Genomic DNA, 104,951 nt, shown 5'->3' on the forward strand with positions numbered 1-104,951 from the left:
GAGGGCATAAATTCAAATTGAGGAAAGACAGATGTAGAATAGACGTGCGGAAATTTGCCTTTAGCCAGCAGGTGGTTGGTTGGTGGAACAGACTTCCATCCCTTGTCGTGGAAGTTGATAGCCTAAATAAGTTTAAAGCTCAGCTGGACAGATATTTTGAACGAACAGAGGGGTGAAGTGGAAGTTTTTTTTTTTTTTTTTTTGGCTGATGTTGCATAAGCTTGCTTTCTTGCATCAAATGCCTCTACTGATGCTAATGATGTTTAAAATTGCAGTACTTCCCAGAAACTGGATCTGGCATAGAGTTTAACCTCTGCTAAAAAAAAAAAAAAAAAAAATGGGAGTCATAGCCTATTTCAAATGCTTCCACTTTTCTAAAAATATAAAGACATTTGTTCTGTCAAAAATGAACTGCTATCATGAAATGTCAAGCCATAGATCACAAAATGCAAGCAAGCCATGTTTACTTCTACTACAGTATGACTAGCCAAAATGATTGATTTTTGCAATATGTTGAAACTTTTCCAACAGAAAAAAATTAAAGCTTTTCCTTGAATTTATTTAAACTATCTATTAATTCACTTCCAAAACATTAGACAGAAGTTTATCTATCCTGCAATCATCCTTCAATTTAAAAATATGGCCTCTTGTGTGTGTCTTCCAAGAAAGAAGGATGCCATCAGCATTTCATTTACCCAATCTACTTAATACCTTAAATGCTTCAATCAGGTCTCCTCACAGGTGCCTGGTTTCTAGATGCTGCAATTTTCAGAACTGAAGTCTTCCTTGCTAAGGGTACCCTTTTGTGTGTCCCTGACTAATCATCCCTTCTACAGAATCCATAAAATTCCAACAGAACTACATCCTTCCTAAAAAAATGAGGCTTCCAGACCTGTATGAAGCACTCAAGATGTGAAAATTCCCATATATCACCAAATCCCATGTGTGTTCTAACAACCTGTCTGCATTGCACAAAATCATCAGACTGTACAATTACCTCTAGAACTTTCTCCACTACCTTGAGTATAGTACGAGACAACTGGTATGTTATTCTGGGATTGCTGCTAACTATATGGACCACCTTGTGTTTATCACTGTTGAACCTCAACTGACACTTCTCAGCTGTAATTTTTTAGGTCTTGTTGTAGTAGCATAACCTGATTTCTGTCATTAACAAGGCTGCCAACCTGTGTATCATCTACAAACTTAGACATTAAACTTGATATGCCTTCAATATTTTTAACACAGAAAACACCATAGTTTACCCATAATTTAACTATTAACTACATACTTAGTATAAAGGCATCGTTTAATTTTATCTCATATTTTGGCTACCTACACAAGATACCTCAAATAAATAACGCTTCTCTAGTAGAGGAAACTACTGTTATTCATTCTCAGTCAAAGGCTTACTCATCGCTGGGCAGGAAGGTACCCTGATAATGCAAACATGCCATCACAGTTGCAAAGTTAATTCCACGATATGAGAGATGTCAAACAGTGAACAGAATGATACTGTATTTAAAGACTAAATGCACAAGGCATAATATATGGGTTTAAATTAGCTCTATAATATCAGCATAGATACACCATAGTTTACCCATAATTTTAACTATATACAGTAGCGTAGCTACCATGTAGGCAGGCAAGGCAATTGCCTCTGTGGCCACATCTTTGGTTGTCTCCTGTTTTTTGCAATTTTCATTAAGCAGGGGCCCGAACACGTTCTTTGCCTCCAGGCCCGAAAAAGGGTAGCTACTCTGACTATATACGTAGTGTAAAGGCATTGTTTAATTTTATCTCATATTGCGGCTACCTTCACGAGATACCAGGCATTGCACAACTTTGAATAAATAACACACTTCTCTAGTAGAGGCGACTACTATAATTTATTCTCGGGGGGCACCACCACCACCACCCAGATGGCACGGTTTGAAGCTTGTCTTAATCATCGGTGGGCGGGCAGGTACCCTGATAATGCAAACATGCCATCACAGTTGCAAAGTTAATTCCACAATATGAGAGATGCCAAATGGTGAACATAATAATACTGTATTTAAAGACTAAATGCACAAGGCATAATATATGGGTTTAAATTAACTATATATTAGTGTAGATACACCATAGTTTACCCATAAATTTAACTGCAGGCACTGCCCGACTTACGTAAATGTTGCATTCCGCAGAACTCTACGTGTCGAATTTTACGTAAGTTGGAATTTTCCTAAATGCTTATGCAGCACTCGCAACTATGCTTGCTGAATTTGATTGAAGAAAAAAAAGAAATGTTCGATGAACATGTAAATAGAATTATTAATTCAATTTTTTTATCTCATGCATAGGAAAAATTACAAAAGTGCGCAATTACAAAAATTTCAAAATTATAAAATTACAAAAAAGGGAGGGGGGGGACAGACACAACGAAAGCAAGTTTTACCTTTCGAGCATCCTGCCAGAATCAATGTATCCAGCTGATAAGTACACTGCTGCAGAGGTTGAGAGCTGTGGAAATTTAGAAGGGGGTTTTCCAACAGATTGCAAAATATCTCTGCTGCTGCAGAGTCAGCTCTGGCGACTTCATTGCATACTTTAACATTGTGGAAACTAGTGTGATACTTGATCTATTAAACCACCCATTGTTTGCCACGAACTCGACTTGAGGTTTGCCATACTTATCCTTAATATCTTCATAAATACTTCTTGCTTTTGCTTAAATGGCCATTAGACTCAGGGGCACTCGCTTCTGACTCTGATTTTCCGTCGATTTTATTAATAGCTTTTCCATCTTCGATATAGCACCTGAACGGTGTTTTGTGATCACCAATGATCTTAAATGTGTTGATCCTTTAACATGATCTTTTACAAGTGTACTGTTCTTTAAAATAGCATTCACTGTTGAAGCATCGAGACGTAATTCTGGTGCAAGATGACAAACTTTGTCCTGCTTCATAATTCTTAATTAATCATCTTCATTTCTGAATCAATTTTGTTTCATTTCCTAGCACTGCCACCACTTGCACTTTCTGTTGGTTGCTTTCCCTTCACCATTGTACAAGGAGCATTCAAAATGTTACACCTGCCGCCAGCTCTTGGTATAATTGCACAATTGTGGTGCTTGCACCAAATGGAGTTCATATGTGCACCCCCTGATAGGCGAGTTTCGTTGATGTAGCGGTAAGTCAGGTCAGCTAGAATGTCACTCCAAGTTCAAGGTACGCAAGAGCAGTATGATTTTTGTGGGCGAAACACCTGAATTGTTTTGAGACTCATTGTGAAATAACGGCAGTGTATGGGGAAAATGCAATGTCATGACAAGCCATAGTGAAGTGGTGCCAGCAGTTTGAAAGTGGTCGCACAGAATTAATGGATGCTGATCGAAAAGGGAGGCCATCAACGTCGACCACTGCAGACATGATGCAGGTTGATGAAATGATTCGCAATAATCGAAGACTGACAGACGCAGAAATGGCAAAGGAGTTGGATATTAGCATTAGCATTAGCATTTCAATAGGCAGTGTTCATTCCATTGTCCGTGAACATCTTGACTATCGCAAATCGTGTGCACTATGGGTTCCTTGTTCAGGAGGAATATATCTGGATTTATTCCTTCTTGGAATCTTAAAAAAAAAAAAAAAAAAATGAAAAAACAGCATATAAACAGGATAGTGTTTTAAATAGAAGAGTTATAGATGTTGAAAAATATGTAGTTTATACATGGGAATAGAAGAAAAGTGTGTTAAGTGTTAAAAGCAGGATAGCACTATAAGGGGGAGTGTTAATAATGGGAGTTTACTGTATATGGTTTTAGGGCTAAAAAGATCCTATTTTGGAAATGGATGAAGGCTTTAACGTGCAATTCCTATACCAGCATAGCAACTGGTCCACATATTGCAACCACTGTTGCTAGAACAGATCACAGTTGTTACATGAGGGTCTACAGTATATAATAAACAAAATCACATTTCTATTAAAGTGACTACGTAGTAACCTATGTTAATATATAAGAAACACAACTAAGGTTGGTTTTTTGCAAACCAATACCAAAGCTTGCACAAGCTTTAATGTAATTCACAATAATATTTTAACATTTGCAGTCTAAATTATCTTACTTGACACCAATCTTTGCCAAATTATTTATCTATACAGTAAGAGCATGATAAAGTATTACTTCCTCTAAAGTAATCAATATTTTAAAGTTTTCTTTATTTGTTCAATATTGACATCAGGATACTCTTCTTGCACAGCTTCTTCATCCACATTCGGGAATGCATGTAGGATCCTGCGCACTTTGCCTCTCCTTTTACGCCACTGTAGATACTGCTTACCTGACTCTTTTTCCCTCAACCTTCGATGAAAATCTGCAACATCGGCATCTCTCAGTATGTGGTAATTCTTTGGTCTATTAGGGTTCATATCAGGTGGAACTACATGTTCTGTTGCTTTATATCTGTAAAACATACAAAACTATTAAAATACTATATATTGATTTACATGCTAACTAATGATAAAAATCAAAACCTCTTACCCCATTTTTAAAATACACACCATATATTCAGGTGCTTGGATACATGAGAGCCACCCAAACAAAAAAAGATCTCTTTCTATTTGGTTATAACTCACGATTTTTTTTTTTTTTTAAATATATGAACACTAACATGAAAGGTATCAGAACCTGTGGTACTCTGTGTGGGATGAAGGATGAAAAGACAAAAAGATATTTGTTAATACTGAAATCAAAGTTGTGCTGATTGTGATTTTTAGTAACATGCAAAGGAAGGCTATTCCAAAGAACAGACGGAGAGGAAATAAACTCTGAAAAGCAAAAATTAGTTCAGTGAGTCTGGACTCCAACTGTAAAAGGATATGGGCTAGTTGAGGCATGTGTTCAGAACAGTATGAAGAAAAGAGATAGAATTACAAATAATAAATAAGAAAAACCTTGGAATTCTCTCCAGAAAAAGCATGCAGCAGAAAAAATGAGTGACAAAGAGTGAAAAGAGTTATAAGATATCAGTTACTAACCTAGTTGTTTTTTTTTTTTTTTTTTTGATTTGGTAGTTATTGGCGCATCGGCTTCTGTGGCCATATTGCACCTCCCAAGGTTTTTGCAGTACTTTGATCCAAGCCCGAGGCGGGAATCGAACCCGCGACCTTTGGGTTGCCGGGCAGGTACTTTACCCACTCGGCTAGCCCGGTCGGCAAACCTAGTTGTCCTCTTTTGGATAGAACATAAAAGTCTGAGAGGTTTTTTGTGTATCATCTTGATGGAGTGGTAGTGGGCTTCTACTATTTTTAATATTTATTAAGAATACCAATACAGGTATCAAGTTTAACAACTAAGTTTGCAGTGATACAAAGGAGGGCAGAGTGGTTAATGACAGTAAGCAGGGTACGTTAGTTCAACAAAACATGGATAAATTAGTCAGATGGGTTGAAAAATGTAATTGAAGACATTGATAAATGCAAGATACTGCATTTTGATAGCATAATCCCAGAATAACATAGCATTTGGGTAGTACCAAACTCAAGATAGTTGAGAATGAAAAGTCCTAGGTTTAATTGTAGTCTAGCATTAAGTTCTCTGAGCAGTACAGAGGATGCTAGGACAGCTCATGGGGGTTCTGTCAATGATATACAGGAATTCTGACAGCAAAGACAGAGGCAATTATCCCATATCTTGAATACTGCATAGAGAGTTTGAAACATTTTAGGAAGGATGTAAACCAGTCAGAATAGATGCAGAAAACAGCAATAAGAAAAGCCGAAGGCACAAAAGGGTACTTTGCCCCCCCTCAAGACAGACAAGTTCTGTAAATTGCACATCTTGTTTGTTTTTGGTTTTTAAGAGCATCAGTAACTTAGACTGTACTGTTCCATTGTGCATTATGTCTGTACAAGTGTGTGTGTGTATTCATAGGCCAATTTGCACATGTGTGTGGCCTATGCTGAATCTGGAAACTATATATCGGTAACGAGATCTAACTGAAGTGTTTAGGACTTTAAATGAGCTGAATAAAGTAAATGCTGATGGCTTCCTTACTCTTTCTCAGGTGATACATACAGCAGGATATAAACTTAAACTGGAAAAGGATTTGCCTTCATCTACAGAAAAACTGACTGTTGGAATGTACTTTTGCTTGGAGTCAAAGAAGTGTTTCATTTGTGGAGTGTAATTTGAATAAATTAAAGCAGGATCTGACAAATCATTGGAAGAGATGGGTATACGAAGTGGGTAATTTTTATTATTTTTTTTATGGCTGAGCTGTATACACTTGCTTCTTCGCATCATAAGTGGATACCCCGAAAGAGTCTATAAAGCTCATTAAATCTTTTTTTTTTGGTGGGGGGTAATCTATAAGAATGGCATCAATGCCAATTTTAGTATTCCTAAATTACTGTGTTAACTTTCAATCTGTATCTTTAATTGTTGCCACTGAGGAAGTTTGGCTATAAAAAATAACATAAGTAATTTCTATAAGCCTATTCTTGATTAAGTAAGCATTAAAAAATGAGTGTAAAATCAACGATTTTCCAATAAGCTAACACAGTTCAACCAATTGACTGAAGTTAGCTAGCTTACTGGAATATTATTCTTTGTCCAATTTAAGAAAATTCTGAATGGTTCTAAAAGAGCTAAATATAAAATTTCACAAAACCCTTCACTGGAAGTCAGGTGGTTACAGACAGACAGACATACTGAAGATAACAAGCACTTTACACATTTGTGAATGTGCTTAAAAGAGGAAAAATCTTTTGAATACTATACTGAAATAATCAGTTTTAAAAAAAAGAAGCATGGAATAGTAAAAATTATATTACTCACAAACATTCCACTCACAGAAAAAAAAAATGTCTTCCCATATTTCAACGAATACTAACATATGAGGTAAGATTAAAAAGTTCAGGGACTGGCTTTGTATCTTGGAATTGCAGTGCAGTAGTGAGTCATGACTTTCACATGGTCAGTGGCTCAGTTACTGTTCAGTTCATCTTCAGTTATTGCTTTAAATCTTCTGATATCAGTGAAATTAATCTTGTAGGGATGAAATAGTAGTAGTGGCATGTGATGCAAGAAAGCAAGTGTGTAAGCTTATGCAGCATCAGCCAAAGAAAAAAAAAAAAAAATCACACCATTCCCTCCAAATGCCTGTCCAGTTCCTCCTTAAATTTATTCAACCTATGAACTTCCACAACGACAGATGGAAGTTTGTTCCAGCAATTAACCACCTGCTGGCTAAAGGCAAATTTCTGCACATCTATCCTACATCTGTCCTTTCTTAATTTGAATTTATGTCCCCTTAGGTTTGTAATCTGAACAAGTGGAAGGATCACATCAGAATTCAGCGTACTCAACCCATTCAAGGCCTTATACACTTCAATCAGATCACCATGCAGGTGCCTAGTCTCCAGCCACTGCAATTTGCAGAACTTAAGCCTCTCTGGTAAGATGTTATTGTTGTTATTTGGTTTTTAGGAGCATTAGCAACTAAGGCCATATTGCTCGGGGATATGCGGTGGTCATTCCCTGACCTTTCCGCATCCTCCGTATTTGGTGGTGACGGGCTCGAACCACGGTATAATCAAGAAGCGTGTGTGATGCACTGTTGCTCCTTCCCACCTGGCTACGGAGGCGCCTACCTCTCTGGTAAGATGATCCCTTCATTCCCTTCACCAATTTTGTTGCCCTTCTCTGTACACGCTCAAGCAAATCTACATCCTTCCTAAAATGAGACCTCCAGACCTGTATGCAGTACTCCAGGCATGGCCTGACCATTGCCTTATACAGAGGGACAATCACCTTTTCCCTGCTAGCAAAAATTCTATACATCATTGACAAAACCCCATGACCGGCCCTTGCAGCCTGTCTGCATTGCTCAGAAAACTTCATATCTGACAGCACAATTACTCCCAGGTCTTTTTCATTTTCTCCCACCTTAAGTGTAGTACCACACGGTACGTTTCTCTGGGGTTACTTCTACCCATATGCAGTACTTTGCATTTGTCAAGGTTAAACTTCAGTTGCCACTTCTCAGCCCATCTGCCCAAATTATCTAGATCCTGTTGCAGTAGCACACTGCCATTACTGTCATTAACAACCCTGCCAACCTTTGTATCATCTGCAAACTTCGACATTAAGCCTGATATACCTTCATCAATATCACTGATAAATATATAAAACAACGGTGGACCCAACACCGAACCCTGTGGGACTCCACTAATAACATTAGTCCACGAAGAGCGGCACCCACTGATTACCACCCTCTGTCTTCTCCCACTTAACCATCCTTTTATCCATTGTGGCAACTTACCCTTAATACCATTCTGCTCCAATTTGTACAATAGTCTTCCATGTGCAACAGTGTCAAAAGCTTTCCTGAAATCCAAATATATGATATCAAAATTATTTTTTGTATCCAGTTCCTTTGTAACCACATCATAATATCCTATCAAATTTGTCAGAATTATTGCTGCAGTCTTGTCTAGATGATCCTGCAATGCATCTTTAACCAGTGACTCCATTATTTTACGCGGAACAGAAGTTAAACTAACTGGTCTGTAATTACTGGCATCACCCTACGATCCCCCTTTGTGAATTGGGGACACATTTGCACATCTCCAGTCCATGGAAACCTCCCCTGAGTCCAAGGATGCTCTCATAATTATGGCTAAGGGTTTGCTTAGTTGCTTTGCCACCTCCTTTAATATAACTGGATAGATCCCATCCACCCCAGGTGCTTTTCTTATGTTTAACTTCAACAATTTCTCCTCCACTTTGCTATCAGTTATTACAAAATCATTAAGTATCCTGCTACAATTTGATAACCTTTTGCCATTTTCAAACCTTAATAATTCCTCATGTGTGAATGTAGATGCAAAATACTCATTCAGTTTGTTTGCTATCTGAGCAGAATCATCAACAGTCGAACCATCGATGTCAAGTGGACCAATCAGATTCACCCCCTTCCTTTAAGAGTTTATATAAGTAAAGAAATCCTTGCTGTTTTTCTTAGCATCTTTTGCCAAGGATTTCTCGTAATCTGCCTTCGCCTGCCTAACCTCCTTTGTGACCTGATTACAGACTAGCTTATATCTGCCACAGGCTTCTGAGTCGCTTGATAATTTATATGCATCCCATGCATTTTTCTTCTCTGTCATGAGACTCATTAGTTCATTTGATAACCATTTAGGCCTAAAATCCTTTATTCCACATTTCTTAAAATTTCATCCTTTATCTAACACTTGGTTTTCCAATAAATGTGCTAAAGCTGTTCAAGATAAGATTGTTGCATATTGCAGTTGGTTTTCATCTAAATTACCTGGTTCATTTTTTAACTACACCAAAACTTGCAACAATTGAAAAGCAGTTATTAATCAGTCCAAACTTGATTTTGAATAGGCTGAGTAGAACACTTGCTTTTTGTCCAAATGGTAGTCAAGCATTCTGAACTCCTGCCAAAGCTATTGGCTGTAACTTTTTTCTCTCTGTATTCCAAGGCCTGTTTCAAATAACACCCTCCAAATACTTGACGGTACGATTCCTGTAGATTTATATATTGCTTTTCTGGGTTTGATATACTACCTAAAACAAAGACAGTCTAAGACAATGATTGGAATTACGACTGACTCAGCCAGCGACTTTAAAAGGGAGAAGAAAAGGCTTTGGAAGGAATTTACTGTTGTCTGGCAAAAAAGATGGGATGAGAGTGAATTTGGACTTGTAACAAGAAAGTATATTGCGCAAGTGGAATTCTCAACAACAACTGGAGTTATTTCGTGGTTTAGGCCTTCTATGACAACTTCTTATCTGCTAACAGGGCACGGGACCCTCTGGGATAAGTTATTTGAGTGTGGTCTGGAACCTGATCCGTACTGCACATGTGGGGAATATGAAACGTGGATTCATATACTTCTGAACTGTCCATTGTACTCTCAACCTAGAGTGGATTTAATGTCTGCGGTTCCAAATTTATTGGAGAATAATGCAAATATCTTAGTTGAAGACCATGATAACTTTACTGCTCTGCAAACCTTCTCAAGAACAGTTTTCATATTGAGGACTCAGCTAAGAACTTCAGCTTCTTCTGGGAATTGACCTCACTAATGATCAAAAGATAAAAGGTTTAGGTGAAACAGAAGATTTAAGTTAATTGTTATTGTGTTGATTTATGTTAATTAATGTTGCATTCATTTATGTCAATTGTTATTATAAAGAATGGTTTCTGTGAAACACAAGGTTTATGAGAATCATTTAGTAGTTATCTCATTGTGCTTGTCGACAGGCTTGAAAGTTCCAGCGGACAGACTAGACAGTGTTGTTAATTGTCCATTGTATGTTATATATTGTTTTCTTAGTTCTCAGGAATTCAGAGACTCTGAGCATTTTTAAAAAAAGTATTGTATATCTGTTTAATATAATAATTACTGTTTCTCGGTAGTAGTGAGGATAATTTGTGGAAGTTCTCCACTAATAATTCACTTGTCGACACCCACTGGTAATTGCAGTACATCCGGTGGGTGCGGGACTTGTGCATTCGGCACAAATACATAACGTAAACCCAGGCCTGGAGAAGGGCACCAGGCAGCAGCTGTCTTATATTGGTGGTGGTAAAATACTTTGCATGTTTTTAGGCTAGATTTGTTGAGGTTCTATGCCAAAACAGATGAACTAGGTGGAGATGGGCTTTTGCCTAGTAGCCACCCTTGACTCTGGGATACACATATGCAATGCTTTTTTTTTTTTTTTTTTTGATTTGGTAGTTGTTGGCGCATTGGCTTCTGTGGCCATATTGCACCTCCCAAGGTTTTTGCAGTACTTTGATCCAAGCCCGAGGCGGGAATCGAACCCGCGACCTTTGGGTTGCCAGGCAGGTACTTTACCCACTCGGCTAGCCCGGTCGGCTATATGCAATGCACCAGGAGGTCAAATATAATATAATGTCATATGTGTATAATGAGAATGTTAATGTATATAAAATTGTATATATATCTTCATGTAAGTATTGCATATATATGTAATAATTGTGTGTACAAATAAATGGAATGGAATGTAATTCCAACCTATGTTAAAACCTGATGGCGATACTGTCTCCTCAGCTAAAAATAATGCTGACTCACTAGCATCCTACTTTTTTTCTAAGTCTTGTATTATCAATCTTGGTAACCCACCTGCTATTCTATTTCCAGTATGCTCTCCTCAAAGTTGGCTTCCACCAAAAGGACACCAGAATTCTGAACAATCGTGATGCTGAGAAAGCTCCAGGTACTGATGGCATTCCTCCACTTGTTCTCAAAACCTGTGCTCAAGAGCCACCTTCTGTTCTGTGTCGCCTTTTTACAGTTTCTTATTCCACTAGTGTTTTTTCCTTCTGCTTGGAAATTTGCTCATAGCCAGCCAGTTCTTAAAAAGGGTGACAAGTCCTTCCAATCCAATTATCATCCCATTGTACTTACCTCTATTCTTTCCAAATTAATGGACCAACCCATTAACTGCCAACTCCTAAACTATCTCGAAACCTTCCATCACTACTATAGATTCCATCAGTGTCGATCCACTGGTGATATATTGGATTATGTGGTCCATCTGTGGGCAAATTCAATGGAACAGCTTGGTGAAACTCAAGCAATTGGTATTTTGTGTTTGTGGTTTTTGAGGGGGGGGACTACCCACAGAGAACTTATTCCAATAACTTGCTGGCTAAAAAAAAACTTACTTTTCTTTCCTCAAATTTCTCTTTTCCATAATTTGAATGATTTATAATCTTTCAAATACAGGGAAAAAGATTTAGCCTAGGTTGAGATACAGATGGGGAAAGAGATTTATAATCATTCATAACAGTAGAAATTTCTCCTTTTCATTTCACTATCTCCTCTCAGAGACTTACAGGCCTAATTCAGATCCTGCCCACTTGCTAAGCTCTGTTGCTGACATATTTAGAGTATTTCCTCATATGGGCACCCATTTACGGATCTCACCAATTGTGTAGCCCAGCTTTGGACCTTTTGAAGAAGTGCAATGTCTTTTTTAGTGTATTCTTACAATTGCCTTATACAGTGGGACAATAACTTTCCTATTTCTAGAAGCAAATGTTCAATAAATCATTGATAGGACACAATGGGCCTCCCATGCTACACTGCTCGTGTTCGTGATGTAATTAACATTTAATTATCCAAGAAGTTGCTAGCAAAATTGGTATTTCCTGTGGGACATGCCAAGTTTGCGACTTGTATCCTTCCTGATAATAACAGAGAGTGGCAAGTTCTCACACGTCAGATCTGCATCAAATGCTGCTGATCTACAGTTTTTTCTTCTATGATTAATGGTGAGGAATCATGGGTGAACGGCTTTGCCCCCAAAACAAAGGCCCAGTTCTCTCATTGGAAGACTCCCTATTCTCCAAGACCAAAAAGCAAAACAATCTTGATCAAATGTGAAGATCACGTTTAAATTTTTTGACTTGTAGAGCATTATTCACTTTGAATTTGTCCTGCATGGTGAACCAGGAATAAATACCACAAAATGGAAATGGCCACAATAGTGGGCTCCAATTAACCGGCACTTGCACCATGGAACATCCCTGCACATTCGGCACTTTTCACCCAAAAATTTCTTATAAAACACTACATAACTTTGGTGTCCCACCACCATACTCACTGGATTTAACTTCATATGTTTTTCCCTCCACCTGTTTCCCAAGCTTTAAAGTCCACTTCAAAGATTACAGTTGTTACACAGATTTACAACAACTGAGGAAATTATTCACAGAATTATTAGTAATTGCAAAAGAAGCCTACAATAAAACCTGCATTAAGCCATCTCGTGGGACTGCCAAAAATATGGTGCTTAAGATGGGTGGTTTAATAAAGGGTTAAACCAAATTTTGCTAATTCAGCTATTTTTATTAAATTAAAAAAACAAAATAACATTTAATTATATTATTATTAGTTTAAAAATTTTCAATTATTTTGTAAAAAAATTTATGATTTTAAGATTTTAGTTAAGAATTTTTCTCATATCATTTAATATTGAATCTTCAAAATTTGCTAATTTAAACAAATTTCACTATACCCTCAAGACCACTGAATTCTTTTAATTTTCTGATACATTTTAGAGCCTCTATTTTTTTTACTAACTGAGGTTTATTTTCAAGCAACTCTTGAATTTCTTCTTCATTGTCACTGGTAAATGAACTTTTCTCACATTGATATAAGATTTCAATAACAGATTTGTCCCAATTAATGGTTACAATATTCATTTCACACGTTAAAAGGGCCTTTTTCTAAGTTTAAAACTTACTGTACTGAGCAGCCAAGCAGTTCCTGGTAAAGTTCAACACAGCCTTCTCTGGCATTTTTTCATTTGGCAAATCAATCAAGTTTAGGTAAAAATTAAAATCCACACCTTTGAAAACAATTTTCAATATTTTCAGTTTTAACTTCTGACAAAGAAGAGCTTATCCAAAAAATCTGTGTCCAATAAATTTATGGATTTTAACAATTCTGGTCCAATAATTTCACTACTGATGTTCATTTGGCTTAAGATATATGAGAATTATTACCTTCTAAAATTAATTTCATTGCTTGTATTATGGCTTGTTCCAAGAATGTACAATTAGGTGGAAAGTAGATAATTTTTACATGCTCTAATGTGATACTTCAATTTTTATGTACTGAAGCATTATTCACAAAGAGTAAAACATTCCTACCTTCTTTCCTCATTTTATCATCAAGGCTTTTAATACAATTTTGGAATATGTCAGTTGTCATCTATAACTTATTGTTATGTTCATAAAATGTTGGCTATTTTTCTGACTCATTTTTACAATATCTGTTTCTGCCATATTTTCCAATAACTATTAATGTTTCTTTTTCACTAAGAACACCGGTTAAACAACACAAAGCACTTCTTTCTTTATTTTGTTTTATACAATGTAATTTCTCTTCCTTTACCTTAAAAGATTTTTTAAGCACAGATTTAAAACAAAGACCTGTTTCATCTAAATTATAAATATCTTTAGACTGATACCCAGCACAAATGTCCTCCAATTTTGTTTTTCAATTCATTAACAGCTGCCAAATTGACTTGGCCATCTTCCACAGTGTCACAACCAAAAAAAATGTTATACTATTTTAAAAATTACAGAAGCCATTTTTAAAACAGCATAACAATGGGAGCTTTATAATCATTTTATTTAAGTCAAACAAAATTTCAAGACTTTTCTTGGATTGATGGCTTAGTTATAGGTATTTCTTACATGACAGTCAACAAAAACTTTAACATAATTTATTAATTTCTTCATTACATGTTGATCTGTATTTTCTTTTTCTATTATCAGGCAAATTCTTATAATATTCAAGTAAAATGTCCATATTTTTTGGATTTGAGTTTGGCTGACACCAAATTTTAGTGCAATATTTTTAGCACTCATAACTTTCCTTTTTAATTCAATTACATCTATTCTTTCTTTTAGAGGTAAAACTGGTGCTTGGACATTTTTCAGCACTGCACAGTACCAAACTGCAAAGTGGTGTGCATGTTGCAGTTACAGTACTTTGCTCCTTTAGGAAACATATAAATAAAAATATCTTACAGAGATACAACACATGATGTCACATGGTATTTGTCACACGCACAAATTCCTTATTCATAGTTGCTGTGATAGCACTGTACTGTAAATTAGTGTTTAGCATTAGCATTAGTAGAGGCATTTGATGCAAGAAAGCAAGCTTATGCAGCATCAGCCAAAAAAAAAAAATAATAAATAAATAAAAAATAACAACTTCCACTTCACCCCTTTATGTAAACAATACCTCATTTGGAAACTATAAGATATGTGTTTGCTATAAGATACTCAGTTTCAAAGTTTATTTTTAGTACTTAACAGTATCATCATTTATATTTTTATCTTATGGTATCATTATTTCCTAACGACGATGTAAAACCTTTCAAAAACATACAGAATTAAATCTGCTGACAGAGGGAATGAATGCACTGCTTGCTGCTTAATAGAAGTGCTCATAAGAAACATTTAGCAAGATAGCAGTAAAAATCTGCAGGTTAACAGAGTGTGACACTTAATAGGAGCACCTATTAAAACAGGTTTCACTATATCAGGAATGCTTCCAGAAGTTTAGAGCAGTCTCCATGACACTGCATTGCCATTCCAATTCTGGAATTGGCATATACAGTGTCATGGAGACTACTCTAAAGGAGATCCATCCAAATAGCTAATAAGCTTCATCGTTTCCCAAATATTAGTTCAATCCCCAAACTTTTAATCATATCTTGTATGCATTTCACTTTACTTTCAGTATACTTAAATTTTCTTACTTTTAAGTATATATATATTAAAACAACATAATCAAAACAGCAATTACATATAAGGCATTCCTATCCTATTAACCCAGTTCTCCTTAGGTCTTTCTCCAGTTTCCCCTGTTTCAAGCAGATGATAAGCACGATTTCTTTCTCGAACTACATCTTCCAAATTCTTCATACTCTCTTCAACCTGTAAAAATGATTTTAAAAAAATATGTTAAAACTCTTCCAGATTGGGCAACAGAGAAAATTAAGAAATACTGATATCTTTTTTTTTTTTTTCCTTTCTTTTCAAATAAATACTCTTTAAGCAAAAAATATTAATATAGTACTGTATATCTTTATATCATGAGTATTAATCAACTTTACAAAATGGTGAATTACTGTTCTTAAGTTACTTGTGCTTTGTACATTGCACTAATGTTTTCTGATATATGTAGTTAGGAAACATTTTTCCTAGATAACGCAGGTACTAAAGCTGAGAATTAAAGATAACTCTGCATTATAGCTGAACAGAAATATACTGATGTAGAACAGAATTTGGGAAAGACATACTATAATATAATCTAATGTATTTGAGTCTACTTTGTTTCCATCTTCTTTAAATTTTGAACTACATCAGTGGATGAAAAATACAATGGTGTGTGTGCATGTACACTAGGAGCCAAAATATGACATACAAAAAAGTAATCACTACCTGTTGGGGCAGGAGAGGAACACGTCTACTGACTTGACTGCTAATCTCAAAAAGAAATGCCATTTTACTGATTTTTATCCTACTTTTCAGTATATAATACAGTTCATTGTTTAAAGTTAATTTAATACTGTTTCTGAAGAATGAAGTAAAGTAGTTTCCAATAAGTTTAAATACAGTAGAAATTGGATAACTTGAAGATGAAGGGGCATCAAAATTATTTCAAATTATCCAAACTTCAAATTAAATAATTCAAAATTACCAATATTTCAAGTTAAGCAACTAAGCTCCACTGTATGTTATAATATTCTTTTCCAAATTCTAAATCAATAAATTTCTATTCATACATAATTGTATACAAAGGGTACTAGGAAAGTTTTGCAATACAGCTTTGTTTATTTAATTTTTTCAAAGTAATTTCCTCTACATTCAATACACCTCTCCATCCTCCGAAACCAATCTTTAAACCAGTTCTGCCAAGTTTCACTAGGGAGTAAAGCACACTCGTTGTCCCAAGCCCGTAGAAGGTCCTCATCACTGGAAAACTGCCTCCCTTTTAGCTTCATTTTCACATGCGGGAACAGTGCAAAGTCGCAGGGAGCAAGGTCTGAACTGTAGGGAGGGTGCTCGAGAAGTTTCAGTCCTGTCGTGGTCAAATATTCGGTGCAGGCTTTGGCGCGGTGAGCTGCAGCATTATCGTGATGGAGGTACCAGGTGTCCATTCTTGACTTTGGCTGCAGGTTCTTCATAGATCCAATGACTTTAGGCAGGCATTGTTCAGTATACCACTTAGCTGTGATTGTCTTCTGCGTGTCCAAAACGACACGTTCCACAATTCCACTCGATTTGAAAAATACAGCTATCATTTTCTTCTTTACAGATCGGGATTTTCTGACAATTACGGGTGTATCGTCATCATCAAAGACCCAAACTTTGTTTTGAGCCTTGGTCGGCAGATCGTAATAGTACAGCCAAGTCTCGTCACCTGTCACGATGTTGTTCACATACCGAGATTGTCCCTTATCAAACTTTTTTAACATCTCCCGGCACCAAGTCACACGTCGTGTCATCTGCTTTTCAGTCAGTTGATGCGGCACCCAGAGAGAACAAAGTTTCTTCACGTGCAAATGATCTTGCAGAATCGAACGAATTGATGGTGCATTTAGGCCCAAAGTATCCTCTATCTGTTGGTAGGTCACTCGCCTGTTTTCGTCAAGCATTTTCCTCACAGCAGTAACGTTTTCCTCCGTAACTGACGTTCGTGGCCTTCCCGGCCTCTCAGAATCCTCCAGAGTGAAATTTCCCCTTTGGAATTCTCTATACCACCTGAATATCGTTGTACGATGTGGACAATCATCATCTAGTGCAAGAGTCATTTCTTCTAAGCACTGGTCTATGGTTAAACCACGCACAAAATTATACCGCAAAACTGTCCTTATCTCATTTCGTGACCACGATGCCATCGCAAGCACTTTACACTCTCACTACTAATGAATAACTGAGCCCATCGACTTGGCGTGGCGGCTACTATGCACGTATGAACATGTCTCAACATGCAGCAACAAGCAGCTTCCTGTGATTCATTCTTGCGTCATATTGCAAAACTTTCCTAGTACCCTTTGTATTTAGTATTGGTATTAATGAAGGAAAACTGATGCAAGGAAGCCACAATTATTCAATGTCAGCCTTAAAAAAAAAAATTGAACTGGTTTCATCTAGGTATCTATCTAACAAGTTTTAAACTTACACCGGCTCTACTTTCATTAACTTAATTGGTAATGTGTTTCAACAATCTAATATTCAATATAATGTTTGTCTCCAAACTTTGGCTTTAGAATGCATAAAACCAGTATTTTCAGTTTAAAATATCAAGACTGAAAATTAAGTGACATCACTGGTTATAAATTTAAGCCATAAATGCTTAATATAACAAATTAAATATAGTATATGCTTAATTACAGATTTTATTTGCATTACTTACTTCACTGCACAATAAATAAGCTAGCTAGACTCCTGCAATGCAGCTGCATGAATTACTTACAGATGACAGTCATGTAATTAGGGAAACAAATTAGCTGAAAAGCTGAATATTATTTGTTTCAACAATCTACCTATCAGAAGAGGTAAAGGGTGATGCAAGGAAATGAAGCTTATAAAGTATCAGTCTTAAAAAATCAAACTCCTCATTATCCTGTCACTTTCAAGGCCTGATCAAAATATATCAAGACAGAATACCATGGGGGAGGGGGAAGTGCTTCAATTACCATTGCCTGAGAAGTTACTATATATCCAGGCATGTTTACTGCTCATTCCATTGTTTCAGTAATTTGTGCTCAGCATTTTAAGGCACTTTTGTGATATGTCTCGTTTAAACATGTTCAAGAGTACAGAAAAATGTGTGCATTAAATATTGCATGAGAAATGGAAAACTGGTGACTGAAATTTATCAACTGATCCAACTAGCATATGGAGATGTGACAATAAGTTGTGCATGTGTTTGAGCAGTTCTGTAATAATGAGCATTCTAACTGATATTTTAAAGACATCTGAAAGCTCTTCAGCCAGCAGAAAGCTTGAACCAGTAGCTAAGTCATGTAATTTAGTGTAAAATGATAGAAGCCTGATTATCCTTGAAATGGTGAAGAGGAAAACATTTCTTATGGCACATCAGGCCATTTAGAAATGATATATGTCACAGCCAAGTTCATTCCAACACTACTGAAGCAAAAACAAAATCTGTTTTCTGTGTTAAAAAAAAAAAAAAAAAAAGTATTCTACAAGTGAGAAGCAAGACAGCTACCATTTTCACCAGTTAAAAAATTCCCTTCATTTTACAGAACTGGAAACAATTAAATAAAATGCAATGAAGCAGCTTTTTGCAATTCTAGCACTAAAAGGAACAGTGCAAAAAAAGTGTGTACATGTGGAAGGAGTCTAGTTTGAAGAGGATTTATCTCCCATCCCTATAAGTACAATAGTTTTTGTTTTCAAGGATTTTCTGATTGCCCTTGTATTTTCATCCAGGTGTTTATCCAACAACCCTTCTTTAAATTTATACAAACTTTCTCTGGCTCCACAAAATTAGGTGGCAGTTTGGATAAAAATAAAAATTTCCTTATACGTGTATCTAGTTTGCAATTATGTTTTAACTAAAAAACACTTGCCTTCTAGTTGTGTGAATGGAGAGAGAGAGGGAGAGAGATAATATCTCCTAGCATTTAGTTTACTTAGTCCTTTTAAAGCTTAAAAACCTCAACATAGTCCCGTCCCATGTAAATACCTGTTTTTCAGGAAACAATTTACCGAAGTACAGAACTTTGCATATACCAAGACTGAATTTTAACTGTTTTCAGATCATCTGAATAATTTATCTATGTCATTTTGAAGTAGCATATTCTGATTACTATTGTCAATCACCCTTCAAGCTTCTACCATCAGCAAGTTTAGACATTGCACTTGTCATACCTTCAATATTATCATTAATATCAGACAAAATAATAGCACAAATGCTATTATTTTGTCTGATAAACACACATGGGGAAAGATTACCTCAGTACAATAGTGTGCACCGGTTACAGTACTGCCTTCCAGTATCTGGAGTTGTGTATGTCCATCCAAGATAATGCCTCCCCAGACAAGAACACCTCGACCGCCATATCGATCCCTTTCAATGATGTTTGTGGGGTGATACCGTTTGCCAACCTCTCGCCAGATTAGCTGACATTGAGAATCGTTGCTGAGATTGAATCTACTCTCATCAGTAAAGAGTGCCTTAAGTAAAGATTGCGTTTCGTTTTCCCCACATAACATCCCCCACAATCAGGACACTCGATATATGTTGCCTTGTGGAAACTCATTTTTGATTTTGTCACATTCAAAGGATGGCCGCTTATAAAATTTGTCTCCAGCCAGTTTTACCAACTGCTTAACCTTTTTCAAAGTATATACGCAATATATATAAAGCAATTAAAAAAAATTAAAGAAAGTGAGGGAGATAGAGAGTAGAGATCACTAATAATATATGCATAATAAGAAATATATAATTACAAAATATAAAATAAAGATGCTACCATACAACTTACAAAACTGGCCTCCCATCAGGTGCCAACAGCCAGGATTGCAAGCAAAACAGCAACACATCTTCATTTCAGATGTAAACCACAAGCCAAAGGGTAAAAAGCATAAACATAAATAAAATTAAGTATAAAATTTGTTACTGAAATAAATGAAAATGAAAATAAAATTTAATAAACAAAATAAAAATTCATTGAAAAGGCCCCTGGAGTCGGGAACTGTAATTCATCTGTAATGCTACTAAATAACACTGACTCGAATCTGTAAAACGTCTTTATTATGATAAAATAAAATAAATGTTGCGAAATTTCATGTGGCAACATATATCGAGTGTCCTGATTGTGGGGGGTGTTATGTGGGGGAAACGAAACGCAATCTTTACTGATGAGAGTAGATTCAATCTCAGCAGCAATTCTGGATGTCAGCTAATCTGGCGAGAGGTTGGCAAACAGTATCACCCAACAAACATCATTGAAAGGGATCGATATGGCGGTCGAGGTGTTCTCGTCTGGGGAGGCATTATCTTGGATGGACATACACAACTCCAGATACTGGAAGACGGTACTGTAACCGGTGCACACTACTGTACTGAGGTAATCTTTTCCCATGTGTGTCTGTTCTGAAGTGCCATTGGCCCCGAGTTCGTGTTTATGGATGAAAAGGCCACACCTCATCACACTGCAGCTGTTGATATGCTTTTGGAGAGTGAGGACATTGTTCGTATGGATTGGCCTGCCCGTTCCATCGATCTAAATCCCATCGAACACATATGGGATGCTCTGGGAAGACATCTAGTGGCACGTCCACACCTACCAGAAAATGTTCACCAGATGAAGATGGCACTCACAGAGGAATGGACGATGTTACCGCAAGAACTTATCAACAACACTGTTCTAAGTATGGACAGGTGGTGCAAAGCCTGCATCGACATTAGGGGTGGCCATATCTCCTACTAAGGACCACCTCTTCCCTTTGTTCCATCTTTGGCAGATGAATCTGTATCATGGCAGCCAGTGCTATGTTGCCATTTTTGAATAAAGTCCCTCTGTACCATTTTGTTTCTGTTCTTGTATCGGTGTTGTTTCCTATATCCAGGCCACTCCTATGAGAAGCTACAGGTGAAAACCTGCCTGGTCGTTAAATCTTGCACACCAGTGTATGACGCAGTTTAAAAGGAACTGGATGCAAAAAATAATTTTGATATCATATACGGTAAAAGCCTGAAAATCCTGACTGCTCGGGGACTGGGTCGATCCGGATTTTCCAGATTCTCAGGCAGTACTTTTAAAATTCAAATTTAAGATGGAATAAAGAAGAGATGACCAGGTAAATCTCATTAGCAAATAAAGCATGCTTCATTTATTGAAATGAGCAGTTTTAAAGAAAAATAAAGTCAACACCTGACAAAGATGTAAACATAAAAATTTTCAAAACAAAAAAAAAAAAAGTGTGTAATGTTTGAAATCATGTTTAAAAATGAACAATGTAAAATAAAAATACAGTATATAAATGAAAGCAGAAGATACATATTTTATATAAATAAATTATTTGTTTTAGTTTATTAATGAAACATTTTCATATAAAATACAAAGTTAGAAATACAAACAAATATTTATTTGTTCTTTTCCGCGATTTCGGTTGCATCTGTTGCACTGCTTGTGGATGGAACACTTGCAGCTGCTATTCTATCTGTTGCACTGCTTGACACTTCTATTGCTTTCTTTAAATACTTTCATATATCATCTTGTTTATGACTTTGTAATTTCTTTGTGATAAAATTATTATGCACCATGTGCACATGCATGACATCCGGATGACTGAAGCTATGGTTCTGTTCCATAAATTTAATAACTATTTCAATGGACTTTTCTACAGTAGCCCAAGATATCTTTCCTTCTTCAATTTTGTCATTTTCTTCACTGGATTCTTCTGAATAATTCTCTTCGATCTTATCAGGAGTTATAATGCTTTGAATAATTTCTTGATCAGTGAAAGTCGCTGTAACTTCAACATCATTTTCAATGCGTATCCACTCTTCTATATCATCAGCATTAAGTTTGCATAGAGGGTTGTCTTCCACATATAATTTAACCATTTCCATCAGTTCTTTCACTTCAGATGCCTTCGACTTTATGTCAAATCCCTCAAAATCTTCGTTTCGATTAGAAGATTGTAGATCTGCAAACATCACGTTCAGCCATAAATTTCATCACGCTCTTAAATGAGTTACAGGCTTGACTGCATTCCATGCAGTCGCAAGTGAAAATGTTGCATCTTTGATTGTAAAACTGCATTGAAATTCTGCTGAAGGAATTCTGCTGCGACTCCTTGATCCATGGGTTGAATTAATGGTGTTACATTTGATGGAAAGTAACATGTAAAAATATTTCCACAAGCAGACACTAATTTTGATTCATGTGGGTGGGCCCTACAGTTGTCGAGAAGTAGAAGGACTTTGTATTTGCAGGCTTCCCCAATTTTCTCAAGTTCTAACGAACTGATGGAACAAAATCACAAACCAATCGCAAAATATATCTTTGTCCATCCAAGCATTCTTTTGGGCTTTATAGGTCACAGGTAAGTGCACAATTCCTTTAAAGGCCCGTGGGCACTGAAATTTACCAATCACTAAAAGCTTAATTTTATGCTGACCCGAAGCATTAGCACACATAAGAACGGGTACTTTTTCCTTATTAAACTCTGTTGTATTTTGTTCTTGGTTTCCAACCATATTTTTTGTGGACAAACACTTCCAGTAAACCACTGTTTCATCAGCATTATAAATTTGATTGGCTGTAAGGGCATAGTCAGATACAATTTTTTTAAATTGTTGCACTATATCTGTTTCTGCTTGTGTATCAGCCAACTGTCTTTCTCCAGCAATATCTAACTGTCTAATACCATGACAAGTCTTGAAATTCCTAAGCCATCCATCACTAAATGTGCACTCTGATTCAATGTTCATTTGCTCCTTAAAAGACCTAGCTTTGGCAATAAGCACCGGCCCAGAAATTGCCATATTTTCCGATCGTTTTAGCAAAAACCATTCGTACAACACTTTATCGAGATTCACTAATTTTGGCCAGTGTAAACTTTTTCTCTCAGCAATTTTATTGTAAGGCTCAGATGAGGCTGTGAATTCTAGAATTTTATTCTTTGCCTTTTTATATCGTAAACTGTAGACTTTCCGATGTTGTATGTTTCCATTAAAATAGTATTGCTCACACCACTTTCTAGTTTCTTAATTATTTCAAGTTTGTCACTCAATTTCAACGTGTTCTTCTTTCTCTTCACACCATGAAGTTTATCTATTTTAGGAGCCATTGTTATGGGCTTGTAAATACGTATGCTATATATGGTAAATGGAAAGAGTAGGACAAAGGCTATAGCATTGCCCGTTTGATTGCTCGTTTCAAAATGGCGACCACGAGCTTGCTTGTTGTTGTTGGGCATCTGTGGTACTCACACATGCGCGCGTGCACACACACACACAAAAGTCCGCTAAATTTAAAAAGTTTGCGAGTTTTTGAAATGTCCGAATTCTCGGGTGGTCTGGATTTTCAGACTTTTACTGTAGTTGGATTTCAGGAAGGCTTTTGAAACTGTTGCACATGGAAGACTACTGTAAAAATTGGAGCATTATGGTAGTCGTAAGTTGCTACAATGGATAAAAGGGTGGTTGAGCGGAAGAAGACAGAGTGGTAATCAATAGATGCTACTCTTTGTGGACTAATGTTATTAGTGGAGTTCCCCGGGGTTCGGGTGTTGTTTTGTATATTTATCAATGATATTAATAAAAGAATATATATATGAGGCTTAATGTCAAAGTTTGCAGATGACACAATGGTTGGTAGGGTTGTTAATGACAGTAATGGCAGTGTGCTATTGCAACAGGATCTAGAAAATTTGGGCAGATATGCTGAGAAGTGGCAACTGAAGTTTAACATTGACAAATGCAAAGTATGGGTAAAAATAGCCCCAGAAAACGTACCAATTGTATGGTACTACACCTTAGGGTGGTAGAAAATGAAAAATATCTGGGAGTAATTGTGCAGTCAGATATGAAGTTTTCTGGTCAATGCAGACAGGCTGCCAGAGCAGATCATGATGTGTTGTCAATGATATACAGGAATTTTGCTAGTAGGGAAAAGGAGATGATTATCCCTTTGTATAAAGCAATGGTCAGGCCACGCCTTGAGTACTGCATACGGGTATGGAGGCCTCATTTTAGGAAGGATGTAGTGCTGCTAAAATGAGTACAGAGAAGGGCAATGAGATTGGTGAGGGAAACAAAGGGCTGCTGTTACCAAGAAAGGCTTAAGTTCTGCGAATTGCAGCATCTGGAGACTAGGCACCTGCGAGGTGATATAACTGAGGTGTATAAGGCTTTGAATGGTTTGAGCAAGCTCAAAGCTGATAGGATTTTTCCTCTTGCTCAGATTATGCACTAGAAGGGGCATAAATTCAAACTGAGGAAAGACAGTTGCAGAATAGATGTGCAAAAATTTGCCTTTAGCCAGTGAGTGGTTGATTGTTGGAACAAACTTCCATCTGTCTTGTGGAAGTTGATAGCTTAAATAGATTAAAGAGATACCAAACAATTAATCTCCCACAATCCATTATAAACAAAATTGGATAGAAAATATTGCTTCACAATTTAGAAAATATTTATCAAGAAAATATATGGTAAGATGTGATTTCTTTCCCAAATTTAAAAATAACATACGGAAAAAAAAAAAATCTTGCATCTTACAGATGCTACCCGACTGACAAAGGGATAAGTGAAGAAAAGTATAATTCTTTTTATTTTATATATACTTTTATGGGCAAATTCTTGCTGCATATAAAAAAAACATTATAAACTAACTGTAATAGAAGATTAATTATCATTATACATATTGAATTAAGCTACGCTATTTTATTGTGTCAGTTATAAATGGTACTTTAAGAGATCTACAATTTTTGAATTGTCATTATACATATATATAAATATAAACAGGGATGACATTTAAATAAGTTTAATATACTCACTTTGTCAATTCTTTCAGGGCTTGGAAAATACTCTGCTTCCTTTTTTCCTGCATATTCCATAGTAAGTAACATGTTTCGTTCTTTGAGTAAAATATACCTAATTAGCCAAAAAAAAAAAAAAAATCTTGACAGTGCCTTCATTAACATATTAATATTTAATACTCATACATTATTAATATTTAATACTCATACATTATTAATATTTAATACTCATACATTATTAATATACATAAACATACATTTTCAGTACTCAGCCACAGAACATTCTGACAGATGATTCTCAGAAATAGGTATATCAACAGTTTTAAAACAAACTGATTTTAAAATAAACTGATCCATCTCACTGCTTCCTCCTGTTTCAAATGAAATTTCAATTGTAAAGATCATTGCAAAATACCTGTTCAACTCATCTGCTGTATCATCTGGATTGTCTACAAATCCACTGTTACTATCGTATAAAGGGTCTATCTGATTTATTCTCTTATTTGTTGTATTCACACGTGTGTAGAGCTCCTCATCCCTATTCTTAGCTCTCTTTGCTAGGGATATCTTTTATTCTGCTTTTGCCTGTTTTATCCCATAAGTATTTTATATTTACTCTTTTTTGTCATATAAAATAGTATTCATATGATAGTGATGAGTATGCAAAACAACTATAAAGAGAAATAGGGTGAACAAGTAAATCAGAATGACTTATAATGGGGGATTTTAACTTTCCAGATGTTGAGTGGAACTTGGGGTTGGTTATTCACACACCAGCAAGACTTTTGTGGCATGTTAGAGAGGCAACAAGAGGAAGCAATACTCTTGACCTGGTTATCAGCATTGATTCTTCATGCATTAAGAATCTGAAGGCAACAGACCTACTGGATGGCAGCAATCACAGTGTATTAATATGGAATTTAATTAAAGACATAACTACAGGTAACCAGTACGAAAAGAAGGGTTATGCTCCAAAAAGCTAACAAACATACACCACTTTTGTTATAACTATCAGAAACTTAATTTTTATTAAAAATAGTAACAACTGAACAAACAACTTACAAACTGTGATACATATATTAATAATGGCCATATGGTGCAAAGAAGCCTAAGGTTTTTGCTGCACCAGCCAAAAAAAAAAAATAATAATAATAAAATAAATAATTAATAAATAATAATAAGAGAAAAGGAAATAGACAACCTATGCTATTTCCCTCCTCCCACAGGATGTTTTTTTTTTTTTTTTTAGGTGCGGTCTACACACTTGATCCAGCTGACCTTTGAATTTCCTAAAACTGTCAGCCTGTACCACCCACATAGGCAACTTATTCCAGTAAATTATAATTCGGTTAAAATAAAACTTCCTGCAACCCAGTCTAAACATCTCTCTCTCCCTGTAACTTGAATTTATGGACTGTAGTTCTAGAATCATTTATAACTGTGAAAATTTCATCCTCATTCATTTTACTATTGCCTTTCAGAGCCTCAAACACCTCAATCAAGTCGCCTCTAAGGTGCCTAGTTTCCAAGCTGTGCAACGCACATATTCAAAGCCTTTCCCCTCAAGGACACCCTTTTTCCGATCTCACCAGGCGAGTTACCCGTCTCTGGATTCTTTCAAGAAGCTCGATGTTTTTTTTTTTTTTTTTTAGGTGCGGTCTACACACTTGAACACAGTATTCCAAGTGTGATCTAATGGTAGTTATACTTGGATTTCAGGAAAGCTTTTGATACTGTGCACGTGGAAGATTGTTGTATAAATTGGAGCTGTATGTCATTAAGGGCAAGTTGCTACACTGGATAAAAGGATGGTTGAGTCGGAGACAACAGAGAATGGTAATCAATGGACACTGCTCTTCGTGGACTAATGTTATTAGTGGAGTTCTCCAGGGTTCAGTGCTGGGCCCATTGTTGTTTTGTGTATTTATCAATGATATTAATGAAGGTATAACTGGCTTAATATTAAAGTTTGCAGATGATACAAAGGTTGGCAGGGTTATTAACAACAGTAGAGACAGTATGCCACTGCAACTGGATCTAGATAAGTTGGGCAAATGGGCTGAGAAGTGGCAACTGAAGTTTCACACTGACAAATGCAAAGTACTGCACATGGGTAGCAGTAACCCAAGAGATATGTACTAACTGTGTGGCACTACACTCAGGGAAGTGGAGAGCAAATGATCTGGGGGTAATTGTGCAGTCAGACATGAAGTTCGCTGAGCAGTGCAGACGGGCTACCAGAGCAGGTCATGGAGTCTTGTCGATGATATATAGGAATTTTGGTAGTAGGGATAAGGAGGTGATTATCCTTTTGTATACGGCAATGGTCAGGCCACACCTTGAATACTGTGTACATGTCTGGAGGCCTCATTTTAGGAAAGATGTAGAATTGCTAGAACGAGTACTAAGAGGGGCAACAAGATTAGTAAGAAAAACAAAGGAGTGCTCATATCAAGATAGGCTTAAGTTCTGCAAATTGCAGCACCTGGAGACTAGGCACATGCGAGATGATCTGACTGAGGTGTATAGGGCCTTGAATTGGTTGAGCAAGCTCAATGCTGATGGGATTCTTCCTCTTGCTCAGATTAAGAACCTGAGGGGGCATAGGTTCAAATTGAGGAAAGACAGTTGTAGAATAGACGTGTGGAAATTTGCCTTTAGCCAGCAGGTAGTTGATTGCTGGAATAGACTTTCATCTCTTGTTGTGGAAGTTGATAGCTTAAATAAATTAAGGCTGAGCTGGACAAGCATTTGGAGTGAATGGATAGGTGAAATGGGAGGGGTTTTTTTTGGCTGATGCTACATAAGCTTGCTTTCTTGCATCATATGCCTCAACTAATGTTAATGCTAACAATAGCCTTATATAATGGGATTATGATGTCCTTATCTCTACTAGCAAATGTTTGGTGAATCACTGATAGGACACTATGGGTATTCCTTGAAACCTGTCTGCAATGCTCAGAGAACTTCATGTCTAACTGTATCATAACTCCCAAGTCTCTTTCTTCCACTAATATCTTTAGTTAAACTCCAAGTGTATAAGTTATTTTGTGGTTACTGTTTCCCAGGTGTAAGACCTTGCACTTTGCTAGATTAAAGCATAGCTGCCACTTTTCTGATCATCCCTGAAGTCTATCTAGGTCACTCTGAAGAAGCTCTGCTTGGTGGTGATCATTAACTACTTTACCAATCTTTATACCATCTGAAAATTTAGACATCACACCTTTTAACCCTTCATCAATGTCATTTAAGAAAATCAAAAACAACTGTGGTCCCAATACTGACCCTTGGGGACCCTCACTTCTTACATTAACCCAATTTGAGAAATAACCATTTATCACAACCCTCTGCCTCCTGTCCTGAAACCATTCTGCTATCCATCTAAAGATTTTCCCTGTGATTTCAACCTGTTCCAGCTTATAGAGTAACCGCTCTTGTGGGACAAATATGTGCGATAAGGTCGTACATCTCAAACAATGTATATTCATTTAATTTTCTTCCTCTTCATCGCTGCTCAACACAATCAAATGAGAACGGTTTCTCTGTTGCAAAGTACCTTCACCTTCTGACAGCTTGTCTCCGACAAGCTGTCATATTTGTGGAAATAAGAGATCCTGCAGCAACAGCAGTTCTAAATTTTTTTTCATCTTTTTCATTTTTTTTTATGGTCCAGATTGTTGCTTCATTTAAATTTAAACTTTTTGCAACATATGATACCCCTTCCCCTTTTTTAAGATGATGTAAAATTTGTATCTTTGATTCTAGAGATAAAAAGTTTCTTTTGAGTGGTGCTTTTTTACTTTCCTTAGACATAATTGGAATTTAATTCACAACAAAGGAATTATTCCAATACGGTTCTTAAGAACAAAGTTTAGTAATACATACCCAGAAAAATTTATAAACTATCAAATAAAATCCAAAATCCTTAAAAGTCATGAACTGCATGTTTCGAAGTCAATTTTTTATGGTCTCAAACAAGTACAAGTTCAATAGCACAGAAACACGGGGATTTCACAACAAAATAAAATATGGGGATTTCCCAATAATTTTTTTTTTGCTTTATGACTAGTGAGTCAACAGCAGGATTCACAAAAAATAATAGAAATGTTGAAATGTTACATCCAACATAATAGCAGGGTTTTCCCTGCACAAAAACAGTGTGTTATGCAAAGTTTGCTGCAATTCTGTAACCATGTTAGAGTGAAAACACGTTATATAAGTACTCTATTGTGATAGGATTGCTGCAATTTATCAAGCGTGTTAGAGCAAAACCATGTTGTAGAAGTACCGTGTAATATGGGTGTTGCTTGTACTGTTGAGTGTAAAGGAAAAGGCTTTTGTCAAGTTGACTACAACAATCTCGGACAGTTTTTAAATTCTATGCAGTGGGACCAACTGGTGATGTTACCAACAGCAAATTCAAAATGGGAAGCATTTGCAGAATTAATCATAGAAGCTACTAGGCTTTTCATACCAATGAAGAAATATTGTTCAAAACTTATGCCTAAATGGATGACAGATGTTCTACTGAGATGTGTGGATGGGATGCATATAAATTGCAACCCATTCACAGAAAAAGAAAAGTGCATGGGATGCATATAAATTATCAGGTTATACAGAAACCTATGGTAAACAGTATATAAATTAGTAAGCTAAGACAGATTATGAGAAGTCATTGGCAAATAATGCAAAGAAAACCAGCAAAGACTTCTATGTTTATATTAACAGTTGAAGGAAGGGGTTGAATCACATCGGGCCCACTGATGTCAATGGGTTGACCGTTGATGACCATGCTCAAGTTACTGACAAATTGATTAGTATTCGATTAGTATTATTATTGATAAGTATTTTGCATCTATATTCACACACAAAAATTCTTTAGGAGAGGGGATATCAAACTTCATCAAACTTGAACAATGAGCTAAATGACTTTGTGATAACTGAAAGGAAAGAGGAAGAAAAATTGTTGAAACTGAACATAAAAAAGGCACCTGGGATGGATGGGATCTATCCAATCATATTAAAGGAGGCAGGTAAGCACACTTTTAGCCATAATTATGAGAGCATCTCTGGATTCAGGGGAGGTCCCCACAGACTGGAGATGTTCAAGTGTATCCCCAATTCATAAAGGGAGATCAAAAGGTGACATGAGTAATTACAGACCTGTTAGTTTAACATCTGTTACAGGGAAAATAATGGAGTCACAGCATGGATTTGTTAAGTGGCAGGATTGTCTAACCAATCTGATAGTGGATGCAAAAATAATTTTATTATCATATTTTTGGATTTCATGAAGGCTTCTGATAATGTTTTAAAAAGACTGCTGTACAAACCAGAGCAAAGTGGCATTAAGGGCAAGTTACTACTATGGATAAAGGTATGGTCAAGTGGAAGAAGACAGAGTGGTTATCAATGGGCACAACTCATCCTGGACTAATGTTATTAATGGAGTCCCCCAGGGTTCAGTGCTGGGCACATTGTTGTTTTCAATATTTATTAATGATAGTGATGAAGGTATTTCAGGCTTTAATGCAAAAGTTTGTAGGTGATACAAAGGTTGGCAGGTCAGTAAATGATAATAATCAGGGTGAGCTACTGCAACAAGATCTAGGAAAATTGGGTCAACAGGCTGAGAAATGGCAGTTGAAGTTTAACATTGACAAATGCAATGAATTGCATTTGGGTAGCAGTAATCCCAGAGGAATTTTTCTACTGTGTGGTACTACACTCAGGGCAATAGAAATTCTCTGGACAGTGCAGACATGCTGCCAGAACAGCTCATAGGGTTTTTGTCAATTATATACAGAAACTTTCATAGCAGAGATAAGAAGATGATTATCCCTTTGTAAAAGGGCATGTTTAGGCCCCATCTTGAGTATACAAGTCTGGAGGCTTCACTTTAGGAAGGATGGAGATTTTCTGGAATGGGTCTGCACCCATTCCAGAAAATCTCCATCAGATTGGTGAAGATTTTCTGGAATGGAACCAGATTGGGAACCAGATTGGTGAAGGGAACAAAAGGGTGCTGTTACCTAGAAAGGCTTCATTTCCTGCAAATTGTAGCATCTGGAAACTAGACACCAATGTGGTGATCTGACTGAGGTGTTTAAGGCCTTCAATGGATTGAGTAAGCTGAATGTTAATGGTATTCTTACTCTTGCCGGGTCTACAACATCTTTCAGCTTTCATTTCAATCCAATTTGGCATCTTTATTTTGTGGTACTTCTGCACTGGAAGAAACGTATCAGTGGCTTCCAGAATAAATCCCTTAAATACTTCCCATATTGTTTTCTTGTTGGGTTTAGGAGCATTAGCAACTAAGGCGATATTGCTCCATGTATATTGTCTGTAAATTGCTTGTTCTGAGGTCGAATTTTTGTCTGCTGGACAAAAAAAACTCGAGTTTCCAAGAGTAAAAACCATGCTACCCTCGCCTGAGACTGACTAACTCAGCCACATTGTGAAAAAGTCATATAAAAATAATGCATTCTTGTTCCACAAGATATAGTTGCTTCTCCAATTAAAAGATCCTAAAAAATATTTCAATCCATTATTCCCCACCAATATTGAAATTGAACTGTGCTCTTTCCTTTGAGATTTCTCTGGATACTACCAATTTTATGTGGTCGCAACCTGCTGCACTGTTGTACCCTTGAATAATTTCTTGGCTCCTCAAGTGAGAATAAGGTCAAAGGCATCTAAGTCCCCTATCCTCACTCTAAACAAGCAGGAATAAATAGCAGCCATCCAGTATGCTTTGTTTAACTTCCAATTACAGGGAGAAATTTATGTTTGGGTTCATATTGTGTTAATGTGGATGTGGATTTCCCCATCCTTGCTGTGGGAGACAATGGGTTCCACACTGGCCTTGGAAGTGAAAATAAGCCTGGCCAGCTGTAACACTGATGACCCCTTTTTAATGAAGAAGGATGGTCTATGGTAACATGTGTGAAAGTTTGTCAGACTTGCTTTGGCATTTCTGCAGGAAATGCTGAAGAAGCACCAGATCCATATCAATAATACTATGGGTGGGAAGGAGGAAGGGGTCATTAGACAGAGCCACCTGTTTTAAAATAAAGAGTATTATTATTAATAAGATTATTTTCATAAAGATAATTTGAAAAAAATGAAGAATTACTTAATTCTAGTGATGCAATAAGCACTTGTAAAGTGTCAGTTAAAACTTAACTTATGTTTGCAATTTTTTTTTTTGAAAAACTACTAACAAATGAATATGATATTTAATTTTTATTTTGAATATAACATTACTGATTAGAAGAAAACACATAGTTGAAAATTATCCATTGCTGACTGCAATATATATTTTGAAAAGTTCTGATATGAAAATGGCACTGTGTAAACACTTACTTAAAGAGTTAAAAAAATTGGGAGAACTACTAAGACTATAAATACAATAATTTATTTTTTTATGAATATACTTGCATTAACTAGGCAAAAATCAATGATAATTCTCCACTAGAAACTGCACAACAAATTTTAAAAAGCCTATGCAACCATTTGTGTTTTGAAAATAACTAAAAGTTATGAATGTGTTACTGCACAGGAAAGTATAGTTTTCTTATAAAAAAAATTATGGAAAATTTTGAAAAATGGATTGCTGTGAACATTTAATAAGGAGCCAGGTCTTACTCAGTACTGGCACCAGATCCTTGTCCTGCACATGTAGCCATTTCAACACCTTGTGAATCATGGTGTTGTCTTCAAGCCCCTTGTACCACAGGTTGCAACTTTCGGTGCTCCAAACAGATGGAAGTCAGAAGTAGTAATATTTGAGCTAGAAGATGGATGGGCAGCAAACTTCAATCATTTTAAGAACATCAAAGTCCTCAAACTTGCATGAGAACATCTATCTTCATGTGGAAGCAACAGTTTTACAAGATTTTTGTGAGATAAACCCAAAATACTTACTGAAATATTTTAACAGAGGTTTCCAAGTTGTTGATCTGCCCTCTCAAGCATCCCATACAACAAAATCATCCCTTCCCAATCCCAAAGCACAGGAATCATGATCTTGCTCACTGAGGGAGTCACCTTAAACTACTACTTTCTTGGAAAGATAGGATGATGCCACTCCATGGACTGCTTTTTCATCTCTGGCTAAAAATGGTGAATCCAGGATTTACTTCTGTAATAATCTGGTGCAAGGCTTCCCCCATCAGATTCATAATGCAGCAACAAATCTGAACAAATGTCAGTACAAAGTTTCATGTTCTTCTATGAGGTTTCATAGGCCCACACCTCATATAGACCTTCAAATATATACCAGAGCTGGATAATTGGCATAGAAGCTGCTTTTTTTTTGCAGACTTATAGCTTGATTGCCAGCTGCTTGTTTGTGATACATCAATTCTCATATATAATGTCATTTGCACATTCCAATGTCACAAGGCAACCAGATAGAAGCAAATTGTAGGGTTCAGCTTGTCCTTCTAAAGAACTCTTTCTTAGTCCAGCAACTAATAGGCTTCCGCTACCTGTGCAGCTTCCACATACATTCTTTAGTGCTTTCGAATGTTCCCCAGATTTGTCTTTTGCCATAAAAACTTAATCACAAAACATCCACTGATGTATGTCATTTTGGAGACTTACTGCAATGTGCTATTTATCGGATTTCTTTGCAACTGGGCACCTAAACATGGCACATTTCAACCTTGTAGCACTGAAAATCTGAATTATTTTAAAGAAATTTTGACTGAGGGAAAAAAATGTGGTGTATTATTTTCTGGACAATCCTCACAGATTGAGACCTCAACCATAATTTGGGTTCAGCGAGCCATTTTGTGATATCTCTATTTTATTAACTGGAACTTGAAGCTGTTGCTCAATGCATCATATTGGTATTGTTTTGAGGGTGGAATGAAATAAGTTAATCAGTATATAAGTATATTTTGACAGAAATAGGAATGTTCTGTGTCATTTGATTTATTCTGATGACAAAGGGCATTGAGAACTAAACCTTGCTGGATTCCTTCTCCCGGCTCAAAAGACTTGGAGAATATTTTGATGATGGACCTGAACCGTACAGCACTGAAGAAAACTATCAGGCCAAGCAAATGCAAATGCAAAAACCCACATAGGCCAAGCAAATGCATATCTTGAACACCACAGCACATATTATTATTAATAGCAGTAGTAGTGGCAAATAATGAAGCAATCAGCAAAAAAAAACCTCACCTTATTTGTTCATCCCCTCTAAATATGTGTAATTCTTCCATAAATTTATTCAGACTACCCATCAACATCATATGGTGGTTTGTTCCAACACTCAATCATTCCTTGGCTGATAGCAAGTCCTTGAACATCTATCCTACAGCCATCCTTTTTTCAATTTAAGTTTATGTCCCATTTGTGCATATGTGTGTTGTCCCAAAAAGGGGATACTATCCTCATTAAGTGTACTCAATCTGTTTAAAGCCTTACACACTTCAATCAGATCTCCTTGCAAGTGCCTAGTTTACAAGTGCTGCAATTTGTGGAAGCAGTCTTTAGTGGTAAGAATACCCTTTTGTGTTCTTGACTAATCTGGCTGTTTTTTGCTACACCCATTCCAATTCACATCTTTTCTAAAATGAAGCTTCCAAACCTGTATACAGTACTCAAGGTGTGGCCTAACCATTTCCTTAGTCAATAGGGTAATCACCTCTTTATCCCTAATACAAAGTTCCTGTATATCATCGATGACATCCAGCAGCCTGTCTACACTATTCAGAGAACTTCATATTGGACTGTAAAATTATCCTTAGATCTCGTTCTCCACCATCTTGAGTGTGGCACCACCTAATTAGCATGTTATTCTGAGATTACTGTTGCCCATATGCAGAATATACCTTACATTTACCAATGTTAAACCTCAACTGCCACTTTTCGGCACATCTGCCTAATTTTTCTAGGTTGTGCTACAGTAATGCCTTGATATTTCTTCATCAATATTGGTAATAAATATTGTAAATAATAAGGAGACCAGCACTGAAACCTCAGGAATGCTACTAGACTTAGTCCCTTGACTTTTTTTCTCTTACCCAAACTGAAAAGTGTACTTAACGGAACCCATTTTCAGTTCACTGAAGACATTCAGAAAAAAACGGCCAAAGTGTTAAAAGGGCTTACAGATGACCTTGCAGAATGTTTCTGTGCTTGGAAGAAATGTATGGAACAGCATGTGCAAGCCCAAGGCAATTATTTAAGGGAATAACTTGTAAGGTATGAAATATTTCATTATATTTATTTTACTGCAACAGTCTTGTTGTTTAATAGCCACAACATGTACAGAATCTGCACCTAAGGATATACTGTGCTGTGCATATCTGTACAAATGCATGTTTACAGACCGATTTGCACATGTGTGGGATGAAAAAACTCAGAATGATTCAGAGGAAAACTCTACTCCTCTGCCCGAAATCATCTAACTGCAGCCACAGTCCCAAATTAAGATATCTTTATGGATTTCTATAGTGTCCATTGGGATTCAAACCCAGATCTCTCCAAATGAGTGTTAACACTCATTTGGAACACATTAAAACTACTATACTGTCATTTCAGAGGTTGTTGTTGTTGTTGTTGTTTGGTTTTTAGGAGCATTAGTAACTAAGGCCATATTGCTCCGGGGATATCCGGTGGTCATTCCCTGACCTTTCCGCATCCTCCGTATTTGGTGGCTACAGGCTCGAACCCCTGTATAATCAAGAAGCGTGTGCTATGCACTGCTGCTCCTGCCCACCTGGCTATGGAGGCACCTCATTTCAGAGGATGTGCTACTGATGTGCACTGATTCTAACCAGGAAAAGCACTCTGTCTTATAGGCATTCAGTTATTGTTTGTACACATTTTCTATTGAATGATTATGATGCTAATTATGAAAAGACCTGTTTTGTTCTTTTTTTATAATCAACAATGGCAGCAGAGACACATTCAGACACATTCCGCTATAGCTGAACTAAAACGAACATTACGTATGGGTAGCCATGTGATTCCACACAATTCCTATTTTGTCCTTTTGCCTCACCAAAGTACGTATCATACCCAAAACATCAAATTCTGTATATCACCCCCATTTCTGTACATTTCCAGAGAAGGGGATTTTTAACTGAAGGTAAAATAACTTGGAGTTTTTTTCACCAGGCAGTTGCCTGGTAAGAAACTCCAGGCTATTTTCCCTTGAGATCTGTTTGAAGCCTTTACCTGTTTTAAGTGGACTAGCTGCACTTTCTAGACACTGTCGAATTAAAAATAGGGCAATGTTACTTAATATTACTTATGGGTTGGTTTTGTCATGGTGTTACTTAGGAGAAATGGTGCATGACTTTGTTTTTGAATTGAAATGAACAGTCTTCAACCCTTAAAACGGTAGAGGAAGAAAGGGATCTGAGAGTTGGGCAGATACAAAATTTTCTGAACAGCATAAACAGGCAGCTAGGAAAGCCCAGGTTGTCCCATCGATGATTTAACAAAAATTAACTTGTAGAGATAGGGAGGTCATAATCTCACTGTATAAGGCAATTGTAAACAGCATTGGGAATACCGTGTCCAAGTAAGGAGGCCACATCTGGAAAAAAAAAACAGACATTGAACTTCTTGAAAGAGTTCAAAGATGGAAAACTTGCACACTGAGGTTAGCAAAAGGGTGACTGTATGAGGAAAGACTGATTATGTGAGCTACAAAGCTTGGCAACCAGGCACTTTCAAGGGAACCTGATTGTGGTTTATAAGTGCTCTGAAAGGAGTTAGTAAAATTTCAGAATTCCAGAACTAGGGGCTATAAATTCAAATTAGAGGGGAAGAGTTTAGACTACTCTGTAGGAAATTTTCTTTTAGCCAATGTGTTGTTGATTACGGGAACAGGTTGCATCCACTAGTAGACGAGGTTAACAGTTTGAAGAAATTCAAGGGTCAACTGGATAGTTGCCTATACGAGGAAGGAAGTGTGTAAGTTGTATTTTCTTATCTACTTTTTTTGGCTGATGCTCCAAAGTCCAAGCTTCATTGCACTATAGACTATATACTTACAACAATTACTGTTAATTTCTCTTCTCAGTCTGTTAGGATCTGATATGTTTTCATTAGTTTCACTATCATGTTATAAAAAGCTCACATTCTGAAAACCCATTTGGCTCCTTATATACTAAATCAATCCCATATCAAGGTAACCAAAACTTAAGAAACCATAATGGCAAACCTATCAAAATTACAACATGCCAATCTAATACATTTTAACACATGTGCCATACAACAATCATGAAATGAACAGTCTTCAACCCTTAACAACAAGGATTATTTATTCTATTAATTTAATTCTTTTTTTAAAGAATTATTTTTTTTTTTTTTGCTTTTTTTTTTTTTTTTTTTTTTAAGTAAATGAGGAAGGAACCGAAGCAAGTCCAAAATGTATAGTGGAATATTCAACTTTTATCTTTCCATATTCTAAATAAAATTTCTACTAAACCAGAACACAGTACAGCGTTTCTATTCCATACAGTAAAAGTCTTGCATTACAATATGCCCCTCAACATACATAACATGGTAAAACTCTGCACAACTATATAATGCCAATATTTACCAAAGTTTATGAAGATCTACATTGCTCTTAATTCTCAGCTCATCTTTTCTCCATGATCGTCCTAAAAAAAAACAACATAATACAAACTCATTTACTATGTGATTAAAGATTTTATTTATACACATTAGGAATTGACAATGCCATGAATTAAAGAATTGTATACAATAAAAATCTGGCTAACTATCCATGGGGTAATCATTTGCTGACTAAACTGTGCTTTTACAAAATTAGGATGCACAGTGACACTTTTTATAATTGTTTTTTCACATAGCAACTTTCACATTCCATTTTTTTTTAGCAATCAGCTACTATATGATTTCTTAGTAATAAAGTGCAGAAGATATACGAGGGTGGATCAATAAAGAATCGCCCTGACCTAGCTGCAGAAGTGCTAGCCTGTTGATTCTTGGCACAGGTTTTAGTCCTCTACATAGCCACTGTGCAGATTTACACATTTTTCCCCCTTCGATGGATGAGGCTATGGATACAGCTTTTGTAGAAGTGGTGAGGTTGGTCTTTGAACCATGACTCTGTTGCAGAAATGAGTGTCTCATTATCAGGGAAGTGGGTCCCCTGAAGAAATGATCTGAGGGAAGGAAACAAGAAGTCCAATGGTGCAAGATTGGGTGAGTAGGCTGGATGGGGTAGTATTTCATATCCACAAGTGGTCGCTTGTGTTGTTGCAATTTCAGAAATATTCTCACACCTTTGGACAGCATACCACGCCTACATGTTATGATTTTCTCCCATAATTTTGTGAGTAAGTTGGCATAATAGGCACCTGTAATTGTTCTGCCTTTTGGCAGGTAATCAGTCATTATTACGTTCCAAAACACTGTCAGCAAGACCTTTCCTGCTGACACTTGGACCCCTGCCTTCTTGGGGGATGGGGAACCATGATGTCGCCATTCCATGGACTGCTTTTTACTTTCAGGGTCGAAATGATGTATCCAACTTTCATCCTGAGTGATTAGACGAGAGAAAAAGTCTTCCTCATTTTTTTGGCACAGGGCTAACAACTCGTGATTTCTGTTGTCGATCAGTCTTCTGGAAACCAGTCAATAATCAAGGAATCCATCTTGCACTCAATTTCCGTAAATGGAGTTGGTCATGAAGGACTGTTTCAACAGAGCCCACACTAATCTTCACCTCCTGGGACAATTCACGCACAGATATCAGGTGATCTTCCATGATTAACGGCTCCACTTTTCTGATCATGCTGTCATCAATGGCTGAATGGGGATGACCTGGAATGGGCTCAGATTCTACCGATGTCCGACCACACCTAAACTGTCTATGCCAGTGCTTCACAATGCCATAGGATAAAGCTTCATCCTTATATACAGCAGTCATCTCGTGGATTTCTTTAGGAGATTTCCCCTTCAAGAACAGATACTGGATTACAGTTCTAGCTTCAACTTTGTCCATGATGCTACTTCGTCACACATTTAGCTCTGTAAGAGAAAAACAAATTAAGACACAGGGCTAAAATTTTACACCTTTAGTAGACAGATATGTATGATGCTACACACAAAATATCATAACTCTGCGATATGTGGAAGTAGGTGAGGGCGATTCTTTATTGAACTACCCTCGTATTAAATTGAAAGAAATGGTTTCTCAGAAAAGACAAACAACCAATCTTATAATATTCCAGAACAGATTCAGCATCAGTATATAATATTTGTGATACAACAACATGGAATTTCATGAATCAACAGTTCAGTTCAGACAGAATTAAGAAGTGAAAATAATTAAAGAATATACATTTAGTGCTTCTGGTAAACCCTTGCTTTAATGGACCTCAATTTAATGGACTTTGAAAATAATGCACGGCATTCACTGAACCAGGCTTTTTTTATCCAAATAGGGGATGGTGGCAGAACTGCCTAAATATGGTAATATTTACTATTAGTTAAAATATTTTCACTGCCAGGGAGTTAGGATTTTCCCCACTGTTATCTTCCAGTTGCCTGCTGACCAGGTCAGTTATCAGTAGGGATTTATCCATTAAACCTCCAACAACTTACGAGCTCTTCAGGTTCTGAATAAACGTTATTCAGTTTCCTCTGTTGCTATAAGATGTGTCAAAATTTCAAGCTCTTCTACTCCACATGTTCAGTAAAATGCAGTATTACATTTTTTTTTTTTATTTCGTACTACAGCACTTTCATAGCATCCTAGAAATTTTGGTTAACTACATACACGTCTTTCAAATTGTGGCCAACTGGCCTTAACAGACAAGCCTTAACCCCCATGGTCCATTAAAATGAGGTTTTACTGTATTTAGAGACCTATTTCAAAGTAAAAAATTAAATGCTGAAAGAGGGACCACTGCACCATACAAAACTAAAACTGGACAGGCTTAGCAGATCATTAACGGTTCAGTAATAAACAATGTTTAAAACTAACAAAACAGTAAACCCTGGATCCTCGGTCAAAAACACTAGAAGGGAAAAGACAAATTATACTAGTATAACAGGTCTTCAAAGAAAAGAATTAAGATTCTTGCTATGCAAATACAAATCAAATTCCATGCACTGTTAGAGTCTTAAGAAAAGCAAAGAACACACAATATATCTTCCTGTAGGCTAATTCAATTCAATAATAACACACACAAACTGTAGCACATTCAAAATTTTGTTTCACCAAAAGACTGTTTCTCATACGAGGAAATAAAGTTACAAAGAACTACCAATGGATGTAATTCTTATTATGATGCATCTTCCTTTCACAAAGCAGAGAAAATAAGAATTAAGAAAATTTGGTTGTCAACACCTAATATGACTCTATTAATTGAGACAATAGACTGGAGCAACATGAAGAGACACTTGGGCACTGATCTGATGAATTTATTAGGATAAGGCAGGGCTCAACAAATTTATGTGAACAAAATGGGAGTTTGGTATTTTGTTCTTTATCATCTTGTTAAAAGTACTGTATTTGTTTCTTTATAGGGACCAAAACAGGGATAATTATTTGGTGTCATAAGTGTTTTAAGGAAGAATTTTTTATACAGAAGAATGATTTATATAGGGAGCTATGCTTTTAAATAGAAACCCTGATATGAAAACTAATAAAAAATCCAAATAGAAATCTAAAGTGCTTTAGTTTTAGTGTACATCTTTTGTTACAAAATGTATTTGACTCCTCGAAAACAGTCTAAGACTGTAACCTTAGAGCATACTTCCCTTACTCAGTAGTAGACACAAGATCCACAAGAAAGGTGATAACCGGGACTGCAAGAACTACCGTGGCATCAGCCTCCTTTCCATCATCGGAAAGGTCTTTATGAAGATCATCCAGTCAAGACTGCAAAAACATCGCGAGCAAACCAGTCGAGAAGAACAGGCAGGATTTAGACCCGGGCGAGGATGCTGTGATCAAATCTTTGCCATTCGTCAGCTGATGGAGGAGAGGATCCGGTGTGGACAGCGAACCGTCATTGTTTTCATTGACTTTAAGTCTGCTTTCGACTGTGTCCACCGGCCTGCCTTATGGAAACTACTTGAGGTTGAACATGTACCTCGAAAAGTCATCACACTCCTCCAAACTGCATACAACGGTTTAACCAGCCAGGTGCGCATCCAGAACGATTTATCAGAGGAATTTACCATCCAAACTGGAGTCCGCCAAGGGGATGTAGCCTCCCCGTTGCTTTTCAACATCGTGGTTGACGCCATTATGAGGCAAGCATTCAGAAACAGACAGGGCATACAATATGACAAGGATCACTATGTGACTGACCTGATGTTTGCTGATGATAGTGCTATCCTTGCCGGTAACGACGCTGAAGCCACGGACATCCTCTACGACATTGCCCGCATTGCCCAGCCATACGGTTTGAAGATCAATGCTGGTAAGACAAAGGCCCTGACAACAGATGGGTCGCAAGCCACCATCTATCTCGAAGGCGTCCAGATCGAGCAAGTGCAGGACTTTAAATACCTTGGGTCGCTGGTCCAGGAGAAGAAAGTTGCATCCACCATGGAAATCCACAGCAGAATTGGACAGGCGGCCACTGCGTTCGCCTCGCTCAAATGGTGTCTGTGGAAGAGGACCAACATTTCCACAAAGACTAAAATCCGACTCTTCCGGACTTTGATCCTGCCCATTCTTCTTTACGGATCGGAAACATGGATTTGTCTCAAGTTAGATTTGAACAAACTTGAGGTATTCCAAATGCGATGCCTGCGGCAGATCTTGGGCATCTCTCTTCGCGACCGCATCACTAATGATACCATCCGCGCCAGATGCCAACAGCAACCAACCATTGCCGACCAAATCCAGAAGCGAAGGCTCAGATGGTTTGGCCACGTATGTAGAATGGGCACGAACAGAATACCATCCACACTCCTTTGGAGACAACGACCCACCCAATGGAGCATCCAACGGACCGCGCCTAGGAAAACGTGGGCCAAGCAAGTGGAAGATGACTTGAAGAGCCGACGTCTCGACCTTAACCAGGCCAGGACTGAAGCCATGGATCGTAAGGTATGGAAGAACATCACAGAGCAAGTCCGAAACCCTGCGGCACCTACAGCAGCATACTGGTTGCGTGGCCAACCGCCTCCCCCAGCTGCCAGCTAAGGACCAAAGAAGAAGAAGACACAAAATAGTGTCAGGTTAGTTTTGGAGCTGTTAGCAAAATAATAAAGCTGAAACATGAGAGGTTCAATTTCACTTCAAAGAAAAGAAAAAAAAAACAACACCTTAAACTGATGCTTATATAATCAAAAGAAACAAAACAGACCCTCAATTGACCATTTCTAACTCACAAAAAAAGGATTTGGCTGAAACTGGTATGAAAATAGATGATTCCACAGTCTGCTACAGACTTTTAGATGTTGGCTGGAGAGGTTATAGATCAACTAAAAAGCAACTTTTGACTCAATCTATGAAGAAACAAGTTAGGTAATGAACTCAAGTGCATAACATTTTTGGCACATTTGATTTTTAATTAATTAATTGAATTTTTTGATTTTTCTGTGATTAATAAAAGCGAAAAGTAAACAAAGTTATCTTATTATCAATTAATTACTAAGAAAACTATATATAGAACTTTATAGCTGTTTGTGATATAATTAATTTAGATTACACTATTATATAAAATCGAATGCACTATGCAATCTTTGGTAGTGTATTGCTTATTATTATTCTATAGGAAAGATTGACAATGATGAAATAAATGAAGAACTAAAAAGTAAATTAATGAACAAACTAGGGGGGCTTCTCCACGTCCAAGTTTGCAGACGATACGAAGGTTGGCAGGGTTGTCAAGGACACTACTGACACTATGCTGCTGCAACAGGATCTGGAAAGGTTGAGCAGATGGGCTGAGAGGTGGCAAATGAAGTTTAACATTGACAAATGTAAAGTACTACATATGGGATACAGCAACCCCAGAGCAACGTATCAACTCTGTGGTACTACACTGACGGTGGTAGAGAATGAAAGGGACCTGGGGGTGGTTGTGCAGGCAGATATGAAGTTCTCTGAGCAGTGCAGATGGGCTGCAAGAGTAGCTCATGGTGTATTGTCAATGATATATAGGAATTGTTCTAGCAGGGATAAGGAGGTGATTATTCCCTTGTATAAGGCAATGGTCAGGCCACACCTAGAGTACTGTATACAGGCCTGGAGGCCTCATTTCAAGAAGGATGTAGAGATGCTGGAACGAGTACAGAGAAGGGCAACAAGATTAGTGAATGGAACAAAGGGGTGCTCTTACGAAGAAAGGCTTAAGTTTTGCGAATTACAGTGTCTGGAGACTAGGCACCAGCGAGGTGATCTGATAGAGGTGTACAAAGCCTTGAATGGTTTGAGCATGCTCGATGCTGATGGGATTCTTCCCCTTGCTCAGAATAATCACCTGAGAGGGCATAAATTCAAATTGAGGAAAGACAGATGTAGGATAGATGTGCGGAAATTTGCCTTTAACCAGCGGGTGGTTGGTAGGTGGAACAGACTTCCATCCCTTGTCGTGGAAGTTGATAGCCTAAATAAGTTTAAGGCTCAGCTGGAAAGGTATTTCGAACGAACAGAAGGGTGAAGTGGAAGTGGTTATTTTTTATTTATTTATTTTACTTTATTTTTTTTTTTGGCTGATGCTGCATAAGCTTGCTTTCTTGCATCAAATGCCTCTACTAATGCTAATGTGACCTAAACACAGCACATGACCACGCTTAAAGAGAAAATTGTTTTACCACAGTAAAATAAGCTTCTGTTACATATTTTTGTATTTGTTACGGTATTACACATAACCCGCATCCCTCTTCTCCCATTGGCTGAATAAATATCATTAGGGGGAAAATTATTTTAATGTACAGAAAGATAAACAAAAAAATTTAGCACACTACCTTGTACATGAATTAGGGGAAGAGCTATAAAGAGAATGTGACAGAAGACCAAGAACTAACTGAATCCCTCTGAAGTTGATTAAGACAAATCTTGAAAGTACAATAAAAGTTCTAGTACTTTCAAATATGTTTATGTTAAAAAATAATTTTAAAAAATTAAAAAAAAAAAAAAAAAAAAAAAGAGGAACACTAGGTAACAAATAATATCCTTTATTAATGGAAGAGAGAAAGAAACAAAAATAGATACCACTGGCAATATAAGATCCTGGAAAGGAAGATCATACAAAAAATGCAGGAGGGAAAATAACAAATGTAAAGAAACAACACATAATAAATGTAAAGAAAAATGAGAAAATTTCATTTCAAAAAATAAATGAAATATCCCAAAGAAAGAAAAGAAACTAAAGAAGCAAGTGATATTTCCAAATACAAGATATGGAAATATATACAGGAACTAAGATGATAGCAATAAGATTATCAAACATTAATAAATGATGAAGGCCCTGAAATACTAAAGAAAAAAGCCACAAGCACCATTAAAAAGCCCAATAAAGCCTGTTAATAAAATATACAAAAGAGGAAATGAATTCTGCATTCACACCTATCCTCCAAGAGTGATATAATCAAGACTGTAAACACTTCAGAACCATATGCATTACGAATCACATAAAAATATTACTAAGAATAGTCATATAAAGAGTTAAACTGAACACAGAAATCGATACAAAACAAAGTGGTTTTAGATAGGTTTACAAGAAAGAATATTTAACATATGAACTATTTGCAAGAGATATACAGAAATGAAAAGGATGTTCTGATGTGCTTCATAGATTATAATAAAAGCAACCAGGTAAAATTAACAAAGTATCACCAAGATATAGGAAGTTAAGATCAGAAAAGGAGTTTAACAGGGATGTATGCTGTCACCATGACTTTTCCACCAACAGTCAGTTCTGCTATAACGCATATTTTTGCAATGCGAATTTACTCAAACATAACTAAAATATTAGGGAACAATGAGAGTATAACGTGATTTTTGCTTTCGCTCATACACGATTTCGTCTGCAAGTAACACTAAGTGAAAGAAAAAAAACATGCACCAAGCTGAACATAGCAATACATACAAGTTTACGAAGCTTAAAATGTCAAACGTTAAATGTTTGAGAGCTATAATTCCCATTTACTGTAGTAGTTGTATTGGTCGGAGACACACTGTTGTCATTCACAGTATTCAAAGATAACATGTGATATTGTAGGCTGACTCGTGTTTTCAGGAGCTTACATTTTTCTGTTCAAACAGATATTTCGTAAGGCGTGATAGCAGAGGAGCACATTTCTGGATGTCACTACCATAAAATAACAGAAAAAATTTGCAGTTCCCGGTTTATTGGGCTTTTCACTTAGTGGGTCTGTGTGGGTAGCACAGTGGTATCACCACTGTCCTTCCCACACTGAGTGGAAAAGGCCCTGGTTCAAATCCCATTGATGATGCAAGGAACTTTGATGGGCTTTTTTCACTCCATGGCTGAGTTAATCAGTCTCAGGCATAGATAGCGCAAATTAGCAATCCTTTTTCGGCAGCTGTTTGAACTTTTCCATCCATATGACATTGGATTAATCAGATTTCTATGCTACGTTACATCTGGAACTTAAATGTACACAAAGAAGAAAGTACATCAATATGAAAGTAATGTGAAATAAATACAGCTGATTCCGAAACAGGAAATAAAAAAATATAAATAAATTAATTCTTCAATCTTTCACATTTCAAGTTTTCATTTTAGGAAACTAACTTCATAGCTGGGTTTTAAAAAGAACTTCTAAAACTTTTAATTATAGTTTATGCACCATAAAAAACTTCATACACCACTGATATATTACCAATAAGAGTCACTTTCACCTGGAGCTGATTTATACTGCACCACTTCAGGAAGCTTGAACAGACTTTGGACCCTTACCAGAAAATCTAAATATGATTTGACCTGCTGAGGCTACTCAGATGGTAGTACGGAATATGACTGCAGCGATATCCAAACAAGAGAATACCTATTTGACTGTCCTTTGCTGGACTATCAAGCTCCAGAATGGATCCTGTTTTGTGTCTTGTTAATGAGTATTTTGCATTTACATCTACACATGAGGAAGTCTGTAGGGAAGAGGAGACCAGAAGCTTATAAAATTCTGGCAGGGAGCTAAATGATTTTATAATAACTGACAGTAAAGTGGAGGATAAATTGTTGAAATTGAACATAAAAAAGCACCTAGGGTGGATGGGATCTATCCAGTTATATTAAAGGAAGCAGAAAAGGAAGTAAGTAAACCCTTGACCATAATTATGAAAGCTACCTTGGGCTTAGAGGAGGTCCCCATGGACTGGAGATGTGCAAATGTGTCCTCAATTCACAAGGGGGGGGGGTCAAAGGGCAACATGAGTAAATACAGATCTGTTAGTTTAACTTCTGTTCCATGGAAAATAAAGGAGTCACTGGTTAAAGAAGCAATGCAGGATCATCTAGACAAGACTGTAGTTATAGTTCAGACACAGCATGGGTTTGTTAAGAGGAAGTCTTGTCTGACAAATTTGATTGGATACTATGATGTGGTCACAAAGGAATTGGATGCAAAAAATAATTTTGATATAATATACTTAGATTTTAGGAAAGTTTTTGATACTGTTGCATATGGAAGACTACTGTACAAATTGGAGAAGTATGGCATTAAGGGCAAGTTGCTACAATGGATAAAAGGTTGGTTGAGTGGGAGAAGACAGAGTGGTAATCAATGGACACTGCTTTTCATGGACTAATGTTATTAGTGGAGTCCACCAGAGTTCGGTGTTGAGCCCATTGTTGTTTTCTGTATTTATCATTATATTAATGAAGGTATATCAGGGTTAATGTCTAAATTTGCAGACGATACGAAGGTTGGCAGGGTTGTTAATGACAGTAATGATAATACACTACTGAAACAGGATCTGGAAAAGTTGAGCAGATGGGCTGAAAGGTAGCAACTGAAGTTTAGCATTGATAAATGTAAAGTACTGCATATGGGTAACAGTAACCCCAGAGTAATGTACCAACTGGGCATTACTACACTCAGAGTAGTGGAGAATGAAAAGGACCTAGGGGTAATTGTGCAGTCAGATATGAAGTTTTCTGAGCAGTGCAGACAGGTTGCAAGAGTAGCTCATGGTGTCTTGTTAATGATATAAAGGAATTTTGTTAGCAGGGATAAGGAAGTGATTGTTCCCTTGTAGTATAAGGCAATGGTCAGGCCACAACTTGAGTACTGCATTGAGGTATGGAGGTCTCATTTTAGGAAGGATGTAGAGCTGCTAGGACAAGTACAGAGGAGGGCAACAAAACTGGTGAGTGGAACAAAGGGTTGCTGTTACCAAGAAAGGCTAGGTTCTGCAAATTGAACCGTCTGGAGACTAGGCATCTGCGAGGTGATCTAACTGAGGTGTATAAAGCCTTGAATGGTTTCAGCAAGCTCAATGCTAATGGGAATTCTTCCTCTTGCTCAGATTATTCACCTGAGGGGACATAAATTCAAATTAAAGACAACTGTAGAATAGATGAGCGGAAATTTGTCCATAGCCAGTGGGTGGTTGATAGTTGGAACAAATTTCCTTCTGTTGTAGTGGAGGTCACAACTTAAATAAGTTCAAGGCAGAACTAGACAAACATTTGGAGTGAATGAATGGGGAAAATGGGAAGGTTTTTTTTTTTTTGGCTGATGTTATATAAGCTTGCTTTCTTGTATCTTATGCCTCTACTAATGCTAAATGCTTGTGCAACAGGTATGTCACTGGACACACATTTAATATAAACTGTTTAAATTTTGTTAACCCTGTGAAATTTGCATTTGTTTGAAGTTTTTTAATATATTCCTTATTATTTAATCACAATACTGCCCTGTTTGCCTACCATATGATCTGCATGTCTATGGATATCTGTTTTGTCTCTGAATTGAAATAAATAATAATGTGCTTTTTCCAGGATAACTTATTTAATCAGCTGTCTTTTGCATCTCGATCACAAGACTTTTGTATTTCAGGCCCTGAAATAAAGCCTTAATTTTATGTTAATATTAATACAAAACACTGATTTGTTAAACAAGCTCTTTTTGACATAGCATATATTCTCTCAATAGCCTTAATCTTAATCTTGATAATGTAAAGTATAACATAAACTTGACAGTAAAATATATATCACTGCATTTAGGTATCTATTAGCATAGTGTAGTATTGTCAATTAATAAATTAAATTGCATTTAAATGGAAATCATGCCACAGACTAGAGAAACAGGCACAAAGTAGAGGGAGTGCTGTGGCTTGGGGGAGAACCAAAGTGAGAAATTCTTCTATAAATCATGGCCTAACTATATGAGCAACTTGTGCAATGTTTGCAGACCATTCTGGAACAAGACATAATGCAGCCAAGGGGGATGTCTTTGTGGGTCTTAATCGGGTGGGTGGGCAGGCAGGCAAACAGAGAGAGAGAGAGAGAGAGAGAGAGTCACAAAATTAGATGCCAACTCAGCATTCTGATGGGCATTTATGAGAGTATGAAGAGCAGGGTGGATGTCCTTGAAAGAATTAAAATGGGGCCCATTAAGCTCTCAGATGCCCAACTCAATGTCAGAGCTCACACTTGTGCATCAGGCAAAAAAAAGCAGCAATTCCCAAGGCAGAATGTGCTGGTCCCACAGGAGGTAGTTATTGTCTATGACTGTATTGTCAGGAAAAAATGTTGTGTAACAATAGGTGTAATACGACCAGGGTATACGACAAGGGACAAAAGCAGATGATATTATACAGCAGTTATCATCCTTTAAGGGCACAAAAGGTGATACTGTTGTATACGTTGGCACTAATGACATTAAGAATAGGAGATCTGTGGACTTACATAAAATACCGGTCAATGTAGAAAAAAGTTGTGTTACGAGTTAAATTTGAATGTGTCTGTAAATTTTGCCCAGACACAATTGGAGGGAATACATGTTGAGAGCACTGTCAATCAATTCAGCCCTGGAGAGAATGTGCAAGGCACATAGGGTAGAATTTTTCTCAATGTGGTCTTTGCTTGTTAACAACTGTTTTTTAAAAGACTAAGTCTTTTAAAAGTGTAAAAGACTGTTTTTACAGGGATGGAATACACTTAAATAGAAGGGGTGCAAGAATATTTGCTAATGTTATTGTGGCAGTGATAGGTGGGTCAGAAAATGCTAGCTTAGTGGGGGGGAAGATACACAGACAGATTAACTAGAGCAGCAGGCAGAGGTGCAAGTGATTCTTGCATTGCTTCTATTGGAACATGCAGCAGCCTGGAAAGCAAGGTGTTGGAAATTTCAAGTGCTGCTGTGCATCATTATGGAAAAAGTAAATACATGGGCTGTGTTAGGGTAAGAGTAAGAACATGTGTATGTATACTTGCATGTAAACTAATGCTACGAGCACTGTAAATAAATTTGATAAATTTGAAGTACTGATTAAGTCATCAAATGTAAACACTGTAGGGATCAGAGAGACATGATGTCACCCACACGTAAGTGAAGCTGAATGGAATATGGGGGGTTGGGGAGTACAATATATACAGGAAGGATAGATAGGACAGGAGGGATGGCGGTGTTATGCTTTTAGTTAAGAAGCATATTAAATCTAAGGTAGTGATCCAGCCAACATGGGGAACCAGTGCAATGTTGAGTCAGTTTGATATGATATACCCCTAGGAAAACAAAATTGGAGTACAGGTGTGTTATAGGCCTAATGACCGTGATGAGTATATCAAACAGCTATTCAGAGAAAGGGAGGGCAGGTAAATTAGAATGTCTTATAATGGGGGATTTTAAATTTTCAGATATTGACTGGAATTTGTAGATTGGTCACTCACACATCAGCAAGACTTTTGTAGGTTTCTTGGGTGATTGTGTTCTACAGCAGCATGTTAGAGAGGCAACAGGAAGCAATACTATTGATCAAGTTATCAGCAGTGATTCTTCATGTATTAAGAATCTGCAGGTAAAGGATCCACTGTGTGGCAGTGATCACAGTCTAATGTGGAATTTAATTAAAGACATCACTACTGCCAAGGGTAGAGAGAAAGGCTTTTATTTTCATAAGTGTGACTACAGTGTCTCAGACATTTTTTAAATTCTATGTAGTGGGACCAACTGATGATGTTACCAACAGCAAATTCTAAATGGGAAGCATTCAGGGAAGTAATCATAGAAGCTAACAGGCTCTTCATACTAATGAAGAAGTACTGTTCAAGGTTTAGACCATAACAGATGTCAGATAAACTATTGAGACATGTGGTGGAGAAGAAAAATGCATGGGATGCATATAAATTATCAGGTGAAACAGAAGAATATGGTACATATAAATTAGTCTGTAATCAAGTCAGAAAGGAAGCTAGGCAAACTAAGGCAGATTTTGAGAAGTCAATAGCAAAAAATGCAAAGATCAGCAGCAAAGACTTCCTTATATTAACAGTAGAAGAAAGAGGTTAAATCACATTGTGATATTGATGTCAATGGGTTCACTGTTGATGACCCTGCTCAGGTTGCTGACAAATTGAATAGGCATTTTGCATCTACATTCACACATGAAGAATTATTTAAAGGAGGGGGATGCCAGAAGTTCATCACACTCTGATGAGGAGCTAAATGATTTTGTGATAACTGAAAGGAAAGTGGAAGAGAAATTGTTGAAGCTAAACATAAAAATGGTGCCAAGGGTGGATAAAATCTATCCAATTATATTAAGGGAAGCAAACCCTTAGTAGTTAAATTTAAGATGTGCAAAAAATATCCCTAATCCATAAAGGGGAATCAAAAGGCGACATATGTAATTACAGACCTGTTAGAATAAAATCTGTTCAAGGGAGAGTAATCGAGTCTCTGGTTAAAGAGGTAATTGCAAACATCTAAACAGGAATACAATTATACTGCAGTCACAGCATGGATTTGTTAAGGGACAGTCTTGTCTAACTAATCTGATTGGATACCGTGATGCAGAAACTGGATGTAAAAAATTATTTTAATATATAAAATAATATATTTTATATATATTATTTTATATATTAAAATTGCACACTGTTGCACATAAAAGACTGCTATATAAACTGTAGAAATGTGGCATTGAAGGCAAATTACTGCTACAGATAAAGAGATGGTTTGAATGGAAGAAGATAGGGAATTGTTATCAATGGGTACTACTCTTCACAGACTAATGTTATTAGTGGAGTCCCCCAGGATTCAGTGCTGGGCTAATTTTTGTTTTCAATATTTATTAATGATACTGATGAAGGTATATTAGGCTTAATGTCTAAGTATACAGATGATTCAGAGGTTGACAGGGTGAGTTATGGCAACAAAATCTAGAAAAATTAGGTCGATGGGCTGAGAAATGGCAGCTAAAGTTGAAAATTGACAAATGCAAGGTACTGCACATGGGTAGCAGTAATCACAGAGTAACTTATCAACTGTGTTGTATTACACTCAGGAAATATGGAAATTAAAAAAAAGGGGGCTAATTGTGCAGTCAGATATGTAATTCTCTGAGCAGTGCAGACAGGCTGCCAGGATAGCTCATGAGTTGTTTTTATCAATGATATACAGAAACTTTGCTAGCAAGGATAAGGAGATAATTATTCCTTTGTATAAGACAATGGTTAGGCCTGATCTTGAGTACTGTATACATGTCTGGATGCCTCACTTTAGGAAAGATGTAGATCTGCTGGAATGGGTGCAGAGAAAGGCAACCATATTGGTGATGGGAACAAAAGGGTACTCTTTCTTACCAAGAAAGGCTTCAGTTCTGTAAATTACAGCATCTGAAGACTAGGCACCTGCAAGGAGGTTTGAGTGAGGTGTTTAAGGCCTTGAATGGATTGAATAAGCTAAATGCTGATGGCATTTTTCCTCTTGTTGGGACTACACATGAGAGGGGCATAAATACAAGTCAAGAAAGGATGGTTGCAGGACAGATGTGCAAAAGTTTGCCATCAGCCAGTAGGTGATTGATTGTTGGCTTCCATCTGTTGTTGTGGAAGTCATGGTTTGAATACATTCAAAGAACACCTAGACAAATTCTTAAGAGGGTAAGGATGAGTGAAGTGTGTATGTTTTTATTTTATTTTATTTTTTTTTTTTTTTGCTGATACTATATAAGCTTGCTTTCTTGCATGATTTGTCACCACTACTACTAGCAGTGGTGTGATTACAACAGACATAATCAACAGCTGACCTTACCATCAGAAACTTATTTAAATTATCCTACCAGTAACTTTTTAGCTGTTATAATAATTAGCCAGATTTACAGTGTATCTCACAATGTGAATCTTCATTTCATTGTAAATGATTCCAAATCTGTGTAAGGATCATTAATCCATCCAACAGGCATTTGATGATAGTAGCTCTCCCACAGTGTTTTTTTTTTTTTTGTGCAAAAATTAATAGTCCTGTCACAATGAAGTCTTAAGTTTCTGCAAATTGTTATCAACAGCTGGGTCAAAGGGTCATAATGATACTTTCATGGAGACTTATGGAAGTGAAACTTGGGCACTCACCAAAAGAATGGAACTACACAGTGAAGAATAGAACAAATTATATTGGGAATCAGACTGTTAGATAAGAAGAAAAACACATGGATTAGGCAGCAAACTCAAATAAAGGACATTCTTATCAAAACTAAAGAAATAAAATGGTCTTGGGCAGGACACATAGCTCGAAGACATGATGACAGATGGACTAAGAAAATAACAGAATGGTACCCAAGAGGAGCTAGAAGAAAACCTGGAAGACAAAGGCGGAGATAGATAGATGAAATTCATGAATTTGTGGGTAGTAAATGGATGGCCAGTGCTCAAAACAGAAGGAACTGGAAAGTTGCTGGAGAGGCCTTCATCCTGCAGTGGATTGAAAATGGCTGATGATGATGATACTTTCATAACTTCACAGTCCACAGAAGATTAATTTCACTTCACAGAGATAATGATACTTTCATAGCTTCACAGTCCATAGAAGATTAATTTCACTTCACAGAGAACCTCATACACAATGTCCTACAGGTAGCCCTAAAGACAAAAGTTGCAAGAATAAAGTCAGGCAGTTGAGATGGTCATGACATACAAAATGAGCTGATTGCCCCTTCACTGGTAAAATACTGTCATAAACAATTCTTGTGCAGATCTCCCAAATGTGGAGGTGTTCCATCTTGCATAAAAACTGTTGTTCTGAGTGACCTTACTGTCACAACATTGTGGCAACTGAAATGATACTTTCATAGCTTCACAGTCCATAGAAGATTAATTTCACTTCACAGAGAACCTCATACACAATGTCCTACAGGTAGCCCTAAAGACAAAAGTTGCAAGAATAAAGTCAGGCAGTTGAGATGGTCATGACATACAAAATGAGCTGACTGCCCCTTCACTGGTAAAATACTGTCATAAACAATTCTTGTGCAGATCTCCCAAATGTGGAGGTGTTCCATCTTGCATAAAAACTGTTGTTCTGAGTGACCTTACTGTCACAACATTGTGGCAACTGAATACTTGAGTGTCTAATAGGATGTTTTCATCAAAAAATGGGCCAACAATGGAAGTGGCTGTGAAACCAAACAGACAGTGTTTCAGTTGGGTTTTGATGTAACCTACTTGCAATTGTTGCTCATTTTGGAGTTTGTATGGGCAGAACCATAAAACTTTATGCAACATCTTCCATACTACTGCATACAGATATCCAGCCATCTTTCTGCCACATGGGCACTGGTTTTGCCTTCTGGTGCCAATCTATGGATCTTTCATACTTTCCATAGCTGCAATAACAATATCCTCAGCTGGCTCTTGGTTGATAGTTTCGCATCTTCTAGCTGACTTCAATCTCAGTCTTTGTTTTTTCAAATCATGCAATCATTTTTCTGAAAAAAGATTGCATGGTTTTTTTTAAAAAGGTCTAATGGTACTGCATGGTGCTATAAGCTTGTACTCTTAAAAATTTGTTATTTACGTAAAAAAAAATGAAGGGCAGAGGAAATTGGGAATTATTAAGGTTTGAATATGGTAGATATTAAGGTTTGAAAATACTGGATTTAGAAATAAGGAGGTTATAAATGTGTGAAGTAAATAGCAACTAAATGGAAACAGGAAGTAGCAAGTAGTTCAAGGAGGGCAAACTGAGAGTTAAAAAAAACAGTGGCCCATACTAGGGAAGGAGTGGTCATTTGCGAACATGAGAGAAAGGGTTACTAAATGCAGAAACAATAAGACCAAGTAATTAAGGAGCACTTTGATGTAAGTAGCATCTGAACATTATTATTATTAGTCATATGGTGCAAGGAAGCCTGAGGCTTATGCTACACCAGCCAAAAAAAATTTGAGTTACCCTGAGAGTGAGAGAGAGAGAGAAGTAGAAAGGAATCACCAAGAAAGAGAAGAATGATGATATCCAGCTCAGGACCCTGGGTGTGCTAAGCCCATATTCACCAGATGCGAGCCCCTAACATACATCAGGACAGTCTGGCATTCACATCAAGAAAACAGAGCCCTGTGGTGATTTTAGGTGTTGATGACATTTAGCAAGGAAAGTGTAAACACGAAATAGGTATTTTTTGAGGCAATCAGCATACGCGAAAGAGTTGTATTGCTGGGGTGCTAAGTAAACAGGAAAAAAACAAGAAAATACAAGAGCAAGGTTTGGTTTCTGGCACGAGGGAGAGTTGTGATAAGTTTTTATTAGCAAATAGGAAAGAGCGAGAAACTAAGTATATTATTGGGATTGGTTGAGAGTCTTATGAGAGGTGTTCTAAACTTCTGAGGAAAAAGGATTCGGAAGAGAGCTTGAAAAGTTTTATGAGTGAGAGCCGTGGGTTCAAGTTGTTCTAGAGTTCGACTTTGGAAATCGTGGAAGAAGATGAAGAAGTTAAAACCAAGAGGTAGTGAGGCGGAGAGGAGATGAGGACATGGAGAGTTTTTAGAGTTAGAGTTGGAGTTCAGAAGCAGACAAGTGTGGGAGATCTGAGATGAAGATGAAGAACAGAAACGAAAAGGGATCTGAGATGATGATGATGAAGAACAGAAACAAAAAGGGATCTGAGATGATGATGATGAAGAACAGAAACAAAAAGGGATCTGAGATGATTATGAAGAACAGAAACAAAAAGGATAGTAGCGAGGGGGGGGACATTGGAATTGAAAGTGTTTTTTTGGGAGTGAGGAATGTGTTCTAAAGTTAAACTGGTGTTGGCTAGTTGCTGGGTGGTCGGCACGTCTGGCAACATAACCACATGCTATTATTTCTGAAGAAATTTTAGTAGGAATCTACCCGGCCTGTCGGGAATGAGCCAGGTATGCAGGTGTGTGAAAAGAGAGTCCATTTGTCGGGTGGTCAGCGTGCCTGACAATGCAATTGCATGTTGTATTTCTGAAGTTAAAAATGTGTAGGAAACTACACATGCATCTAGTGTCTGGGTCCCAGTGAGGGTGAGCCTGGTATGCAACTATGCGAGTCAAGAAATCTATGTGAGAAGGAGTGTCCAGTCTACAAGCCCCCAAAGAAGAAATAGACCGCCAGAAAGATTTGAAACAGATGTGAGTAGACTGTCTGCCATGGAGGAAACCAGAGTGTCAAAGAATTGAAGTAGCGGCCCATTTTGGAGTGTAAATGTGTTCCAGTTTTTATTGAACCTCGCACTCAGACTCATAAGCTAAACTCTATGAGAAATTTGTTAATAGTTTCTTTCAAAGGAAATCTTTTTTGTAATGTACAATTAGGTTATTAACTTGGCATATTGATTAATTTAATCAATGGTACTGCATGAAATGATGAAATGATTACAACATGAAATGATGTAAGGGTACTAAAGGGGTAGAGAAAAAAGAAAAAAAATTATAAGGGAATTAATAATAGAATAAATTATAGGAGTAGTAGGATGAGAATGTAGTAACCTATATTATTATTCTAGACAATGTGTTAACAGACGATAATATAATAGATAAGATTCTAGGTAATGTGCTAATGTGTAAAGGGAAGAAAAATTTATTTTTATTGAGAAACCCTGAGAGAAAATGGGAACCCTACTCTGTATCAGAACAGGGAAGTAACAAGGATGCTTGTGGGTGAGGTTTTAATAAGCCTATTGATGTGAGGTGAAAATAGTAACTGATTTGATAGGTGTTGATAGATAGGTGATTTGACAGAAATAAATTATTTGTAGTAAGTACTACTGACAAATAGAAATTGATTTGATAGAAATGAATGATTTGTAGAAAATACTACTGATGTAAGATAGTAATAAAGACATATGATGCAAGAAAGCAAGCTTATACAGGGTGATTCACTACCAGTGCGACAAACTTGCAGGAGGTGTAGGGGGCACAAAGACGAATCGGATTCACACAGCATTGCAGGGTCTGAAATGCCTTCATCATGCGGTAGAGGACGTTGAACGGGAGGTCGCGTGAACAGCGATCCCGCTGAAAGTCAGCATTTGCGAACCGTTTCTGTTGAAGAAACCAAGTAGCAAAAGTCCTCTGGAATGGATAATCCGCAGGCTCTAATGATTGGACGCATTGCAGATGGTATGAACTCATTTGGTTTGTTGACAGTATCCTCCATACAGTGGATTGGGAAATACCCAATCGTTGGCCTATCGCTCGAGTACTTGTACTCAGATTGCCTTCTGCAAGACGTAGGACATTCTCCTCATTGTCTGGCATCCTCGTCGTTCACTCTCAATTCATGGTACCTCTCGTGAAACAACCAGTCTCACGTAACTTTCTGTGCACACGTGCAAAAATCGTATGAGGAGGAGCATACCTGTGCGGGAAACGTTCCTGGTACAAGCGCAAAGCAGCGCGCCCGTTACAGTCTGCAGCTCCATACGCGAGGTGCATGTTGGCCAGTTCAACGTTTGAATACTCGTCCATCCTACCGCCTCAGGAACCGGTTCGCAAATGCTGACTTCCAGTGGAATCGCTGTTCATGCGACCTCCCGTTCAACGTCCTCTACCGCATGACGAAGGCATTTCGGACCCTGCAATGCTATATGATTCCGATTCGTCTTTGTGCCCCCCTACACCTCCTGCAAGTTTGTCACACTGGTAGTGAATCACCCTGTATAGCATCAGCCAAAAAAAAAATGGATGGGTGAAACCCATCCATTCCTTCTAAAAGTTTGTCCAGTTCCTACTTGAATTTATTTAAGTTATCAACTTCCACAACGACAGATGGAAGTTTGTTCGAGCAATCAACTACCCACCTGCTAAAGGCAAATTTCTGCACATCTATTCAACAACTGTCTTTCCTCAATTTGAATTTATGTCCCCTCAGGTTCGTAATCTGAGCAAGAGGAAGAATCCCATCAGAATTGAGCCTGCTCAACACATTCAAGGTGATGAAAATAGTAATCAATTTGATGGGTGATTTGATAGACACTAGTGATTTGTAGTAAGTAAAAGACACTTGATGTAAAGTGATATGTGTAAACCTGTAAAGGAAGAGAAGCACCTTTTCTTGAGCAATAGTTGGAATTTATAGATTGTGTGTGTGTGAGAGGTTACCAATAAGGAAAAAGGAAAGAAAGGGTTGTGTTAACCAATATGTAAATTATTTGTATACATATGAGGAATATTGAAGAATAGTTGATCATGTGCGTGAGATGGTGAATTTTCTTGTATCATAGTTCGGAATTTGTATGTATAAATTTGGAATTTGTATGTATATATGTAAATTTTGTTTATATAAGGCTCATTTAAAATTTTGTTATTTATGTAAAATGTGTCGTCTTCATGCTCTGCTATCTCACCGCTTTACACACCCTAGAATTTGGAATTTTCTGAAAATTGCAGTCATAGTTGCAATTTGTGTTTGCCCACGACTTCAGTAGGGTGGAAGTCAACAACAATCATTTTAAAGAAAATTAATAAAAATATATATACAGAGTGCAGAGAAACTCTACCGACAAACTTGAACAGATGATAGAGGGGTACCAAACGAAACATTTTTTGTCAAGTAAACATAGGTCATAAATGAGTCATTATAGCTATTAAAGGGTTGTAAAAATCGAACAACACATTCAGTAATTTAATGTCTAGACAATGTGTTAATGCATACAAATCATTTGCTGTTGCACACAAAATAGAAAAAACAATCCATAACACAGTGCTCGAACGTACGACTGCTATCAACATTAATGTATGCATGCGTTGAGAGATCCTCGGAGTGGTGCATATCTGCTGCTAATAGCATAAACAAGTTATGTCATTTTATGTTCAGTACAGGTACAGACATGAAAACGGAAGCGGCTTGCAGGATTTATCAAGAATGCTTCCTGGGCAGAAGGTTGCCTCACCACACAACATTTGCTGCAATACACCAAAGATTGCAGGATAGTGGCTCTTTCGGTATGAATATGCACGATACTGGACGTCAACACACTGCTAGGACACCCTGGTTTGAGGAACAGGTTTTGCAGATCTTTGCTAATACTCCTACCAGCACAAGTGCCATTGCATGCCGATCGGGTGTGCAGCTTTGTTTGGTGTGGGATGGGGTGTACGAAGCCAGACTACATCCTTTCTGATGCCAGAAAGTGCATGCACTAGAACTTGCTGACTTTGCCCACCGTGTCGAGTTCTCCCACTGATTTTTACAGGAAATCAATTTGCAGCCTGATTTTTCCAATAATGTGCTTTACACTGATGAGGCATTTTTCACCCAAGAGGGACTGTTCAACAGCCGCAACAGTCGTGTGGGCAGAGAATAATCCCCATGCAATGGTTGAACATGGCTACCAACACAGGTTTAGCGTCAATGTATGGGCTGGTATTGTGAGAAACATTTTAGTTGGACCAGACATGTTGCCTGCACATTTAGATGGATGACTCTGCATTTTCTAGAGCAAACACTTCCAGAGTTGTTGGAGGATGTTCCTCTGATTTTCCGAACACAAATGTGGTTCCAACATGATGGCGCACCACCACATTTTCACAGACGTGTACACACAGCACACTTACATACAACCTTTCCAGGCATATGGATTGGTCAAGGTGGACCTGTAGCCTGGCCAGCAAGGTCACCTGATCTGACTTGTTTGGACTTTTTCTTTTGGGGATACATGAAGACTTTTGTGTATGAAACACCAGTGGAGGAACTTATAGCAGCGATTGTCACAGCAAGCGCAGAGATACAAGACAATCCTAGGAACTTCCAACGCCTACAACATTCAATGATGCGTCGGCGTGAGTTATGCATTGAACATCATAGACACCAGTTTGAGCACTTCTTATGAATTGTGTTTTCTATTTTGTGTGCAACAGCAAATGATTTGTGTGCATTAAATGGCATTAAATTACTGAATGTGTTGTTTTGATTTTTACAACCCTTTAATAGCTTTCTGCTGCTATAACGACTCATTTACGACCTATGTTTACTTGACAAAAAATGTTTCTTTTGGTGCAGTAGTAGTAGTAGTGGCATGTGATGCAAGAAAGCAAATGTATGAGCTTATGCAGCATCAGCCAAAAAAAAAAAAAAAAAAAATCACACCATTCCCTCCAAATGCCTGTCCAGTTCCCCCTTAAATTTATTCAACCTATCAACTTCCACAACGACAGATGGAAGTTTGTTCCAGCAATTAACCACCCGCTGGCTAAAGGCAAATTTCCACACATCTAATCTACATCTGTCTTTTCTTAATTTGATTTATGCCCCCTTAGGTTCATAATCTGAACAAGTGGAAGGATCCCATCAGAATTCAGCGTGCTGAACCCAAAGGCCTTATACACCTCAATCAGATCACCACGCAGGTGCCTAGTCTCCAGCCACTGCAATTTGCAGAACTTAAGCCTCTCTTGATAAGAGGATCCCTTCATTCCCCTCACCAATCTTGTTGCCCTTCTCTGTACACGCTCAAGTACATTTGTAAATCTACATCCTTCCTAAAATGATCCCTCCAGACCTGTATGCAGTACTCAAGGCGTGGCCTGACCATTGCCTTATACATCAAGTTTGTCGGTAGAGTTTCTCTGCACCCTGTATATATATGGGTGACCACAGTGCCATTAGATTTTTTTTTTTAAATTTCATTATTTTATTTGGCTGGTGCAGCATAAGCCATAGGCTTCCTTCAACATGTGGCCATTGCTAATACTAATTTTCAGCAATGCTTGCAATGTCTATAATCCCTAACTATTTCTGCTACACTGCTTCCATCCCAGTAAAGTTTACTATAAAAGCCTGCTCTAGTTAAGTGAGAGGTACTGTGCTCCTACCACTATGGTATATTCATCTACATTTTATGCCTTCCTTTCATTCTGTATTGATACACGAGTAGCAGGAGGCATAGAAATCATTCAGAGCACACCTTTCCAGGCCCCATGGTGATTTTTAATGAATTCTGTTTTTCATATAATACTTTTCTGCATCTTTCAAATAACACACTTGCCAAACCTGGTTGCATTTCCCCCACTGGATCACACTCTAAACAGGGACATTTTAATTGTGGTAACCCAGTATATTGTCAATACCACTATCCTTATTCTCATCTCAAATACTTGAGAGAGAAAAAATGAAACAATATGGCAGATTAATAGCCAGAATAACAAGAAAGGACTGGGGGCTCAAAAAATGCACGCTAACATTGTACTATAAAGCCTTCTTCACCCTGGGGATTACATATGCTTCCCCCATGTGATTGCATAGGGCCACACTTGTGGTTAACAAAAAGATCTTGGACACTATACAACGCTCAATTCTCCTTGTCATCACCCATGCCTGACGTACTGTTAGTACGCATGGCCTCCAAGTTCTGGCGGGGGTCCTGGACCTAGAAGTTATACGCTGTGGAATGACGTACTACCTGACCAAAGGATTACCCTACACTCTGGGAGAATACACCATTAACCTAGCAGGGAATAGAAGAGAAGAATGGACCAGACTTGAGAATCATGTGTAGCAGGCATGGCAGGAAAGGTGGTCTGCTTCAACAAAAGGGGAAATTACCAGGAAGTTCCTGCCTACAGTCGGATGCATGTATCCTAGAGCCCTCCCTCCTGGTTTCACCCAGATCTATTTACTTTTCTCCTGACAGGCCATGGTGCCTTCAACACCAAATTAACCTATTTTCAAATAACAGAAGACCCCCTTTGCACATGTGGAGAGACAGAAAATGGTCCCACATTATGTACAGCTGCAACCATTATGAGGACCTCCACTGTTGACTTATGATGGAACTAACATATTTACTAGCAGGACTGGAGCATCACCTTCTAGAATCAAAGGAGGAGTTCCTGGCCTTCACGAAGTTTGTGCAAGAGGTGTTTTCTAAGCAGAGGACACTTACTGCTATTCATCACAACTAAAGCCAGTAACTGAATGAAACAACTCAACCTAATTGAACAGAAACATTCAAATGGAAAGATTGAGTTAACCACACTAACAACCTTCTGCAACAGGACTGGGAATGGACAAGGAATCAATGCAGTCCACTGCTCACCTGTCTCAAGATCCCTCTGTGGCGGAAGACACCAGTGATCACCAAGTCAGCCTTGACTCTACACATCTCCTGAACCTGACACCAGCAGCTGTGACCTCTGAGACGAACACACCGGACATGACTATTGGTGTAGCTTGCTGCCAAGGCCATTGGCCTTCCCATACCAGTGCACTCTTGCACGGTACTTTCTTCCTACTTCTTGGGTGGGTGGGGGGAAGAGAATTCTATTGTCTCCTCCCCACCCCATTTTCTTCCCTCTGGTGGGATATGGGCATGCCTCACTGACCATCTGGGGTCACCTTCTCTATTGTTGTTGTTTGGTTTTTAGGAGCATTAGCAACTTAGGCCATATTGCTCCGGGGATATGCGGTGGTCATTCCTTGACCTTTCCACATCCTCCGTATTTGGTAGGCACGGGCTCAAACCCTGGTCTAATCAAGAAGCGTGTGCTATGCACTGCTGCTCCTGCCCACCTGGCTATGGAGGCGCCCCTTCTCTACTGATCCCCCCAAGTCTTCAGTTTTTCTAATATTTCTAATTTTAACAAGTATTAAACAAGTATAAAGCCATGTGCAAATCATGGCTTTATATACTGGGTGGTTATAAAATAAGTTTCCCTATTCAGGAGACCCTAGTGTCAAAATGGTTAGAGTTAGCACTGTGAAAATCGGTGGATATGTCATTTAGGGTATGGGGAAACGATCTGTAGAAGAAAAAAAAATTAGTTCAAATTTCTGCCACTAGCAGGGAAAATGGCGCTGCACATATGTAAAAGTTGTCATTTACTTCAAGATGTGCTGCTTACACAAATGACATCCTATTAGATAAATGCAGAAAGGCCAACACCACCGTCAATAACTATTATGGCTCTTACAAAAAAGTAATGTGCTCTTAGTAAAACTGTTCTACCAGAATAATAGTAACGCTAATGCAGCACTACGTGAATATCGTAAACTTAAAGATTTGAATAAAGGACCTTTGATGTCAGTGGGGCTTTGAAAACTAATAAAGAAATTTGAAGCAACCAGGGAGTTAGGTGTAATTCCAGGCAGGGGACGACCACATATCGGAATAGAGCTAGTGGATGAAGTGGCGGTTGCAATGGTCAGAATGCAAAACACTACCAGTCAATAGTGCCAGAGGTGCGTCAAGAGACTTGAACCTTCCTTGGTCTAATGTACGTAAAGTGCTTCGAATAATTTTACACTGGTTCCCATACAAAATTCATGTAGTGCAAGAACTAAAGTCTTGTGATCAGCAACAACGAATAGACTTTGCTCTACGATTTCTGGCTCATATGGAACTTGACGATACATGGGCTCGAATGATCTTGTGGTCTGATGAGGCATATTTCACTCTTCATGGGGCTGTAAATATACAAAACTGCTGAATATGGGAAACTTCTCATCGATCTGATGTGCATGAAAGATCACTACAAAGTCCATACATTAGTTTGGTGTGGGTTCACAGAAGAGTTTATAATCAGACTATTTTTCTTTGAAGAGTCTACATCTCATGGCCCCATAAGGTGTATGGTAACTAGTGCACGGTACTGCGCTCTTCTAAGAGATTATATTATTCCCACTCTGCAAGAAAGGCAATGCTTAAAGACCATTGTGTTCATACAAGATGGTGCCCCTCCCCACATTGGTTGACAAGTGAAGGAACTGTCCAATCAACATTCAGAATGATCGCATTATTTTTAGACTTTCCGCAGTTCTGATCACAGATCTCAATCCCTGTGATTTCTGGCTATGGGGATACTCAAAAGACAGAGTTTACCGTGGCGGCATACAGATGCTTGTCGATTTCAAAGCAAGCATTAAATAGCATGTAACCAACATCCCCAATGAGATGCTATGCAAAACTGTGTCACACACAGTCCTCCGTTTTCAGAATTTCATCTCAAATGAAGGAAAGTACATAGAACAATATCTGTAGATTTCTAAGTTCTGATATTAAAATCCAATCCTAAGTATTCCACCTCATGTTTACAGTGCCAATTTCTCCCCTAGTGGCAGAAATTTGAACTATTTTTTTTTCCCTTTTACAAATCGCCCCATAATCTAAATGACATACCAACCGATTTTCACAGAGCAATCTCCTCAACTTATGCAATACTCAACTTATGGAAATTTGACTTTACGTAAGTTTTTGCCAGCCGGTGCAAACTTAAAAAAATTGTGGAAACGTATTTTGCATCCCATAGGAATAAATGGAGGTATTATGAAAATATCGTAATGTGAACTCAATAACACATTGTTTCTTTTCTTTTTTTTTTTTTTTTTTAATTTGTTCCAAATCCTTGGAAGTTGAAAGTTTCGCTATATTACTAAGCTATTTATCTCTCTAAAAGATCATATTTATAATGGAAATTGCACTACCCTTTTATCATTATCGTATGTTCTGTTATAAGAAAAAGTGGTGGAAACAGTAAGTGTTTCTACCACTTTTTTATATTTTTTTCTTAAAGCTCACACAAAGTTGTCTTCAATGTGAACATTAGTTTTTTCATTTAAATCCATTTTAGAGGGAAAAAAATACTTTAAAATTCTTAAACTCCATTGAATAAAAAACATTAAAAAAAAAATACACAATATTCAATATTAATATTAACTTAATTGAAAGAATCAATTTTCAGAGTCAGAAACAACTGTCATATGGAGAGAGAGATGTTAATTCCTTGCTGGTAGAGGGTTCTGGTGAAACAGGTCCAGTTGATGAAGTCCAGTTGCCTTACACCTTGGTGCTGCTTCCTTATTACTGTATATCAAAATTCTCTAAAATGTTCATAATATGGAAGCACATCAGGGTCGTTCTGATGATGATTCAATATAATGTATGATGTCATCCATATGATGTTAAAACGCCACAGCCATCCATCACTCCCTTGAAATTTTAGGCCCACGCTATTCACAAATTAAAAAAATTTCCTTCAGGAGAGAAATTTTTTGTCCATTAAATCGAGGGCCTACTGTATTGATTTGAACTTGTGGATGGTCACTCACACAGCAACAGAACTTTTCTATATTTACTGGAAGGCTATTTTCTATGCAGCATGTTAGAGGGACAAGAAAAGCAATGCTCTCATCTGATTATCAATACTGACTCCTCATGCATTAAGACTCTCTGGATAAAGGAATCATTAAGTGGCAATGATCATAGTGTACTGATGTGTAATTTACTGAAAGATACAATAAATGGATGGGATTTTACTTTGGAAAATACCACTATAATGATCTTAGATAGTTTTTAACTTTTTTCCATTGGGACCAACTGCAAATTCTAAATGGAAAGCATTAAGGGACTTAATCATAGAAGCTAGCAGGCTTTTTATACCAACTAAGAGATACTGTTCAAGGTTTAGACCTAAAGGAACTGCATGAACTGATAACAATAGTGGCAAAGAGAAAAAATGCATAGCATAATTATATAAGAGCAAAGAAACTCTAGACCCAAGTGATTCTGCAATGCTTACAGGGGAAATTTTTCTCATCATGGCCAGCTTGGTTGATAGAATTTATTCTGTAAAGATGATATTCACATAAACAGGGGAGGTGTGTGGGTTTTTGCTAATACCATTGAGTGGACATTAAGGGTTCAAAGAACTGCTATTTCAGGAGTTATGGAGGTTGGTACACGATCGACTAAGGTCAGTATCATGGAACAAAACTACGCTTGTACCCTCTCTGAGAGCAACGATTATGCAACCATTAATTACTCTAACCCACTGAAAGAAAAACTGTAATAGAGAAAAAATCTGCTAACACTCTAGGATCACACGGGAAAAAACTTAACTTTAATGGGCATATCAGGGATGTCGTAGACAATAAAGTACAAAACTTAATTTCTAAACAGTAATGCGAGCAGTACTGTAAACAAATTAAATGACTGAGCTTTTGATAACAGTGTCCTCCCCAGAAAATTTTTCCAGCTGGGTGGCATTATGAAGTAGCTGGGTGGGGAAGTGTAATACTTTTCAATATTATAAAATTTTCTGTTATTTATAAATGTGACTTAAGCGATCCAGAGCAAAAATTGCATAATTTAACATTATATGCTCTTGTCGCATAGTATATTTGAATTAATATTGATTGAGATCAGTGAGCAGTACCATACGGTACAGCGAGAATCGCTTAAATTTTAGGCTGGCAGTCAGTTAAATTCACTGGGCAATACACCCATTCAATAGGTCCTGGGGAGAACACTGGATAAAGTCAACTAATGCTGATATAATTGGACACTGAGACGTGGTGCCACTCAGAGATATGGAATGAAGAATTTCATTTTTGTGAATATTAGTATCAGAGTATTAGTAAGGTGATGATGCAAGGAAGCAAACTTTCTGCATCAACTAAATAAATAAAATAATCATAATAAAAATTCGTATAAAACAGAATATTCATACTACTCCCATTCCCAACAACATAATCATTATTTAATTCTGCTTTAAACTGAGTCAGACTCATGCTGTCCACCATGTTGAGTGGCAATTATTCCAGTGTTTGACAACCTTCTGTCCACAGACAAACTTCATGAAATCCAATCTTCTTTATTCTCCAAGATTTTATATTTATGTCCCCTCATTTCTGTCTCACCCATGAGGGAAAGCAAACCATTCTCCATCATTTTACTCAATCCCTTTAATGACTTATATACCTTAATTATATCTCTGTTTAGAAGCCTAGTTGATAAACCTTGCAGTTCACACCTTCTAAGCCTTTCCTCATATGTGCACAGCTTTGCACTCATCACCAATCTTGGTTGTTATGCTTTTCTTAATCCGCTCCAGAAGGGTTTTCTTTTTTTTTTTAGGTGTGGTCTCCACAGCTGACTAAAATATTCCAAGTGCAGTCTAATCATCACCTTGTAAAGAAGAATAATGACACCCTCCCTATTAGCAAAGGCCCTGTAAATCATATACAGGAGGCTATGTGCCTTCCCAACTGCCTCTTTACATTTCATGTCAGATTGAATCATAACACTTTTTCATTTTTTTTTTTTTTTCATTTTGAACCACTTTTAGCTTGTCATTTCCTGCTAGCTTGTATGTGACTCCAGAATTTCTATTCCCTCAAATGCATAACCTTACATTTAGAAGCATTAAACTAGTTGCCATTTTTTGGATAAAATATGCAACCAAAGTATTTTTGAAGCAACATGACCTAGCTAAGATTGTTAACCACCCTTCCTACCTTCAAGTCTTCGGCAAACTTCGACAGCTTACATTGGATATCCTCGTCAATTATCATTTATGAAAATTAAAAATTGGAAGGGACCCAACACTGATCCCTGAGGATCCCCATTTGTTACACTGGTCCACCTTGAAGACTGGCCATTTATGACAACCCTCAAATATAATGTCAAAATGTTACCTGCATCCAACTGTTTAATAACTACATCATACTAATTTACCAGATTGATCAGGCATGTTCTCCCTTAACAAACCCATGCTAGGATCTATTCAAGGTGTTACTCCTGTTGAGGTTGTCCTGAATGTGTCCTTAACCATACACTCCACAATCCTCCCTACCAAATTCAAACTCACTGGCCTATGGTTAACTACATTCCCTTTGGAATCACCTTTGTAGATTAGGGAGACATTAGCACTTCAGTCCAAGGGAATTTTTCCACAGCTCAATGACACTCTCATTAATTACAATATATTGTGCGTTCAGGAGAGATAGGAAGGAATGGAGGAGCGGATAAAGCTTCTCATCAAAAACTGCCTGAAGGTGGCAAATATAATCTCTGAGTCAGATTAATGTAACGTGGATGTTGAGTCAGTGCGGTGTGAAATGACTTGGTGTAAAGGGAAGATGATAGTTGGAGGGTGTTACAGGCCACCTAACTATGTTCAAACAATGTTGATGATCTGAAGGTGGGAAGGGTGGGTAACAATCCGAGCCAGGCCATGTTGCTTCAAGAAGATTTTGATTGGTTGCATATATGGTCCGAAAAATGGCAACTAAAGTTTAATGCTTCTAAATGTGAGGTTATATATTTGGGGAACAAAAATCCTGGAGTCACACACAAGCTAGAAGGAGGCAAAGTAGTTCAACAAAACTAAAAGTTTACAAACTAAAAGTTTTTTTGTTTTTTGTTTTATTATATTATTTTATTTATTTTTTGTTTACAAAAAAAGGTCTGCTTCTATTTTTATTATTTTTTTTACTCCAAACGAAAAAGGCATTAGGCCCCATAGTACTTAGTACCATGCATAGGTTGAAAGTTCAGAAGATGAAAGAAGATACTTGTAGACATTAGACTTTAATTTCTGTATATTGTAATTGTCAGAAAATATGTATGAAGAAGGTTGTTCCAGAAAATGGAAGAAGAAAAGTTGGTTCTGTGAGTTTTAAGTTGTACAGTTAAAGAATGCTGACTGGTCAAAGCATGTGCTCAGACTGGTTTGGAAAAGAGAGCAGGAATTACAGAAGCTAATTCAGAAGGACAGTGCCCATAGAAGTATCTATAGAAAAGGCATGCAGTAGAAACAGAAAGTCTATGAGACATAGGGTGCAGAGACTTTGTTAGAGATGCATCATTAATTAACCTAACTGGAATATAGAAGCCTGAGAGAGGTTTAGGGAGCACTGTCCCAGATCCGGGAACAATATTCCATTGTAGAGTGGATTTGCGATTTCTATAAAGTTAACAACTGTTTGAAAGAAAAGCAGTGCCGAGAGCTAAAGAGAAAACCCAGTTTTTTAGATGCAGAGGAAGCCATATTTGTAATGTGCTTATTGTTGTTGTTGTTCTGGAGGCTTAATGGCACATAAGCTGCTAAAGCTATAATGTGCCTATTCACTTATGATATTAAAACATGAGTTTTCCCTAGATCAAAAGAAAATCTGAAATCAGAAATAATTGAAAAGCCCAGTTTGCCGGAGAAAGTCAAAAAATTCGGAAATATTTGCCTTATCACCAATGAGATTTTCAAGAGTTATTGGTTTATGAAGGTTAACCAGTGATATCAAGGATGAAGTTCTGGCTTGTTTATAATAGGGGCAGCCAATAAGAATATGTTTTACAGTCAAATTATTAGAACAATGTGTACATTGTGGTGGATCATCTCCTGTGAGTAAATGAAGGTGGGTCAGATGGGTATGTCCTATTCTTGCCCTTGAAAGGACTACTTCTTCTTGTCTCGATGTACGGATACTGGAGCGCCAAATTTTTGGATCATGTTTAAACTGAAAGAGTTTATTATTAGTCTGAGAGTGCCAGAGTGCTGTCCATTGTGATAGGCAAGCAACATGAACGGTTAGTGCATAATCTGATGCTGGAACAGGGATATTGGTTAAATCAAAGGTAGTTGGGTTTTTTGCAGCTTTATCAGCCAGTTCATTGCCTAAAATACCGGAATGGGCTGGAATCCAGCAAAAAGTGACCAGTTGGTTGCGTTCTTTAATTTGCAGTAATAAGCTTCTGATTTCATCAAGAACAGGGTGAACTTTATCTGAGGAATTACATAATGACATGATTGAGCTGAGTGAATCAGTGTAAATAACTGATTTTAAGGAACTGTCAGAATAGAGATTTTCTAAAGCTAGTTTTATTGCATATAATTCAGCAGAAAATATACTAAATTCTGATGGAAGTGAAACTGATACAGTTGTATTCGGAAACACTGCAGCTGCTCCAACATTTGAATTAGATTTAGAGCCATCTGTGTAAATTGGGGAGAAATCAGTATATCTTTGAGTGTGAACTGCATGAATTTGGTTGACATTTGATGCTTGCAAAGTATTCTTTCTCCATTGACAAAGGTAAGTGTCACAGGTTGGAAGAGGAGGAGGAGCCCATGGTGGCTGAGTATAAGTTGCCACCTGCTTTACGGAATGGATGGAAATATTCCAGATTTGCACCAATTCAAGAAGACGAAGACCAGCTGGCTTTACTATACTAGGTTTGTTTCTGTATAGGATTTCTAACGGTGAGTTGAAAAGGTATGACTGAAAGGGATGAGAGGCACAACTTTGTATCTTGACAGCATATTTGAGTAACAGTGTTTTCCTGCGTAAAGTTAGTGGGGGCTCGTGAGCATCAATGTAGAGACTATGTGCTGGCGACGTTCGGAATGCTCCGATTGCAATTCTCAAAGCACTGTGCTGAATTGGATCAAGCCAGCGTAATACACTCTTTCTGGCAGAATCATAGATTGGAGCACCATAATCGAGACGGGATCTGATTAATGCCCTGTATAAACGAAGAAGTGAAGTACAATCTGCACCCCACGTTTGGGCAGATAAAGCTCTGAGTATGTTTAACTTTTTTAGACATGAAGTCCGTACATTTTTAATATGATCTAGGAAATTTAACTTGTTGTCAAGGATTAATCCAAGAAATCTGATGTTACTGGTAACCGGGACAAAGGTGTTAGAAATTTGAAGTTCAGGATCTGGATGAAGTTTGCGTTGTCTACAGAAGTGGATGGCAACTGTTTTCTGCTGCGAGAGCCAATAGCCATTCAGGCTCGCCCATTGTTGAATTTTATTAAGTGATATCTGAAGCTGTCTTTCAATAGACCTCATGTTTTGAGAATGACAAGAGATGGAAAGGTCATCTGCATAAAGGTAAGTCTCAACTGTATTTGGAAGCTGCTTAGTGATAGAATCTATTCTCAGAGCAAAAAGAGTGGCACTCAGTACTGATCCCTGTGGAACACCTTCTTCCTGGATGAAAGTTGTGGAAAGGGCATGTTGGTATCGAACTTGAAATGATCGAGTATGTAAGAAGTTCTGAACAAATATAGGAAGATTGCCTCGTAGTCCGAGAAGGTAAAGATCACTAAGTATACCATACCGCCAGGTGGTATCAAAAGCCTTCTCTATGTCTATTGAAACCATTACTAGATGTTCGTGTTTGACAAAAGCATTACGGATGGCAAATTCAGCCTTGCCCATAAGATCTAGGCATGACCTGTTTTGACGAAAGCCATATTGACTATGGCTCATTAGCTGTTCCGACTCTATGATCCAGACGAGTCTTCTGTGGATAATTTTCTCAAGAATCTTGCTGAGGCAGCTGGAGAGAGATATGGGTCTATAGCTATTGGGGTTGGATGGATCTTTTCCAGGTTTCAGGAATGCCAAAACTGTAGAGTGATGCCAAGAAGTTGGAAAAACATTTTCTAAAAATATGCGATTGTAAAAGACCAGGAGGCAACGCAAAGCTTTGTCATCAAGATGTTGTAGCATGACATAATAAATCCCATCTGGCCCGGCAGCACCATTGCGGGCGGTTTTAATGACATGTAAAAGTTCAGAATATTGCAGAGGTTTGTTATATGGGAGAAGACGAGCAGTTTGAAAATGAACAGCATGCTTTTCTTCAGTGTTTTTCATTCTTTGGAATGAGGTAGGATAGGCTGTTGCTGCTGAGATTTCGGCAAAAGTATTGCCCAAAGCATTAGCTATATCTGCTGGATTAGAGAGATCTTTCCCATTCCAAGAGAGGATTGGAGAAGGTATGGTAGGAAACTTACCAGACAGCTGTCTAATTTTTTTCCATATTATTTTGGAATCAGTATTTCTGTGAAAACTGGAGGCAAAACGAGTCCAGGATTCTTTCTTTGCTTGCTTTTGTATGAAGTGTGCTTTTGCCCTTAATTTCTTATAGTTAATGAGATTGACTGTGCTCGGATATTGCCGAAACAAATTCCATGCTTTATTTTTTGCTCTCTTTGCTGTGGTGCATTTGTCATTCCACCAGTAATTATGATGCTTTCGGCCCGGGGGATTTGATAGTGGTATTGTGTTTTTAGCCACATTTAGAAGATGCGAAGTGATGTAATCTGTCGCATCATCAATATGTTGGAGGCGGATTTTTTCCTCATCAAGGTCGATTGATGATTGAAATTTTTCCCAGTCTGCTCGGACAAATTTCCACTTTCTGCAGGGTTGAATTGAAGGAGTCTTTGCTGTCAGAAAGTTGCATACTATTGGGAAGTGGTCACTGCCCATGGGATCATTTATTACATACCACTCTATAGTTGGGACTAGTACTGGTGAACAAATTGAGAGATCTATTGCTGAAGTGTGTCCTGCTGGGAGCTGTACGTGTGTCGGTGCACCAGTATTGAGTATACTGAAATTTAGTGCCTCTAAAAAGCTTTCAATTAGTCGGCCACGTCTATCCAATTTGGGAGAGCCCCATAATGGGTGGTGCCCGTTAAAGTCCCCTAATATACAAAGAGGTGGAGGTATCTGTATAAAGAGGTCTTCAAGATCTTTTAAAGAGTAAGTACGGTTTGGTGGTAGGTAGATTGAGATAAGTGTTATTGCACTATGGAGAGTAATGCGAACAGCAACAGCTTCTATTTCAGTTTGGAGTGGGATATGTCTAGTTGGGATCTTCGAGTTTACTAGGATTGCTACACCACCATGGGCAGCATTAGCGGTATTTCGATCTCTTCAATAAAGGCAATAGTTCTTTATCGAAGGAGAAATTTGTGAGGTCAGGTAAGTTTCCTGTAGACAGAAGGCAACTGGAGAATATCGGTTAATTAGGTATTTAATATCGTCAGTGTTGCAACGAAAACCTCTGCAATTCCATTGTACGATACTGTGGTTCATTTAGGTTTAGTTGAGGATGATTCATCAGACTGTTTTTTGTTTGAGCACTTTTTCCGGTCTTTTTTTGGGAAGCTGGGGCGCCCAGTATCCATAGTGTCAATTGCATGAGGTTCTAGTATGGGTTCCTCAAGATCTGAGTGTACATCTACTTCCATACTATTGGTGGATGATTCAGGTTTCTTGTTGTCTTTGGTAGTTTTTAATTTTTCTTTATCATGCGAGACTGTCCGAGTATCAGTTGGGATGCTGATTGGAGTGTTGGTCGACTCACTGGTTTTACTTTGATGTGTGTCTTTTCCTGAATTAGATAATGTATTTTTAACCCAATTAGCCATAGATGTGCTGGGGGGTATTGATACATCTGTTTGTACTGCTGTTGTATTAAAGCTTCGAGTGCGAGATGCATAAGAACGACTGGGTATGGTCAACATAACCTGTCTGCGTGCCTCAGGGTATGTGACTTTGTGTTTTCAATTTTATATTTTTGAATTTTCTTCCCTGTTTTCCACATTTCACAGGATTTTGAAAATGCTGGGTGACTTTCTTTGCAGTTGGGGTAAATGGGACTTGAGGCTGAACAGTCTGCTTGTGTATGTTCCTTGGAACCACAAATAGGACAAATAGCTTCTCCTCTGCATGCTTGTTGGGAATGTCCATATTTTTGACATTTAAAACAACGAATGGGATTTGGAATATAAGCCCGAATTCGGCAGTTTAAATAGCCAGCTTTTACTGAGGATGGCAAATCTGGGGTACTGAAGGTTAAAATGATTGACCTAGTTGGGACGAGATTTCCATATTTTTTAGTCATTATGCGTTTGGCGTTTGTTACTTTTTGATTACTCAGTTCTTGAACTAATTCCTCTTCTGATATTGTAAGTAGGTCCCATTCGGTTATAACGCCTTTCGAGGAATTTAAGGTGTTGTGTGGAGTAATAGATACTGGCAAGCCACCGAATGTCGTTGTTTTGAGCAGCCACTCGGAATGTTTGGAGTTGGCTGTTTCAATTAATAGGTCTCCGGATTGCAGTCGTTTAACCATTTTTGGTGTTCCAGCAATCGATTCCAGAAATCTTTGGATGATGAATGGTGATAATTTTCCGACAGGTTGGTTGGAGAGAGAGTGTATCACCAGAAAATTTGGCATTTCATTGCACTGCATTTCTCTTCGGAGCCTTTTTGGTTGGTTCAGTTCTTCATCATTTATTTTATCTAGCCTTGAGTTTGAAGGCTCTAGAGGTGGATATTCATTTTTATCCATCGTTGCTCCTTTTAGCCCTTGGGGATAACTTTTCCCCCAGATTACCGGCCCCGCCATGGGGAGGCAGGAGCAGTGCCGCTCGGAGGCCAAGCGGTTGAAGTGTTAGTTGATTAGTAGAACAAGAAATATAGGAAAAAGAAAGGTGTGTTTCCTTTCTGTGTTCTAACTAGTGGTTTTCAAGTATAGAACTAGTTTTAAAGAAAAGCTGTTGATAGAAATGTAGGAACTTAAAAGGAAATAACTTCAATCACTTTACAAGAGCTCTCTATATATCACAAGAATATCGCTTGACCTCGAAATACACTTGGCACCCGGGCCGTAATGTGCTTATACAAAGAGAGATTAGAAGTCAGGGTAATCCCCAATAGAGATATATCATTTTGCCTAGAAATCAAAGTATCATCAAAGATGAGCACAGGAGCAGAAGAACCCTTTTTATAAGATAGGACAGAGTTTTAGAAGGATTGAAATTAACCAATATATCTTTGGGCCATTAGAGAATTACCTGGAGATCAACATTTAAGGAATTGGTAGTGGATATTTGAGAAGTCGAAGCTGTTTGAATAGGGCAAGGTTTCTCAAACTGGAAAGTGGGATGCAGTGCTATCGTCAGCAAAGCTATGGATAGGATTTTCATACAATGGAAGACAGTCAATAATAAACAAGAGGAAAAGGTAAAAAAAAAAAAAAAAAAAAGAACTGAACTTTGAGGAACAGCAGCATTAGTGCAAAAGTGAGAAGACAGAGAGCCATTTACCATCATCCACAGTGAGAAGTCAGAGAGAAAACTTGATACCCAATTACAAAAACAGTTAGCATTCCATAAGGTAGAAGATAATTCAGAAGACCTGTATGCCAAAAAAAAATCAAAAGCCAGAGCAGCTGCTTGAGTTTCACCAAACTTTTCTACTGAATTTAGCATTAGTAGAGGCATATAATGCAAGCTTCTACAGAATCAGTCAAAAAAAAAAACAAAAAAAAAAAAAAAAACTTCCCATTTCACCCACCCATTCACTCCAAAAATTTGTCCAGTTCTTCTTTGACTTTATTTAAGCTATCAGCTTCCATAACAACCAAAGGAAGTTTGTTCCAGCAATCATCCACCCACTAGCTAAACACAAATTTCTGAACCTCTATTCAACAACTGTCTAATCCCAATTTGAATTTATGTCCCCTCGGGTGCATAGCAGGAGGAAGGATCCCATCAGCATTGAGCTTGCTCAAACCATTCAAGGCTTCATAAAACTTAATCAGATCACCTAGCAGATGCCTAGTCTAAAGATGCTGCAATTTACAGAACTTAAACCTTTCTTGGTAAAAGCAATCCTTTGTTCCCCTTATCAATTTCATTGCCCTTCTCTGTACTTGTTCCAGCAGCCTTACATCATTCTTAAAATGAGGCCTCCAGACTTGTATGTATTACTCAAAGTGTGGCCTGACCATTGCCTTATACAAGGGGATAATCACCTGCTTATCCCTACTATCAAAATTCCTGTATGTCATTGGCAAGATCTCATAAGCTGCTCTGGCATCCTCTCTGCACTGTCAGAAAACTTCATGTCTGACTGCACAATTACACCCAGGTCTTTTTCATTCTCCACTAACTTGAGTGCAGTACCACACAGTTGGTATGTTACTCTGGGTTACTGCTACCCATATGCACTACTTTGCATTTGTCAATGTTAAACTTCAGTTGCCACAGCTCAGCCCATCTACCCAAATTTTCTAGATCCTGTTGCAGTAGCATACTGCCATTACTGTCATTATCAACCCTGCAAACCTTTGTATCTTCTGCAAACTTGGACATTAAGCCTGATATACCTTCATCAATAACATTGATAAATACAGAAAACAACAATGGGCTCAACACCAAATCTGGGGCCTCCACTAATAACCTTAGTCCATGAAGAGCAGTGTCCATTGATTATCACTCCCTGTCTTCTCCCACTCAACCATCCCTTTTATCTATAGCAGCAACTTGTCCTTAATGCCATACTGCTCCAATTTGTACAGCAGCCTCCCACGTGCAACAGTATCAAAAGCTTTCCTGAAATCCAAGTATATGATATCAAAATTATTTTTTGCATTCAGTTCCTTTGTAATCACATCATAGTATCCAATCAAATTGATCAGATAAGACTTCCCCTCAACCAACCCATGCTGTCTGAACGATAATGGCAGTCTTGTCTAGATGATACTGTAATGTTTCTTTAACCAGTGACTCCATTACTTTCCCTGAACAGAAGTTAAACTAACAGGTCTGTTATTACTCATGCACCCTTTGTGAATTGAGGATACTTTTGCACATCTACAGTCCACAGGGACCTCTCCTGAATCGAAGAATGCTCATAATTATGGCTAAGGGTTTGTTTACGTCCTTTTTGCTGCCTCCTTTAATATAACTGGATAGATCCCATTCACACCAGGTACCTTCCTTATGTTTTAACTTCAACAATTTCTCCTCCACTTTGCTCTCAGTTATTACAAAATCATTTAGCTCCATGTTAGGGTTTGATAAACTTCTGGCCTTCACTTCCCTACAGAATTCCTCATGTGTGAATGTAGATGCAAAATACTCATTCAGTGTGTCAGCTACCTGAGCAGGATCATTAACAGTTGAACCATCGATATTAACTGGACCAATCTGATTCATCCTCTTCCTTCTAGAGTTTACATAAGTAAAGAACTCTTTGCTGGTTTTTTTGCATCCTTTGCCAAAGATTTCTCGTAATCTGCCTTCCCTTGCCTAACCTCCTTTGTGACTTGAGTTTGGATGACTTGTTTTTTTTTTTTTTTTTTTGTTAATTTGTATTTTTATAATTTTTTGTCTGATGCTGTATAAGCTTGCTAATTGCATAATTCACCAACACCAATACTAAGCTTGCTTAGCATTGGAAATCATGGAGATTTTTCTCATTTATTCATTCAACTTCTGTTCTCTGGAACAACCTTCCTTCATATGTATTTCCTGAAAATTACAATCTACAGAAGTCCACGTCTAATGTCAAAAATATCTTCTTTCATCTTCTCAACCTTCAACCCACTATAGTACTTAGTACCAGGGTGGGCACTAGGCTGGACGTCGCCCGCCTGCAAAGCTGAAATGGGCGCCCCTGCATTGCAAGGCAGGTGCCCCCAAACATACTAACACTTCGAAACAGCGCCCACCTGCAATGCAGGCCCTGCTTAGTACTATAGGTTCTAATACTACTCGTGTTTAAGGTTTTCATAAAAAAAAAAAAAGTTCTCCATGTACAATGGTCTCTCAATTAACATTATCCCTCTCATTGAATCCCATGCATATGATTAATGATCAATTTTCAATTAATGATAATGTTATTTTAGGCCATAAGCCTTGCTGTCATCATTTTTGGCCATTCAAAGCAATCTGAAGTCCCCATTCACTTTTGGCCAATGACTTAAGTGATCTGAAGCCACATGGTCACCTTTATTGGCACTAGGAGTCCATCTCTTTGAATATTCTGCCTTTTCAGTACAGCACTGATCTCTGATTTTCATAAGTTTTTGTGATTATACAAACATCTCTATCTTTGATTTTCAAATTTGTTGTAATTTCACTAATTTAAATCAATATTTATTTCCCCAAAAGTGAGAAAAGAAAAGAAGGAAATCAATTTGTGAAAAGCAAGAAATTATTTCAAAATAACAAAAATAGCATTAAAGGTTTGCAACGATCTTTTTAACTAAAGGTAAGAATAATTTGTCAATTTATTGCATTAATTACATATGTATTCAATAACAGTAGCATAAATATTTATTCACTAATATTAAATGTTCAAATACTGTACAGTGGTGTATTATAAAGTACAGTTTTTCTGCAAAAAAGTTCACCTTCTGATGGACTTTGAAAAGATTCCCATAAAATGATATTTAATAAACTTGATTAATAATAATTATGGTTTATAATCATTTTAGTGGAACCAATTATAATCGTTAATCGAAGGACCATGGTATTTCTTTTTGTTACATAAATTACACTGCAGTGGACTGTAGTGATACTAATTAATCAATTCCCAGATAATAAAAAATCTGTTGTAAATTTTATTTGGTCATGTTGAGACATCTACTCTTCTGTAAAATAGTCTTTCTCTAATTAAAAAAAATATAAAATGACTACTATATGAATTTTTTACCTGTTTTCACTGTCTCTGCTCCCCAGTTTTTTTCATCATCAAAAAACTCCATTAAATCAAAGGATATTGCAGATGAATGAAAACTATTGACAACAGGTTGAGAAAATGCATACAAAGAAGGAACAGATTTGAAAAGTACACATTTTAGCCTAAAAGAAAGAAGAATAATAGCATATATAGTAATTATCATGCTTCATTAACCCACTGGCAGGTATGAAATAACTTGTGGGCCTGTTTGACCCTATTCAACATAGATTTCTTGAACTTTTAATGGGGGGGGGGAAAACTGAGAGTGAGAGAGAGAGAGATTTTTAAGGAAGACAATATGAAAGTCAAAAGGTCCTCCTTTCTAGTTTTTTTCCATACACATACCTGTCAATGGGTTAAAGTAATTAAAATTTCAGATTTAACAACAGAAAAACATTAATGATGTTCAGAGGAATATCATTAATGTTTTAGATGTTAAAATGTTAATGTTTTAATGTTAAAGTTTTAGAATATTGAACATGTTATTCTGTCACATATCAAAGTATCTACAGGGTGTCATGTGAAATACATCACAGTAACAAGCAACAGAAAATATTACTACCACGTCAACTTTGGGAGATGATTCTTGAGGTCATTCTGAGTGGAAAATGTTATATCAATATGGGTCCAACTCTCATCAGTTACGGGGCTATGAGTATTTGAAACAACACGTATGCATATGTGCACAGCAAGTAAGCATGGAATGGATGTTTATGCAAGCCAACACATAAGTACAAGTACTGGCTGCATTCTTTTTCTAGAACACCACAGAGCACCAACTGAGTTAGCAAAGTGTGCAGTAAGGTTTTTGTGTTGTAACAGAAGAATATCACCAATAGATGAGTTTAATACACTGCTCGACAAAATTAACAGAACTAAATGTTTTTCATTAATATTTTATTGTGAACAGCATCGCGGAAGGCAAATATTTGATATAATAGGCATCCCGGAATGGCAATTCCAACTATCCAACTGAAATCAATTTACAGAACTGCACATTATACAAATTATTCATTCTAAAAAAAACATGGATTGCAACCATGTCACTTCATTTCTGTTTTTTGGTTAGCTCAGTGGGATAGCCACATCATCAATATTTAGGGTGGCAAGTATTAGCATTAGTAGAGCCATATGATGCAAGAAAGCAAGCTTATGCAGCATCAGCCAAAAAAAAAAAAAAAAAAAAACCACTCTCAATTCATCTCTCCGTTTGTTCCAAATACCTGTCCAGCTCAGCCTTAAATTTATCTAAGCTATCAACTTCCACAACAAAGGATGGAAGTCTGTTCCACCAACCAACTACCTCGCTGGCTAAAGACAAACTTCCGCACATCCATCCTACATCTGTCTTTCCTCAATTTGAATTTATGCCTTCTCAGGTGATTATTCTGAGCAAGAAGAAGAATCCCATCAGCATTGAGCATGTTCAAACCATTCAAGACTATCACCTCAATCAGATCACCTCGCAGGTGCCTAGTCTCCAGACACTGTAATCTGCAAAACTTAAGCCTTTCTTCGAAAGAGCAACCCTTTGTTCCATTCACTAATCTTGTTGCCCTTCTCTGTACTCGTTCCAACAGCTCTACATCCCTCTTAAAATGAGGCCTCCAGACCTGTATACAGTACTCAAGGTGTGGCCTGACCACTGCCTTATACAAGGGGATAATCACCTCCTTATCTCTGCTAGAAAAATTCCTGTATATCATTGACAAGACACCATGAGCTACATTTGCTGACCGTCTGCACTGCTCAGAAAACTTCATATCTGCCTGCACCATTACCCCCAGGTCCTTTTCATTCTCTACCACTGTCAGTGTAGTACCATAGAGTTGATACGTTACTCTGGGGTTACTGCTTCCCATATGTAGTACTTTATTTTTGTCAATTGTGAAGTAGTACTTTACATCTGTCAAAAACATTTGGATGATTCTTTGAGATGGTAGACCATTAGACAACTTGAAGCCAGGTAGTCGCAGGCGTCATGCTGTGTCATCTCAGCACTACGGAAGTAGTTTAAGGAGACAGGAACCATTACAAGAACTGGTCAAGGTCACCCGAGGACTACCAGAACAGACAGCAATCTGGCTCTAACAACAAGACAGAATCCCATGATGTCTCTTGAGCCTGCTGCGACCACAGATGAAAACATTTCCCAACGGACTATATCAAGAAGGCCCAATTCAAGTGGACTCTATGCAAGGAAGCCAGTCGTTTGTGTCCCATTAACACCAAATGACCACAGAGCTTGTCAAAACTGATGCCCTCAACATCTGACTTGGAGCCCTGAAAATGGGGTACAGTTCTATTCTCTGATGAGTCCCATTTTAGCCTACAAACAGATTCTAGACATTATTACAACTGGACACAACGAGGAATGCAGTACCATCCCTCCAAAATTAGAGAAAGACATGGTAGAGGCAGTGTTTTCCATGTGGGGCGGAATAATGATCAAAGGCCACACCCCCATTCATATTTTTGATAGGGCTACCATAACTGCACAGAGGTACCAAGAACAGATCCTCGAATCCTATGTGTGACCTTTTAGGAGTGCGGTTGGCCCAGATTTTCTTTTCATGCATGGCAACGCCACTGCCTATAGAGCTCAAGCAGTGGAGGAATATCTTGAAACTGAAGATATCCAATGACGGCTGTGTTCAGCACAATCACTAGACTTAAATCCAATCAGATATGTGTGGGATGCTCTTGGGTGTCACATTGCAAGCCAACAGCCAACTGTTCGGTCATTTTGCAGCTAAGGTCTGCGGGAAGAATGGGATTTGTTGCCACCGAATCTTATAGATACCCTTATATCGAGCATGATTCACTGCTTTCGGGCCTGTTTAGCTATTTGAGGAGATCATATGCCATACTGATGTCATGTGACCATATTTTCGAGTATCTTGCATTAACTTCTGTAATGTGATTTTTTGGTAATTCTTATACAATCCCTTATACCTGTCCAAAATTTCTTGCTGTATCCTCATTTCATCATTATTCTATGGTACACCACCATACCAAATTTTGTCCCACTTCATCGCAAGCTGCAAGAGTTACACGTTTTCTACATGTCCTGTTAATTTTTCAAGCAGCGTTTATACAGGAACTATATGATCCACTACAGAACAAATTATCAAACTGAAGTAAATGAAAGCCTAAAAAATCATAAAGGAAAAGGTCATAAGGGCCATTAAGGTGATAGATGGAAAAGCAACAGGCAGTGTTGAAATATGTTAAAATATAAAATATTGAATGAAAACCAATAAATAGCCTCACAACGATTTTAAATCTAATATACAACAGGAAAATTCTCAAAAGATCTAATGAATTCAACATTTGTGCCTATCTCCAAAATTACAATATAGTTAGACGTCATCTTATCCAATGTGATCTGGACTAGTAGCTAGTCAGTTAATCAAAACAGTTGGTTAAAGCAGAGCCTCATAAAAAATATATAATCACATATATTCATTTACATAAAATCAGTAATTTTAATCTGTTCAGATGATGAAATTTTGCAGAAAAGTGCCTCCACTTTTTATAAATATTACCATTTAAGGCATTTTTGATGGATGCAGAAATTTTTGGCACTTGATTTGACTCAATCTCTTCTTCATATTTAGATTAATTTCTTTCCATCACAATGTGTGATATATGTATCGTTTACTAACAAATCGAAAATGAAATTTATGAAAATGGAGCCTGCCACATTATCCTAATGTGGCAGGTTCTGTTTTTTGATACTGTTTTTGTACGTAACATCTTATAATTTAGACATGTTTCAGTCATACTATATAGTTGTTCTCCAATTTTTTTCTGTTGATAAATGACCTTAAATCTACCATAAATTTTGAGCAGCAAGCTGATCAGCAGATAATCACTACCTCTCCCCAATAATACTCAATAAATGGATAACATAATGCCATGCCATTTTTTCTAAGTCAACCATCACTTGCTATAAAACTTTCTGCACTACCAATCTTTTAATGTATGACTAAGGCCCTTTCTTTGCTGCTGCATTTATGGGTCCATTGACTGGAGTTCTGCATTGAATTTCTTCCATAAACTACAGCTATAATGCATTGTCTACTGTCTCTAATTTTTGTTTCTTTAAAATGGAGTGAGAACATAATGACCCTTGTGAAACAAACTAACTATAAAATCCTTCTAGATTTTTTATTTTTATTTTTTTCACAATCTTTTACAATTATATTGCTTATACCTAAGTCAAAGGAATTTTTTTTAAAAAACTCATCTTTATGGAATCTTTCCAGAGCATCCAACTTAGTTCTCATAAAAACAACAACTTTCTTTTCTTACCCATATTTCATTAATTTATGCAATATTTAATTAAATTACTAATGTAATTACAATAACAAATAATTTTACTGGTGCAAATACACTTTGAAATAAACACACAACTGGTCTCTCTGAAAGCATACAACTCAACAAGCAGGTGTGGTGTACTATACTAGCGGCAATCATAATGGACCAGTATGCTATGGGCACCAAGCAGTGTTTTAAAGAGGTCAATTTGAGTGATGAGTAAGTTAAGCAGAAGTCAGTTAAAGGGAGCTTATACTGTATAATCATGACTGTAATGACTTCAGAATCATATGCATTATGAGTCATGTAACTGAAATATTACTAAGCATAATGAGTGAAATAGAACACAAAGTTGATACTAAACAAAATGGTTTTAAAAGGGAAAAAGAAACAAGAGAAGGAATATTCAATATAAGAACTATTTGTGAAAGATACACAGAAATGAAACGATGTTCTGATTTGCTCCATAGATTATAAAAAAGCCTTTGACTGAGTCAACAATAAAAAACTGATAGTCTTCAACATAGAGGAATAGATGGAAAAGATCTGAAACTAATTGCTAACCTTTACTGAACCAAAGGATGCATACTATAACCATGCCTTTTCAAACCTGTACATGAAAATATTTAGACAAATTAATGAGCCAAAAAGAGTCGACACAAGTGTAAGAAATATATATAATAATCTATGGTTGGCTGATGATAATGTTCTATTAGCCAAAAAAGAAAAACACCTACAATTATATGTCACAACTAATTAAGCATTAGTAGTGACATATGATGCAAGAAAGCAAGCGCATACAGCATCAACCAAAAAAAGAAAAAAAAAACACTTCCCATTTCACCCATCCATTTCCTCTAAAAGTTTGTCTAGTTCTTCCTTGAATTTATTTAAACTATCAACTTTCCCAATGACAGACAGAAGTTTGTTTCAGGAATCAACCACTTGCTGGCTAAAAGGCAAATTTCCACACATCTATTCTGCTACAGTCTTTACTCAATTTGAATTTATGCTACCTCAAGTGCATAATCTGAGCAAGAGGAAGATTTCCATCAGCATTGAGCTTACTCAAACCATTAAAAGCCTTAAACACCTCAATCAGTTCACTTCGCAGGTGCATAGTCTCCACACCCTGCAATTTGCAGAACTGAAGCCTTCCTTGATAGGAGCACCCATTTTGTTCTCCTCCCCAATCTCATTGCCCTTCTCTGTACTCGTTCCTAAAATGAAGCCTCCAGAACTGTATGCAGTACTCAAGGTGCAGCCTGACCACTGCCTTCCACAAAGGGATAATCACCTCCTTATCCCTGTTAGCAAAATTCCTGTATATCACTGACAAAACCCCATGAGCTGTTGTCCTGGAAGCCTGTCTACACTGCTCAGAGAACTTCATATCCGACTGCAAGAAAAATGAAGAAAGAACAGAGCAAATTGATAATTTATCTACCTTGGACATACAATAACCAGTGATGGAGGATATGAAGAGGAAATAAAGATTTTGTAATAACAAAATATACATTTAGCAACATGAAAAAATTAACATTCTGACACCACGATATAAAAACCAGGATTAGGATTAATTAATGCTTTCTTTGGTTTGTGTGCCATAAGTAGCAGAAATGTGGATGTGAAAGAAAAATATTGAAAATAAAATCAATGCTTTTGAAGTTCAGAAACAAGAAACTAATAAATAAAATTCTGTTTATTAGCTCTGTCACTCATTCCTATTACTTTGAGATTAATTATTTTGACATCAGTAGAGCTTCTCATACAGATCCCTATAGGTTCTACAGTTACTTAAGACTATTACATAAACTGGAGCAAACTGGGTTTACTGGCAAAATCCATCACTAGATCAGGGGCTGACTAAAAGATAGGAGACAAAGTGTGGTCATAATAGGGTCAAAGTGTGGTAATGTAGCAAGTGAAGTTCCTCAAGAATAAATATCAAGGCCAATCTGTTTCTAATCTTCCTTAATGACACTGAAAATATTATGGTAGGTAGCAAAGTTTGCTGATGATGAAAAGTAGGATGGGTGGTTAATGATCAGAACCAAACCATTTGGCTTTAAAATGACGGAGTTGCATATGTGGAGTGAAAAATGCCAAATGAAGTTTAATGTTTCCAAATTCAGCCTGGTCTGTACTTGTTAACAAGAGAGAGAGATTGCTTCTACAGTGATGGGATACACTTAAATAGAAAGAGTGCTGATGCTATCGAGCAGTGTTGGGTGGGTCGGAAAACTGCTAGCTTGGGGGGATACAAGGACTAATAGATTAACAGTAGCCACTGGCAGAGGTGAAAGCGATTCTTGCACTGCTTCTATTAGAATGAGCAGCAGCCTGGAAAACAAGATGCAGGGTATTTCAGAGACTGCTGGGAGTCATTGCGGTATAAGTAAACACATCGGTTGTGTTAGGGTAGCTAAGAATAGGAACAGGTGCATGTATACACCAATGCTAGGAGTTTGGTAAATAAATTTGATGAATTTGAGGTATTGCTCAAAACATCAAAGGCAGATATTGTTGGGATATCAGAGACATGGTGTCACACGGATATAAGGAATGCAGAAATGGAATTTGGGGAGTATAATGTGTACAGGAAGGATAGACAGGAGAGGAAGGGAGGAGGGGTTATGCTATTAGTTAAGAAACACAAAATCCAAGGAAGTGAAGCCAGTCGACATCGCTGGATAGTGCAGTGTCGAGTCAGTTTGCTGTGACATAAGCACTGGGAGATCAAAATTGAGAGTAGGAGTGTGTTATAGGCCTAATGACTCTGATGAATATAATAAGAAACTCTACAGGGAAATAGAGTGGGCCAGTAAATCAGAGACTCTTATAATGTGGGATTTTAATTTCCCAGATATTGACTGGAATTTGTGGGTTGGTCACTCACACACTAGCAAGACTTTTGTAGATTTATTGGATGATTGTTTTCTACATCAGCATGTTCGGGAGGCAACTAGAGAGAATAATACTCTTGATCTGATTATCAGTGTGATTCTTCATGCATTAAGAATCTGCAAATAAAGGAACCACTAGGTGGCAGTGATCACAGTGTGCTGAAGTGGGTTACTCAAAGAGGTAACTACCATCAGGGGTAAAGGGAAGGGTTTTTGCTTTTGTAAAGGCAACTACGGTCGTCTGAGACAGTATCACAGTATATATACAGTGGGCCAACTGATGATGTTACCAACAGCAAATTCAAAATGGAAAGCATTCAAAGAATTTATCTTGGAAGCTACTACGCTTTACATACCAACTAAGAAATATTGTTCAAAATTTAAGCTTAAATGGATGTCAGATGAACTAATGAGACATATGGCAAAGTAGAAAAATGCATGGGATACATATAAATTAATGGATGACATGGAAGCCTATGATAGATATACGCTGGTCTGTAACCAAGTCACAAAGGAGATTATGAGAAATCTTTGGCAAAGGATGCAAAGAAAAACAGCAAAGAGTTCTTTGCTTATGTAAACTCTAGAAGGAAGGGGATGAATCAGATTGGTCCACTTGATATTGATGGTTCAACTGTTGATTATCCAGCTCAGGTAGCTAACAAACTAAATTAATATTTTGCATCTACATTCACACGAGGAGTTGTTCAGGGAGGGGAAGGCCAGAGGTCAATTAAACTCTGGCAGCGAGCTAGATAATTTTGTAATAACTGAGAGGAAAGTGGGGGAGAAATTGTTGAAGATAAACATAAAAAAGGCACCCGGTGTGGATGGGATCTATCCAGTTATATTACAGGAGGCAGCAAAGTAAGTAAGCAAACCCTTAGCCATAATTATGAGCTTCTTTGGACTCAGGGGAGGTACCCGTGGACTGGAGATGTGCAAATGTGCCCCAATTCACAAAGGAGGATCAAAGGGCGACACAAGTAACTATAGACCTGTTAATTTAACTTCTGCTCCAGAAAAATTAAGGGAGGCACTGGTTAAAGAAGCACTGCAGGATCATCTAGACAAGACTTCAGTTATAGCTCGAACACAGCATGGTTTTGTTAAGGGAAAGTCTTGCCTGACCAATTTGATTTGATACTATGATGTGGTGACAAAAGAACTGGATGCAAGGAATAACTTTGATATCATATATTTGGATCTTAGAAAGGCTTTTGATACTGTTGCACATGGAAGACTGCTGCAAAAATTGGAGCAGTGTGGCATTGGAGGCAAATTTCTGCTATGGATAAAGGTATGGTTGAGTGGGAGAAGACAGAGTGGTAATCAATGGTCACTGCTCATCGTGGACTAATGTTATTAGTGGAGTCCGTCAGGGTTCAGTGTTGGGTCCATTGTTGTTTTCTGTATTTATAAATGATATTGATGATGGTATATCAAGCTTAATGTCCAACTTTGCAGACGATAAGACAGTTGGCAGGGTTGTTAAGAACACTAATGACAGTATGCTGCTGCAACAGGATCTAGAAATGTTGAGCAGATGGACTGAGAAGTGGCAAATGAAGTTTAACATTGACAAATGTCAAGTACTACATATGGGAAGCAGTAACCCCAGAGTAATGTATCAACTGTGTGGTACTACACTGACAGTGGTAGAGAACGAAAAGGACCTGGGGGTAATTGTGCAGGCAGATATGAAGTTTTTTGAGCAGTGCAGACGGTCTGCAAGAGTAGTTCATGGTGTCTTGTCAACAATATACAAGAATTTTTCTAGCAAGGATAAGGAGATGATTATCCCCTTGTATAAGGCAGTGGTCAGGCCACACCTTGAGTACTGTATACAGGTCTGGAGGCCTCATTTTAAGAAGGATGTAGAGCTGTTGGAACGAGTACAGAGAAGGGCAACTACGGTGGTCTGAGAAAGATTGGTGAATGGAACAAAGGGTTGCTCTTACGAAGAAAGGCTTAAGTTTTGCAAATTACAGTGTCTGGAGACTAGGCACCTGCGAGGTGATCTGATTGAGGTGTATAAATGGTTTGAACATGCTCAATGCTGATGGGATTCTTTCTTTTGCTCAGAATAATCACCTGAGAAGGCATAAATTCAAATTGAGGAAAGACAGATGTAGGATAGATGTGCAGAAGTTTGTCTTTAGCCAGCAGGTAGTTGGTTGGTGGAACAGGCTTCCATCCTTTGTTGTGGAAGTTGATAGCCTAAATAAATTTAAGGCTGGGCTGGACAGGTATTTGGAACGAACGGAGGGGTGAAATGGGAGCGGTTTTTTTTTTTTTTTTTTTGGCTGATGCTGCATAAGCTTGCTTTCTTGCATCATTTCTCTACTAATGCTAATGTAAAGTTTTGCAGCTGGCCACAGAAATCAAAGAAGTTACTTATAAACTAGGAAAATGAGAAAACAGTTTCAGAACAAAAAAATACTTAGGCTTTACGGTACAATCAGATGCAAAATTTACCATGCAGTATAAACAGGTAGGTAGGAAGACACACAGTCTTCTGTATAATAAATAGGTCCTTCACAAGTAAGAACGTTATTGTCCCTTTATATAAGACAATTGTGAGTCCACATTTATGATACTGTCTAGAGGCCACCTGTAGAAAAACAGAATCTGGAAAACAGTTCAAAGAAGGGCAGCCAGATTGGTGAGAAATGCTAACTGACATAGAATTGGTAAGAGAAACAAGAAACGGTCACAAATATAAAATTTTAGGAAGTAACAAAAGATTGCATCTCATGAAATTTTTCTTCAAGTAGCATATAGATAAACTGGAATAAACTGCCTGCACAGTGGTTGGAGAAGAGAGATTAGTAATGTTGAAAAGTTAAACTGGAAAATCACTTTTTGGCAGTGAGAAAAATAAAAATGATTGAGAATTTTTTTTTTTCTTTATTTAATCACTGTAGTAAAACAATTTTAAAACACTTGACTTTCACTTTATTTCTTGACAGTCTGGTTGGTGAACTAAAGAATTTATTTAATTTTAAAGTCAGGGATAGAATGAAGCAATGTATTTTTAAGTGCCCTGCTAACAAAAGCAAGATGTCCATGAACAAACATAAATTAAAGTAATAATAAAAATTTGTGATGCATGCAATACCTGACCTTAGAACAGAGCTTTCCAAAGCAGATGTTGTGAAACCCCAAAGTGTCACCAAATCTTGCCTAAACTTGGCATTATATCAGCATTGTCTTCACTCCCATTTTGTTTTCACTGCGTATATTGATATAATTGAAAATCAATTAATACAATTATTGATTAATACATTACATGGTTAACATTTATTTCTTCACTTGCTTCATGCTCAGTAAGCTCTGGACACTTTCCTTCTTTTTTACACTAATTACAAAATAGCTAATTTCAGATGCCTTGGCTAAACTTGTGCACTGAACATCTTCCCTCCCTCCACCTGTATTTAGCCCAAAACAAAGGAAATTCATATCACTGCATTTTCCATCAGCTTAAAGATAAGAAATAAAATAGATGAGGTGTCAATTAATTGACAAATTCTTGGTGAAGTACCAAATTATTTTTTAAATATGCATAGTGATGTTGGCATCAAAAAACTTTGGGATGTACTGCCTTTGAGGGTCCTTCCAATATAATCCTAATTATGTTTAAATTTAAATTACACTAAGTGTCAGAAAACCTGCCCCATCTTGAAAGATAAGCATTAATAACACTTTCTAAAAATTGCTTGTCAGTTCATCAAGATTCTGACCCTCAGGGTATACATTCTATAAAACTTGGGCAAAAAAGTTTAGAAGAGGCATCAAAATTAATCTATTAATTAATTAATAGAGTTGGCACATATCCTGCTTTAAGCCAGACCTGCCTTTTTGAATAAGCATCCTCCTGCAGATTTCAGATCTCTTTCTCTTTCCTAGTTAATTAGAGAACAAGAGTAGCCTTGTGCAGGCAAAGCTTTTTGCTGCTCCTGGAATAGAGAAGTTTTTTTCTGTTTTATTAGCTTAAATTGGCATATTAACTTATTTTCTAGAGTAGCTTTATATTCCTAGTTACGATACTTAGTTTAAAGTTTAACTTAAATAGAGATTTTGTAGGTATTACTGAGTATCGGTAAGGGTATGAAATCCACTTGTTACAAGTTGCAGCTCTGCTGAACGAGAAATTTTTAAGCCATATTTAGCCGCTTTATTGACCAATTGTTATATCAAATTATTTTCTATAAGTAGCTTATAAACCTAGTCAGGATCCTTAGTTTATTCTGAATTGAGACAGCGAGATTTGGAAGTTAATTAATACTTAAGTGTCCGTAGATTTACCGTTCGTAACTTGTCGCCATTGTTATACGATACGTTATATCCCGAACTAGATAGCGTAAGCTTAGTATAGTATATAATATAATATTGTCAATTAATCAGTAAAATCTATTAATCTTGTTAAACTTCATGTCAATTAAATTGTACTTTTTAACTAAATACATATAACGACTTAGATTTTACAAACGTAACATAATTAATTAATACATAACTTGATACGGAAATCGTAGATAATACTCGATACTGAAAAATATATATAGCGTTATAACTGTCTTGGGATACAAGTTTAGGGTTATAATTTTGTACTGAAATTGAAATTTTATTGAAATTAAATCGAAATCATGACACAGACCAGAGACCAAAGCAAAAGGCTCAAGCTAATGGGAGTGCTGTGGCTCAGGGGAGAACTGAGGGGGCAGTTGCCCTCTGAATCACAGCATTTTAAAATGCACTGCTTGCTTGATGTTTGTGGAGCAATCGGGTACGGAACATGATATTGCCATGGGGGATGTCTCTGTGTGTGTGCACAATGTAAGGAGTGTAAGGAAATCAGGCGACAACTCAGCGTTGTTATGGACCTATATGAGAGCTTGAAGGACAGGATGGATGCCCTCGAAGGATCTAAACTGAGGGGCCCATCAAGCTCTCAGCTGCCCACATCAATGCCAGATCTTGCACTTGGTCATCACGCAACACAGCGGCAACCCCCAAGGCAGAATGTGCTGGTCCCACAGGAACTAGTAGTTATTGGTGACTCTATTGTCAGGGAAACGGGGGAACATGCTTTGTAAAAAGGATAGGTGGAACAGGACCAGGTTATGTCTGCCAGGGGCAAAGGTTGATGATTGTAGAGCGGATATCATCTTTTAAAGGCACAAAAGGTGATATAGTTGTACACGTTGGCACTAATGATATTAAGAGTAGGAGACCGGCAGAATTACTTAACAAGTATAGGTCACTGTTGAAAAAAGCCCGTGAATTATGGTTGAATTTGAAGGTGTCTGCAATTCTTCCCAAACACAATAGGAGGGAGTATATGATGAGAGCCTTGTCGATCAATTCGACCCTGGAAAGATTGTACAAGGCTCAAGGAGTAGAATTTTTTTCAGCCTGGTCTGTACTTGTTAACAGGAGAGACTGCTTCTACAGGGATGGGATACACTTAAATAGAAAAGGTGCAAGAATATTTGCTGATGCTATCGGGGCAGTGTTAGGTGGGTTGGAAAACTGCTAGATTGGGGGGGATACAAGGACTAATAGATTAACAGTAGCCACTGGCAGAGGTGAAAGTGATTCTTGCACTGCTTCTTTTGGAATAAGCAGCAGCCTGGAAAACAAGATGCAGGATATTTCAGAGACTGTTGGGAATCACTGCGGTACAAGTAAACACATGAGTTGTGTTAGGGTAGCTAAGAATAGGAACAGGTGCATGTATACTTGCATATACACCAATGCTAGGAGTTTAGTAAATAAATTTGATGAATTTGAGGTATTGCTCAAAACATCAAAAGCAGATATTGTTGGGATATCAGGGACGTGGTGTCACACAGATATAAGTAATGCAGAACTGGAATTTGGGGAGTATAATGTGTACAGAAAGGATAGACAGGATAGGAAGGGAGGGAGGACGGGTTATGCTATTAGTTAAGAAACACAAATCCCAAGGAAGTGAAGCCGGTTGACATCGCTGGAAAGTGCAGTGTCGAGTCAGTTTGGTGTGACATAAGCTTTGGGAGATCAAAATTGAGAGTAGGAGTGTGCTATAGGCCTAATGACTCTGATGAGTATAATAAGAAACTGTACAGGAAAATAGAGTGGGCCAGTAAATCAGAGAGCCTTATAATAGGAGATTTTAATTTCCCAGATATTGACTGGAATTTGTGGGTTGATCACTCACACACTAGTAAGGCTTTTGTGAATTTATTGGATGTTGTTTTCTACATCATCATGTTCGGGACACAACTAGAGGGAGTAATACTCTTGATCTGATTATCAGTAGTGATTCTTCATGCATTAAGAATCTGCAGATAAAGGAACCACTAGGTGGCAGTGATCACAGCGTGCTGAAGTGGAATTTACTCAAAGAGGTAACTACCATCAGGGGTAAAGAGAAGAGTTTTTGCTTTCGTAAAGACGACTATGATGGTATGAGACACTATTTAAATTCTATACAGTGGGACCAACTGATGATGTTACCAACAGCAAATTCAAAATGGGAAGCATTCAAAGAACTTATCTTGGAAGCTACTAGTCTTTACATACCAACTAAGAAATATTGTTCAAGGTTTAGGCCTAAATGGATATCAGATGAACTAATGAGACATATGGCGGAGAAGAAAAATGCATGATATACATATAAATTAATGAGTGACATGGAAGCCGATGATAGATATAAGCTGTTCTGTAACCAAGTCACAAAGGAGATTAGGCAGGCAAAGGCAGATTATGAGAAATCCTTGGCAAAGGATGCAAAGAAAAACAGAAAAGAGTTCTTTACCTATGTAAACTCTAGAAGGAAAGGGATGAATCAGATTGGTCCACTGGATATTGATGGTTCAAGAGTTGAGGATCCTGCTCAAGTGGCTAACAAACTAAATGAGTATTTTGCATCTACATTCACACATGAGGAGTTATTCAGGAAGGGGAATGCCAGAGGTGAAGTAAACTCTGGCAGTGAACTAGATGATTTTGTAATAACTGAGAGGAAAGTGGAGTAGAAATTGTTGTGGATAAACATAAAAAAGGCAACTGGGGTGGATGGTATCTATCCAGTTATATTAAAGGAGGCAGCAAAGGAAGTAAGCAAACCCTTAGCCATAATTATGAGAGCTTCTTTGGACTCAGGGCAGGAACTCATAGACTGGAGATGTGCAAATGTGACCCCAATTCACAAAGGAGGATCAAAAGCTGACACAAGTAATTATAGACCTGTGAGTTTAACTTCTGTTCCAGGAAAATTAATTGAGGCACTGATTAAAGAAGCACTACAGGATCATCTAGACAAGACTTCAGTTATAGCTCAGACCCAGCATGGTTTTGTTAAAGGAAAGTCTTGCCAGACCAATTTGATTGGATACTATGATGCAGTCACAAAAGAACTGGATGCAGGGAATAACTTTGATATTATATATTTGGATCTTAGAAAAGCTTTTGATACTGTTGCACATGGAAGACTGCTGCACAAATTTGGAGCAGTGTGGCATTGGAGGCAAATTGCTGCTATGGATAGAGGGATGGTTGAAGGGGAGAAGACAGAGAGTGGTAATCAATGGACACTACTCATCGTGGACTAATGTTATTAGTGGAGTCCCTCAGGGTTTAGTGTTGGGTCCATTATTGTTTTCTGTATTTATAAATGATATTGATGATGGTATATCAAGCTTAATGTCCAAGTTTGCAGACGATACAAAGGTTGGCAGGGTTGTTAAGGACACACTGACGCTATGCTGCTGCAACAGGATCTGGAAAGATCGAGCGGAAAGGTGGCAAATGAAGTTTAACATTGACAAATGTAAAGTACTACATATGGGAAACAGCAACCCCAGAGCAACGTATCAACTCTGTGGTACTACACTGACAGTGTTGGAGAATGAAAAGGACCTGGGGATAATTGTGCAGGCAGATATGAAGTTCTCTCAGCAGTGCAGACGGGCTGCAAGAGTAGCTCATGGTGTATTGTCGATGATATATAGGAATTTTTCTAGCAGGGATAAGGAGGTGATTATTCCCTTGTATAAGGCAATAGTCAGGCCACACCTTGAGTACTGTATACAGGTCTGGAGGCCTCATTTCAAGAAGGATGTAGAGCTGCTGGAACGAGTACAGAGAAGGGCAACAAGATTAATGAAAGGAACAAAGGGTTGCTCTTACGAAGAAAGGCTTAAGTTTTTCAAATTACACTGTCTGGATACTAGGCACCGGCAAGGTGATCTGATAGAGGTGTATAAAACCTTGAATGGATTGAGCATGCTCAATGCCGATGGGATTCTTCCTCTTGCTCAGAATAATCATCTGAGAGGGCATAAATTCAAATTGAGGAAAGACAGATGTAGGATAGATATGTGGAAATTTGCCTTTAGCCAGGGGGTAGTTGGTTGGTGGAAAAGACTTCCATCCCTTGTTGTGGAAGTTGATAGCCTAAATAAATTTAAGGCTGAGCTGGACAGGTATTTGGAATGAACAGAGGGGTGAAATGGGAGCGTTTTTTTTTTTTTTTTTTGGCTGATGCTGCATAAGCTTGCTTTCTTGCATCATATGCCTCTACTAATGCTAATGCTTATATAAAATAAACAAATTTGAATGAACCTGTTTACAATAATTTTGTCTAATATGATTTTGTCTTGTAATGAGCTTAAGCTAGTTAAGCTCATTACAAGTGTATTTATACTACTACCACACTACGTACCAACTACACGCTACTAATTGATGCTTGCGCATACAGAGTGGAATCTTCTTACTACGTGAATCATAAGGCAACTGCATGCATTGTCCCATGTTGAATATACTGATAGTCAGCAAACTACAGTACTGATTAGTTAAAATGTTATGCTTAAAAAGTGTTTAATTATTTACTATGTGCAGATACATATTAAAAATGCTGAAATAATCAGCTCTGTATTCAGAACAGCAGTAGAAAGAATACCTTTCTCTTTAGAATGGTATCCTTTCTCCTACTGTTCTGAACAGGAATAGCAAAGGTCAACATAATGGGTATTGTTTATTGTATAGACGTGTTACTGAAGTATCAAATAAAGGAAAAGGTTATTTTTGTCAAACACATTCTTCTTCCTCTTTCTCAGAATAATTGCCTGAGAGGGCATAAATTCAAATTGAGGAAAGACAGTTGTAGGATAGATGTACAGAAGTTTGCCTTTAGTCACCGGGTAGTTGACTGCTGGAACAAACTTCCATCTGTCATTGTAGAAGTTGATAGCTTAAACAGATTCAAGGCAGAACTAGACAAACTTTGGAGCAAGTGAATGGGTGAAATGAAAAGTGGGGTTTGTGTTTTTTTATTTTTTTGGCTGATTCTATATAAGCTTGCTTTCTTGCATTGTGTGCCCTTGCTAATGCTAATTTCAAAAAGCTGCTACAATGTAACGTAAAAAGAGTCAAAGAAAAAACTGAATTAGAGAAATGCATCAAGTTCACATGATATGGATGCTTTTCAAATATTACATATTTATAAAATATTTCTCAAGGTTATTTTAATGATTAATAATTATAATTTTAATGATTATGTTAGATAATCAAAATCCATCTTTCGTTATGAAGAAGTTATTGTAGTGTCCACCTATTTAGATTTTATTAGTATTATTATTAGCTATATGGTGCAAGGAAGCCTGAGGCTTATGCAGCACTAGCCAAAAAAAAAATTACCGAATTACCCCAAAAGAGAGAGAGTCAAAAGGGAATCACCAAGAAAAAGAAGAATGATGATGATATCCAGCTCAGGACCCTGGGTGTGCCAAGCCCATACTCACCAGATGTGAGCCCCCGGGGTTTAAATGTAAGAACTCCGATTGAGACTTTTATAGGGCAATTTGATTGGCAACTTCTGGCAGTGGGAAGGACAGTTATTATTATTATTTATTTTATCATTTATTTATTATTTTTTTGTTATTATTATTTATTTTTTTTTTTTTTCGGCCGATGTAGCAAACATTAATAATAAACACACCGAAAAATACGATTATAACACGGCATATGACAAAAATTCTTCAAGCATGGTATACACAATATACTGCATAAAATTATACTGCACCTACTCACCGTTCACAAAACGGTAAAGCAAAATTTTTCCGCCGACCAATTATATAAAAAGGTATTTTTATCATACTATTGGCGTTACAAAATTCACAAACATGTGCAACCTACTGAATCCCAACAACAACCATTTTACAAATACAGCACATGAAGCGACCTCTATTATCCTTTACTACATTTAGGCCTAACTGCTTCGATGGCTAGAACTTCATGCGTGTTTCGTGAGACATGCTTCTACTGCTAATTTTTCATAGACATCCAAAAAGACGGTCAACTTTCAGCTACTCGCAACACACCGGACATTTTTTAACCAGGACACATTTTTAATTCATGGTCTGATTGTACCTTCTAATTATCTTTATTCTCAGATGTAAAGTACAGTTGCTATTGCTGGTGTGTGTGTGTGTGTGCGCGCGCCAAGCACGCAGAGCGAAAGTTAAGTGAAACTTCTTTAGGCAAACATTTATCACTTGACCGAGGATCCCATATTGACCATACGAATGCCGCAAGCGACGAATCTGCATGAATTGGAGCCTCGGAGATATGAGACGTTCCGTTATCTAATCTAGTTTCGGCAAGTGCTGTGGCATCAGATGATATTTAAAACCATTTGACTCCGACAGAGCCGGAATTACTTTGTTCTTGAGAGAGCCACGACAGCTGTTACAGGCAGATATTTGACTTAAATCCTCATTTGGAAATGCTATTTGACGAAGAGCGTCATTTAACCCCGGGGGCTCACATCTGGTGAGTATGGGCTTGGCAAACCCAGGGTCCTGAGCTGGATATCATCATTCTTCTCTTTCTTGGTGATACCCCTCTCTCTCTCTCTCTCTCTCACACACACACAGACACACACACACACGGGGGTAACTGGGGAATTTTTTTTTTTTTGGCTGGTGCAGCATAAGCTTCAGGCTTCCTTGTACCATATGGCTAATAATAATAATAATAATAATAATCTCGAACTGCTACAATCTTCACATCGTTCTTGAAGCAAAGCCGATTATACACGGAACAGACTGAATTGAAATCATTATCCAGGAATGTACGAATGTACGTTTAAACACTGCGTGGATGCTTCGGTTTTTCTTAAAATCCTGTTGTTGCTGCTCCTGCTGTGCATTACGTGTTGAACGATTTGGTGGAGTACTTCTGACAGTCGGTTTCGGGTCGGCTTCGAGGACTCTTCATCGTTTTCATTTGCAGTATCAATTTCCATGACTCCAAATTCACTTCTAACATTTCCGGGGAGACGTAAGGCACTGAAGATGAGGATGGACCTTCTCTGGCTTCTTTGTTCAACTACATCACATGGTGTAAATTCTTCCGCTGTCGAAAGAGCTTAGATCTCTTCTTTGTACTCAATGGAGGTGGTTTCAGTAGTCGCATTGCACGTATACGTGCTCTATACGCCTTACAAGGCTCGCTATTAGTCTTTGGCATGTTGAATTAAAAATTCTTTTCCGTCGAAATTTTTTATTAAATAAGTTGGAGAATGACGCAATAAGTATGGGTACTAATTGGGTCATTAGTCGCTCGTGCCGAGTACGGAGTGGTACAGTCGTTAGGGGGGGGGGATGAATAATTTCGTATCGCATTTTCTTGGCAATTATTTTCAATCCACGGACGCATTGCACGTATTCGTGCGCTATACGCCTTACAACACGCACTACACAGGACTCCTGCTTTACGATTGACAATTCACTGTAAGATTAAATGGCGCCTCCATAGCCAGGTGGGCAGGAGCAGCAGCAGTGCGCAGCACACGCTTCTTAATTAGACTCGGGGTTCGAACCCGTAACCACGAAATACGGAGGATGCGGAAAGGTCAGGGAATGACCACCACATATCCCAAGAGCAATATGGCCTCAGTTGCTAATGCTCCTAAATAACAACAACAACAACACTGTAAGATTAAATGTAAGGTTCACAGTAAGATTAAATCACTTTACGATGGACACCCCATAACAAAATAGCGTTCACTATACGATAAGTAGGCGCCTTTGTAGCCAGGTGGGAAGGAGCAGCAGTGCATAGCACACGCTTCTTAATTAGACCGGGGTTCGAGCCCGTCACCACCAAATACGGAGGATGCGGAAAGGTCAGGGAATGACCACCGCATATTCCCGGAGCAATATGGCCTTAGTTGCTAATGCTCCTAAAAACCAAATAACAAACAAATAAACATACGATAAGTAGTAAGCCGATCGTTGTGATCATGTTAACGAATTGAATTTTAATCCTCTTAACGGCGATTCTAAAAGCGAAAAATAGGAGGAATATTATCCACAGGGTATAAAAGTAAAGGTACAAAGCACAGATTTACACTTTATTACCTTACCAATTAACAAAATTAAACGATACGTTAAAATCAGAAGAATATTTCCACATGTTAACAAAAGGAAGGTAGAAAGTTAATTACACCATGTATTCCCATGATTGTCACCTTCCCAATTACTAACCGCGGTTAACGCTGCGAAACTTCGGTGATCGCACAAGAACTGGGATTTAACCTAGTACAATACTTGGCTGTTCACAGTGCCTGTAATTCGTTTATTTATGGCCAGTGGCGGATTAAGGATAGTTGGGGCCGCTAGGCAAATTATATTTGGGGACCCCAAAAAATAATAATAAAAAAAATAAATAAATAAAAGTTAGGTGGCAAATAAATGAAATTTTGTACTTTTGAATGTTTCGCTTAAATTAATCAAGATTTTTATAATGTTTACTGAAAACATTATTTTAGAACACTATATGAAAATATCTTGGCTGGGAGCCCCCAAAGCCTGGGGCCCCTAGGCACATGCCTCATTGCTTTTCTGGGTAATCCGCCACTGCTTATGGCAACGGTAGCATTTTCGTTGCGTTTTTTTGTCGATCCACGAACGCAAGTTACTTCCATGTGAAAACTGCCTGGAGCGCACCTAAAGAAGTTTCACTTCAAAAAGACCTGTGGTAAGACTAATAAATTAACAACAGCCACACTCAGAGGTGAAAGCGATTCTTGCACTGCTTCTATTGGAATGAGCAGCAGCCTGGAAAGCAAAGTGCTAGGGATATCAAGAACTGCTAGAAGTCATCATGGAACAACTAAATGAATGAGCTGTGTTCGAGTACCTAAGAGTAAGAACAAGTGCATATATACTTCCATGTACACCAAGCTAGGAGTATAATAAATATATTCCATGAATTTGAAGTGCTGGTCAAAATATCAAAGGCGGATATTGTTGGGATATCAGACACACGGTGTCACACAGATATAAGGAATTGAGAATTTGAATTTGTGTACAATGTGTACACAAATGACAAACAGGATAGGAAGGGAGGAGGAGTCATTCTGTTAGGAAACATAAAATCCAAGGCAGAGCATCCAGTTGTCATGGGTGGACAGCGCAATGTTGAGTCGGTCTGTGACATAAGCGCTGGAAAGGCAAAAATGAGAGTAGGAGTTAGCTGTCGGCCTAATGACTGTAATGAGTACAACAAACATCTGTACAAAAAAAAAAGTCGACTGGGCCAGTAATTCAGAATTTCTCATAATGGAGGATTTTTAATTTCCAGATATAGACTGGAACTTGTGGGTTGGTCTTGGTCACACACACTAAAAAGACTTTTGTGGATTTATTGGACGACTATGGCTGCTTTCTACAGCAGCATGTTATCTACAGCAGATGTGAAAATGTTGGAGAGGCAACTATAGTGAGTAATACTCTTGACTTGATTACCAGCAGTGAATATTCCTGCATTAAGAATAAGCAGATAAAGGAACCACTATGTAGCAGAGAAAAAATGTAGCTACCATCAAAGATAAAATGAGGGTTTTTGCTTTCGTAAAGATTACTGCAGTGGTCTCAGACAGTTTTTAAATTATATACATTGGGACGAATTGATGCCGTTACCATCAACAAATTATAAATGGAAAGTATTCAGGGAAGTAATCATAGAAGCAACCATGCTTTTCATACCAACTAAAATATATTCTTCAATGTATAGGCCTAAACGGATATCAGATGAACCGATAAGACTTGTGGCAGATCACAAAAATGCGTGGAATACATATAAATTATCACACGATATAGAGGCATTTGGTACTTATAAATTAGTCAGTAATCAAGCCACAATTGGTTAGGCAAGCGAAGGCAGATCAAGAGAAATCTTTGGCTAAGGAAGCAAAGAACGACAACAAAGACTTTACTTATGTAAACACTTCCGGTGACTAGGATGAATCAAATTGATTTACTTGATATCGATGGTTCGACTGTTGATGATCCTGCTCAGATTGCTGGCAAACTCAATGAGTTCTTTGAACCTACATTCACTCATAAAGAATTCTTTAGGGAATGGAGGCCAGAAGTTTATCAAACTCTAATAGGGAGCTAACTGATTTTGTAATAACTGAGAGGAAAGTGGAAGAGAAATTGTTGAAGTTAAACAGAAGAAAGACAACTGGGGTGGATGGAATCTATCCCATTACGTTAAGGGAGGTTACGAAGGAAGTAAGCAAAACCCCTAGTCATAATTATGAGAGCAACCTTGGATTCGGGTACGTCTTTTGGAGATGTGAAAATGTATCCCCAATTCACAAAGGGTGTGATCAAAGGCAGACACGAGAAATTACAGACCTCTTTAACTTCTATTCCATAAAAATAATGGAGTCACTTGTTAAAGAAGTAATGCAGCACCATCTATACATGGTTGTAATTATACTTCAGACGCAGCATGGGTTTGGTAAAGGGAAATCTTGTTTGACTAAGAATTTGACCAATCTTGTTTAACAAGTGGATACTACGATTTGGTCACAAAGGAATTGGATGAAAAAAATAATTTTGATATTATGCACTTGGATTTCAGAAAGCTTTTGATACTGTTTCACATAAAAGACTACTGCACAAATTGCAGCAGTGCGGCATTAAGGGTAGGCTGTTGCTATGGATAAACGGGTGATTGAGTATGAGAAGACAGTGGTAATCAATGGGCACTGTTCTTCATGGATTAATGTTACAAGTGGAGTCCCTCTGGGTTCGGTGTTGGGCTCATTCTAGTTTTTTTTATTTATTAATGATATTGATAAAGGCATGTCGGGCTTAATGTCCAAGTTTACAGATGCTACCAAGGTTTGCAGGGTCGTCGTTAATGACAGGAATGATGGTATGTTACTGCAACAGGATCTATAAAATTTCAGCAGATGGGCTGAGAAATGACAATTGAAGTTTAACATTTACAAATTGCAAAGTATTGCATATGGGTAGCAGCATCCCAAGAAGAACGTACCAACTGTGTGGTACTGCATTCGGATATGAAGTTCTCTGAGCAACGCAGAGAGGCTGCAAAACAACTCAAAGTGGTTTTGTCAATTATACATAGGAATTCTGCCAGCAGGGATAAGAAGATGATTGTCCCATTTTATAGGGCAATGGTCTTGAGTACCGTATACAGGCATGAAAGCCTCGTTTTAAGAAGGATGTACAGCTGCTAGAACGAGTACAGAGAACGGCAACGAGGTTGGTGAGAGGATCAAAGGAGTTGCTCTACCAAGAAAGGTTTCATTTCTGCAATTTGAAGCATCTGGGGACCAGACATCTGCGAGGTGATCTGATTAAGGTGTTTAAGGCTTTGAATGGATCGAGCAAGCTCAGTGCTGATGGGGTTTTTCCTCTTGCTCACAGTTTACTCATGACGGGGCACATATTAAAATGAGGAAGGATGGTTGTAGTATAGATGTGAGGAAGTTTGCCTTTTGGTCCAACTATCAACCACCAGTGGGTGGTTGATAGTTGGACCAAACTTCCATCTATTGTTGTGGAAGTTGATAGCTTGAATAAATTCAAGGAAGAAATATACAAACTGTTGGAGATGATGGATAGGTGAAATGGGAGGTGTCAGTTATAATTTTTTTTTTCTTTTTTTTGGCTGATGCTCTATAAGCTTGCTTTCTTGCATCATTTGACGCTGCTAATACTAATTTGATTACAGTTGCAAACTTTAAATAACGCATACTACTGATCAATCTGATTTCCTTCCTTGATGAAATACAAATGGATAAAAACTCTATCAAAATTCTTTACAAACATGACAATATAAAAGATATCTAATAAGTCACCTTAATGGATTATTCATGCAGCATGAATGTTATCGTTCTATTTGCCGTTAGCGAGCAAGATTAGTAACTAATCTTCTCCCCAACATCAAACAGACATTCCCATGACAATCTGAATAATGCTCATTCCGTATATTTTTATATTGTCGTGGTTTTAAGCAACTTTGATACAGCTGTTATCAATTTTTATTTGGCTAGGGAAAAAATCACATTGTTTATTCGAGTGAATTATTTCAAGTTCAAAAAAATTATACTTTATGCAGTTAGATGTTTGTAATTCAGAGAGTGCTGGTATTTCCACTACACAAATAAAGATGTGAATTGCCAGATTCCATGAATGCGAGATCCGGCTCGGTTGCTCCAATCTTTCAGAAAGATTTGTGTTCCTAAAATCAATACCAACAACAAAGTCATTCTTAACATTTCCTTCGGAATGTTCTAAACACGCCTACTGTTGTGTTAACGTTGTTACATATACTTTGCTCTTCAAATAACCACAAAACCGAAATTATCATAGACTGAGGTCGTATGGACAAGGTGGTCTAGCAATTGGGAAAAGAAAGAGAAGTTATGCGGTTCTCGGGAAACGTTCCCCTCCCCGAGAGCATGCCCGACAGTTTGCGAATCATCATTCCTTCGCAGAATGAAGTTGAGCTATACGTTTGTCTCGTGTGCGCGGGTAAACGCAGTGGTATCGTCACCTCCCTCCCCACACCGGGTGGAAAAGGCCTGGATTCGAATCCCGTCGGTGACGCGAGGAACTTTTATGGGCTTTTATCACTCCGTGGATAAGTTGTCGGTCTCAGGCGTAGATAGCAAGGTTTTTTTCCTGGATCACCTGGAAATTAGCAAGGTTAATTTCCAGGTGATCCTAATACAATAGTTTAATTATACTTCCTGTCTACACCAGATGGATTCATAGAATTTTCACACCTAACCAGAGTTTCTCAACCAGAAGTGGGAGTTTTGTGGTTTTTCTCCAGTGTATAATTTTAACACTGCACTTGGAATGCTGTGTCTAAATGTGGAGATAGCACCTACAAAAGACATGGAGCTTCTTGAAAGAGTCCAAAGATTGAAAACTCGCTTGGTGAGATTTGCAAAAGAGCATTTGTATAAGAAAAGACTTCGAATATGTGGGCTATAAAGCATAATAACCACACACCTTACAGTTCATTCATTTTATTTCTCCTCTCATCGTCATATGGACCTCATTATGGTCCAAATGGCCTTGAGAGGAGAAAGTAAAATGAATGAATGTGATTTATTAAGGACAAAAATTCAAATTACAAGGGAACGAGTTTAAACTGGATTTCATCAACTTTTCTTTTAGCCATGAAATTCTTAGTTATTGAAAAAAATTACCTATATTGGTAGTTGAGGCTGACATCTGGGGAAAATTGAGAAGTTAACTGGACAGTTACCTAGACCAGAAGAAAAACACATAGGTTGTTTATTTCTTTTTCATGTATATTTGTTTATATTTCATTATTATTAATTCTTATTATATGTTTTTATTTTTATCCACTTATTTATTCTATTTTATTTTACTTTACTTTATTCATTATTATTTATTATAGTAATTATAGACACAAGTAATTATAGACCTGTGAGCTTGACTTCTGTTCCAGGAAAATTAATGGAGGCACTGGTTAAAGAAGCACTGCAGGATCATTTAGACAAGACTTCAGTTATAGCTCAGACACAGCATGGTTTTGTTAAGGGGAAGTCTTGCCTGACCAACTTGATTGGATACTATGATGCAGTCACAAAAGAACTGGATGCAGGGAATAACTTTGATATTATATACTTGGATCTTAGAAAGGCTTTTGATACTGTTGCACATGGAAGACTGCTACACAAATTGGAGCAGTGTGACATTGGAGGCAAATTGTGCTATGGATAAAGGGGTGGTTGAGGGGGATAAGACAGAGAGTGGTAATCAATGGACACTGCTCATCATGGACTGATGTTATTAGTGGAGTCCCTCAGGGCTCAGTGTTGGGTCCATTATTGTTTTCTGTATTTATAAATGATATTGATGATGGTATATCGGGCTTAATGTCCAAGTTTGCAGACGATACAAAGGTTGGCAGGGTTGTCAAGGACACTACTGACACTATGCTGCTGCAACAGGATCTGGATAGGTTGAGCAGATGGGCTGAGAGGTGGCAAATGAAGTTTAACATTGACAAATGTAAAGTACTACACATGGGAAACAGCAACCCCAGAACAACGTATCAATACTGTGGTACTACACTGACAGTGGTAGAGAATGAAAGGGACTTGGGGGTGGTTGTGCAGGCAGATATGAAGTTCTCTGAGCAGTGCAGACGGGCTGCAAGAGTAGCTCATGTAGTATTGTCAATGATATACAGGAATTTTTCCAGCAGGGATAAGGAGGTGATTATTCCATTGTATAAGGCGATGGTCAGGCCACACCTAGAGTACTGTATACAGGTCTGGAGGCCTCATTTCAAGAAGGATGTAGAGCTGCTGGAACGAGTACAGAGAAGGGCAACAAGATTAGTGAATGGAACAAAGGGGTGCTCTTACGAAGAAAGGCTTAAGTTTTGCAAATTACAGTGTCTGGAGACTAGGCACCAGCGAGGTGATCTGATAGAGGTGTATAAAGCCTTGAATGGTTTAAGCATGCTCAATGCTGATGGGATTCTTCCTCTAGCTCAAAAAAATCACCTGAGAGGGCATAAATTCAAATTGAGGAAAGACAGATGTAGGATAGACGTGCGGAAATTTGCCTTTAGCCAGCGGGTGGTTGGTTGGTGGAACAGACTTCCATCCCTTGTCGTGGAGGTTGATAGCCTAAATAAGTTTAAGGCTCAGCTGGACAGGTATTTTGAACAAACAGAGGGGTGAAGTGGAAGTGGGTTTTTTTTTTTTTTTTTGGCTGATGCTGCATAAGCTTGCTTTCTTGCATCAAATGCCTCTACTAATGCTAATGCTAATGCTAATTTTTTTTAAGTCAATGCAGCAATAGCCATGCCGTCCTTGCACTATATGGTTAATATTAATACGAATACTGGTTTTTCATCCAGAAAAACAGGTCTGTAAACTGTAAACTGGGAATATTCTGTCATCAGATTGCAAAACAAGCAATCCAATGACAGAATACGCACAATTTACAGACGCGATATTCACGATGTACTAAGTCTCATGGCCTTAGTTGCTTCGATGAAAATCTAAAGCAATTCAGAGCCTAGAACGCCATCTTCAAATACCATTACCTGAATCAGTATTGTTCAATCAGTGTTCATGGCCCACCCTTTGGTAAATGAAATTTATTTTGGGTTGGATGGATGAGTTGATGAGATCAGCCTACTCTTCAGTCTTCTGCTCTCGACCTCTAATTGAAAATATTAGGACTTTTTCTTTTAAAGTGTCTCTATAATTAATGGTATTTAAAAACTTTTCTATTGTTTTTAATTAATTTATGTAAAATAATGACACATTTTTATTGCAGCGCATGAAAGTTCGTAGTTCCTGATAAGTTTTCTATGTTATATTTCATTAGGAAACGTTTTGCCATGTCCAAACCATGTTTACAAACCGACGACTTTATTAGATCATTTTAAAAATTAGAAAATTCCAATTCAAAAATTAATTAGAAAGTGCAGATGACTTCTCGTTTAGAAAGTGTAGAAGATTTAATATTACTGGTCTAATTCACGTTACTCGGAACAGTTTACCTGATAGTAATGCTCCTTTCCCAGTTGAGTTATCATGGCCTTGAATACTGGACCTTGAGGTGGTTCAATGTAGTCACTAGGAGACCTTTCACGCGCTCCAGATAAGTCCTTATGCAAACCTGCAGGTGAAACCACGGAGTCGATTAGTGGTTAAGAAAAGACATCACCACAAGTAGCATTTCTAGCCCTCAGGTTGGTGAATCACTGAGATGTTCCCTGTAAAAATTACAGAAATATTGTCATTCCTTGAAATGAGACTATGAACGATTAAGCACCTACAAGATGTACAGAA

At 37.6% G+C, this 104,951-nt stretch overlaps 1 protein-coding gene across 1 annotated transcript; it reads right to left on the reverse strand.

Moving 5' to 3' along the window:
• Positions 1-4,019: 4,019 nt before the first annotated feature.
• mRpL47 (mitochondrial ribosomal protein L47) lies at positions 4,020-94,968 on the reverse strand. Its single transcript, XM_090387995.1, has 6 exons — positions 94,859-94,968; positions 77,526-77,674; positions 37,672-37,732; positions 25,116-25,212; positions 15,376-15,506; positions 4,020-4,447 (listed from the first exon to the last, which is right to left on the reverse strand). The coding sequence occupies exons 1-6, from the start codon at positions 94,921-94,923 to the stop codon at positions 4,183-4,185; spliced, it is 768 nt and encodes a 255-aa protein (XP_090244121.1). The 5' UTR covers positions 94,924-94,968; the 3' UTR covers positions 4,020-4,182.
• Between the last annotated feature and the right edge of the window lie 9,983 nt (positions 94,969-104,951).

This window comes from Mastigoproctus giganteus, chromosome 13 (genome assembly GCF_048544385.1).
Source record: "Mastigoproctus giganteus isolate SK-2022 chromosome 13, ASM4854438v1, whole genome shotgun sequence".
Lineage (NCBI taxonomy): Eukaryota > Metazoa > Arthropoda > Arachnida > Uropygi > Thelyphonidae > Mastigoproctus > Mastigoproctus giganteus.

What these genes read in the sequence shown, in the direction of transcription:
- mRpL47 (XM_090387995.1), bottom strand. Translation starts at nt 94,923, where the DNA reads ATGATAAAAATACCTTTTTATATAATTGGTCGGCGGAAAAATTTTGCT. An exon ending in GTAGATCTTCATAAACTTTG is followed by an intron (nt 25,213 to 37,671) that starts GTAAATATTGGC and finishes TTGGCTAATTAG; the next exon opens with GTATATTTTACTCAAAGAAC. An exon ending in GCCCTGAAAGAATTGACAAA is followed by an intron (nt 15,507 to 25,115) that starts GTGAGTATATTA and finishes TCATTTTTACAG; the next exon opens with GTTGAAGAGAGTATGAAGAA.